We start from the raw sequence: 144,179 nt of genomic DNA on the forward strand, positions 1-144,179 counted from the left end.
GCAAGAACACACACCCAGCCTGATGGAGTCAAGAAGGAAAAGCAGTGAAGTGTTCCTTCTCTCTCACTGGGGTCGATCCACTAACAAGAGGTCAGGATGAGGACAGGTGTTCCACTCAGACTCTCGGTAGCCATTTTTGCACGGCAGGACCGTGTTGGAGTTGTGTACCCATGCAGTGAAAATGCACGACTGCAGCGAATAATCAATTAGAAAATATTTTCTGATTTTGTATTATGTTGTTTTAAATTATTCGTTCGAGTGTAACTCATTTTGTGAGTGCTGAAAAGCATTCTATTTAATCTTCTGACCTTTTCTCATCCACATTTCTACTTTTTAAATGTTCAGCTCGTACACACCTTAGAGCAGCGGTCCCCAAAATAGCTTCGGGTGCAGATGTCCATCACAGGTCATCAAGAGAGTGGGGTCTTTTGCCCCCAGGACATTGGACAACTTAAAGGAATGCAGCAGTTGGCTTTTAGGAGGAAGTGTAAACACAATAACGACATCTGTTAAGAGCCCCCACCGGTAGGAGTAGAGCAGGGGTCGGGAACCTTTTTGGATGAGAGAGCGATGAAAGCCAAATATTTTAAAATGTATATCCGTGAGAGCCATTAAATATTTTTTTAACACTGAATATAATTAAATGTGCGCATTTTTAAGTAAGACCAACATTGTTAGAGTATAATAAGTCAATCAATCAATCAATGTTTACTTATATAGCCCTAAATCACGAGCGTCTCAAAGGGCTGCACAAGCCACAACGACATCCTTGGCTCAGATCCCACATCAGGGCAAGGAAAAACTCAACCCAATGGAACAATGAGAAACCTTGGAGGGGACCGCAGATGTGGGTGACCCCCCCTCTAGGGCGACCGGTGCAATGGACGTCGAGTGGATCTAACACAATATTGTGAGAGTCCAGTCCATAGTGGATCTAACATAATAGTGTGAGAGTCCAGTCCATAGTGGATCTAACATAATAGTGTGAGTCCAGTCCATAGTGGATCTAACATAGTAGTGTGAGACCAGTCCATAGTGGATCTAACATAATAATGAGTCCAGTCCATAGTGGATCTAACATAATAGTGAGAGTCCAGTCCATAGTGGATCTAACATAATAGTGAGAGTCCAGTCCATAGTGGATCTAACATAATAGTGAGAGTCCAGTCCATAGTGGGGCCAGCAGGAGACCATCCCGAGCGGAGACAGGTCAGCAGCGCAGACGTCCCCAACCGATGCACAGACGAGAGGTCCACTCCGGGTCCCGACTTTGAACAGCCAGTATTAATTTTTTATATATAGTATTTTTTATATATAGTATTCATATATAGTATTAATAAGTATTATTCTTTTTAATAACATTGTTATTCTAAAGCTAACCAATAAAAAAATAAAATACTTATTACCATTAATGCGACTTCTTAAAAAAGGTACGGTAGAAAACGGATGGATGGATTAAAATGCATGAGAATGTTTTATATTTTGAACGTTATTTTTAACACTGTAATTACCAGCGGAATTATTCACTACTTATCGTGTTAAGCAATGTCAGCTAAGATTTATCTGAAAGCCAGATGCAGTCATCAAAAAAGCCACATCTGGCTCAAGAGCCATAGGTTCCCTACCCCTGGACTAGAGGATAATCGGAGGTCACCCGACTCAAACTGATCAGAGGAAAGAGGTAGGATATAGACTGACTGAGTTACGAAGAGTGGGGGTCTTCATGTAAGGGTAGTATTTAAGGACAGTGGTCCGAGAGGACATCAAAAGAGTAATCAGGCCCATACTCTTTCTCCTGGAAGCTGCAGTTCCAGTCTGAGGCTCGCTGAAACAAATAAAGCTTTTTGTTCGACGATTACTCGTTGGCGTCTTCTTGGCTCTCACCCATCACTCTGTCACTCTGTCCTGGGAGTGACACCATCAACAAGTATACAACAATGTTAAAATTATTTCATATGCTAAACTTCAGTATAGTAATTAAAAAAGTGAATTATTTGTGTTGCTTAAGGTAATAATATGTATATGGTGCTGAATACCCATGATTTCAGTCTTTCAAAGCTCCTCTTAGACCAATGTTTTCAACCTTTTTTGAGCCAGGGCACATTTTTTGCCTTGAAAAAATCCGGAGGCACACCACCAGCAGAAATCATTAAAAAAAACGAAACTCAGTTGACAGTAAAAAGTCGTTGTCGCAATTTTGGATATGACTTTAAACCATAATCAACCATCCATCAATATAGCTCTTGTCACAAAGTAGGTGTACTGTCACGACCTGTCACATCACGCCGTGACTTATTTGGAGTTGTTTGCTGTTTTCCTGTGTGTAGTGTTTTAGTTCTTGTCTTGCGCTCCTATTTTGGTGGCTTTTTCTCTTTTTTTGGTATTTTCCTGTAGCAGTTTCATGTCTTCCTTTGAGCGATATTTCCCGCATCTACTTTGTTGTAGCAATCAATAATATTTCAGTTGTTTTTATCCTTCTTTGTGGGGACATTGTTGACTGTCATGTCATGTTCGGATGTACATTGTGGACGCCGTCTTTGCTCCACAGTAAGTCTTTGCTGTCGTCCAGCATTCTATTTTTGTTTACTTTGTAGCCAGTTCAGTTTTGGTTTAGTTCTGCATAGCCTTCCCTAAGCTTCAATGCCTTTTCTTAGGGGCACTCACCTTTTTATGTAATTTTTGGTTTAAGCATCAGACACCTTTTTACCTTCACACTGCCTTCCGCTGTTCCTGACATCGACAAAGCAATTAGTTACCGGCTGCCACCTACTGATATGGAAGAGTATTACACTGTTACTCCGCCGAGCTCTAGACAGCACCGACACTCAACAACAACACATAATTTGCAGACTATAATTACTGGTTTGCAAAAAATATTTTTAACCCAAATACAGGCATGTGATTTGACCACAATGAAAAAGACTGAAAACATTTCCGGGGGTATGGGGGATGAAGGCCAGGTCCAGGGCGGTGCCCTGGTGGGGGAGCTCCTGGTTTTTCACCAATTTAACATGCTAAAATTAACAAAGACAGCAATTCTGCAATCATTGACAAACACATTCAAATACACAATATGGGTCATTCTCAAAATTTGCCTAGGTTTTGGTAATAAGCAGATTGCTCTAAAATAAAATTTCCTTTCATATTTGAAATCATTCTATCATTACTATTAGTCAGATATTGTATATATGGGGTAAAAAAAAATATCAGTGGTGTAACAGCTTTGCCAAGATTTATTATTATACAAAATATATTTTAAAGTAAAGACTATTACATGATATATGCTATCAGAAAGTAGCATTAATTGTAAAACACATAACCACTAATAACAATTCAGTTTTAATGTATATGCCTAATTGTCTACAAGTTTAGTTATAAATATAACAAAATACCAAATGTAAACATTTAATTATTTTCGCCAAAATAAAATATAAATTTATGAAAATAATTAAACATGTTTAGTATTGTTTACTCATATTTGAAAATAGGAAATAATAATAATGTGAGGACACTGACATATTGCATGAAACAATTGTGAAAATATTTACCTTCAAGATTGTTACACCACTGACAATATGACATAAGAACTTAATATTACAAAATAGTATTATATGCAAATTTATTTCAAATAAATTGTTAACTGGAATGAATAATGCGACTCTTTCAATTTCTGTAATTTCATAATATATTTTCACATGGCTTTTTATTTTTAGAAAAACCCATTTATATTTCGCAAAGCAATAATTGGTTAATATTCAAAACAAACATGCGTATTTCGCAAGCAAATATTTTTTAGCTTACCTCATTATTAACAACCCTGTCTGCAACTGAAGTGGGTTGCGGCAGTTGTCGATGTAAACAAAGGATGAAGTCCGTAAGGTTTCCTCACTTTTGGTTGACATCCAAAAGTACCAGCTAGTGAAAAGTTTGTTTTCCTTGCTTCAAGTTGTTTCATATGTTTTTGGCGTTTCGCATGTACTTCGAAAGCCTTGAAACCTCGTGATCCATAGTCAATATTATCATGACACCACGTGCACAAAACCTTTCCGGGACGATCGATTTTCCAAATAAAATCACCGAACAAAGTCGTAACTTCCTTCTTCCCAACAGTATCAGTGATTTCCCTCTCCATCCAGTCCCATCGAAACTTATTTTTGACATGTTTATCAATTTCTTTTACTCGTAAAGCGTCCTTTCTCTCGAGAACCGACATCGTTTACATATGGAAAATGGCGGTAATAACCATTATGAATGATGACGTTATTAACGTCATCATTCATAACAGATGTCCTGATTGGTCACAAGGAACATATCGACCAATCAACTACGGCGTAATATAAACTACGTCTCGAATCTTGATTTAGGGTCGGAAAAAAAACGGAAAAACGGGAGATATTTTTTTCTTCTTCCCGAGATTAAAAAAGACGGAATTCCGACTTTAGACGGAAAAATCACATGCCTGCAAATAGGTGAAATTAGATCATCTCTCGGTACACGAGTGTGCCGCAACACAGTGGTTGAAAAACACTGTCTTAGATCACCAAATTGTGACCTTGGTTGTCAAATCCTGGTTACAACCCTGTTCATAACACTTCCTTTTATGGAGCATGTTACAATCCTCTATTAGGTTGGGTATGAAGTGTATCAAAATATTTTTGCTCTGCAGAGGTCAGTTATTACTGCATTCAAACATAACGACAAATGAAGTATGAGCCACTAAATGCAACATTGTGTGTTATCACTGAGACCTCAGCTCAGGTCCAGCAGAATGTGGACCAAAATGTGTGAGAAATAGTTGCATTGGTGTATCGCCATTCATTGATGCAAAAGTGTTAGTGCGGTAATGTGAGAACAAAGAGACCAGAGCAGGAATTCAAAAAGAGTGCTGCACCCATGGAGAATGAAAGTGCAAAAGGGAATGACAAATGAAAAGAGCACATGCAGTAAAGTGTGAGTAACAGAGGGCAAAAAAGCAGAATAAACTCAAGAGTCCTCGCCTTAACCACATGGAGATGGACTGCTGGCCGACTCGTAACCACAACACGGGCCGCCTCCTTGTGGGCTTTGAAAATGTAATTTCTGCGAATTAATCAGAGCCACATTAGACGCTTTGATGGCAGCCTGGCAGAAAATAGCCTGTGCGCCTCTTTGTAGTGCGCCGCTTAATGCAAGCGAGCCAGAAATGAAAGGAGCCATAACCTCCATGGCGATGTGTTCTAAGGCTTTGAGGGAGCTCCTTGGTTTAAAAAAGCCATTCATATGTTGCTGCTGCACCTTAAGCATGTCTGCAAAACAGAACAGACCAAAATGTCATGAGAAGTGTTTTTTTTTTATTGGAAACAGTACCGTATTTTCCGCACTATAAGGCGCACCGGATTATTAGCCGCACCTTCAATGAATGGCATATTTCATAACTTTGTCCACCAATAAGCCGCCCCGGACTATAAGCCGCGCCTACGCTGCGCTAAAGGGAATGTCAAAAAAACAGTCAGATAGGTCAGTCAAACTTTAATAATATATTAAAAACCAGCGTTCTAACAACTCTGTTCACTCCCAAAATGTACGCAAATGTGCAATCACAAACATAGTAAAATTCAAAATAGTGCAGAGCAATAGCAACATAATGTTGCTCGAACGTTAATGTCACAACACACAAAATAAACATAGCGCTCACTTTCTGAAGTTATTCTTCATTCGTAAATCCTTCGTCTTCGGTGTCCGAAGTGAAAAGTTGGGCAAATTTACGATCCACTGGCAGATGTTGGCGTCGTCTGGCGCTGCCTCCTCGTCTTAGTGAAGGTGTGTTCACCTTCTGTCATCCATTGTTCCCACGCAGTTAGCAGTCTAGCTTCGAATGCCCTGTTGACACCAATATCTAGCGGCTGGAGGTCTTTTGTCAATCCACCCGGAATGACGGCGAGTATTGAATTAAGCGCGTAAGCGTGTCTCTCAATGTGCTGTTATGAGCTAGCAAATATAACAACTACACTACCCAGCATGCAACGATAGTTACGAGCATGCGCGGTAGCCCTGAGAAGCGTTGTTGTATGCTGGGAGTTAGAATGTGGTTATGAGCACGCTGTGAGTAAACGTTGAGAACTCAGTTAACACGCCTCGTCTGCATTATTTATAATTAGACAGACAACACACTTAATAGGAGCCATTTTGGGGTCTTTACATAAACACACAAATGGAAATGAAACGTCACATATCCCAGCATGCACCGCGCGCTTCTTCTACGGGGAAAAAAGATGGCGGCTGTTTACCGTAGTTGCGAGACCTAAACTTTATGAAAATGAATCTTAATATTTATCCATATATAAAGCGCACCGGGTTATAAGGCGCACTGTCAGCTTTTGAGAAAATTTGTGGTTTTTAGGTGCGCCTTATAGTGCGGAAAATACGGTAAAAGTGACCACACACCTGCATAATCCAATGAGATGCAAATACATACCTTTTCAAAGACAATAAGGAAAATAATTCTGCTAAAATGTTTTTTTTTTGGTTGGGTAACTGTCGAGCGCTGGAAAATGGGCCAAAAGAGAATAAATCTTGACTATTTGATTTGCATATTGAAAATAAAAAAATACTTATCTGTAATCACATGTCCTTATTTTTCTAGCAAATATTGCATGACTTACTGGTAAAATATACTGTGCAAATTTCAAGAAAAAAGCTTTCGCGTTAAAAGAAGAAAGCGAAAACATGGATCCCAGATTATTTGTTCACTTTTGTGGAGTTTTACACCCCAATTTCCGTGTTTTTGTTGCAAACAACAAAGGAAACCAATTAAATTATCCAAATTACAAGACAAAAGCCTAATGTTAGGAGAGCAAATGTATTTTAAGTGAAACAAAGTTACTAGAAAAGATAGCAGGGGAGCTGAGATTTGCTTATTTTGTGTTGTTAGGGCTGTCAAATGAGAATTTCTTAATCAGGATGTCGGGACTCCTGATGACATTTTGAGACATTTTATACAACTACAGCACCAGAAATGTGCTGCTGAAGCTAGTGCGTTTTTTTAATTGTTCGTAAGGGTCCCCCCTTACGACATTTTAGCAATTTTTTTTTTCTGTAAAATATGCATTTTCTTCCATTTTTAGGTTGTGTCGGGACTCCTGATGACGTTTTGAGACATTTTATACAACTACAGCACCAGAAATGTGCTGCTGAAGCTAGTCCGTTTTTTTTAAATTTTTCGTAAGGGTCCCCCCTTACGACATTTTAGCAATTTTTTTTTTCTGTAAAAAGTGCATTTTCTTCCATTTTTAGGTTGTGTCGGGATTCCTGATGATGTTTTGAGACATTTTATACAACTACAGCACCAGAAATGTGCTGCTGAAGCTAGTCCGTTTTTTTGAATTTTTTTGTAAGGGTCTCCCCTTACGACATTTTAGCAAAACTTTTTTTCCACAAAATATGCATTTTCTTCCATTTTTAGGTTGTGTCGGAACTCCTGATGACGTTTTGAGACATTTTATACAACTACAGCACCAGAAATGTGCTGCTGAAGCTAGTCCGTTTTTTTTTAATTTTTCGTAAGGGTCCCCCCTTACGACATTTTAGCAAAACATTTTTTCCACAAAATATGCATTTTCTTCCATTTTTAGGTTGTGTCGGAACTCCTGATGACGTTTTGAGACATTTTATACAACTACAGCACCAGAAATGTGCTGCTGAAGCTAGTCCGTTTTTTGAATTTTTCGTAAGGGTCCCCCCTTACGACATTTTAGCAATTTTTTTTTCCTGTAAAATATGCATTTTCTTCCATTTTTAGGTTGTGTCGGGACTCCTGATGACGTTTTGAGACATTTTATACAACTACAGCACCAGAAATGTGCTGCTGAAGCTAGTCCGTTTTTTTGAATTTTTCGTTAGGGTCCCCCCTTACGACATTTTAGCAAAGTTTTTTTTCTGTGAAATATGCATTTTCTTCCATTTTTAGGTTGTGTCGGGACTCCTGATGACGTTTTGAGTCATTTTATACAACTACAGCACCAGAAATGTGCTGCTGAAGCTCGTCCGTTTTTTTGAATTTTTCGTAAGGGTCCCCCATTACGACATTTTAGAAAAAAAAATTGTTTCCCGTAAAACCTTTTTTTTTCTTCCATTTTCAGATTGTAAGGGGACTCTTGATGACGTTTTGAGACAATTTATACAACTACAGCACCAGAAATGTGCTGCTGAAGCTAGTCCGTTTTTTTGAATTTTTCGTAAGCCCTTACGACATTTTAGCAAAACATTTTTTCCGCAAAATATGCATTTTCTTCCATTTTTAGGTTGTGTCGGGACTCCTGATGACGTTTTGAGACATTTTATACAACTACAGCACCAGAAATGTGCTGCTGAAGCTAGTCCGTTTTTTTCAATTTTTCGTAAGGGTCCCCCCCTTACGACATTTTAGCAATTTTTTTTTTCTGAAAAACCTTTTTTTTCTTCTATTTTTAGGTTGTGTCGGGACTTTTGATGACGTTTTGAGACATTTTATACAACTACAGCACCAGAAATGTGCTGCTGAAGCTAGTGCGTTTTTTTAAATTTTTCAAAAGGGTCCCCCTTACGACATTTTAGCAAAACATTTTTTCCGCAAAATATGCATTTTCTTCCATTTTTAGGTTGTGTCGGGACTCCTGATGACGTTTTGAAACATTTTATACAACTACAGCACCAGAAATGTGCTGCTGAAGCTAGTCCGTTTTTTTGAATTTTCGTAAATTTACGAAATTTTAGCAAAAATTTTTTTCCGTAACACCTTTTTTTTTCTTTCATTTTCAGGTTTTCGGATTAATCACATTTTGGAATTCGGATTAATCATGATTAATCACAGGTAATTTGCTTTAAAATAAAAAAAACATTTGTAGACAAATGCATTTTTTTTCAGAATGTCATCCAGGAACCTTTTTAAACGTTGTACTGTCATGTATTTGCACAAAGCCAAGTCAAAATTTTATCCTAAGTCCTTTCAGGCTGAATTTTGGAGGGAAATTTGCCAGCAAGCACACCAGTCGGAGTCTCCTCACTCATTGTTGTAATGACGTATGCATTGATCAGATCACTGACCGAATAGCGGTTAAGGTAAAAGAGCTTGTACGCTCAAAATAAACTGCATGAATAATCTGCTGTAAGTGTGTGTTAATGATTAATGCAACATTTTTTTTGTGACGAATCACGAGTTAACTCAATAGCCTTTTTTTCTCACATTTTCTTTATATTTGGTAATTGCAGGAATTTGTGGGATAGTGAATATCTTTTAAGGACTTTGTACTGAGGCGAATGTCTTGATTGTAGTGTTTTATTAACGTGGTTATGGTGTTGAACTTCACTTCTTTAAAAAAAAAAAAAAAGACCAACATTTTGACTACTATAGAGGAACAAATCATTCGAAAAACATCTCAATTACACACATTACCGGTACTCTAATTGTATGCATCTCTGACAGTATCAATTACCAGGTGAATTATAGTCTTTGTAAAGGCTGAATTTTAACTAATTGGCACATGACAAAAAGTGGAAATCTAAACTAGTTTGAGAATTTTTTTCTGTTTTAGATTTAGGTTATTTCTATATAATTCCGAAAACATATTACTTTCAAAGGCCCAAGAGGTCTAACATAGAAATGTTTTTTCAATTATCACCTTTGATAGAGTTTAGAGCAGGGGTGTCAAACTCATTTTAGATCGGGGGCCACATGGAGAAAAATCTACCCCCAAATGGGCCGGACTAGTAAAATCACGGCATAACTTAAAAATAAAGACAACTTCAGATTATTTTCGTTGTTTAAAAATAGAACAAGCACATTCTGAAAATGTACAAATCATAACGTTGTTTTTTTTTTACACTTACATGTTGCAGTTAATAGTATTCTATCTTTATTTGTCATTATTTATACTTTCTGAATAAATGATGTGACAATGTTCATCAGTTAAACCATTGGTGTTAATTTTTAATCTATCAAGATAAAATCATTATTTTACATATGTAGCATCATCTACAAAGATACAAATAATTGCTATTGCGACATCTAGTGGACACATTTAGAACAGCAGTTTCTTTCATTAAAAAATGTTGGCTCATTTGTATTGCCGTACGTTTGACACCCCTTGATTAGATATTTAATTACTTGGATTTCCACTTTTGTAATTGTTTCCTCGGATCGTTTGCACTTCCACGCTAACAAACCAACATTCTCTTTGGTCAAGAGTCGCCGTTGGCAGGCGACTGTGCAGCGGCCTGCAGGGTCCTCCGGGCCATCTCCAGGACTCCTTCCCGTGTCCTGTTCCCGCCAATGAAGCCAGAGGCATGGACAAAGATGCAGCCCTCGATGCCACTGAGCTTTGACAGGTCTTGGTCACGGACGCCGCGCCACTCCTCCAGCAGGGACAGCCTGGCACAGGAAGACAAGACGGCTGAGTTTGCATACAGATGAACACGATTCACTTGTTGTTGACACACGCCGCCATGTATAAAAAGTGTTTTGACTGCATGTCAGCAGAGCTTCCTGATGTGCAGGTAACCGGCCGGAAACATCACATGGCCTCGATCAGCCTCTGCAAAAATAGGCCAACAGAAGCAATCAGCTTTATTCTTCTCCTCCAGTAATGTGGAAAATCCCAGACCGGCACAGCCATTGGCGAGGAGCCACTGGGGTACGCCGTCAATCAGGGGAAAGATTGTCTGGGAGAGGGTTGACCTTACCGACATGGTGTGTCTCTGAAGGGAACGCACGCAGGAGGAAAATTATATTAAAAAGGAGAGCAGCTCGTTTGCCTCCAACCAGTACAGTATGAAAGGGCCATTTATCTAAATCAGGGGTATCAAACGTACGGCCACGGGCCTGATCTGGTTTTATCCGGCCCGCATGATGAGTTTGCCAAATTTAAAATTAGCGTTTTTTTGTTTTTTTTGGGAACGAAAGAAACTGCTGTTTTAAATGTGTCCACTGGATGCCACAATAACAATTCTGTTAGGCAAGCAAACGGTTTATACCGGGGCCAAGCAAAAGGTACACAGTAAAGGGTGACTGTGGCTCCTCCTCCTCGACCCACATGAAACTTAAAACCTGCCGTTTTGCGTCTCCTGCTTCGAACACATGGTCATTTGGCACCCTTGTTAACCCAAAATGTCTGTCAAACATGAGAAAAGTGAACTTAACCCTTTTGAATAGTTTTTACCTCTGTTTCTTACGTTTTGTTGAGTTCGCACTGGATTGATACGAGGAGATGACAAAGGAGGTGTTTGATACCTAGAAGAGTTTACATGTTGGGTTTTTGTTCAATCCCAGAAAGACTGTGATTTAAAGTTTAATCCTGGCTTTGTACAAACCCCGTTTCCATATGAGTTGGGAAATTGTGTTAGATGTAAATATAAACGGAATACAGTGATTTGCAAATCATTTTCAACCCATATTCAGTTGAATATGCTACAAAGACAACATATTTGATGTTCAAACTGATAAAAAAAAATGTTTTGCAAATAATCATTAACTTTAGAATTTGATGCCAGCAACACGTGACAAAGAAGTTGGGAAAGGTGGCAAAAAATACTGATAAAGTTGAGGAATGCTCATCAAACACTTATTTGGAACACCCCACAGGTGTGCAGGCTAATTGGGAACAGGTGGGTCCCATGATTGGGTATAAAAACAGCTTCCCAAAAAATGCTCAGTCTTTCACAAGAAAGGATGGGGCGAGGTACACCCCTTTGTCCACAACTGCATGAGCAAATAGTCAAACAGTTTAAGAACAACGTTTCTCAAAGTGCAATTGCAAGAAATTTAGGGATTTCAACATCTACGGTCCATAATATCATCAAAAGGTTCAGAGAATCTGGAGAAATCACTCCACGTAAGCGGCAAGGCCGGAAACCAACATTGAATGACCGTGACCTTCGATCCCTCAGACAGCACAGTATCAAAAAAAGACGTCAATCTCTAAAGGATATCACCACATGGGCTCAGGAACACTTCAGAAAACCACTGTCACTAAATACAGTTTGTCGCTACATCTGTAAGTGCAACTTAAAGCTCTACTATACAAAGTGAAAGCCATTTATCAACAACATCCAGAAACGCCGCCGGCTTCTCTGGGCCCGAGATCATCTAAGATGGACTCATGCAAAGTGGAAAAGTGTTCTGTGGTCTGACGAGTCCACATTTCAAATTGTTTTTGGAAATATTCGACATCGTGCCATCCAGACCAAAGAGGAAGCGAACCATCCAGACTGTTATCGACGCAAAGTTCAAAAGCCAGCATCTGTGATGGTATGGGGGTGCATTAGTGCCCAAGGCATGGGTAACTTACACATCTGTGAAGGCACCATTAATGCTGAAAGGTACATACAGGTTTTGGAACAACATATGCTGCCATCTAAGCGCCGTCTTTTTCATGGACGCCCCTGCTTATTTCAGCAAGACAATGCCAAGCCACATTCAGCACGTGTTACAACAGCGTGGCTTCGTAAAAAAAAGAGCGCGGGTACTCTCCTGGCACGCCGGCAGTCCAGACCGGTCTCCCATCGAAAATGTGTGGCGCATTATGAAGCGTAAAATACGACAGCGGAGACCCCGGACTGTTGAACGACTGAAGCTCTACATAAAACAAGAATGGAAATAATTCCACTTTCAAAGCTTCAACAATTAGTTTCCTCTGTTCCTAATCATTTATTGAGTGTTGTTAAAAGAAAAGGTGATGTAACACAGTGGTGAACATGGCCCTTTCCCAACTACTTTGGCACGTGTTGCAGCCATGAAATTCTAAGTTAATTATTTGCAAAAAAAAAAATAAGTTTATGAATTTGAACATCAAATATCTTGTCTTTGTAATGCATTCAATTGAATATGGGTTGAAAAGGTTTTGCAAATCATTGTATTCCGTTTATATTTACATCCAACAAAATTTCTAAACTCCTATGGAAACGGGGTTTGTAGATACACTGAGACCAAGTCCAAGCTCATTGTGTTTTTGAAACTGCACCAATTTCCTCAGAATTTTCAACAAATTTGAAGTGTTTTGTCCAGAGTATTATTTGTGATTTGTACGGTTTCAGAATGTGTGTGTTCTATTTTTGGCCAAATTAAAACAAAGAAAACAACCTGAAGTTGCCTTTATATTTAACTTATGCCATGATTTTACTATTCCGGCCCATTTGGGAATAGATTTTCCTCCATGCGGCCCCTGAGCTAAAATGAGTTTGACGCCCCTGATCCAAATAGTCTTTAAACGCTTCTTTCTGTGTTACCTTTTTTTATTCCCTGCGGAGAATGTCTTCAAACTTAAAAATGTCAAGACAACCCCATGTTCTGCTCTGTTGACAAATAACTGATGCTTGATGAAAAGTAGGAATAGTGTAAATAGTGCACAATATAATTGTGTCGATAAACCAAACTATCGCGATATTTAACTTTGCGATACAATTATTGAAATGCTCTTGCCGCTCATGAGGGTTTTTTGCTGCTATAAACTTTTATCGTTCCTTCTCAGAGAGTCAAGTCACTGCTTGCGTGGGGTCAAGGAGACAGATACAGCCACCAGTGCACTTTAATGCTTTCATCAACATGCATGAACAACACTGAGAAAACATTAAACCAGGATTTGTGTCAACCAGTCATTTTACACACACAAGCACACACTCCCAACTAAGTATACTGATAATGAAGCGATATCATAAAAAGTATCAGATTATACCATCTTGCATCTAAAATCTCTGATAAAAGCACTTCGAGACAAGCAAAGCCAGTTGAAGGGGATCTGCACTTTTTGGGGGGATTTTCCCTACCATCAACAATCCTTGTGTTAAGTTAAAGTTAAAGTACCACTGATAGTCACACACACACTAGGTGTGGTGAAATTACCCTCTGCATTTGACCCATCCCCTTGTTCCATCCCCTAGGACAGGGGTCGGCAACCCGCGGCTCCGGAGCCGCATGCGGCTCTTTGATCACTCTGATGCGGCTCAGCTGCACACTTGCCGACCCTCCCGATTTTCCCGGGAGATTTCCGGATTTCGGTGCCTCTCGCAGAAAACTCCCGATTTTCCTGAGAGATTTCCGGATTTTCCGCACTATAAGGCGCACCTAAAAACCACACATTTTCTCAAAAGCTGACAGTGCGCCTTATAACCCGGTGCGCTTTATATATGGATTAATATTAAGATTCATTTTCATAAAGTTTCGGTCTCGCAACTACGGTAAACAGCCGCCATCTTTTTTCCCCGTAGAAGAGGAAGTGCTTCTTCTTCTACGCAAGCAACCGCCAAGGTAAGCACCCGCCCCCATAGAACAGGAAGCGCTTCTTCTTCTACTGTAAGCAACCACCCGCCCGCGTAAAAGAAGAAGAAGCGCGCGAATATTACGTTTCATTTCCTTTGTGTGTTTACATCTGTAAAGACCACAAAATGGCTCCTACTAAGCGACAGGGATCCGGTTCATGAAAAGACGCAATCTCTCCATCCGCACACGGATTACTATTTCACAGCAACTGCCTAAAGACTTTCAAGAAAAGCTGGCTACTTTCCGTGCATATTGTAAAAACAAGATAGCTGAAAAAAAGATCCGGCCAGAGAACTTTATCAACATGGACGAGGTTCCACTGACTTTTGATATTCCTGTGAACCGCACCGTGGATACAACGGGAGCACGTACGGTGAATATTCGCACCACAGGGAATGAGAAGTCATCCTTCACTGTGGTTCTAGCTTGCCATGCTAATGGCCAGAAACTTCCACCCATGGTGATATTCAAAAGGCAGACCTTGCCAAAAGAGACCTTTCCAGCCGGCGTCATAAAAGCTAACTCGAAGGGATGGATGAAGAAAAGATGAGCGAGTGGTTAAGGTAAGTTTACGCGAAGAGGCCGGGTGGCTTTTTTCACGCAGCTCCGTCCATGTTGATATACGACTCCGTGCGCGCCCACATCACGCTGGTTTTTAATATATTATTAAAGTTTGACTGACCTGACTGTTTTTTTGACATTCCTTTAGCGCAGTTAGATGCGGCTTATAACACGGGGCGTCTTATAGGTGGACAAAGTTTTGAAATATGCCGTTCATTGAAGGCGCGGCTTATAACCCAGGGCGCCTTATGGTGCGGAAAATACGGTACTTTACTACCTCTGATGCTAATCTATGTCAAGTTGAAACATGGTAACAATTTACAGTAGCAGGTGTTTACATGCAGATAAAGTGACAGCAGGGATGGCCAATCACAGGGTGGCAAGAAATGGAGAAGATAAGCAATGAGCAGTTGGGCACTATAAAGGAAAAAAGGCTTCCGCTTGAATGTATAACAAAATAACCACCAGTGTAAATGCCGTATTGAAGGCAAAAACACAAGTTCTCCCTTCACATGGCAGCCCATGTGCCATCATTTCAGCCTGAGGAGTAAAAAGAGGAAGGCAAGGCACAGTCCTAATCCCTGTTAAGTGAATCAAATGGCCGAGCGCTCCATTGTATGGCTGTAAGTCAGATGAATGGAAAAGGTCAACAGGGTGGGTAATGAGGGAAGGAGTGGGAGGGTATGTTATGACAGGTCAGGAAGCTGCGATTCTCCTGATTACTGCTCTAAATATGAGTCCACAATTAGCTGTGCAGCAGAGAGCTACACTATACTGTACAAGTCAAAGATGTAGGGCAGGTTCCTGCGGCGGTCTTTCCAGGAAGAGAGGTGTATTTTTTTCCTCCTTCGCTTCGTATATCTGCCAAACTGCACACCTCCTCCATGTAATATATCACCAGGAAGGTGGGACTGCTTTCCTCTTCCTCGCTCACATTTTTACTGGCAATGTGATGCTGATAAAAATAGAACTCTCACCACCCCTCCCCTCCCCTTAGGTGTAGCAACAGGGACACAGGTGATAACAACACACCTTTTGCAGAGTCGACAGCTACATACAGAGAGGATGCGTGCTGCCCATCTATCTGGACTAATGGTTTATTTGTGCGTGTGTGTGTGTGTGTGTATATACACACACACACACACACACACACACACACACACACACACACACACACACACACACACACACACACACACACACACACACACACACACACACACACACACACACACACACACACACACACACACACACACACACACACACACACACACAGGTAAAAGCCAGTAAATTAGAATATTTTTAAAAACTTGATTTATTTCAGTAATTGCATTCAAAAGGTGTAACTTGTACATTATATTTATTCATTGCACACAGACTGATGCATTCAAATGTTTATTTCATTTAATTTTGATGATTTGAAGTGGCAACAAATGAAAATCCAAAATTCCGTGTGTCACAAAATTAGAATATTACTTAAGGCTAATACAAAAAAGGGATTTTTAGAAATGTTGGCCAACTGAAAAGTATGAAAATGAAAAATATGAGCATGTACAATACTCAATACTTGGTTGGAGCTCCTTTTGCCTCAATTACTGCGTTAATGCGGCGTGGCATGGAGTCGATGAGTTTCTGGCACTGCTCAGGTGTTATGAGAGCCCAGGTTGCTCTGATAGTGGCCTTCAACTCTTCTGCGTTTTTGGGTCTGGCATTCTGCATCTTCCTTTTCACAATACCCCACACATTTTCTATGGGGCTAAGGTCAGGGGAGTTGGCGGGCCAATTTAGAACAGAAATACCATGGTCCGTAAACCAGGCACGGGTAGATTTTGCGCTGTGTGCAGGCGCCAAGTCCTGTTGGAACTTGAAATCTCCATCTCCATAGAGCAGGTCAGCAGCAGGAAGCATGAAGTGCTCTAAAACTTGCTGGTAGACGGCTGCGTTGACCCTGGATCTCAGGAAACAGAGTGGACCGACACCAGCAGATGACATGGCACCCCAAACCATCACTGATGGTGGAAACTTTACACTAGACTTCAGGCAACGTGGATCCTGTGCCTCTCCTGTCTTCCTCCAGACTCTGGGACCTCGATTTCCAAAGGAAATGCAAACCAAACCAACCCAAACCATCAGTGATGGTTTGGGGTGCCATGTCATCTGCTGGTGTCGGTCCACTCTGTTTCCTGAGATCCAGGGTCAACGCAGCCGTCTACCAGCAAGTTTTAGAGCACTTCATGCTTCCTGCTGCTGACCTGCTCTATGGAGATGGAGATTTCAAGTTCCAACAGGACTTGGCGCCTGCACACAGCGCAAAATCTACCCGTGCCTGGTTTACGGACCATGGTATTTCTGTTCTAAATTGGCCCGCCAACTCCCCTGACCTTAGCCCCATAGAAAATCTGTGGGGTATTGTGAAAAGGAAGATGCAGAATGCCAGACCCAAAAACGCAGAAGAGTTGAAGGCCACTATCAGAGCAACCTGGGCTCTCATAACACCTGAGCAGTGCCAGAAACTCATAGACTCCATGCCACGCCGCATTAACGCAGTAATTGAGGCAAAAGGAGCTCCAACCAAGTATTGAGTATTGTACATGCTCATATTTTTCATTTTCATACTTTTCAGTTGGCCAACATTTCTAAAAATCCCTTTTTTGTATTAGCCTTAAGTAATATTCTAATTTTGTGACACACGGAATTTTGGATTTTCATTTGTTGCCACTTCAAATCATCAAAATTAAATGAAATAAACATTTGAATGCATCAGTCTGTGTGCAATGAATAAATATAATGTACAAGTTACACCTTTTGAATGCAATTACTGAAATAAATCAAGTTTTTCAAAATATTCTAATTTACTGGCTTTTACCTGTATATATATATATATTAGGGGTGTAACGGTACGTGTATTTGTATTGAACCGTTTCGGTACGGGGGTTTCGGTTCGGTGGTGTACCGAACGAGTTTCCACACGGACATATTAAGTAGCGTAACGCACGTTGTGTAAACGATGCACACCGAGGCACAACACACGGCATGCTAGCAGCTAACGGGCTACGATAGACTGACCATACGTCCTCTTTTCACCGGACATGTCCTCTTTTGCGGGGAGTTTCTTAAATGCCTCAAATGTCCGGCATTTTGAGTTAGGGTTGCGTGTATTTTCAACGTTCGTTCAGGGTTAAGAAGGGGTTAAAAACAAAACAAATTGTGCGCGCAGCAGCATTCGTGAGGGATGGGCAGAGACAGAGAGAGCGAGAGAGTTATAATAAACGCGCATGCATCGTCAGGCTCTGCTTTTTATCCATAGATTTATCAGATTTAATTTTTTATTATCTTTCGCAGGGGTGTCAAAAGTGTGCCCCGGAGGCCATTTGCGGCCCACAGCTAATGTTTTAAAGGCCCACGACACATTCTAAAAATACTATTAAAATAAACAAAAACATAACAAAAGTGAAATTAAAAAGCTTAAAGCTGAAATGTAATTTAGAAAAAGTTGCAATGTTGACTAATAAAACAAAGCTGTTTTTTTTTTCTTTCAAACTGTCATTGCTCAAAACATAATATTGAATCAAAATCAATGTTATTATGAATTATTGACCTATCCAAGGTTCCGATTACTTCACATCAAATATTCCACTAAGAAAAATATTGTTGGTTGAAGATTTTGCAAATTTGGTAAATAAATAACCCAAAATTTTATATTTTGTTGTTTTCTTACTGTACCAAAAATGAACCGAACCGTGACCTATAAACCGAGGTACGTACCGAACCGAAATTTTTGTGTACAGTTACACCCTTAATATATATACATACATGCATACATACACACACACACACACATTATATATATATATATATATATGTGTGTGTAGCTTCTCGTTCAATGAGTTTTCTTTATTTTCATGACTATTGTAGATTGTCACATCAAAACTATGAATGAACACGTGGAGTTATGTAGTTAACAAAAAAAAGGTGAAATAACTGAAAACATGTTTTATATTCTAGTTTCTTCAAAATAACCACCCTTTGCTCTGATTACTGCTTTGCACACTCTTGGCATTCTCTCCATGAGCATCAAGAGATGGTTTTCACTTCACAGTAGTGCTGGGCGATATGACGATACATATTTCTATTTTTATCGTTTCAAGCGATAGGCTGTATTTTGCCTGGGTCATTACACTTCAGGCATTTCTCACTCGTTCTTGTCTCTCCTTCTCAGAGAGACATAAAACATACGTCACATACTGTCGCACCTGCAACGTCATACGCTCCCGCGGAGCAGAGCGGTAGCGGCATGGGTAACGTTAGCTGTGCTGCTAGCGGAGTGGTGCGAGTGGTAATAAGAGAGAAAGAAGGTGCGAATCTGGTAACAAATGAAGAAGAATTAATTTCCAAGAAAAACAGCACGGGGTCCATCGTCTGGCCATCGTCTATCATGAATTGATTAACGTGGATCCCGACTTAAACAATTTGAAAAACGTACTCGGGTATTACCATTTAGTGGTCAATTGTACGGAATATGTACTGCACTGTGCAATCTACTAATAAAAGTTTCAATCAATCAATCAATGGCGGTGGTTTGGCTTCAAGCGGGAAGATGTTAAACAGACAACCGTAATATGTCAAGTATGCAGCAAAAGAGTTGCTACAAAAAGTAGCAGCACTACTAATTTGTAGCATCAATTGAAAAGTCACCCACTAGAGAATGAAGAGTGCTTGAAACTCTGCATGTCAACATCTACGATCGGTGCCACATCAACAAAATGACCCAATTGAGCCTGGCGTCTTCCATTTCCAGATCAACATCGTATGAAAAAAATAGTCAACAGAAGGAGATAACGTGCGCAGTAACCTACAGCATAGCGAAGGACATACAATATTTGATTTCCTATTATGCAGCTCATTTTTATTTGACAGTTATTGAAATATCTTGTGTGACATCATGCACAAAAGTGCACATTATTTGTTTTAAACTATTGTAGTGGCGTTCTGTACAAAAAGTGAACTTTAATTTAGTGTTGTTTTGATATGTCATCTTAGTGACATCATGCACAAAAGTGCACTAATAGCTTGTTTTAAAATGTCTCTGACAATCTTGCACTTTCTGTTTTGGAAATGACATGAAGGTTTGTGCCTTTGCTTAATAACTGTTTAATAAATACAGTTTTGGTTAATTGACTTAGTTGTGATTTCCCTCTCTGCATGAAAGTTTAAAATGAGCATGTATTAATGAAGTATGAACAAGAATGTTTTAATGTAGACACACAGAATCATCATACTGCTGTGATTATATGCATCAAGTGTTCATTCAAGGCTAAGGCAAAATATCGAGATATATACACTGCACTTAAATGTAGAGTATATGTAGAATTTTTTATATTATTAATATATTATATATTATATATATTATATTATTTATTATTATTATTGTCTATTGTGAGCGAACTGTGGTGCTGAATTTCCTCCAGGGATCAATAAAGTACTTTCTATTCTATTCTATATCGTGTATCGTGACATGGCCTAAAAATATCGAGATAATAAAAGGCCATATCGCCCAGCCCTACTTCACAGTTATACATATATACTGTACATATATACATACTGTACATACATACATAGATATGTATGTATATACGGACATATATATGCATACATACATACATACATACATACTTTTATATATATATATACATATACACATACATACACACAGTATATACATACATATATACATACTGTACCTACATATATATATACACATATATACAGTATATACATACATATATACATATACATACACATATACACATACATATATATACATATATACTGTACATATATATATGTGTATATACACTGTACAGACACACACACAAACATATATTTCTATATATACACCCGAGCCGTTGTTCTTTTCTCACTGGAGCGCCATGCCAACCGTCCCGTGTTTGCATTAAATTAAAGCTTCACTGCCTTAATCAGCCGCCTGTCTTTAGAGTTGAATAGGCACCGCCACCTGATGAGATTCTGCAGCGGAGTGGAAAGGAGTGTGGGGAAAGAGATGAGGTTACGTGCGAAAGGTGAGGCGGCCAGATAGGAAAGCTGATGGCGGGAGGGGAGGATTGATGGCAAAAACAGGCAAGATTGACTAAGAAAAGGTTGATAGTAGACTATTTGTATCAGTGAGTCGAGAGTGGAATGACGGGGTTCTTTAGGAAATGGGGGATGATGGTGAAAATGGAAGTGCCAAGTAACAGACCATCCACCCTTCTTCCCATGACTGGCATTGTATCATTACAACAGGAGGATGACGGCACACGGTTGGCTGGGTTTACAATTTTATCTTGTATGCATGCAAGCTGGGAGTGTAACAGTACAGGCCAAGAAGAAGCCAGAGCTGAAAAACAGTTTTTGCCATTAAACTCTATGTGTGAATGTTGAGTGTGAATGTTGTCTGTCTATCTGTGTTGGCCCTGCGATGAGGTGGCGGCTTGTCCAGGGTGTACCCCGCCTTCCGCCCGATTGTAGCTGAGATAGGCCCCAGCACCCCCTGCGACCCCGAAGGGAATAAGCGGTAGAAAATGGATGGATGGATGGATGGAAGGTCAACAATAGAACAAGCTGTCTTTCCATATATTAATTTACTATTTATTATTGGCCTTCCACCACAGGCAAATTTGGAGTTAACTTCTCTATGTTTGTGAGGAGCAGGTAAAATGGATCGATTCTTATATACATTATGATAGGGAATTATACAAATCTGACTCAATGGAAAAACATCCAAATATCGATTATTTAATTATGTTGAATAAAGTTATACAGACAGAACTGGCATGGGTATACACAGAACAAAATAGCAGGAGGAGACGAGAAATCATGCTAATCGTTAAGCTAGCTTGAATGTGAAGTAATGAAACAAAATAATTAGCGCTTTGTACCTTTTAACTGAAGTCCATCCATCTATTTCCTACCGCTTGTCTCTTTTGGTGCTGGAGCCTATCTCAGCTGCATTCAGGCGGAAGGCGGGGTACACCCTGGACAAGTCGCCACCTCATTGCAGGGCCAGCACAGATAGACAGACAACATTCACACTCACATTCACACACTCGGGCCAATTTAGTGTTGCCAGTCAAGTCATTTTACTTTAAAAGTGCCACTTCAGCTTTTTCTTATGTTACACTTTCCATCTCTGCGCAGATGTCATTGCCAATGTGTGCTTTGTAATGCCCATATTACATGTAGGGTTGTAAAAATATGTTGGTACCGGTATCAAAATGTATTTAGAAACTTTACGATACTTTTCAAAATAAAGGGGACCACAAAAAATATTATTTTGGCGTTGTTTTTATGCTCACAGATCCTCCTGTGCAGTACAGCGTTGCACACAAGTTCAAACCAGCAACCACACAACCCCTCTGACCCATAATCAAAAACGCTAGTTAATTGGCTAAAGGCTCAACATTAGCTGGCATCCTTAACACTAAAGAGACGAGACACTAACAAGTGACGAGAATTAGGGCTGGGCGATATTGCCTTTTTTTGATATTGCGATATTTTAAGGCCATATCGCGATACACGATATATATCTCGATATTTTGCCTTAGCCTTGAATGAACACTTGATGCATATAATCACAGCAGTATGATGATTCTATGTGTCTACATTAAAACATTCTTCTTCATACTGCATTAATATATGCTACTTTTAAACTTTCATGCAGAGAAGGAAATCACAACTAAAAAAATCACTCTTTTTTTCATACGGTGTTGGTCTGGAAATGTTTGCCTCGGCATTTTGATGGTGTGGACGTGTGGCACCGAACGATGTTGACGTAAGCACTCTTCATTGTCTAGCGGATGACTTCAAATGATGCTACAAATTAGCAGTGTAGCCGAGTGTCCTGGGTTCGCCTATACAGTGTACTTATCTAATAAAATAATAAACGGGAGACAATAGAGCAGGTTCAGTAGCCACCGCTTCTTTAATGTCAACCACACACACCCTACGTCACAGCCCTACGGCTACTCTGGAGGGACAAAACTCCTCTTTACTAACACACTACGGTAACTTGGGACACCCTGAACTGTTTGTTACAGCAGTAATGCTACTTTTTATAGCAACGCTTTTTCCCCACACTTGACAAATTACGTTTGTCTGTTCGTCATATTCCCACTTGAAGCCAAACCACCGCCAGACGATTGACCCCCTGCTGTTTTTCTTGGGAATTAATTATTCCTTCATTTGTTACCAGATTTGCACCTTCTTTCTCTCGTATTACCGCTAGCATCACAGCTAACGTTAGCCATGCTGCTACCTCTCTGCTCGGGGAGGGCGTATACGTATGTGACGAATGTCGTGACAGTATGTGATGTGTGTAAGAAGGTGCGCTTGCTGTCTGTGAGAAGGAGAGACAGGAAAGAGTGAGAAGAGCCTGTAGTTTAATGCCTGCAGCTAAAAGCAACTGCGTGAGAACGTAAACTCGATATCACGATATAGTATTTTTCTATATCGCAGAGAGACAACCCCGCGATATATCACGTATATCGATATATCGCCCAGCCCTAACGAGAATGAGCGGCCCTGGTCTATGGTAAGGAGCTATTTTAGCTTATTTTAGGGCTGCAGCACAGTGAATACTGTAAGGCAGTGGTTCTCAAATGGGGGTACTTGAAGGTATGCCAAGGGGTACGTGAGATTCTTTTTAAATATTCTAAAAATAGCATCAATTCAAAAATCCTTTATAAATATATTTATTGAATAATACTTCAACAAAATATGAATGTAAGTTCACGAACTGAACATCAAATCAAGTAGTCTATTCCATTCATTACCATAAACCCAGAGTTTCCCCCATGCCATGATGGTTTGACCCTCACTAAAATGTCTGTCAAAAAGAACTGTGAAAAGAAATGCAACAATGCAATATTCAGTGTTGACAGCTAGCTTTTTTGTGGACATGTTCCATAAATATTGATGTTAAAGATTTCTTTTTTTGTGAAGAAATGTTTAGAATTAAGTTCATGAATCCAGATGGATCTCTATTACAATCCCCAAATAAGGCACTTCAAGTTGATGATTACTTCTATGTGTAGAAATCTTTATTTATAATTGAATCACTTGTTTATTTTTCAACAAGTTTTTAGTTATTTGTATATCTTTTTTTCCAAATAGTTCAAGAAAGACCACTACAAATGAGCAATATTTTGCACTGTTATACAATTTAATAAATCAGAAACTGATGACATAGTGCTGTATTTTACTTCTGTATCTCTTTTTTTCAACCAAAAATGCTTTGCTCTGATTAGGGGGTACTTGAATTAAACAAATGTTCACAGGGGGTACATCACTGAAAAAAGGTTGGGGACCACTGCTGTAAGGCATAGTTACAGGCTATGCTAAAATTACCATGTTTGGCAATACTAGCTGTGTATCTCTAATTGTTCTACTGACTAATCAGCCGAATCAAAGAGGTTTATGTTACATTTAAAAGGATCACTACAGCCATGTCTACCTAAGTAGGTATCGTAGTGGAAAAGTGCCGTGACTAAGCAGATGCAAACAACACCAAAGGAGGAAAACAAATATTTTTTGTTTTTATTTTTCCAGAGTAAATAGACACATTGTGTCTAAGAGGAGACTGAGGGCAGCAAGAAAAGGGACCGATGCAGCAACGCAGACTGTGTGGTGTATATACCACAATATCCATACTTAAGGGACAACAATAGGTTAAGCTCACGCCAGCATTTGTGTTTATTTGTTGTCAATTAAAGCAGCGTAACCTCATAAGATACAATGACCACAAGCAGTTGTTGACGTCAACCAACAGATGTAAGATTCCTCTCAAGCCAAACAAGTACTTTGCAGTGAAAGAAGAGCATAACTAACCGTCTACGGTTTCTTTGTTTTAACACTAGGGGTGGGCTCAATCAACATTTTGCAATATAATTTAAATGTGTTTGTTATCTGAACAACACAAACAATATAAATTCCTTATAGCATGTCAGAGATTGTAATTAAATTATCCACTGCTCCACAGAAAGGGGTGGGTGTGTATTGGGAAGTGGGGTGTGTGTAGAAAATAGAGGTCACGGCAATAATAACGCCGCAGAAAATAAGTAATTGCATGCTGTGTGTTTTGAGCTTGGGGCGGGAAGTAAAGGGATAAGATTCAGAATGTCTGACAGCAAGTTAATTTAATAAACACTTGCATCTGCTGAAAATGTTGTATATGAGAGACACTTTTTTTTGTGGTCTGGATGCATAAATGTAGTGACAAAACAGTGTTATGAGTGAGCGCAAAAATGCACCAGACAGATGTGCATGCCACTTTTCTTTGAAATCCATTCAATCACTTACACAAAAACATGCATGCCCAAAGCAATGTAAGCACATATGATGAATAATTTACTGTCTATTATGTACAACTTAGTTGATCGAAAGATTACATTATATGGGACTTAAAATGAATGTTGTCTTTACTGACTTATAAAGGTTGTTACAATGTTGGATACTAGTGTTAAACAATGCCAGTATGTTAAATCATAAGGTTCATGCATTTTGGTGTGAGTGAGCACGCTGTTTTGGATGCCTCCGTTTGCGGGGTTTTGCAGTCTGGCTACGTCGTGAAGTTGGAGCGAGGTGGAAGCAATTAATTAGACATTAAGTCAAGCTCTCAGCCAGAGGTGGCTGGATAAACTCCCCCTCTGCTTAAAGCTATGAGGAAACACAAAAAATAGTATTACTTTCAGGTAATATCGTGATCTGCTCGATCTGAGAGTGTATACGTGTACCTATTAGTGTTACCGATACCAATATTTTGGTACCGCTACCAAAATTATTTGGATACTTTTCGAAATAAAGGGAACCACAAAAAATTGCATTATTGGCTTTATTTTAAAGGGGAACATTATCACCAGACCTATGTAAGCGTCAATATATACCTTGATGTTGCAGAAAAAAGACCATATATTTTTTTAACCGATTTCCGAACTCTAAATGGGTGAATTTTGGCGAATTAATCGCCTTTCTATTATTCGCTCTCGGAGCGATGACGTCACAACGTGACGTCACATCGGGAAGCAATCCGCCATTTTCTCAAACACATTACAAACACAGAGTCAAATCAGCTCTGTTATTTTCCGTTTTTTCGACTGTTTTCCGTACCTTGGAGACATCATGCCTCGTCGGTGTGTTGTCGGAGGGTGTAACAACACGAACAGGGACGGATTCAAGTTGCACCAGTGGCCCAAAGATGCGAAAATGGCAAGAAATTGGACGTTTGTTCCGAACACTTTACCGACGAAAGCTATGTTACGACAGAGATGGCAAGAATGTGTGGATATCCTGCGACACTCAAAGCAGATGCATTTCCAACTGGACTGGACAGATCAGCTTTCAGGAAAAGAGAGCGGATGAGGGTATGTCTACAGAATATATTAATTGATGAAAACTGGGCTGTCTGCACTCTCAAAGTGCATGTTGTTGCCAAATGTATTTCATATGCTGTAAACCTAGTTCATAGTTGTTAGTTTCCTTTAATGCCAAACAAACACATACCAATCGTTGGTTAGAAGGCGATCGCCAAATTCGTCCTCGCTTTCTCCCGTGTCGCTGGCTGTCGTGTCGTTTTCGTCGGTTTCGCTTGCATACGGTTTAAACCGATATGGCTCAATAGCTTCAGTTTCTTCTTCAATTTCGTTTTCGCTACCTGCCTCCACACTCCAACCATCCGTTTCAATACATGCGTAATCTGTTGAATCGCTTAAGCCGCTGAAATCCGAGTCTGAATCCGAGCTAATGTCGCTATACCTTGCTGTTCTATGCGCCATGTTTGTTTGTATTGGCATCACTGTGTGACGTCACAGGAAAATGGACGGGTGTTTATAACGATGGTTAAAATCAGGCACTTTGAAGCTTTTTTTAGGGATATTGCGTGATGGGTAAAATTTTGAAAAAAACTTCGAAAAATAAAATAAACCACTGGGAACTGATTTTTAATGGTTTTAAGCCTTCTGAAATTGTGATAATGTTCCCCTTTAACCAAAAATCTTACGGTACATTAAACATATGTTTCTTATTGCAAGTTTGTCCTTAAATAAAATAGTGAACATAGAAGACAACTTGTCTTTTAGTAGTAAGTAAACAAACAAAGACTCCTAATTAGTCTGCTGATGTATGCAGTAACATATTGTGTCATTTATCATTTTATTATTTTGTCAACATTATTAAGGACAAGTGGTAGAAAATGGAAATATTAATCTACTTGTTCATTTACTGTTAATATTTGCTTACTTTCTGTTTTAACATATTCCATCTACATTTCTGTTAAAATGTAATAATCACTTATTCTTCTGCTGTTTGATACTTTACATTAGTTTTGGATGATACCACAAATTTGGGTATCGATCCGATACCAAGTAGTTACAGGATCATACATTGGTCATATTCAAAGTGCTCATGTGTCCAGGGACATATTTACTGAGTTTATAAACATAATATAAATTTAAAAAAACAACTAAAGATGTTGTGATGCCAAAAAAATTGACGTAATCATAGTAGTATCGACTAGATACGCTACTGTACTTGGTATAATTAGAGTGGATGTTAGATGTAGATCCACCAATGGAGTTTGTTTACATTTTGACGCCGGTGAGCTACGGTGTGTAGTGAAGCATGTTTAGCTATTCCTCATCTTCCAGTGATAATGATACTTGTAAGAAACTTACTTTATTTGTCACCATGGAGGCCGGGATTAGTGATTTAGAAGTAGAGCTAAAACACTGCCGACTGGGGATGGACTTTAGCCATGTCTTAAAGCACCTCTTCCTGAGGGCGTTTCAGTGTTATAACTTCACCTTTATCTTTACTTTTTAAGCCAAAATGTGTCCGTTCTCCCTTTTCTGTCTACACACTGTCTGCTTGTAAGTACTCCGTGTGTGTGCACTGCGGAACATGCTCGTCTGCTCGTAAACCAGCAATGACACGAAGTGACGACGACGGGGGCGATTATGATTATGATTCTTTAGTATCGCGGCACTATACTAATACTGGTACTGGTATACTGTACAACCCTAGTACCTATTGTGACCGGGTGAATCTATACATCTATGTTAGGGGGAAAAAAGCGGTGACGACTTCAAGATACAGGTGAAACTAAGAATTAGAATAACGTGCAAAAGTGTGTTTTTGTCAGTAATTCAACTTTAAAGCTAATATGTGAATAGCCTTTATTTGCTATAATTTTGATGATCATGGCTTACAGTTAAAAAAAAATTAAAATTCCTGAAATTCTTAATTCAAAGTTTTAAGATCACGTCACACCTCAAACACATCAAAATTATATCAAATGAAGGCTTGGAATATCTTGAAATGCATGCCATGAGCCTATGCCATACATTACATTCACACTAATCTTTGTCAATTGTTTCACCTGTATATATTTAAACAGGGTATATTTTCAAAAGATAAGTTACGATACTTTTGGAGAGGGTGGTGTGTAGTTTCATTTACAATCTAGGAATGCCTCGACATATTTTTTCTCAGCTTTGGTCAGTATGGTCCACTGTGGTCAGTTGTAATACGCGTTTCCTCCACGTGTGTCAGTAAAAACAATATTAAACAAAGAGAAGAAGTCTCAATCCAAAGTCATAGAGAAGTTTCATATTATGACTTTTTTTTTTTTTTTTTTTACATGTAAAACACTTTCTTGCGGTCTACATAACATGTAATGGTGGTTCTTTGGTCAAAATGTTGCATAGATTATGTTTTACAGACCATCTTCATGCCACTTTCTGACAGTCGCTTCAGGATTCTGTTCTTATTTGCGTAGCCCCACTTCGACTGAGTCTTCTTCCCAACCATCTTTGTTGTAGTATTTAGCGCTTCTGTAGCAAGTCTACAGACAGATAAGTTAGAACTATACGCTAATTTGCATTAGGAATGGCAGCAGCGTAGGATGCATGCGCATGTACGAGCCAGTCTGCCCCACAACCCGAAGATAAAGAAATGGAAGGAACTTATTGACTACACCGTTGAACTACAACAGAGGACTCGCGCAAAGCTCTTCGGCAAACTGCTACCATACTGAATATGGAGATATCCGCCGATGTCACCAATGGGAATCACATCAATTGTGCAAATGCCGAACGGCAGTATGAAGGAAGGCAAGATTATTTTACATATCTGCCATGCCTCCACGTTTTGATTTAAAATGTTCATACTTATGCAGACTCCAAATAAACAAAAACAGGTACCAATAGGTAAGAAACATTGGTTTTGCATAATAGGTCCCCTTTGTGCGTAAAAATTATGACTATAGTGGTAAAGGTTTATTTTTATTCGCGCTTAAATATTTACTTTTTTAAAGAAACATATATTCTTATCATTTATTATTAACCTAGGTTATTGTAGCACTGCGTTATTGTATGTCAATTTATTTTTCATCAGTTTATATGAGCCCCTCTTTTGAAGTATATTTGATCAGGGTTTTTTGTGTTTAGCCTGACCTAAGCCTGAATAATATTTGTGATTTACAAATGGTTTCATATCATTCGACAACGTGTATCCTGTTAAACTCTAAGTAGGTTAGATATCCTTGTTGAATACAATTAAAATCAAGAGTAGGAAAAATTCAGTGTTAATATGTAAGTGGACCCCGGGCCCTCTGTAGTGGAAAAGTTGGGCCCTGAGGTCAAAAAGGTTAAGAGCCTCTGATCTAGACCACAAGGAAGTGTTTTAAAAATGTCAAATAAAGTCATCGTATATCATTTAACTGTATATTAACTAAAAATTGAGTTATATTTGTATTTCACTACTTGGCACCAAAGAGCAAATATTGGTGTGAAACCTTAATTTTGAAGTAAAAAAAACAAAAGTTGTTGCAAATACTAAAATAAAATGCATCACATAATGGTGAAAAGTACAGTAAATAAAGTGAGCAAAAATGCTGACATCAGACATTATAAACTTTAGTACCATGGTATGGGGTATTATGCAGCCAGTAGTGTACTAATAAGTCACACCACTTGTATTTGCTGACAAGCTCATGTTTCTTTTGTTATAGATTGTGTATTTGATTAGGAACAGAAAAGTAAAATAATACTTTGGGCTCTGGTGTCTTTTCTCTTTAAATCTTTAAAAACATGACACACCTACTAACTAAATAGATTGTTCCCTAAGGCACTATTTGCATTTGTTTGCACAGAGTGACTGCTGAACCATACAATAGCATTTATTCATTAATATATCCAATCATTGCCACACCTTTGGAAAACACTTAACTCTTTCCACCTGCTTTTAAGTGGTCACCTGAGCAAGGTTGAGGACAAAGGCTGTTGCAGCCATTTCTAAGGGCCTTTCCCCACTGAACTGTTTCTAGGTATAAACGGTGAAGATTTGTACCGTTTCAGACTTTTATCCCCATGCAAACAGAGTTTTTAGTGGTCTGAAACGAAACTTTTTGAATACTGGTGCCAGAGTGGGAAGGTCTGAAAACTCTGGCATTGTCGTTTCATGCGAGAATGATGACGTCACCCCCGCCCCCCCAACAGCGAGAAGGCACGCTCAACAGCTGTCAACAACAAAGCTGTGATTGTGATGTACAGTAGTTACTACTTTTAGCAGTATGGAAACAAAACCTTATCATCTAGACCAGTGGTTCTCAGCCTTTTTTCAGTGATGTACCCCCTGTGAACATTTTTTTAATTCAAGTACCGTACCCCCTAATCAGAGCAAAGCATTTTTAGTTGAAAAAAAGAGATAAAGAAGTAAAATACAGCACTATGTCATCAGTTTCTGATTTATTAAATTGTATAACAGTGCAAAATATTGCTCATTTGTAGTGGTCTTTCTTGAACTATTTGGGAAAAAATATATAAAACAACTAAACACTTGTTGAAAAATAAACAAGTGATTCAATTATAAATAAAAATTTCTACACATAGAAGTAATCATCAACTTAAAGTGACCTCTTTGGGGATTGTAATAGAGATCCATCTGGATTCATGAACTTAATTCTAAACATTTCTTCACAAAAAAAGAAATCTTTAACATCAATATTTATGGAACATGTCCACAAAAAATCTAGCTGTCAACAGTGAATATTGCATTGTTGCATTTCTTTTCACAGTTCTTTTTGACAGACATTTTAGTGAGGGTCAAACCATCATGGCATGGAGGAAACTCTGGGTTTATGGTAATGAATGGAATAGCTTACTTGATTTGATGTTCAGTTTATGAACTTACATTCATATTTTGTTGAAGTATTATTCAATAAATATATTTATAAAAGATTTTTGAATTGTTGCTATTTTTAGAATATTCTTTAAAAATCTCACGTACCCCTTGGCATACCTTCAAGTACCCCCAGGGGTACGTGTACCCCCATTTGAGAACCACTGATCTAGACCAGTGTTTTTCAACCTTTTTTGAGCCAAGGCACACTTTTTTCATTGAAAAAATGCAGAGGCACACCACCAGCAAAAATCATTAAAAAAATGTAACTCAGCAGCCGATATTGACAATAAAAAGTCGTTGTCGCAATTGTTGGATATGACTTTAAACCATAACCAAGTATGCATCAATATACTGTAGCTCTTGTCTCAAAGTAGGTGTACTGTCACCACCTGTCACATCACGCCGTTACTTATTTGGAGTTTTTTTAAAGTTTTCTTGTGTGTAGTGTTTTAGTTCTTGTCTTGCGCTCCTATTTTGGTGGCTTTTTCTCTTTATTTGGTATTTTCCTGTTGCAGTTCCATGTCTTCCTTGACCGATATTCCCCACACCTGCTTTATTTTAGCAATCAATAATATTTTCGTTGTTTTTATCCTTCTTTGTGGGGACATTGTTGTTTGTCATGTCATGTTCGGATGTACTTTGTGGACGCTGTCTTTGCTCCCCAGTAAGTCTTTGCTGTCGTCCAGCATTGTGTTTTTGTTTACTTTGTAGCCAGTTCAGTTTTAGTTTCGTTCTGCATAGCCTTCCCTAAGCTTCAATGCCTTTTCTTAGGGACACTCACCTTTTGTTTATTTTTGGTTTAAGCATTAGACACCTTTTTACCTGCACGATGCCTCCCGTTGTTTCCGACATCTACAAAGCAATTAGCTACCGGCTGCCACCTACTGATATGGAAGAGTATAACGTGGTAAGTCTGCCGATCTCCAGACAATACAGACACTCAACAATGGCACATTATTTGCGGATTATAATTACTGGTTTGCAAAAAACATTTTTGACCCAAATAGGTGAAATTAGATAATCTCCCACGGCACACCAGACTGTATCTCACGGCACACTAGAAGAATGAGTGCTTGTTTGTCTCCTTTACTACTGTACACTACTGCTAAAACCCATGTTTATCATTATATACTGTATTTTTATGTACTAGTGACGTTTAATATTGTAACTTTTGTGTGGGATGAGAACAAGATGATGGTTATTTGTGTGCGTGTGTGGAGTAAACAAATATTAAATATATATATATAAATAATAAAAATTTATAAAAATTAAATACATCGATTCACAAAAAGTGTAGTTTTTGTTAGACCACAGATATAGATTTAAGTTACATTAGTGTCATGTTTTAAAAAAATAAATCAACATTTTAAAAAAGAAATTACGCCATGGGAGTCAGTGGCGCCCCCATGCGTCATTCATTGCAATTGCAGAAAGGTAAAAATGGTTGAAAATGTGGCGATAATTAACCCAATTTTATTTTAATCTACCCCTTGTGAATTTTTATTTTTTTGTTCCCTTTTACTCCTGGGTAAACTATTTTTTATACAAAACATTAATAAAACATTCAAATATGACAGAACATGACGTAGCAAAAGCTCTGTCATAAAAATTGCCTTCCGGTACCGATTGTGTAGTGACAGCGCGCATCTGCCATCATTATTTTTTGTTGTGACGTGTGACCGGAGAATAGAACTTTATGCGAATGTGCAGTTTCTTCTTCTATAGTTTTGGTGGTACCGCTGGATTTGTTTGCTTACAGCGCCACTTATGGTGAGGCACTGTATTACATCATTCTCACCCAGGAAACATACAGTCATGGTCAAAAGTTTACCTACACTTGTAAAGAACGTAATGTCATGGCTGTCTTGAGTTTCCAATCATTTCTACAACTCTTATTTTTTTGTGATAGGGTGATTGGAGCACATACTTGTTGGTCACAAAAAACATTCATGAATTTTGGTTCTTTTATGAAATTATTATGGGTCTACTGAATATGTGACCAAATCTGCTGGGTCAAAAGTATACATACACTAAGCAATGTTAATATTTGGTTACATGTCCCTTGGCAAGTTTCACTGCAATAAGGCGCTTTTGGTAGCCAAGCTTCTGGTTGAATTTTTGACCAACTAAATGTGTTGGTTTTCTGACATGGACTTGTTTCTTCAGCATTGTCCACACGTTTAAGTCAGGACTTTGGGAAGGCCATTCTAAAACCTTAATTCTAGCCTGACTTAGCCATTTCTTTACCACTTTTGACGTGTGTTTGGGGTCATTGTCCTGTTGGAACACCCAACTGCGCCCAAGACCCAACCTCTGGGCTGATGATTTTAGATTGTCCTGAAAAATTTGGAGGTAAATAATGATAAATAAATAAATAATCCTCCTTTTTCATTGTTCCATTTACTCTCTGTAAAGCACCAGTTCCATTGGCAGCAAAACAGGCCCAGAGCATTATACTACCACCACTATGCTTGTATACTACCACCACTATGCTTGACGGTAGGTCTGGTGTTCCAGGGATTAAAGGCCTCACCTTTTCTCCTCCAAACATATTGTTGCGTATTGTGGCCAAACAGCTCAATTTTTGTTTCATCTGACATCACATGGACATAGATAAGACCTTCTGGAGGAAAGTTCTGTGGTCAGATGAAACAAAAATTGAGCTGTTTAGCCACAATATGTACAAGTATGTGCTCCAATCACAAAAAAATAAGAGTTGTATAAATTATTGGAAACTCAAGACAGCCATGACATTATGTTCTTTACAAGTGTATGTAAACTTTTGACCACGACTTTATCTGCCAGTATGTGATTCACTATTGATAGGACACAGTGGGGACGCAATTATGTTTTTAACCCAAAACAAAAACGAAACAAAAAACGTCCTTTTAGGGACATGCCCTAAAAAGGGCACATTGAGGCCAGTGAGGTAAAAAAGCAAGGAAGACAGCCCGCTTTCAGGCTGCTCCACTGTGCACGGCCATCTGACAGGCACTTATGTTGACAAACGTGTGCCAAAGCGTGTACAGTGTCATTTGGCGTAGCTGCTACGACAGCAGAAGGGTTCACAAATGATCGCGCAGCACAGTTCTCTCTTACAAAAAGACAAGCAATTGAATATGACAACAAGCAGCAGCTCGCACTAAAAAAGACAGGCATTTACAAAGCGTGCAGCATGCTGGGATTTGGAGCGACGAGTCAACAGCTACAAAGCCCCGGTGGGGCCGCTGATGACGTTAATACCGCTGCTTTGTGAACGGGCTGGCCTGGTAAACATTCCCCCTCCAGGACGACAGGAGCCAGACATGATAGGTGTTAATCACTTGACACGTTCACGCCAAAGCTTAATATTAGCTATTAAGCAGCAGGACTAAAGGATTAATAGGATTTAACGAGCCTCTAATTTTCTGAAACATCATTTATTAAATGCGCAGATTTTTCCAAAAAATAATTTGCTTAAACTTTTCCATTCTTAAATTATAGATCCAGGTCAGGGTTGTGTTCAAACACTGTACAGTTTATACTAAGAATGCAGCAGCGCTGCACGGGACAATCCAACCTTACGGACCGTGTTCTTGTGTGTAAATGGGTGTGCGCAACAATGGACAGGCACACTCGCAAAGTCAGGTTCCCCTGACTTTGCGACGTCCAATCATTGCTGTGCCTTTTCTATGGCTTCAAACAGTACAACGATTCTCACGCATAGAAGCATACTTGCCAACCTTGAGACCTCCAATTTCGTGAGGTGGGGGGTGGGGGTGGGTGCGGGGGGCGTGGTTGGGGTGGGGGCGTGGTTGGGGGCGTGGTTAAGAGGGGAGGAGTACCGTATTTTCCGCACTATAAGGCGCACCTAAAAACCACAATTTTTCTCAAAAGCTGACAGTGCGCCTTATAACCCGGTGCGCTTTATTACGATTCATTTTCATAAAGTTTCGGTCTCGCAACTTCGGTAAACAGCCGCCATCTTTTTTCCCGGTAGAACAGGAAGCGCTTCTTCTTCTACGCAAGCAACCGCCAAGGAAAGCACCCGCCCCCATAGAACAGGAAGCGCTTCACCCGCCCCCATAGAACAGGAAGCGCTTCACCCGCCCCCGGAAGAAGAAGAAAAAACGCGCGGATATCACCGTACGTTTCATTTCCTGTTTACATCTGTAAAGACCACAAAATGGCTCCTACTACGCGACAAGGATCCGGTTCATAAAAAGACGCAATCTCTCCATCCGCACACGGATTACTACCGTATTTCACAGCAACTGATATTCCTGTGAACTGCACTGTGGAACGGGAGCACGTACGGTGAATATTCGCACCACAGGGAATGAGAAGTCATCCTTCACTGTGGTTCTAGCTTGCCATGCTAACTTCCTCCCATGGTGATATTCAAAAGGAAGACCTTGCCAAAAGAGACCTTTCCAGCCGGCGTCATCATAAAAGCTAACTCGAAGGGATGGATGGATGAAGAAAAGATGAGCGAGTGGTTAAGGGAAGTTTACGCGAAGAGGCCGGGTGGCTTTTTTCACACAGCTCCGAAGGCGAACACACCTTCACTAAGACGGGCAGATAGCGCCGGTCGACATACGCCAACATCTGCCAGTGGATCGTAAATGCCTGGGCAGATATTTCGGTCACAACTGTGGTCCGAGCTTTCCGGAAGGCAGGATTCACAGAACTGCTGCACAACAACAGCGACACTGAATCCGATGACTTCGACGAGGCGGAGCCGGCCATTTTTGGATCCCACGCTTGCGCAACTTTTCAATTCGGACACCGAAGACGAAGAATTCGAAGGATTTACGAATGAAGAATAACTTCAGAAGGTGAGCGCTATGTTTATTTTGTGTGTTGTGACATTAACGTTCGAGCAACATTATGTTGCTATTTATTGCTCTACACCATTTTGAATTTTACTATGTTTGTGATTGCACATTTGCGTACATTTTGGGACAGAGTTGTTAGAACGCTGGTTTTCAATATATTATTAAAGTTTGACTGAACTATCTGACTGTTTTTTTGACATTCACTTTAGCGCAGCGTTTTTTTGACATTCACTTTAGCGCAGCGTAGGCGCGGCTTATAGTCCGGGGCGGCTTATTGGTGGACAAAATTATGAAATATGTAATTCATAGAAGGTGCGGCTAATAATCCGGTGCGCCTTATAGTGCGGAAAATACGGTATATTTACAGCTAGAATTCACCAAGTCAAGTATTTCATATTTATATTCATATACATATACATATATATATATATATATATATATATATATATATAGGAAATAATTGACTTTCAGTGAATTCTAGCTATATATATATATATATATATATATATATATATATATATATATATATAAGAGAAATACTTGAATTTTAGTGTTCATTTATTTACACATATACACACACATAACACTCATCTACTCATTGTTGAGTTAAGGGTTGAATTGTCCATCCTTGTTCTATTCTCTGTCACTATCTTTCTAACCATGCTGAACACCCTCTCTGATTATACATTGCTATGTGGCACGCACAAAAGTGCTTTCATCAAATGCACTAGATGGCAGTATTGTCCTGTTTAAGAGTGTCACAACATTGCTGTTTACGGCAGACGGACTGCTTTACTGTAGACGTTCTTTATATTGTGGGAAAGCGGACTCAGGTCCGCATGGAGTTGGAGGGGGCGTGGCCTCCAGCTCCGCCTGAATTTTGGGAGAAAATTTGTCCCGGGAGGTTTTCGGGAGAGGCGCTGAATTTCGGGAGTCTCCCGGAAAATCCGGGAGGGTTGGCAAGTATGCATAGAAGACACACTCTCTGTGTGTGTACAGACTCATTTTGAAGGGAGGGATTAATTTTACGCTTGTGTGGCCTCTCTGTTAGGGCTGGATAATTAATCGCATTTGATTGTAGCTGAGATAGGCTCCAGCGCCCCCCGCGACCCCAAAGGGAATAAGTGGTAGAAAATGGATGGATGGATGGATGATTTTGTTTCTGGCTTTTCACGATCATAATAATACAATATTAAAAAAAAAAAGGATTAATAGGCCACACAGCATGCATGCAAATTCCAGAGCTAGTAATGATGAAATGGAAGAATGTGTTTTTGAGTGGAAACAAGATCACTTCCACCAGAAGTTCGGGATTTCACCATGCTTACTACTTGACACAACGCTAGTATAGTTAATCAATAATCACATTGCTCTTTAATTTTTGCGTATTTCCAGTAGGACTGATCTGATACGATAGTCAGACTGAACAAGTGTTACTTCAGTGACGACAAACTACGTAAATTATTCAAATATTCAAAATGGCTGACTAAATTTGTGGCATTTTGTGATGTTTAGACGGTATTTTCATATACTTTGTGTATGGTAAATTCAATTGGATATGGTTTAATTGACACAATGAAATACAATTAAGCTTATAAAGTCAACTTGTTTTTCCACTTTACTGGTACTTAAAATGTTATTCATGACACAAAAAGCACACACTTTCTGGTGCTAATATAAGTGTATAAGGTAAAAAAACAAAATTTAAAACAATTTTAACAGAAGACCAGAACTGTATTGTTTTATTGCTATTGTTATTTTTAATTGATTGTTGTCACTATTACGATTATGGATGGATGGATGTTCTTTTAAATCATATATTTAAAGTTGAGTTTTGGTGGCTCAATAAATACTCATGGTTTCAAATGAATAAATAATAGTGTTATTGTTCGTGATTTCAATATCATTCAAAATAATCGTAATAGCCCTACTCTCTGCCCAAAAAGACGATGCGCGTGTGATTGTCTTTCTCTATGGCGTCAGAACAGCGCCAAAATCCCTACGTGTAAACCCTTGTGATGTGTGTTTCTCTTTCTGAACGTGTACAATATTCCAAACCGTCCACGTACCATAAACTAATGCAAAAGAAAGGCCTGAATTTTCTAACAAATTAGTAGAATTTGTGTTTTATCTTTAACCATGTGTTTTACCTGCTACATGTCCTGTGTACTTACAGTTATAGTATTGATTTTAGTACCGTATTTTCCGCACTATAAGGCGCACCTAAAAACCACAAATTTTCTCAAAAGCTAACAGTGCGCCTTATAACCCGGTGCGCTTTATTACGATTAATTTTCATAAAGTTTCGATCTCGCAACTTCGGTAAACAGCCGCCATCTTTTTTCCCGGTAGAACAGGAAGCGCTTCTTCTTCTACGCAAGCAACCGCCAAGGAAAGCACCCGCCCCCATAGAACAGGAAGCGCTTCACCCGCCCCCGGAAGAAGAAGAAAAAACGCGCGGATATCACCGTACGTTTCATTTCCTGTTTACATCTGTAAAGACCACAAAATGGCTCCTACTAAACGATCCGGTTCATAAAAAGACGCAATCTCTCCATCCGCACACGGATTACTACCGTATTTCACAGCAACTGAACCGCACTGTGGAACGGGAGCACGTACGGTGAATATTCGCTCCACAGGGAATGAGAAGTCATCCTTCACTGTGGTTCTAGCTTGCCATGCTAACTTCCACTCATGGTGATATTCAAAAGGAAGACCTTGCCAAAAGAGACCTTTCCAGCCGGCGTCATCATAAAAGCTAACTCGAAGGGATGGATGGATGAAGAAAAGATGAGCGAGTGGTTAAGGGAAGTTTACGCGAAGAGGCCGGGTGGCTTTTTTCACACAGCTCCGAAGGCGAACACACCTTCACTAAGACGGGCAGACAGCCTCGGACGACATACGCCAACATTTGCCAGTGGATCGTAAATGCTTGGGCAGATATTTCGGTCACAACTGTGGTCCGAGCTTTCCGGAAGGCAGGATTCACAGAACAACAGCGACACTGACTCCCGATGACTTCTACGAGACGGAACCGGCCATTTTGGATACCACGCTTGCGCAACTTTTCAATTCGGACACCGAAGACGAAGAATTCGAAGGATTTACGAATGAAGAATAACTTCAGAAGGTGAGCGCTATGTTTATTTTGTGTGTTGTGACATTAACGTTCGAGCAACATTATGTTGCTATTTATTGCTCTACACCATTTTGAATTTTACTATGTTTGTGATTGCACATTTGCGTACATTTTGGGACAGAGTTGTTAGAACGCTGGTTTTCAATATATTATTAAAGTTTGACTGAACTATCTGACTGTTTTTTTGACATTCACTTTAGCGCAGCGTTTTTTTGACATTCACTTTAGCGCAGCGTAGGCGCGGCTTTTAGTCCGGGGCGGCTTATTGGTGGACAAAATTATGAAATATGTAATTCATAGAAGGTGCGGCTAATAATCCGGTGCGCCTTATAGTGCGGAAAATACGGTATTTAACTCATAATTTTATTTGTCTTAAAGTACAGACAAGGAGTGGTCCCCTTTATTTTGAAAAGTATCCAAATATATTTTGGTACCGGTTCCAGAACCAAAATACTGGTATCAGGACTAATGTAAATAAACCTTTACAAAATCTTTGTGTAAATAACTCATTTCACAACATTAGTAACTGCGGCTTATAGCCAGGTGCGGCTAATATATAGAAAATGTTTTTTATTTTAAAATTTAGTGGGTGCAGCTTATATATCGGTGCGCTCTACAGTCCAGAAAATACGGTAAATATATTTGAATCACATTTTTTGTTTACGTTTGCTCTGGTTCAACAAACATGTACTAAAAAAGAGAGTTTTTGTTTAGATAATTTTTACTTACCTTGATATTATCATTAAACTTCTTTTTGTGTTGTTTATTTGTGTTTGTTTACACAACCTCAATTTCAAACTGCACTTTGTATTTTCATTTAATACAAGCTACAGTATTTTAATTAAAAAAACTTAACTCTCTGGGTCAATACTGGTGAGAAGCACTGATGTATACAAGTAATCAAAGTATTAGAAAGTGTTGCTTAGTAACTTGGAAGGTTTTATTGTATTCAGTACACCCCTTTGTTTACTGCAAAATGCATTTTTTTTTATTCAAAGCTAAATAACAAAATCATTTTGAGAGGAAACATTTTTGAGTGTTCTCTTTACACCCAAAAAAACGCACCAAAACAGAACTGAAGATCGTGGCCCAAACACTGAGGTACGGACCGTATTGTACGTTACCTGTACTGTTGCAACCCTCGTGTGAACTACAAGATGTTATCCGTACAATATGCCGAGGACAAATAAAAAATGAGTTGTGGGTCACTAATGGCCCCCAGGGTGCACTTTGAACACACCTCATTTAAGGGGATGTTTTTGTACACTCTGCTTTTGGTATGATTTTGTTTTCAACTAAAACTTGCCCAGATTCAGCCCTGGTTTTTGTATACCATCGCAGTTATCACACAGCCAAATATTGCCCATAACAAATTTGTTCGAATCAATCTGTGTAATCGAGGGACCAAAGAATCCCACGCTTGGTGACTCTGTGCTTGTTTTTATCACGTGCCTGAAAAAAGTTCAACACCACTCGATTTCACGATTAAATTAAAAACAGAACTTGTGGAAAAGAACACACTTTGTGTCCACGGAGCTCTCCATCTCTGCTGATCTCTTCAATAAAAGGTCAAAGTGGTGTTAACTGTTCATTTATATGTATTTCATTGCGTTCTGCATGCAAAACTGTAATGATTCCCTACAAACTGCATTTGGTGTTTATATTTTGGACGTCCAATGGATTAATTGGATTTACTTTATTTCTTATGGGAAAAATGTATTCAGTTTGTGTATGATCCGGTCTTGGTCTGACCTTTTGGAATGGATTACTAATACTGTTTCAAAATTAATATTTTAGTTATCTTTTTCGCCCTGAGATCGGTAGGTTGTGAGTTCAAACCCGGCCGAGTCATACCAAAGACTATAACAAATGGGACCCATTACCTCCCTGCTTGGCACTCAGCATCAAGCGTTGGAATTGGGGGTTAAATCACCAAAAAGGATTCCCAGGCACGGCCACAGTTGCTGCTCACTGCTCCCCTCACCTCCCAGGGGGTGGAACAAGGGGATGGGTCAAATGCAGAGGACACATTTCACCACACCTAGTGTATGTGTGACAATCATTGGTACTTTAACTTAACTTTACTTTTAATCTATTGTCAATAATTTTAGTCTCAGTGCTTGTGTCGTGTCTTTTTACCTTGTCCAACTGTTTGAAGCCTAACTGAACATGAAACGCAACCACAATTATTTTAAATGTCCTAATTTTAAAACTTAATAGCCTGGCCTACAGTTATGTAAATTCCGCCTGACCTTGTTTCAATGCATAACATTTCCCTGGGTGGATCTGAATGGTCTATGGCGACGGTCTAATTAAATAGAGGGCGGTGCTGCCGAGATTACACCTCTGGAGCTCACATTCATTAAAATACACTATAACAAAGGGAGTTGAGTTATTCTGGATGATTTGCTGTAAATGGAAGCATCCGTCAAATAGGCAAGTGGACATGCAGCGTATTTTTCAGAAGTGATGGGAGGTACACAGGATGTCAGGGCTCAGGTGTTTCTGTTGAGATGTGTTTACATCCTTTTGTCTCTCTACACAACAATGACCGCTGCTTCCGCTAAAGGATCCTGCTCGTCCTACAAGGAAGTATTTCTGTACTTCCAGGAGTTGTTGTCAAACGCTCCAGTAAGCAGTGAGTCAACTCCACACATATGGGAGACTGTGCAGCCCAGACCTGTCACTGTGTATTCAGTCGGGTTCCACATGCATAAGTTGTGCTGTGTCAGGAGCTCTGATGTTACTGGACCTCATCAAGCAAACATTGTCAACAAATCTTGTTATCACCTGTTCTGGAAAGTGTTGAGGCCCGCCGGGACACACTGGACCCTCCACTGTCCATTCTGGTCGGGGTAAAGCACAAACTTGATGGGAGTCTCTACCTGGAGCTGCTTTTCGAGGGCGAACAGATGCTCCTTCCAGGGACATCCACCCTGAGAGAATACCAGCACCTGCCCGCTGGGATCTACCTGGACACATGAGAGGGCAATTGTATTGTACGGTTATGTACTGCTGTGTCTAATCAAGTTTCTGAACATCGACGCTCTCATCGCTAGGGATAGGGACCGAATCCCGCACTTTTTTGGCATCGACCAAATAACGCCGGTCCTACCGAGCACCGATTCACGTAAAATCCAACGATGCCATGTTACGGTTAATTTTGTTGACTAAAAATTTCCATCTTAGTTATCTCAGCGACCAATTCTCCCTTAGGGATGATGTTCTTTAAGGAATTATCGATGTCGATGCCATTATCAAATCCTTTTATCGAACCGATTCTTTATTGAATCCAGATAGGTTGTTGAGTGTACATCTTGTGTGTGCACTAGAGATGCGCGGTTTGCAGACACAACCGCGGAGTCCGCGGATAAACCGCGGGTCGGGCGGGTAAAAACAGATTTTAAATAGATGCGGGCGGTTGGCGGTTGAACCAATTCGGAAATATATATACATAGTTAAATGTTGTTACCCACATACGAAAAACGAGCAGCACTCTTTGAAACAGTCAATTATTCACCAGGCACTGCAGCACAACACAACAGAAGAAGAAGAAAAAAAGAAAAAGATGGCACCGCGTCCCAGCAACAAGTGGCGCAAGTGAGCGCTCCTTCAGCGCAGCAGGGCGCATTTTAGAGGCCAGGCGCTCTCGCATGAATCCTGGCACTGTAGATGCCATTTTATTCCTGTATAGTGCTAACAAAAAAAAAGTAAGTAGACATACGGTTGGATATGTTAAACGAATTAGTCTACGTTACCTATAGGCTATACCAAATAAGCCCATGTCTAACCTATATTGAGTTCGGTCAGCTAAATAATTTTGATGGTTACGTGTTGTTTGGGCCCACTACAATGCAAAGGAATTAAGGCAATTGCGTTGTTTATTGTGTTTTTTTTCTATTCGAGATATACTACTATGTGTGAATAATTATTTGGCCTCGCTTTCAAGTGAAGCGCATCTCCGATTGGCGACAATGTAAGGCTATTTAGCCTGCTTTGTTTGTCGCGACCGTCTATTTTCATTATAATTCAAGTTTGATGATAAAGTGCAGTCTGATGGCTTTGATTTCCCCCTTCAGCTATTTGCCTTGGCCAATACGTTGCAGGTAATTTATTATTATTATTTATTTTATTTATTTTTGTTTAAATAGAGATGACATACATATGTTATTGTATAATTGAAGTTTGTGCGCGTGATTGACAGCCTAAGGCTTATGAGGCACATTTTTTATTTATTTTTTCATTTCAACTTAAAAACGTATGAGCCTATGCCTATGCCTACAACACAGGCTATGTGTTTATCTTTATTTTCCTGCCTGTCGTTGACAATGGAGATTGTCTGATATTTTGTCATGGCTGCAGATCAATCAATAAAGATTCATCGTTGTCGCGAAAGTGTTCACTGCTTCACTGTGCACCCCGCCCTCGTCCGTATTTGAGCATTATAACGTTAACAAGTTAATATTCATTGAAATAAATTCAGAACATTTTCTTTACCTAACGAAAATATAGGCCTAGTCTTTCTAAAACATTTTTTTAACTTCGTAAAAGCCTCGTTCTGCTTGCTGCAACTGCGCACACAAAGTGTGAGGAACGCACTCCTGATCTGAGGGCATTGGCGACAATAGTCAACACTTTCTTAATGGAAATGACAATAATATTATAATAATGATAAATAATATTATCACGTATTAATATTTCTTAGCCATTAATGCGTGGCCAAGAGATATTAATGCGTGGCACGCATTAAATGTTTCTGCTGCATTGGATCAGTCTCCTTTCTTTAACAGGCAAAAGCTTTCTAACCTCACTAATGCCTTGCATCGTCTACATTAGATATATAACAACGGGCGGATGGCGGGCGGGTGTGGTTTTGATAAAATGTTGGTTCGGATGGATGGCGGATGGATGACGACTTTTGTGATGCGGTTGCGGATGAAATAATTGCCTATCCGCGCATCTCTAGTGTGCACTGAGTTCCAAAAGCCGTAGATGTTATGTGACTGGGCCGGCACGCTGTTTATATGGAGGAAAGGCAGACGTGACTGAGAACAGCATGCGGACGTTAAAGGGTGAAGGTTTCAGGTGAGAGAGGACGCTAAAGGCACGCCCCCAGTGAGCATATAGTGCTGATATACCTAGTGTCAGATATAACTATTGAGCAGGTTAAAAAAGCAAAACTGCTTGTTGTGCTATTAAGACAGTCAACTGTCATGGTCCGATCATATTGATGGTATTTTAATGAAAATGGGAAGAGGTTTAGCCATAGTCAGGAAGTGCTCCACCTTCTTGACATCCTCAGCAATGGGTCCTTGGTTTTCTGTCATCTTCATAACTGTCCTATAATATGGTCCGCTGCGACTAATTCTGACCTGAACAAACTGCAACTTGTTCAGAACAGAGCGGCTAGACTGGTACTTAAATGTTCTTTGCGCACTAATATTTCATTTATGCATTCACGCCTGTCCTGGTTGTCTGTTGAACAAAAGATGCATTGTAGTCTCCTTATGTTCTTTAGAACCATCATGTTAGATCAATCACCAGATTACTTTTACAAACAGTTTTTAAAATCAACTAACACACATATTCATGACACTAGGAATGCCAGCAATGGCTATTTGACACTTCCTACTCCCAGGACCAATCTCCTCAAACATACAGGCATGTATAGATGTATATCATTCTGGAATGGGTTGCCATCTCACATTAATCCCTCACAAAGTAAATTGTCATTCAAGACAGCTTTGAAGATACACCTATTGCAGATGCCCACATGACGTGCATTTTTAATACTGGTTTTAACTAGCTTTTTTATCTTATGTTGTATTTTTCCTTTGTATAATGTTTGGTAATGCATGTATTCTTTGTATTTTTATTTTTTATGCTCCTATATGGACCCCAGGAAGACTAGCAGTCGCCTTGGCGTCAGCTAATGGGGATCCATTCAATAAACAATAAACAATAGTGCTGCTATGTGCGTTGTAAATACAAAAATGGCCGACAAACACATCCCCAACTTGGACAAGGTGCCGCTCACTTTCGACATCCCGGTGAAGCACACTGTGAAGAAGAAGGGTGCCAGCACGGTAGCGAATTGATACGCACCACGGGGCAAGAGAAGTCGGCTTTTACTGTTGTGCAAGCTTGCTATACTAATGGACAGAGACTGCCACCTATGGTGATTTTCAAGTTGAAGACGCTGCCGAAAGAGAAGTTTCCAACTGGAGTCATCATTAAGGCATGGTGAAGGAACTCCAACCGCTGGACATGGGTGTAAACAGGACGTTCAAAATGAAGTTGTGAGCATCATGGGAGCGATGGATGACAGACGAACACAGCTTCACGGAAACTGGGAGGCAGCGTCGGGCGAGTTACGCCACATTTTGTGAATGGATCGTGGATGCTTGAGCTAACGTGTCTGCTTGCACTGTTGATCGAGCTTTCGCAAAAGCCGGCATCTTTTCCGAGGAGCCCCACGGCAACGAGACTGACTTTGAAAAGGAGGAAAGGGAATCTGGCGTGTTTGGTGGAGAACTTGCCCAGCTGTTCATTTCGGACACAGAAGATGAGGACTTTGATGGATTTGTGGACGAGGATTTATCAAAAAATAATGTGAGTACCGTATTTTCCGCACTATAAGGCGCACCTAAAAACCTCAAAATTTGTCAAAAGCTGACAGTGCGCCTTATAATCCGATGCGCCTTATATATGGACCAATATTGAGCCTCCAACAGGTAAAAGTTTCAATCATTCAACTACGGTAAGCAGCCGCCGACTTCATTTCCCCCCCCCGTCTTCATTTTCCCCCGTAGAAGAAGAAGAAGCGCGCGGTGCATGCTGGGATATATGACTGCACGAGGCGTGCCGTTTTGATTTTCATTTGTTTGTTTATGTAAAGACCCCAAAAGGGCTCCTATTAAGAGACACGCTTACAACGCAGAGTTTAAACTTAAGACGATCAGTCACGCAGTAGAACACGGGAATAGAGCAGCAGCGACACTGACTCCTTTAATGACGACTTTGACGAGACGGAGCCGGGCATGTTGGATGCCGTATCCGCCCAACTGTTTAATTCGGACACTGAAGAAGAAGAATTCGAGGTATTCGTGGATGAGGAATAACTTCATAAAGTGAGCTTTACATGTTTATTTTGTGTGTTGTGTTGTGTGACATTAACGTTTGAGCAACGTTGAGTTATTGATATATTGTTATTGCTCTGCACTATTTGGAGTGTTACTATATTGTGATTACACTAACGTTTGATTTACCGTAACAGTATCACTGTTTTTTACCTGTTTATTGAATCAGGGAAAAGTTCCCCTCCACTATGTGATATAAATGTTGCACGACATGTTATACCTTGCTGTTGTTAAAAGATAAACAAAACACCACGTCACTGACTTTACCTCGGGGAAAATAATAAAACAGCGGTTTATTCATTTTGGGAGTGAACAGAGTTGTCAGAACGCTGGTTTGTAATCTATTAATAAAGTTTGACTGACCTATCTGACTGTTTTGTTGACATTCCCTTTAGCGCAGCTCCATCTAATGGATGCATAGGTGCGCCTTATATATGAACAAAGTTTTGAAATATGCCATTCGTTGAAGGTGCGCCTTATAATCCGGTGCGCCTTATAGTGCGGAAAATACGGTACATTGATAAATACTTCAATAAAGTACAACCGAACTCAGCTTTGCTCCTGGTGCCTTTTTAAAACAGCGTCCATGCATGCTAGCGTATGTTTTAAGCTAGCGTATGTTTTACCATGCCTGCGCCCAAAAATACGCTGCGCCTTAATTATGCGTTAAATACAGAAATAGCACCCGTAACTGACACGGCGCCTTTTAATACGGTGCACCCTATTGTCGCGAAAATACAGTACACTGGCTTCGATAACGAGAACCGGTTCTCAAAAAGGGATTCGAATCCATGGAATTGGTTCTTTTCTTATCGAAGCATCGGGAGAACCGGTTTTCGAACATCATCCCTATTCTCCCCTGACTACAATAGGACAATAACGAATCAAAACCAAACCACAACGTTGACTAAGACAATGACAAAATCAATGGACAATTTAGTCAACGAATAAAAACAAGACGAAAATGTTGAGAAAAGAGGAATTCCAACCATATTTAAATTTTGTCATTAGGCAAGTGGGACAATTTTTAAATCTATCAAATCACAGAGGGGATCCAATCAGAACTACTGTCTTTGTAAGGCACAGTGTTTTGATTGTTCACTGAGAAAACATAACTGTATTGTTACTAGGGATGTCCCGATCCAGGTTTTTGCACTTCCGATCCGATACCGATATTGTTTTTGCACTTCCGATCCGATACCGATACTGACCGATACCGGTACTGACCGATAATGGCCTATCTGAGCATGTATTAAAGTTTAAAGTTATTTAGCCTACTTAGTTGTCAGAATCATGTTGAAAAGGGTTTTAGTACTCTTGATAACAACTAGCCAGCTGAATTAGGGGAGTTTGAATAATACACAATGGTTGGTAACAAGAAACTGACCTGTTTATTCAAGGATAAACACAAAATAGACAAAATTATACATGACAAACAGAAATGGCATCATTGAAACAAGGGCTGGACGATATGGCCTTTTTTTAATATTGCGATATTTTAAGGCTATATTGCGATACACAATATATATCTCGATATTTTGCCTTACCCTTGAATGAACACTTGATGCATATAATCACAGCAGTATGATGATTCTATGTGTTTTGATTGATTGAGACTTTTATTAGTAGGTTGCACAGTGAAGTACATATTCCATACAATTGACCACTAAATGGTAACACCCGAATAAGTTTTTCAACTTGTTTAAGTCGGGGTCCACTTAAATTGATTCATGATACAGATATATACTATCAAATATATACTATCATCATAATACAGTCATCACACAAGATAATCACATTGAATTATTTACATTATTTATAATCCAGGGTGTGGAGGGGGGCGCCGGATGTAAGTGTCAAAAAGACAGCCAAAAGAGTTTGATATGAGAATAAATCTAAGGTTAAAATATAGGGTAGAAATGCATCAATTTGCAGGAAATGTAGTCTTGATTTTCAACATTTTCTTTTAAGGCTTGCATGTCTACATTAAAACATTCTTCTTCATACTGCATTAATATATGCTACTTTTAAACTTTCATGCAGAGAAGGAAATCACAACTAAAAAAAATCACACACTTTTTCATACGGTGTTGATCTGGAAATTTTTGCCTCGGCATTTTGATGGTGTGGACGTGTGGCACCGAACGGAGATAAGCGTCTCGACAGACGTTATAATATTTGAACAATGATGACGAAAACGGTTTTCTCTGTCGTGTCGGTGTGTCGAAAATTGTTATGCGCTTATTTTTTTATTTGATTTTGTGCGTGGCATATAATTGCTATGCGCAGAGGACGTTTAAATCGTGCGCAATTGCACAAGCGCGCACCTTAGAGAGAACGTTGGTCACACGGCTGCGCTAGCATCACAGCTAACGTTAGCCATGCTGCTACCTCTCTGCTCGGGGAGGACGTATACGTATGTGACGTATGACGTGACAGTTTGTGACGTATGACGTGACAGTATGTGACGTGTGTAAGAAGGTGCTCTTGCTGTCTGTGAGAAGCACAGACACAGAAAAGAGTGAGAAGAGCCTGTCGTGTAATGCTAGCAGCTAAAAGCAACTGCGTTAGAATCCACAGACCTGTGGATGTGTTGAAGGTGTGCTGGAAAATGTGGAACGGAAATTATAGGGAGCAGCAGAAAAGTGGAATGTACTATTTAAATAGGTGCGTTGGAAAACACGGAGCGTTGGTTTTTTTTTAAACTGGATCTGGATCGGCATTTTCCCATGCCTTGCCGATACGCATTTTTTTGCAAATATCGGCGGCCGATCCGATCCAAATATCGGATCGGGACGTCGCTAATTGTTACACACCTCAATACAAAATATGTGTTATTCACCTGAAGGAAAGAGAAGAATAATTATGGATGCACTTCCCCTTTTCCGCAATAGACAACAAGACACGTTGGCTTGATTTTCTCTGGTAAAAATACAACCAACTTGAAGCGTCGTCTGCAGGCTAATCATTGGGACATCTTTGCAACAGTTAGTAGGGCAGAAGCTAATATTTGAAAATGACTCATACTGTACTGAATTACTGTTACTATTAAAGACATTAGAGCAAGAGCAAAACCGCTTACTGTACCACTACTTCACTTCCACTTTTGGCTTTCCCTGTCAGAGATCTAAAAATAAGTACCGGTATTTACCGGTACTATTATATTTTATTTAAAAATATATTTTCAAACACATTTTGTTTTATTTGTAAATTGTATAGACTGTAGTTACCTGCCATCAGTTTGCAGTTTTTGCATTTTATTCACATACAGTTAAAATATAGTTACAAAATAACCTTAACCTCAAAATAGACATACGTACTAAACGGTGGTTATGTTGTACCGTTACACCCCTAATAATATGGTATAACTAATCATATACTGGCTGTAATTGCACAACATTTAGCAGGTGCTCTGACAGCTGTGTACCTTATGTCGCTCGCTGACAGCCTCTTCCACGACCTGGCGTGCTGGCAACCAAGATGACTTGTAGAAATCCAAACGGTCCAGAAACTCCTGTCCAACCATAGCCATAGCCTTTTTGAACCCCTCCTGGAGACATTTGGTATGAACACAGTTACTTTTATGCAATAAAAAAAGAACATGTTCCACTTTCTACTTGTGGCCACTTTCTGTTGTTAACACAGGGAAAGAACTGACGAGCAGTTACTTAAAATTTGAATCGTTCTTTATAGCATTTTTTGACAATTGTGTAATTCAATGTAACTTTGCAGGTTCAAAATAAACAAAAAAATAACAGTCTTAATTCAAAACAAGTCTGGCAAAAACAAAATGCTGTTTCAGGCGCTGCGTTTCATCTCCTCTACTTGAATGTATGCACTTTCTGTAGAGGCTTGCACTGCAGGAAATAGGAAAATCATGAGCTTTAAAAAGCACGGTTGGAGGAAATGAGAAGGCATACTATTGTTAAACGGTTTCTATTCTGTTGAGTCTTGGCAGGCATTCTTTCAATTAAATACTGTATGATCGCTGCATCCTTGCATGAGCTGTCCAAAGAGTGGGGCCTACGCTATTGAAGAAAATTGCTATAGCTTCAATTAGATTTGTGTGAACTGAAATGGCACAAAACAAACAGGCCACTCTGGACCCCAGAGAAAGGGGCCAAACAATGGAAAAATGTCTGTTGACACAGTTGACACACTATATAAGTAGGGTTGAAGGTCTCTTGTGAGACGACGCTCACTAACACGTGCCATTTCCCTGCGGGCATTCCATGTCTGCACTAATGAGAAAGCGGAAAGTCAAACTAACGGAGCTGTGGGTCCCAGTTGCTGTGTGAGGTTTAGAAAAATTACCCTCTGAGTGCACCACACAAACAATAACTACCTTAAAGGGTTAGTTTAACGTTTATACACAAAATTGTAAAGGGGAACTGAACTTTTTTTAAATGTATTTTGTCCATCATTCATGTAAGACAAGAACACACATTTTTCTTTTTCTATGCATTCCAACTAGGGCTGCAACTAACGATTAATTTGATAATCGATTAATCTGTCACTTATTACTTCGATTAATAATCGGATAAAACAGACAAACTACACGTCTATTAGAGATGCGCGGATAGGCAATTATTTCATCCGCAACCGCATCAGAAAGTCGTCAACCATCCGCCATCCACCCGATGTAACGTTTGATCAGAACTGCACCCGCCCGCCATCCGCCCGCACCCGCCCGTTGTTATATATCTATTATAGACGATGCAAGGCATTAGTGAGGCATACCTGCCAACTACTCCGGTTTTCCCGTAATTCGTACGGTTTTCATCAACCTATTCCGGGTTACGGTTGCAGTGATAAAAAATACGGTTTTTCATTCATTTAAAAAAAAAAAAGGGTGAAAACTACGCGAATTGCACCTTGTGCAGACAAGATTTTTCGATCGGACACGGAGGAATTAGCGATGTAAAAGACAACGTTGGGACAAAAAAACACAAGTCTAATGCCGTTGCTAGCGATACAAGTGGAAAACTTTCAACGTTTTTCGTCGCCCAAACAGATTCTTTGGATGTGATAAATGCCGAAGTTTTATTTACGGAGGCAATAATTGAGCATGGACTTCCAATCGCACTGGCTGATCACATGGGACAGTTAAATGTTTGTAATGCAACCTTTAAAAATCATTACGCGGTGATCGCGGTCCCAAAAATAAACTTTTCTTGCATGATAATGTCCAGAAAAATTCGCTTTATATTACTATAGAGTCCTTTTAACGAATGAGTTTGATGGTTTATCACAAACCTTAAATGAAAGAAGTCCTTTGTTCTCCTGCACCATGCATGCGCTTTGGCCTTGCTTCGTGTTTGGTGCGCAATCCTGTCGGCTGTATTTCACAGCACGACATACTGTTAAAAGTGTTTATACTATTTATGCTTTCAAGTCCAAGTTGAAGAAATCTTGTTAAATGTTGACAGCATAACTACCAAAATACAGAAGTATGTCCTTAATATTTTTGCAGTGCTATTTCTGTTGAAAAGTTCAAATGATTACATTAGAGATGTGATGTGCCACTTTTCAAGTGTCTGATGGCTTAAATTAATTTTCATTCATTTTTCATATTTTGAATTCTTTTGAAAGGCTTACAAAAAAACTACATTTGAATTGTAATTCCATGCTATTGACAGGACTATTAATTTTAATGAAGTTAGCTTACCATGTTTACAGTATGATAATTGTGATAGAAATGTGAATTTTAGGCACAGAATATTTTTTACAATTGAACAAGGCAGTAGATTATACAAGCTTGGACAGAAAGTTAATAATGACACCAATTTTTTTTTTTATGGAATTGTTTAGTACTGTTTTACCATTTGTTTACTGTAAAAAGTGTTTATACTGTTTATACTTTCAATTAACAAATTGAAGTCTTGTGAAAGGTTGACAGGATAACTGGCATTAACTGTCAAAATAATTTCAAACTATTGAAGTTAGCTTACAGAATAAACATGCCAATCAACCCATATGATTTTTGCTGTAATATTTTTGTTTTGAAAAGTCACTGTGACTGATAGAAAAGTGATGGTTTTAGCAACATTTTAACCTGTCTGAATGCTAATAATCATTTTGCGTCGGGGGGCGAAGCCCTGAACCCTCCACCAGGACTTTGTCCTGGACCTACCGGGGCCTGCGGCCCTTGGACCCTGGCTACTAGGTTTTTCTGATTTCAAAAGTTGGCAGGTATGGTGAGGTTATAAAGCTTTTGCCTGTTAAAGAAAGGAGACTGATCCAATGCAGCACAGACTTTCGCGTGGCACGCTGTCACGACCCAGACGCACACCAGTGCGCAATCATATGGGAGCCGCGCTGAGCGCACCTCCAAGCGCATCTCGCTGCCGGCGACGGCCGGGTATGGGCCCGACGCTCCAGCGCCATCCATTTTCAGGGCCAGTTGATTCGGCAGGTGGGTTGTTACACACTCCTTAGCGGGTTCCGACTTCCATGGCCACCGTCCTGCTCTCTATATCAACCAGGGTGAGCCCCACCCCTTTCGTGAGCGCACTGCGCGCGGAGTGACCCCTGTTACGCGCCCCCGGCAACAGGGGTGGCGGGCAGGTAAGCTGCGCGTGCGGCGCGTGCGGAGTGACCCCTGTTACGAGCCCCCGGCCACGGGGGTGGCGGGCAGGTAAGCTGCTTACCTGCTGCGCGTGACGCCGGCCGCGGCGAAGGCGGACGAGGTGGGGTGTCGGTGCGGTGGGCGCGGTAGTGACCCTGGACGTGCGTCGGGCCCTTCTCGCGGATCGCCTCAGCTACGGCTCCCGGTGGGGCCCTCCCTTCTCCGCTCCGTAAAAGTGTCCATCTCTTTTTCTTTTTTTTTCTTCTGTTGTGGCATATGCAGCAGGTGCCTGCTCGTTTTTCGTATTTGGGTAACAACATTTAACTATGTATATATATTTCCGAATTGGTTTAACTGCCACCCGCCTGAATCAATTTAAAATCTTTTTTTTTTTTATTTCAATCGCCCGACCCGACCCGCGGATAAAATCTAATTTTTTTTAATTTCATCCGCCCGATCCGCGGATAATCCGCGGACTCCGCGGTTGTGCCCGCAAACCGCGCATCTCTAACGTCTATCCTTTCCAGTATTTTATTGAAAAAAAAACAGCATACTGGCACCACACTTGTTTTGATTAGTGTTTCTCAGCTGTTTCTACATGTTGCAGTTTATAAATAAAGGTTTATAAAAAAAATTTAAAAATAAAAATAAAAATTATAATAAAAAAATAAAATTGCCTCTGCGCATGCGCATAGCATAAATCGAATCGAATGACTAAATTAATCGCCAACTATTTTTATAATCGATTTTAATCGATTTAATCGATTAGTTGTTGCAGACCTAATTCCAACTATTAAACGTTAGCAAAAGTCAGCTAACAAAGTAGCCAATGGGAGTCGATCTGTTCCGCCTATTAAACGCTCTAAAAACCTCCATTAAAGTTTTTTATACACGTAAGTATACATGTATTGTAGTAACAGGCCCATTCATGACGTAGTGTGGTCGTTTTAAGCATACGGCGGCGTATTCATTTGAAAGACGCATCAAACAGTTGCTTTTCCCTTCAACAATAACAACACTAGTAATCATGCTATATTTCATGAAAGACAACAAAGATTAGTTTGACACAAATGATGATTCAGAACCTTATATTTTGAGCCCTAGTATAGGGAGGATGAGCTACAAATTTTAGAAAAAAAGCTTTAGTGAAACACTTGGTATCATGCAAGGAGTTCAGGAGCTCTGTGCTCTTGTGTCATCCTTTTGTGTTCCTGGTGTTCCCCTCTTGTTTTCATGTGGGTTTTTTTGCCTTTTTAAAAAAAAAGTGCCGCAAACGAGCGTCTTTCTTGCGATCTTTAGATATAGGTTGAATGCCAAAGTTGACAATTTTCTGGATTTTAGACTTAGACTTAGACTTCCTTTTTATTGTCATTCAAATTTGAATTTTACAGCACAGATAAGAACGAAATTTCGTTACATAAGCTCATGGTAGTGCAGGATAAAAAAGCAATAAGGTGCATATATAAATAAATAAATATATATATAAATATAAATAATATATAAATATATATATAAAATAAATAAATATATATAAATAAATAAATAGATTACTGTACAGATAAATATATTGCACTTTTTCACATGCGTCCACGTTTATGGATGTATGTTATATTGTCTTTTTTATTCCAGCGGGTTAATCCATTTTGGGGGGAGTTGAGGGGATAATTTAATTATGATGCGTTCAAGAGTCTTACGGCCTGAGGGAAGAAGCTGTTACAGAACCTGGAGGTTTTGCTTCGGAGGCTGCGGAACCTCTTTCTAGAGTTTATTTTTGATCGTACGTCCATATTTAGTACGAAAGCCCACGCAACTTTCTGTACAGTTTCACTGTTCTTTTGGACTCTGGCTTGCATGCCATCATATAAAGAGCTGATCAGTGATGTCCGCTTCTCTGGACAGCTAAACTTCTGAAGAATCTTCCCACAGACCGGTCGAGGTCACGACATCAAAGACCTTGGTAGGTATATAAATACCACGTGAAGCTCCTAATTTTGCTCACGGCATTTCTCTTGTAGCTGATGGACAGCAAAGACCATGACACTGGTGCCTTGGCAACCTCGGCACTAGTAGGGAGGTCTTCCATCAATTAGTTCACTGGTTGTTTTGGCAGCGATGCAATTGCCTTTTTAGAAAAGGTTGACTCTGTTCAGAACACTGTTAAAATGTTCTTCCCAGCGAGCAAGTATGTGGCCTTCTCTGTTAACAAGGTGGACTGGTCAGAAGATCTTACTAGGGTTAAACCAGATACCTTAGGTCCATAAACCATTCAAAGGCTATCGTGGCATATCTTCATGTCATGGTTTTCAGCTGCTGCTAGTAGTTCCTCTGCCTTCTTTTCTCACCAGCCATTCTTCATCTTCTGCAGTTTCTGTTGAAGAAGTTGACTTGCCTGCTGGTAGTCCTGTTTCTTTTTGCTGCTGATCTTGTCATCAAGGTGATCTTTGCAGGCCTTTTGCTGCTTGCTGACTGGCCTCTGAATGTCTTCCTTATTTTCATCGAACCAATCACGGTGTTTCCTCCCCACAACACCAAGGGTATCAGCTGCAGAACTGTAGACAGCCTCTCGGTAGGACCTCTATTCCTCTTCCAAGCTTGGAAGAGGGATTCCTGGAGACACTGCTGTAGTGCTTTCATGTTGGGGGTTAGCCGAGCAATGTTCAGCTTCCTGAGGGGCTTGATCCTCGCCTTCTTACTTTTCCAGGACAGCTGTCTGTTTACCTAGCGCCGAAGTAGGCGACGATCGGACCAATAGTGTGTGAACGTAATGGATTTGATTTTATATCGCGCTTTTCTATTGTTAGATACTCAAAGCGCTCACAGAGAAGTGGGAACCCATCATGTGAACGTTACAGCGTTCTCTCTGGCGCACTATTGCGCACATAGTCTAGCATGTGCCACTGCCTTGATCGAGGATACATCCGTGAGTTCTTGTATTTGTGCACTTGCTGGAAAATTATGTTGGTGATAGAAGGTTTATACTGAGCACACAGTGATAGCAGCATCAGTCCATTAGAGTTGCACTTGCCATGGGGCCCTAAGATATTCAGAAAAAACGATGTAGTCAGTTCCAAATTATGCATTAAAATGTCCAAGGATGATGAGCTTGTCCTTTCTGTTGACTCCTAAGAAAACGCGATTCAGATCCTTATAGAAAGCTTCCTTGGTGTCGTCAGGGTTTGTCATGGTGGGAGCATAGGCGCTGATGACTTTGGCAAAGCAGTCCTTTGTGAGCTTGAGATTCAGGGTCATCAGTCGATCAATGATCCTATGAAGTAGGCTGTCAAGCTGTCTGGTAAGCTTGGCGCAAATAGCAAATCCGACGCCAGAAGCCCTCGGGGCGTCGTCAGGCTTACCCATGCAGTAGAATGTGTAACTTTGACCAACTTTCTCTAGCTGTTTTCTCAAAGAATCTGAGAACCCCTAACAAGTGCTGGTCTGTCGCTGTGGGAGGATATGGGTACCATATCTACCCCTGTGTACAGTGGACGACCATCGCACCACAGAGTCATGGCTAAGAACTCCCAGGAGCATCCTCTTGCCTGTTCCCGTCACAATTTCTGCATCACCGTAGGGCTTGAACGTCGTTGGGTATTGTGCGATGCCTAGCTTGTTATTCGGCGACCTGTTTGCCTGACCAGCACAGTTTTTAAAGTGAAGAAGAGATGTGCAAAGCCTTCTCCACCCTCTCGTCTATTAATGCTTAATGTCTAACAGGTGCAGAAACTACCACATAAGACTGCCCCGGTAGGTGCAGCTTTTTTGTTTTGAGTATCAGTCTCCCAGGAAGACTTCCGGCCAAAGATGTCGAGCTCGTCCTACCCTGCTCGATGGCCGCCAATAGCTCGTCTGAACCAGCGTCCTTCGGTGAATCTGGTTTTTGCTTCCACCAGCGTGTTTGGTGTCGTGTGGGAGAGCGGTTTGCTGATGTCAACGTTGTGAATCGAGTGGCTCATGGTGGGGTTGGGGTTATGATATGGGCAGGCGTATGTTATGGACAACGAACAAACACAAGTGCATTTTATTGATGGCATTTTGAATGAATTGAATTGAATAAAATTAACGAGGAAATTGGGTTAAGTTGTTGCAGATGTCATCTCAGCTCATTTTATTCATCTGCTTTGATAATAAGGTGTTTATATAAATAATATACAGTATCTCACATTGTACAGATAAATGAGTATGATCAAGTTCTCAATTAGAGGTGGCAATCTTTGGTCACCTCACGATTTGACTACAATTCCGATTCAGGAGCTACGATTCGATTAAAAATCGATTGTTCATGCATCTTTAAATTTAGATATTTTGATGCGGCTTTACATTTTTTCGTTTCACTAAAAAAAGAGTTTATCACTTGCAACTTTAAAAAAACAGTGCATTTGTAATAAGAAAGAGTTAAATTAATTCTGACATTTATCAAATTAATGGAAATGTGTGCAAAACTGGAACATAAGTGCCCTAATATAAAGGAGCTAGTCGGATCTCTCGGTGAGGTGGCTCACTGAGGTCAGCCAAATTTTAAAACGGTCTTCATTACTTTATCTAAAATAAATAAATTGATTATCGACGTTCACTAATCGAATGTATAATCGTCCATGTCCGAATTGCAATGCATCAAAACAATTGTTATTTCTCAATTTCAATAGTAATTCGATTCAGGGGGGGTCGTAAGAAAAATGTCTGTCTCCCAGTGGGTTCATGACAGAAAATAACTGAGAAGCACAGGCTTCACAGGTTGGCAAAATATGCTTTTCTTTATTTTTCTCAAGCTGCTACACCTCACTGTGAAAACTACTGTTTTAGATGCACAAGTTTTGCTAACATCATGCATGACAATGGTTTGAATTCAACATTTTGTTTGACTTTTAAAGAATATTTGTCCAAAACATTTGGGCAGAACTGCTTATTTTACGACATTTGGTGTATTTTGGGGATAGATTGAAATTACTTTTAGCTATTGCAGCACTAGAGGTTCTGACTAGAGGTGGGGATAATAATAGATTTTTAGATGCATCACAATTCAGACATGGACGATTATAAAATCGATTAGTAAATGTCAATAATTGATAATCGATTTCCTTACTGTAAAAACAAGTAATGCAGACAGTTCTCAAATGTGGCTGACTGCAGCCAGCCACCTCACCGAGTGATCCAAACAGCTCCTTTATTATAGGGCATTTATGTTCCAGTTTTGCACACATTTTCATTAACTTAATAAATGGGATGGGAATTATTTTAACTGTTTATTACAAATGCACTGTTTATAAACAAAATGCAAGTTCCAAACGCTTATTTAGTTAAACGAAAATAAATGTAAAACTGCATCAATATACATAAATTAAAGATGCATCAATAATCGATTTGTAATTGAATTGTAGCTGTTGAATTGTAGTCAAAATCAAATCTTGAGGTGCCCAATGATGCCCACCTCTAGTTCTGACTGCCTACTTATTATGCTGAGCATATAGCATTTCTGTCACAAAATGGATGGATGCACACACACACCTCAGTGTCCTGACTCTTGCTGTTCCAGCGTGGATTCAGGTAGCTGACACGTGCGCTCAGCATGGTGGAGATGGCATAGCGCGCCTCACTGTCACACTGTGAAATGCCGTTGTCTACGGCATCCACCTCCTCCACAAAGTTCTCGTAGAGCTGCCAGGATGTGAATAAATGTGTGAGAGATCAATCTGTGATGAGAGGCATAATCAGCAGTTTTATGTTAATGCACCTTGTCTCCATTTTTAAGCATGGGAAACAGGCAAGAACTTTGGCATTGCACTTGAAAGCCATTAGGCCCAAATGTATCGGTAGTTACTGAGGGCTAAAGTGCGCGGCAAGCTCGTTAAAGTAGAGAGGACAGTTGCTATCTGTTTGAGGCTTTAAACAGACTGGAGATGACGCAAGTTAACAGTGATTATATTTAGGCTAACATTTGTCAAGGTGCGCGCAGGGGCCTCATGCTGGTGGGCTCCCGGGTTCTAAAATCCACTGAATATACCGGTAACTGTGGTGTCCTCTGTTGGAATCTGGCACAGTGGAATTGTCACATTTCGGAATAAACGCTCCATTTTCTGCTTGTTCTGCACTGCCAACTGTGTAATGAAGGCAGAGGGAACATTAAGAAACAATTTGCTTTTCCTGCATACTGCTTGGTTTTTGGTCAATGGACAATAACAAGGGTGTGAATTTGTAGGCACCTAAAGATTCAATCCGATTCTCGGGGTGACGATTTGATTTAACATGATTTTTGCAATGTATTATTTAGTGTAATATATATTTTTTTTTTATTCTTCTTTTGCCATTTTTTAAAATGCTTTTAATTACCGGTATATTGTTTTTATAATTTTTAAATGTTTTGTTATTTTTAGTATAATTATATTCCATCCATCCATTTTCTACCGCTTGTCCCTTTCAGGGTCGCGGGGGGGTGCTGGAGCCTATCTCAGCTGCATTCGGGCGGAAGGCGGGGTAGACCCTGGACAAGTCATCACCTCATCACAGGGCGATAATTATAATGAACTTTTTAAAAACAGGTTACAGGTTAGAAAAGCTCCTTCTGGTTGCATGAAGATGGCCTAAAAATGTATTTTACAAAATGTATTGATATTAAAAAAAAAAAATTTTTTAATAGGATTTTTGAAAACTATGAAAAGATTTAGATTTGGAATGAATAAGAATCGCGATTTGGATTTGGATGTGAATAAAACAATTTTGTGAACCCCTAGACCAGGGGACAGCAACCCGCGGCTCTTTAGTGCCATCCTAGTGGCAGTTTTAAAAAATGATTGAAAATGGAAAAAGATTGAGGAAAAATAATGTTTTTGTTTTAGTATGTTTTTTGTTTGAGGACAAACATGACACAGACCTTCCCAATTGTTAGAAAGCCCACTGTTTTTATATGTTTGTGTTTATGCTTCACTGATGAGTATTTGGTGAACATTGTTTTGTCCTACAAATTTCGGCAGTTTACATGTAAAATCTTCCACTCCTTCTTTGTCTCGTTTTGTCCACCAAAAGTTTTATGCTGTGCGTGAATGCACAAAGATGCACTTTGTTGATGTTATTGACTTGTTGGAGTGCTAATCAGGCATATTTGGTCAGTGCATGACTGCAAGCTAATCAATGCTAACATGCTATTTAGGCTAGCTGTATGTACATATTGCATCATTATGCCTCATTTGTAGGCATATTTGAGCTCATTTAATTCCCTTCATTTATTTTCTCTGTGTCTAATTTATATTTGCATGTCTCATGACACATTATCTGTATGTAATATTGGCTGCATTTCAGATAGTCGTTTGTGTGCCATGTTGTTCCAGACCACAGCAAACATTACCTTGCTTGCCAAAGATTGTAATAATCTATTAGAAAAAGACAGCCTGCCGTTTCCTTTAACTTGGACACACACATCTATACCTTTGGCCATTAAAAGCCAGTAATTTGCAGGAGTGATCTCATCTTCTGAGTAGCCTGTGATTTACTAATGGTTTCTAATGTTGTAAAAATGCGTAGAATAAATACAAAATTTCAACATTTCTGTCAACAAAGATTTTCTTCAGCCTGCGACACAGTCATTTTGATAGTAGGCTATTATAGCTAATATAGACACTTACGTCATGTGTTGCCTTCATTATAAAACTTTTATACGGCTTTTCATTTTTTGCGGCTCCAAACAGATTAGTTTTTTGTATTTTTGGTCCAATATGGCTCTTTCGACGTTTTGGGTTTTTGGGTTCCCGACCCCTGTGCTATTATATACATATACAGGTAAAAGCCAGTAAATTAGAATATTTTGAAAAACTTGATTTATTTCAGTAATTGCATTCAAAAGGTGTAACTTGTACATTATATTTATTCATTGCACACAGACTGATGCATTCAAATGTTTATTTCATTTAATTTTGATGATTTGAAGTGGCAACAAATGAAAATCCAAAATTCCGTGTGTCACAAAATTAGAATATTATTTAAGGCTAATACAAAAAAGGGATTTTTAGAAATGTTGGCCAACTGAAAAGTATGAAAATGAAAAATATGAGCATGTACAATACTCAATACTTGGTTGGAGCTCCTTTTGCCTCAATTACTGCGTTAATGCGGCGTGGCATGGAGTCGATGAGTTTCTGGCACTGCTCAGGTGTTATGAGAGCCCAGGTTGCTCTGATAGTGGCCTTCAACTCTTCTGCGTTTTTGGGTCTGGCATTCTGCATCTTCCTTTTCACAATACCCCACAGATTTTCTATGGGGCTAAGGTCAGGGGAGTTGGCGGGCCAATTTAGAACAGAAATACCATGGTCCGTAAACCAAGCACGGGTAGATTTTGCGCTGTGTGCAGGCGCCAAGTCCTGTTGGAACTTGAAATCTCCATCTCCATAGAGCAGGTCAGCAGCAGGAAGCATGAAGTGCTCTAAAACTTGCTGGTAGACGGCTGCGTTGACCCTGGATCTCAGGAAACAGAGTGGGCCGACACCAGCAGATGACATGGCACCCAAAACCATCACTGATGGTGGAAACTTTATACTAGACTTCAGGCAACGTGGATCCTGTGCCTCTCCTGTCTTCCTCCAGACTCTGGGACCTCGATTTCCAAAGGAAATGCACAATTTGCATGGTTGGGTGATGGTTTGGGGTGCCATGTCATCTGCTGGTGTCGGTCCACTCTGTTTCCTGAGATCCAGGGTCAACGCAGCTGTCTACCAGCAAGTTTTAGAGCACTTCATGCTTCCTGCTGCTGACCTGCTCTATGGAGATGGAGATTTCAAGTTCCAACAGGACTTGGCGCCTGCACACAGCGCAAAATCTACCCGTGCCTGGTTTACGGACCATGGTATTTCTGTTCTAAATTGGCCCGCCAACTCCCCTGACCTTAGCCCCATAGAAAATCTGTGGGGTATTGTGAAAAGGAAGATGCAGAATGCCAGACCCAAAAACGCAGAAGAGTTGAAGGCCACTATCAGAGCAACCTGGGCTCTCATAACACCTGAGCAGTGCCAGAAACTCATCGACTCCAAGCCACGCCGCATTAACGCAGTAATTGAGGCAAAAGGAGCTCCAACCAAGTATTGAGTATTGTACATGCTCATATTTTTCATTTTCATATTTTTCAGTTGGCCAACATTTCTAAAAATCCCTTTTTTGTATTAGCCTTAAGTAATATTCTAATTTTGTGACACACGGAATTTTGGATTTTCATTTGTTGCCACTTCAAATCATCAAAATTAAATGAAATAAACATTTGAATGCATCAGTCTGTGTGCAATGAATAAATATAATGTACAAGTTACACCTTTGAATGCAATTACTGAAATAAATCAAGTTTTTCAAAATACGGTATTCTAATTTACTGGCTTTTACCTGTATATATATTTATTGCTGGCCTGAAAGAGATGTGTTTCTAAATTCTGGTTACCCTAATGAGCTAAAAAAGGGGAAAAACAATAAAAAAAAACATCTCAGTGAGATGGATGTGGAGGGAAACTCAAAGCTCTGCAAACCAGAAGCAATCTACAACCACAGTCCTATATACGGTAAATGCTCCATGTCACAACTCAATTTGTTTAACCTCCAAGTCACAGCCGCCCTGGGTGGACTGACAGAAGCGTGGCTTCCAATTTGCACCAACAGCCTCTCTAACCACCACCAAAGATTCCTTCATAGTCATACACTAGTGTGAGTGGCACTGGGAGCAAGGTGGGTGAAGTGTCTTGCCCAAGGATACATGGTCTAAAGTGGTCTTCCCGCACTTACTTTGTCGTAGAGGACCTCTAGCTGCTTATCGTCCTCCTTCAGCTGAGTCAGCTGGGCCAGCAGCTGATGACCAAAGTGGAGGTAGACCAGGCCGGCCGAGCTGAGCTTGGTGACCCAAGGCTTATCTGGACACAGGCTGTGGAACGTCTCTGCAAAAGTCCTGAAAGTTAAGGAGGAAAGACAAGACAACATTAATGTACTGTTAGTATGGGGCATTAAAAGACACCATTATCCATCCATCCATTTTCTACCGCTTGTCCCTTTTGGGGTTGAGGGGGGTGCTGGAGCCTATCTCAGCTGCATTCGGGCGGAAGGCGGGGTACACCCAGGACCAACATTCATACATTATATTACCGTATTTTTCGGACTATAAGTCGCAGTTTTTTTCATAGTTTGGCCGGGGTGCGACTTATACTCAGAAGCGACTTGTGTGTGAAATTATTAACACATTACCGTAAAATATCAAATAATATTATTTAGCTCATTCACGTAAGAGACTAGACGTATAAGATTTCATGGGATTTAGCGATTAGGAGTGACAGATTGTTTGGTAAACGTATAGCATGTTCTATATGTTATAGTTATTTGAATGACTCTTACCATAATATGTTACGTTAACATACCAGGCACATTCTCAGTTGGTTATTTATGCCTCATATAACGTACACTTATTCAGCCTGTTGTTCACTATTCTTTATTTATTTTAAATTGCCTTTCAAATGTCTATTCTTGGTGTTGGGTTTTATCAAATAAATTTCCCCAAAAAATACTCCAGTGCGACTTATATGTTTTTTCCCTTCTTTATTATGCATTTTCGGCAGGTGCGACTTATACTTCAAAAAATACGGTACTTTCATTTACTTTCACTTAAAAAAAACAAATTTTTTAAGGTGTTGCAACTTTTATTTTATTTTGTAGTATTAGCAACTTCCTCCCGGTCAACTTCCTTTGTTTTCACTTTATCGAAGTGCGCATGCAAGTGACGTCGATCAATCAATCAATCAATCAAAGTTTACTTATATAGTCCTTAATCACAAATGTCTCAAAGGGCTGCACAAGCCACAATGACATCCTTGACTCAGATCCCACTAGAGGCCACGTTGGGGCCACATTGTGGCCTGTGGGCGTTTACACTGGAGTCTGATAAAAATCATATTATATATAATTATAATTAACTTTTTTAAAACAGGTTACAGGTTTGAAAAGCTCCCAAAAATGTCACAATGTACGTTACATATTATCTGACAGACTTTGTCATGTTCTATGCCATATTATTTGACAGGCGCTTTGTAATTAACACGTTTTATGACTTTTTCTATGTCCAGGCAAACACAGGTACTTCTACTGAGGTTATATAGTAACCCTTACGAGACCAGGTAGGATGTTACACTTACAGTATCAGTACTTCTGTCTTAACCTTGATATTCTATCTTTCATGTAGAGCTGGGCGTTTATAGCAAAAACCTGAATCACAATTAGTTGAAAGCTTTATCTTGATTTTGTTTAATTGACAATTACTGTATTTTTTGTAGCTAAACTGAAAGACATTAAGACCGATTAAACTACAAAGCTAAAGCTAGCAAGAACAATCCATACACCCACAACACATCTCATCTGCTTGTATTGTTGGGAACGACATCATGCATGTAATGCACAAACAGAACAGCGGTAGCAACTTTAGAGGCGCTCTCTCTTTTTTTTTTTTTTTTTTGAACAGTCTCAACTTCAACCGAGTCGCCTCTTTCCTCGTCAAGCTGAGAACAGCAGCACAGTATACTTCCCCCCCTTCACAATAATAGCGCGGTGCGCCACATTCGGTCTGACTGCGCTAACAAAATAAAAGTTAAAAAAAAGCACCTTACACGAGTAGAGTGTGCTTAAAATACTTATTGACACATTTACACAATCATACAGTGGCCTAAAATACTGGTCAAAATTGTCCGAAGATGAATTGCTGCAAAAAATTCAAATGCAAAAAATTAAGTTACATAAATTCAATGTAAAAAAAACAAAAAAACATTTTGTAATAAAGATACAAATTTACAATATCTAAAGGCAATTTGTAGTATTGGAATGTTGCAATACAACTACCGGTACACTTTCACAAAAAATTATTTTCTTATTTCAAAACTGCCCTTTTTGAGACCTTAAAGAAATGCTAAACTGTCAAAAGTAAACGATTTGAAACATTTTCAATATATAAAAGCAGATCCAATCGAATCATGATGAATTGATTTAGAACATTTAGAATCTAAATCGAATCGATTTAGGGAATTGACTATGACACCGAGCCCTATATGTTTGTCTCTTCCAAACAGGCTGCACGAGGGTTCCCTCTTTGTATCGGTTCTCAGAAAGTGAAACCTCTTGTCAGTCATTCACTCGCTCTGTAGGTGGAGGTGGGGCCGCTAGCATACGCAGTTCAGCCTCGTAATGCCAACGTAAGGTAACAAAATGACGTTGAAATATTTGAATTAGGGCTGGGCGATATGGCCTTTATTTAATATCTCGATATTTTTAGGCCATGTCACGATACACAATATGTATCTCGATATTTTGCCTTAGCCTTGAATTAACACTTGATGCATATAACCACACCAGTATGATGATTCTATGTGTCTACATTAAAACATTCTTGTTCATACTGCATTAATATATGCTCATTTTAAACTTTCATGCAGAGAGGGAAATCACAACCAAAAGTGTATTTATTAAACAGTTATTAAGCAGTGGCACAAACATTCATGTAATTTCAAAACAGAAAGTGCAAGATTGTCAGAGACATTTTAAAACAAGCTATGAGTGCACTTTTGTGCATGATGTCACTAAGATGACATCAAAACAACACTAAATTAAAGTGCACTTTTTGTACAGATCGCCACTACAATAGATTAAAACAAATAAAGTGCACTTTTGTGCATGATGTCACACAAGATATTTCAATAACTGTCAAATAAAAATGAGCTGCATAATAGTGGTAGGTTCCTGCGGACGTTATCTCCTTCTGTTGTTGACTATTGTTTTCATACGATGTTGATGTGGAAATAGTTGCCTCGGCATTTTGTGGGTTTGTGGCACCGAACAGAGATGTTGACATGCAGAGTTTCAAGCACTCTTCATCCTCTAGCGGGTGACTTTTCAAATTAAGCTACATATTAGCAGTGCTGCTACTTTTTGTAGCAACGCTTTTGCCGCATACTTGACAAATTACGGTTGTCTGTTCGACATATTCCCACTTGAAGCCAAACCACCGCCAGACGATGGACACTTTACTGTTTTTCTTGGGAATTAATTCTTCCTTCATTTGTTATCAGATTTGCACCTTCTTTCTCTCATATTACCACTCGCACCACAGCTAACGTTACCCATTCTGCTACCTCTGCTCCGCGAGGGCGTATACGTATGTGACATATATAAGAAGGTGCGCTTGTTTTTATGTTTCTGTGAGAAGGAGAGACAACAAAGAGTGAGAAGAGTCTGTAGTGTAATGCCCGCAGCTAAAAGCAACTGTGAGAACGTATACTCGAATATCACGATATAGTCATTTTCTATATCGCACAGAGACAAACCCGCGATATATCGAGTATATTTGATGTATCGCCCAGCACTAATTTGAATCACTTGTTCCTTATTCCATTGCATTATCCCATGTGCTATCTAAGTAACCAATTACCGTATTTTCCGGACTATAAGGCGCACTTAAAATCCTTTTTTCTCAAAACTCGACATTGCGCCTTAAGTAAGGAATAATTATGGTTTTGCTTACCGACCTCGAAGCTATTTTATTTGGTACATGGTGTAATGATAAGTGTGACCAGTAGATGGCAGTCAAACAAAAGATATGTGTAGACTGCAATATAAAGGCAATCACACACAAAATAGACTGCAATATGACTCAAGTAAACAACACCAACATTTTATATGTTCCATTGAAAATATAGAACATTACACACGGCGCTCAAAAATCTATCAAAATGTTTTTAGTACAACTTTGGTAAGCTATGAAGCCACACCGCTTGATGTGCTTCAACATAAGAGTATTATTATGGTGTGTGTATAAGGTAAGACATTATCTGGCATTTTGTTTCGCAATATTATGCAAAAGTAACTTTTCTTACCTTTTGGTACCTGCTGTAGTTGATAAGCTTATTCTTTTTGTGTGACATTCATCCTCCGCTGTTGCCATTTCTAATATAAAGTAATGTAAAGTTCTTACTTATATCTGCCATGAAAGCACTAAAACATACCGGTGTAGTGAGTTAACATTATTCACCCAAGGAACTTTAGTTATTAGAGAGTTCTGGTCGGACGGTTTTTCACCGGACACATTTCCGGCGTTGTTGTTGCACTAGTGAGCCACGGATAAAAAGATGCTGCTCCGTTATTGATTGAAGTAAAGTCTGAATGTCATCAAAACAGTTAGCTCCATCTTTTGACACTTCTTCCACTCCCGTCCTTGCACGCTACACCGCTTCAACCAAGATGACGGGGAGAAGACGCTGTCAAAGGTGAGCCACGTAAATAAGACCGCCCACAAAACGGCGCATCCTGAAGCGACTGTCAGAAAGCGACTTGAAGATGATCTGTAAAACATCATATGTGCAACATTTTGACCAAAGAACCACAATTGCATGTTATGTAGACCACAAGGAAGTGTTTTACCTTTAGAAAAAAATAATACTAATATGACTCCTTTAATGCACCTTATATATGAAAAAAGATTGAAAATAGACCATTCATCAGCAGTGCGCCTCATAATCCAGTGCGCCCTATGGTCCGGAAAATACGGTACCTAATTAATTAAAGAGAGAAACCGACCCCTGCAAAGGATAATCTCCTGGCGGAGGTCCTTAAACTGGTAAACCACTGTAGTTCTTTGACTATAGAGGTTGATCAATAGAAGAATTACGATGCGCTAAGTGATACCACTTTGTTTTTTTAATTGCACTGATGTGAAAGGCTATTTGAGCCCCAGACAGACTATCTACTAAAATATAACATTAAACAAGCTAAGGCACAATAAATAACCATGATAATATCAAACAATATGACTTCAAGTGATTAAAAGGTGTGCATGCTGTACATTAATTGCCTCTAACATTATTGTCTCTGACATCAAATCAATTACATCCATATTTAACATTGCTTGCTTAATATAAAAATTCAATTAAAATGTCCTATTCAGGTTCTAAATCCTGATATCTGATGTGCTTCACTGGATGTCAACAGCTATAACCCATAAATAGTCCATTAAGTTCTAGTGCCAGTTTGCATGGAGCAACAATGGGGAGACAGCAGGTAGTGGCGTGTTTGCGAGCGTGAGTGCACATAAATAAGCCGCCACGTGCACAGATGGGGGTGGGCTATGGCGGCACCAAGCCACCGCTGGTCATTTAATTCAGGCTTAATTAGAAGGCGTGCGCTGCGGCATAGCAGATAAGAGGCTGACGAATGAATGAGTGACATGTGAGGGAGGTGGGGGGGGGTAATCAAGGCCATTAGAATGGGCATAATTGGCCAAGCTGGGCATCCAAGTGCTCATTAACAAATGAAAAGAATATTTGACAGAAAAAATAAAGAACTATAAAAAAGATGCTCACAGGAAGAAGGAAAAAAGACCAATAAAAAAATACCTAAAATGATCTCGAAATTCTCATTTCCTCTTTCATTTAAAGATTACTTAATAGGATTTGGTGAATTTAGTAGTCACTATGACTTTTATATGGCGGCGTGTCAGGACTTGTGTCAGGTGACGACATCCATCTTAAACATTTAGAAAAAATAAGCTGCAAAAGTTTAAAAAACAAAAATAACAAAACTTGGTAGACTTCAGCTCAGTGAGCATCTACATCAGGGGTGTCCAAACGCTTTCCAGCAGATAGAAAAACGTTGAATTGTTTATTAAACAGGCCCTGCGATGAGGTGGCGACTTGTCCAGGGTGTACCCCGCCTTCCGCCTGATTGTAGCTGAGATAGGCTCCAGCGCCCCCCGCCACCCCAAAGAGAATAAGCGGTAGAAAATGGACGGATGGATGTTTATTAAACACACTAAAACTAAGGGTGTGAATCTTTAGACACCTAACAATTCGATCTGATTCTGATTACCGGGGTTTCTCATCTATTCAGAATCGATTCTCGAGTCAACACAATTCATGATTCAAATCAATTCTTGCAATGTATTATTTGGTATAATGATTTTTTTTCAGAACAGGTTAAAAGGTTATAAAAGCTCCTTATGGTAGCTTGGAGATGGCCTAAAATGTATTTTTAACCCTTGTGTAATGTTCATATTGTTGTTACTCAGCCAGCGTTTGTGGGTCTGATGGACCCGTTGCATTTTGTGGCTTTTAATGCCTCACAATCAAACACTTGTATGTTAAAATACTGAACAGATGTTTACCTTATCCCCATAAACATCTGTTCAGTATTTAACATAAAAGTGTTTGACCCACAAAGGCTGGCTGAGTAACAACAATATGAACGTTGCACGGAAAATTTCTCTGCCAGTTTCTGCATCCCACAGGGATTCTTCTTTTGTGTTTCTGCACCTGCGGTTCCCACACAAGGTTGCAACATTGTTGTCAACACTGTCTGCTCTCATTTTCTCGCACATTTGACCCTCTGATGTTCTGTGTACCTACTCTCTGTCCTCCTCCTGTTTAGGCCTGCTGTGTGTGTGTGTGTGTGTGTGTGTGTGTGTGTGTGTGTGTGTGTGTGTGTGTGTGTGTGTGTGTGTGTGTGTGTGTGTGTGTGTGTGTGTGTGTGTGTGTGGTACACAGAACATCAATTTCCACACTTCTATTAGCCAGTGGACCCGGACATCTTATATGTAATAGAAATGTGTAGGGGGGGTGTATGGTGTGTGGTCATTAAATATGTATTCTGATATATGTTCTTCACAGAAAATGATCCTAAGTCAGTGAGTCTCAGTTTGAAAAATGTATTAATTGTATCATTTTTCTTTTAATAAAAAATGAAAACGGGTCCCACAGACCGAACACCACACAAGGGTTAAATATTGAATCTTTTTTTTTTTTAATTGATTTTAGAAAATGTTGAATCGATTTAGAATTGAGTGAATATGAAACACAATTTTTAAAAGAATGCTGGCATCCCTACTAAAAGCCATCCAATGGAGGTCAAAATATGCTAAGCAATTAAATAAGATTATATATTTCTTATAAAACAGGTATGTGCCTTTTTTTTTTTTAAACAAACTAAATAATTGTCATTTATTTATCCTATTTATATAACGCCATTAACAATTCTCCTGTGCTTTATGTGCATTATTTTGTTGCCATTACTTGAGCGAGCATGGCCCGGCTTTTGACTTTATGGATTATTTTAGAATCCTTTTACCGATTTTCTCTCTAAAATGTGATTCTTCATATATAACTTGCGAGGAGCGATTACATTATGTTAAATGTTATTATGTGAACAGGCATGCTGCAAGTTTCGACTTAGTGGATTATCTTATAAATTATCTTTATAAACTGTGATTTATCATATATAGTAGAACTTGCAAGGAGTGATGACATTACTCTAAATTAGGGATGTCCCGATCCAGGTTTTTGCACTTCTGATCCGATACCGATATTGTTTTTGCATTTCCGATCCGATACCGATACTGACAGATACCGATACTGACCGATACAGGCCTATCCGAGCATGTATTAAAGTTTAAAGTTATTTAGCCTACTTAGTTGTCAGAATCATGTTGAAAAGGGTTTTAGTACTCTTGATAACAACTAGCAAGCTGAATTAGGGGAGTTTGAATAATACACAATGGTTGGTAACAAGAAACTGACCTGTTTATTCAAGGATAAACACAAAATAGACAAAATTATACATGACAAACAGAAATGGCATCATTGAACTAGGGCTGGGCGATATGGCCTTTTTTAATATTGCGATATTTTAAGGCCATATTGCGATACACAATATATATCTCGATATTTTGCCTTAGCCTTGAATGAACACTTGATGCATATAATCACAGCAGTATGATGATTCTATGTGTTTTGATTGATTGATTGAGACTTTTATTAGTAGGTTGCACAGTGAAGTACATATTCCGTACAATTGACCACTAAATGGTAACACCCAAATAAGTTTTTCAACTTGTTTAAGTCGGGGTCCACTTAAATTGATTCATGATACAGATATATACTATCAGATATATACTATCATCATAATACAGTCATCACACAAGATAATCACATTGAATTATTTACATTATTTATAATCCAGGGTGTGGAGGGGGGCACCGGATGTAAGTGTCAAAAAGACAGCCAAAAGAGTTTGATATGAGAATAAATCTAAAGTTAAAATATAGGGTAGAAATGCACCCATTTGCAGGAAATGTAGTCTTGATTTTCAAAATTTTCTTTCAAGGCTTGCATGTCTACATTAAAACATTCTTCTTCATACTGCATTAATATATGCTACTTTTAAACTTTCATGCAGAGAAGGAAATCACAACTAAAAAAAATCACTAATTTTTTCATACGGTGTTGATGTGGAAATTTTTGCCTCGGCATTTTGATGGTGTGGACGTGTGGCACCGAATGGAGATAAGCATCTCGACAGACGTCACAATATTTGAACAATGATGACGAAAACTGTTTTCTCTGTCATGTCCGTGTGTCGAAAATTGTTATGCGCTTATTTTTTTATTTGATTTTGTGCGTGGCATAGATTTGCTATGCGCAGAGGATGCTTAAACAGTGCGCAATTGCACAGGCGAGCACCTTAGAGGGAGCGTTGCTCGCACGGCTGTGTTGGCATCACAGCTAACGTTAGCCCTGCTGCTACCTCTCTGCTCGGGGAGGGCGTATACGTATGTGACGTATGACGTGACAGTATGTGACGTGTGTAAGAAGGTGCACTTGATGTCTGTGAGAGGGAGACACAGGAAAGAGTGAGAAGAGCCTGTCGTGTAATGCCAGCAGCTAAAAGCAACTGCGTGAGAATTCACAGACCTGTGGATGTGTTGAAGGTGTGCTGGAAAATGCGGAACGGAAATTACGGAGCAGCAGAAAAGTGGAATGTATTATTTAAATCGGTGCGTTGGAAAACACGGACCGGAGTTTTTTTTACAACTGGATCTGGATCGGCATTTTCCCATGCCTTGCCGATATGCAATTTTTGGCAAATATCGGCAGCCGATCCGATCCAAATATCGGATCGGGTCATCCCTACTCTAAATACATGTTTATTTGAGTGAGCATCCTCCAAGTTTTGATTTTATGGATTCATTTGGAATCCTACTTATTGCTATCAGAAAATGTGACGTTAATATACAGAATGCAACTAACGAGGGAAGATTGCATTATGTGAGGTCTTTATATGAGGGAGGGATTTAACTTTCTGCACTACTTTGGAAGGTTTTACTTATTTCTTAGAAAATGTCAAGTTATCATACGTGACCGGCGAGGAGCGATCACATTGATTTAATGCCACGTCTTTATTTGAGGGAGTGTGCAGCGAGCTGTGGGTTAATTTGCAATCTTTACTGATTTCTGATGTCATCATATGTACTGTAACTCAAGAGGCACATTTACATTACTTACGTGACACGTCTGTCTTTGTATGAAATTTTGACTTTTTTTTTTTTATCTTTCTACTGATTTCTTGAAAAGAAAATATGACATATCTTACACTATATGGCAAAAAGTATTTGGCCACCTGTCTTGATTCACATATGTACTTGAAGTGCCATCCCATTCCTAACACATAGGGTTCAATATGATGTGGGTCCACCTTTTGCAGCTATTACAGCTTCAACTCTTCTGGGAAGGCTGTCCACAAGGTTGAGGAGTGTGTTTATAGGAATTTTCCACCATTCCTCCAAAAGTGCATAGGTGAGGTCACACACTGATGTTGGTCGAGAAGGCCTGGCTCTCAGTCTCTGTTCTAATTCATCCCAAAGTTGTTCTATCAGGTTCAGGTCAGGACTCTGTGCAGGCCGGTCAAGTCATCCATGTGGCCAGGCCAAGTGATTAAGGCACCTGATTCTGATCATTTGGATGGGTGGCCAAATACTTTTGGCAATATAGTGTATGTAACTCGCAAAGAACAATCGTATTACTTATTTGACACATCTTTGAGGGAGAGTGACACTGGTTTTGACTTTGGGGATTATTTTGGCATCTTTCTATTGATTTATTTTTAAATCAGAATCAGAATCAGAAATACTTTATTAATCCCTGAGGGGAAATTAGAATTTTCAGCACAATCCCATTCAAGATCAGACAAACATTACAGGGAGACAGAACAGGATCGTTGACGGGTCTGCCTACTTCCGGCAGACCCTTTAAATGTGGCATTATGCATACCTGCCAACTTTTGAAATCAGAAAAGCCTAGTAGCCAGGGTCCAAGGGCCGCAGGCCCTGGTAGGTCCAGGACAAAGTCCTGGTGGGGGGTTCCTTCGCCCCCCCGACGCAAAATGATTATTAGCATTCAGACAGGTTAAAATGTTGCTAAAACCATCACTTTTCTATCAGTTACAGTGACTTTTCAAAACAAAAATATTACAGCAAAAATCATATGGGTTGATTGACATGTTTATTCTGTAAGCTAACTTCAATAGTTTGAAATTATTTTGACAGTTAATGCCAGTTATCCTGTCAACCTTTCACAAGACTTAAATTTGTTAATTGAAAGTATAAACAGTATAAACACTTTTTACAGTAAACAAATAGTAAAACAGTACTAAACAATTCCATTAAAAAAAAAAATTGGTGTCATTATTAACTTTCTGTCCAAGCTTGTATAATCTACTGCCTTGTTCAATTGTAAAAAATATTCTGTGCCTAAAATTCACATTTCTATCACAATTATCATACTGTAAACATGGTAAGCTAACTTCATTAAAATTAATAGTCCTGTCAATAGCATGGAATTACAATTGAAATGTAGTTTTTTTGTAAGCCTTTCAAAAGAATTCAAAATATGAAAAATGAATGAAAATTAATTTAAGCCATCAGACACTTGAAAAGTGGCACATCACATCTCTAATGTAATCATTTTAACTTTTCAACAGAAATAGCACTGCAAAAATATTAAGGACATACTTCTGTATTTTGGTAGTTATGCTGTCAACATTTAACAAGATTTCTTCAACTTGGACTTGAAAGCATAAATAGTATAAACACTTTTAACAGTATAACAGTACTAAACAATTCCAATAGATAACATTGGTGTCATTACCTTTTTGTTTGCTCAATTATTGCCTCCGTAAATAAAACTTCGGCATTTATCACATCCAAAGAATCTGTTTGGGCGACGAAAAACATTGAAAGTTTTCCACTTGGATCGCTAGCAACGGCATTAGACTTGTGTTTTTTTGTCCCAACGTGGTCTTTTACATCACTAATTCCTCCGTGTCCGATCGAAAAATCTTGTCTGCACAAGGTGCAATTCGCGTAGTTTTCACCCTTTTTGGAACGGATAATTATTCCCGGATAGGCTTTTCAATATTCTTCACGGAATGACTGCAGTTTTCTTTTCGGTTTAAGACTCGTATGCGATTTTTCTCCGGCTGATTCCATGATCGTTCGCTCGTTTGGAAACAATGGCAACTGGTGCCTCGTGCTTGGCAGCGGTGCTATAAATAGCCTCGCACATGTGTAACAGGTACGTTAGCTATTATAGTAGACGTTCTCAATATTTGGGCTAATCAGAAGTCTAGATTACGACTCGGAGAGAGTAGGAAAGACACAATTAAATGCTTTAAATTATACTGGTGTTATTTAAATATGTACAGTGCAACAAATAGTGGACATACATTGATAGGAATGGCCATTCAAAACAAAAGAAAAAAACAGCAAGGGTTCAGTTAATTCATAACAGGTAGTATCAAAAGTTCTTAAAAGGTCATATGAGACTGATCGCAGTCCATATGCGCATTCAGAGTTCATACAGCCACACGGTTTGGGGTTGTGGGTATGGCAGTTTGTAGTGAGAGTTCAGTTTATGGGCAGGGTGTGTATGAGGTAGTGCAAAGGGCCGCAGAGCAATGAGGTGCGAGGCAAGGGGTTCGGCTATAAGCCGCCTACCGGCCCGACCAGAGCAGGTGGAGTTCAGGGGTTGAGAGGTGGAGATCCTTGGGCTCAGGCTCGAGGCCTATCTACAGCTCGCCATCCAAGACTTAGGGACCTGGCCTGCGTAAGCACAGGACCCGAAGTTCAATCAATGTGCGCACATAACATCAACATTAAGTCATCTATCGTTCGACCTTCAATAAATAAGTTACACTTATTATTATCATTATTAGCTATAATACTGCTAACATTAACAATATTTAAACAATCACATGCATGTATAAAATAAACACGACAGTACACAGTGTTGTCACTATGACGGGAGTAACATTAACAATAACAGTGACGTCACTATGACGGGTGTAACCGCACACCAGCGGCAGTATTCATTCATTGTCTTTACCACAGCATAAAAAGTGCAAATGGCCTTAAAACGCCACAACACTCAGTTACCATATGTAAATACTCAAAATAAAGACTCGACATAAATATAAATTCAATCAGATCAGAAACATTGGAGGAAACGGGATTAAAACCCGATGCTAACCGCCCATAGGAAATACATGGGTACGGCTAGTCGCTACTATTAGCAAACAGATTCACTTACCAAATCGGCTTAATATCTTATCATCGACACACTCTCTCGTCGCAACACGTCCCTGATGTTCGGCACCTACAAGTTTACAATTAGTTGTAAAATGTTGGACGGTTGTTTTTACAATATGCAAGCAAACGACAACTTTAAAACATACCGGCTTCATATGTCCCCAGGTTTAGCCACCGCACCTGGCAGCCATCTCGGAATGCTGGATTTTATAGAGCGTGATTGGCTGCAGCGGGTCATGTGAGCGCGTGTGTTAAACTCGCGAGATTAAACGTGGAAACGGCGCAGGTAATATGAGGAGATGTCATGAGAGGAAATATGGCTTATTTCCCACCCGTGTTACACATGGCATTCGGAATGGCTCGATAGGAAGTTACGGGAAGCAGTGTCGATTGTCATTGTTGTTACGCGATTTCGTGAATAAAACTTTAAAAAAAAAACATTTTTTAATTAATGAAAAACCGTATTTTTTATCACTGCAACCGTAACCCGGAATAGGTTGATGAAAACCGTACTAATTACGGGAAAACCGGAGTAGTTGGCAGGTATGCATTATGTAACTGTCGAAGAGCTATTGCATTAATTCTGTGATACGTCTTCATTTGAAGGAGCTTGTTGCAGCTTTCGACTGTATGGGTTGATTTTTAATCTTTCTACATATTTCTATTGTAAAAAATGTGACGTTAATTTGTAACTGGTGAGGAGCACTATTTTTTGGATGTATGTTTGCTAGCAAAATACAACATGAATACTGATAGAAATAAGGACAAACTTCACTACTGATTTATGGACGTGGTGATAATAGCTCTACCAAAGTGTTCAATTAACTGTTTTAGTTTGAGTCTTTCTTACCTCCAGGTGTGCTCTAACTACAGTTAAATCTAAATGTAAAAAATACATACAAATAAGGTATCAGTCTAAAAAAAAAATACTGTGCATCCCTAGAAAGTAAGATAAAGTATTTAATCTAATCGCGGCATGCAAACAATAACAGTGAGATAAATGCTGGAAAGTGCGCCTTTCGTTTGATAAGGCTCTTGTATTGATTCCATATTAGTGTGTGCAAGTGTACCTGTTGTGATCAGTGAATCTATATAAAATAGATATGTAGCGATATGGAAATTTTGTATCAGGGTTATTTTCACCAAAATGATCATGGTTATTATCACATTGTTGAATGTGCTCAAAATATACTCACACATTTACAGCAAAGTTGTATCCTAAAAATGAAATACAATTAATAAATAGCCAGACAATGTACTTTCTTAGCAGAAGAAACGTGTTTTATAATATTTTTCTAGCTACTAAGAGCCATATTATTTTATTTGAGTGTTTAAATATCAGTGTTTCCCACACATTCATTTATTTGTGGCGGCCCGCCACGAAAGAATTATGTCCGCCACAAATGGATTTTTCGGCTTTTGACTCGCTCGACCGCTCATAAAAGCAATGGGACTGTCTGTGAATGTTGCTTGTAGTTACACCTCCGCCAATAGCACTTAATTCACCTGGTGGGCCAGAAGAAGAAGAAGAAGAGGGACGGACGGACAGGACCAAAATACTCGCCGACTACTTTTCATAATGATGGCGCTTCCTACGTTTCTACCTCAAACGTCCAAAAGCTGCTGAAAGCCTTGATCCAGGATGCCATGGGGAAAAAAACTTAAATGGTGCCTTTTGGCGATAGTTAGCAGCTTGGTGGCTCATAGCCGGCTAGCTAACGCTTGCTAGCGTGGTAGCATTGCTTCATTTTTACAGGTGTTATAGGTAGATAGGTTATAGCTGCATCGCTCGCGGCTCGTCATATATTTAATGTTAATACGCGATTTCACCGAGCGTTTCACTGACGGTTTCGCCTGACGCTGCTTCATTAACACCGCCGCTGTTTGACTCGGTCACCTGTTTTCATACCGACGAGCTAACGTGTCCAGGTTATAACCCTGTTGTCAATAAACACACATGGACTGAAGCTAAATTGTCCACTGTCCACTGCAGCATGTGAATGCAATGAAAAGAATAAAATCTGAGCCAACCAGCTGTTAAAATGTTGTCCAGGTTAATGTTTTATTAAAGGCCCTTCATTTCAAGATTTCAACTGTGATTGGGCTTTAAACAGGTGGATGACCTGTTCAGATGGGTGTAACTGCTACTGGTCAAATAATGTGAAATAGCATTTAATTTTACATGTATGCAATGCCATTTAAATGTAATTATAGATAATAATAATAATAATAAATACTGTGTAGTGTTGTAAATAGTCAACGGGAAGGATTCTAGTAAGATATAAGCCATGAGCACTACACAGCCAGAAAAAAACCTAGGCAGGACAAGTAAAAATATTGGGGCAAGTAGATTTGAGAAGTCGGGCAAGTAGAAAAAAACCTTAACGTTGAACCCTGCATGTGTTGAGCTGCTGGTTAGACGGCACTGTACATAGAGCGCTTCTGCTCGTTAGTAATAAATTCTAATGTTGGATGTTCACTCCTTCACACAGATGAGTATAGAAAAATATTTTCAACGGCCGAAAAGGGCTGGACTTGGAGAGGAGGTAGGCCTACAGTCCGGACCACAGGTGCGACCTGTTCAGCAGGAGGAGGAGGAGGAGGTTGACTGACTGTGGCAGGACACCTCTGCCTCTGTTTCACTTCATGTTGCTGGTAAATAATATGGTTGTAGTAGTAGGCTAAAGTTAAATTATTTAGTATTCACTAATTAAAGGGGCAGAGCTTTAAGAGACATTTTAGCTTTTATATTTTATAAGATATATTTTTTGTAAGAACCACAATTAATAAATATATTTCAGTGAATCACTAATTGTTCAAATCTGTATATAACTATGTACATAAAATGTTGTAATTATATTCCAACTCCGCGTTCTTCTTGGTCATCGCCGCTGCCCCCCCCACCCCCCCGCCGACCACACCACCACAAATAGATGCCTGTCCTGTGAGAAACACTGAATAAGTTTATCTTCTATGGCGTCACATTAGTGCCAAAAATCCGAGCGCATAAAAACTGTTATCGCGCGCTGATTCTCCACTTCGTGCGCGCGCGACACCATTTTGCGCAAGCGTGGTGCCTTTTTGCGCGCGCGCGGTGCCTTTCTGCGCGCGCGCGCGACGCCTTTCTGCGAGCTCTCTGTGTACTCCTGGCATCTCTCCTCGCGCTGTCATGTTTCTTTTTGGCACTTTGGGGGCGAGTATGCTTAGACGGCCCCTTCTTTCTGATTGGTCAGGCGAAAAACGCTAAAAAATGCTCAGCGCCAATCAGAAGTATAGCAGGGCGGGTCATTGTCAATATGTATCAAGATTTACGGAGGAAGAAGTGGATAAAAAAATGTTGCGCGCTGATGAAGGTTATTTCATACCACATAAACACAATACAGGGTAATACAAAATGTGACCCAAATAAATAATAAGACAACAAACACCATAATCACATCTTTCAGCCAGAACTGGTCCACCAGCAATAACATCCAACCATAACATTATTTTATATTTTCACTTCTTCTTGAACATTTGTTTTCTAATTTATGGAATTTCTTTTGATTCAGCCATAAAATTAATGAAATAATATTTGAATTTTGTTTTTAAAATGTTAAAAATAGCCTTTTAATAATATATTCTGAAACAGTTTAAAATAATCAGAGAACTGACTAACACTGACCCTACACAACTATGTTGCACAATTAAGTCTTTTTTTTTTTAAAGCAAAAGAGGTCATTTCAACAGGTACAGCATCCTATGTCATATCTACATGTAATACGATTTGTAACAAGGCAAACCGTTTGTAAATTGGTCGAAAATCGAGCAAGTTATGGTAATTTAATTAGTACATGTACCATTGACATCAATGTAATGATTGAGGCCAGATGTCCGAGGTAAGATGGCTACAACGTTGCTACACTGGAGAATGATTGGTCATATGAAAAATGCTCAGAGCCAATCAGAAAGGAGGGGCCGTCTAAGCATACCCGCCCCCAAAGTGCCAAAAAGAAACATGACAGCGCGAGGAGAGATGCCAGGAGTACACAGAGAGCGCGCAGAAAGGCGTCGCGCACGCAAAAAGGCGTCGCGCACGCAAAAAGGCGTCGCGCACGCAAAAAGGCACCACGCGCGCGCAAAATGGTGTCGCGCACGAAGTGGAGAATCAGCGCGCGATAACAGTTTTTATGCGCTCGGATTTTTGGCACTAATGTGACGCCATAATCTTCTTCCAGTTTTTTTTTTTGTTTGATTTTTTTTTTTTTAAATGGTACAAAAAAACTGGTTCACGTGACGTCATGTAAATTCACTTCATGTTGTCATATTCCTTTAATTTTCGATAAATTAATCTCAGGGCATTTGCAGCAGGCTATACGTGGATTTTGTCCACGTTTTATCTAAAGTTTGTATTTGTCATTTTCCATCCAATGTTCATTAAAACGACAATCTCCCGGTATGATGGACTGATGCACCACTGTCTTCTTGGGGGCGACACAGAGTCGTATATACGGCTCTGACATGACAACAACCTAATGTAAGGGCTCGTGCAAAGCCAACAGATCAAGCGTGTAGCTTTCATTTTTAAGAAAACTTAATGTTATTTTTTTCCATTTTATAATTAGCCTATTGAGACAGACTGCCGAGAAATATGATGAACATTTCCAAGCATTTCACCCAAAATTCAAGCGTTTTTCAAACCTTGAAAACACAAAAATCCAAGCCTCTTCAAGGTTTTTAAGCACCCGTACCAACCCTGATAATATTAACTTTATTTTCTATTGTATCTGAAAAAATATATAGCTGTGATGTCTTCAAATATATATATTTCAATAGTTTACATTTTGATCCTTTTGGAAGGGGTTCATTTGGAATCTAAAAGGACCACCTGCAAAACAAACCATTTTGTAGGCATGTTCAGAAAGACTGTCAAAAATGTGACAGGAGCAAAAAATGCAATAAATATAAATGATAAATATGATAAATGGATTATACTTGTATAGCGCTTTTCTACCTTCAAGGTACTCAAAGCACTTTGACAGTATTACCACATTCACCCATTCACACACACATTCACACACTGATGGCGGGAGCTGCCATGCAAGGCGCTAACCAGCAGCAATCAGGAGCAAGGGGTGAAGTGTCTTGCCCAAGGACACAACGGACGTGACTAGGATGGTAGAAGGTGGGGATTGATCCCCAGTAACCAGCAACACTCTGATTGCTGGCACGGCCACTCTACCAACTTCGCCACGCCGTCCCCATTTAATAATAACCGTCCCTAAATATAATCTATACCGCAAGGGAGTGTGTTAAATGTAGGTTACATTACCAAAAATGCTCTTCAACTGTCATCTACATCTGTTTTAGTGTTACTGAATCTCTCCCATAGCAACTTCACATGCACTACAGCCCACTTAGACCCTTCACAACCATCGAGCCCCTCCAACGGAGCAAACGTGAGCGACACCCACATTGTCTATTGGCCCGAGGCAATGTCGTGGCAGCCCGTGTGCCTCGTGAACACACAGCAGGGAGGGCGATCAATAGAAGAGCACTAATTATTACTAGCCGCCTGCCAGGAAGAGGGAGCCAGTATGTCTTTATCACATGGTCGGGGAGAGTGGAGAAGAAATAAACCAATAGCTAATTATCATCAGAGTGCACTGATGGCCACTCACCTGTGACAAGCTGATGAAAGCTATGATTCTGTAGGGAAATAAGCGGAAATAAAGCCTCTGTTTTACACTACCTGCAATTAGGGAACTGTGGGAGACATGCGAAAGCGTTTCTCAATAATAACACAGCCTTGATGTTGGAAGCGAAAATTATTAAAACCTAACTAGATTTATTCATATAAAAAAAAATTGTCTGTTATGTAAGGGGGAAAACACTTTAATGACGATTGAGTACATGCTTTGTCTTTATTTACGTGACAATATCGCACTTCCTGCCCCTCAGTCAATGTTTGCCGTGTGGGTAAAGTTAAAATAAAGTACCACTGATAGTCACATACACACTAGGTGTGGTGAAATTACCCTCTGCATTTGACCCATCCCCTTGTTCCACCCCCTGGGAGGTGAGGGGAGCAGTGAGCAGCAGCGGTGGCAGCGCTCGGGAATCATCTTGGTGATTTAACCCCCAATTCTAAGCCTTGATGCCAAGTGCCAAGCAAGCCTCTATACCAGCGTTTTCCATTTAGTCATTTCTTGTGGCAGGCCGCTAAAAGAAAATCTTGTGTATATATATATATATATATATATATATATATATTAGGGCTGCAACAACTAATCGATTAAATCGATTATAAAAAACAGTTGGCGATGAACCCCCGCGACCCCAAAGGGAATAAGCGGTAGAAAATGGATGGATGGATGGATGGAATTTAGGCATCAATTCGTTGGATCTATGCTATTTTTTTTAAACCTTTAATTATAAACTACAACATTTCCAAACAGCTGAGAAACAATGATCAAAATAATAGGGGTGTAACGGTACGTGTATTTGTATCGAACCGTTTCGGTACGGGGGTTTCGTTTCGGTGCGGAAGTGTACCGAAGGAGTTTCCACACGGACATATTAAGTAGTGTACTGCAAGTTGTGTAAACAATACCGTATTTTCCGCACTATAAGGCGCACCGGATTATTAGCCGCACCTTCAATGAATGGCATATTTCATAACTTTGTCCACCAATAAGCCGCCCCGGACTATAAGCCGCGCCTACGCTGCGCTAAAGGGAATGTCAAAAAAACAGTCAGATAGGTCAGTCAAACTTTAATAATATATTAAAAACCAGCGTTCTAACAACTCTGTTCACTCCCAAAATGTACGCAAATGTGCAGTCACAAACATAGTAAAATTCAAAATAGTGCAGAGCAATAGCAACATAATGTTGCTCGAACGTTAATGTCACAACACACAAAATAAACATAGCGCTCACTTTCTGAAGTTATTCTTCATTCGTAAATCCTTCGTCTTCGGTGTCCGAAGTGAAAAGTTGGGCAAATTTACGATCCACTGGCAGATGTTGGCGTCGTCTGGCGCTGCCTCCTCGTCTTAGTGAAGGTGTGTTCGCCTTCTGTCATCCATTGTTCCCACGCAGTTAGCAGTCTAGCTTCGAATGCCCTGTTGACACCAATATCTAGCGGCTGGAGGTCTTTTGTCAATCCACCCGGAATGACGGCGAGTATTGAATTAAGCGCGTAAGCGTGTCTCTCAATGTGCTGTTATGAGCTAGCAAATATAACAACTACACTACCCAGCATGCAACGATAGTTACGAGCATGCGCGGTAGCCCTGAGAAGCGTTGTTGTATGCTGGGAGTTAGAATGTGGTTATGAGCACGCTGTGAGTAAACGTTGAGAACTCAGTTAACACGCCTCGTCTGCATTATTTATAATTAGACAGACAACACACTTAATAGGAGCCATTTTGGGGTCTTTACATAAACACACAAATGGAAATGAAACGTCACATATCCCAGCATGCACCGCGCGCTTCTTCGTCATCCACTGTTCCCACGCAGTTAGCAGTCTAGCTTCGAATGCCCTGTTGACACCAATATCTAGCGGCTGGAGGTCTTTTGTCAATCCACCCGGAATGACGGCGAGTATTGAATTAAGCGCGTAAGCGTGTCTCTCAATGTGCTGTTATGAGCTAGCAAATATAACAACTACACTACCCAGCATGCAACGATAGTTACGAGCATGCGCGGTAGCCCTGAGAAGCGTTGTATGCTGGGAGTTAGAATGTGGTTATGAGCACGCTGTGAGTAAACGTTGAGAACTCAGTTAACACGCCTCGTCTGCATTATTTATAATTAGACAGACAACACACTTAATAGGAGCCATTTTGGGGTCTTTACATAAACACACAAATGGAAATGAAACGTCACATATCCCAGCATGCACCGCGCGCTTCTTCTACGGGGAAAAAAGATGGCGGCTGTTTACCGTAGTTGCGAGACCTAAACTTTATGAAAATGAATCTTAATATTTATCCATATATAAAGCGCACCGGGTTATAAGGCGCACTGTCAGCTTTTGAGAAAATTTGTGGTTTTTAGGTGCGCCTTATAGTGCGGAAAATACGGTACTCAAAACGCCGGACATTTGAGGTATTTATGAAACACCGCCCTGACAGCTCCGCGAAAGAGGACATGTCTGGTGAAAAGATGACGTAGGGTCAGTCTATCCTAGCCCGTTAGCTGCTAGCAAGCTAGCAAAAGAGGCCTAGCAGCGATCGGTTTCACCGGACGTGAAACCGATCGCCGCTAGGAGCTAGGTCCTGACCATACGTCCTCTTTCACCGGACATGTCCTCTTTTGCGGGGCTGTCAGGCGGTGTTTCTTAAATGCCTCAAATGTCCGGCATTTCGAGTTAGGGTTGCGCGTATTTTCAATATACGTTCAGGGTTAAGAAGGTTAAAGGGGAACATTATCACAATTTCAGAAGGGTTAAAACCATTAAAAATCAGTTCTCAGTGGCTTATTTTATTTTTCGAAGTTTTTTTTCCAAAGTTTTACCCATCACGCAATATCCCTAAAAAAAGCTTCAAAGTGCCTGACTTTAACCATCGTTATATACACCCGTCCATTTTCCTGTGACATCATATAGTGATGCCAACACAAACAAACATGGCGCATAGAACAGCAAGCTATAGCGACATTAGCTCGGATTCAGACTCGGATTTCAGCGGCTTAAGTGATTCAACAGATTACGCATGTATTGAAACGGATGGTTGTAGTGTGGAGGCAGGTAGCGAAAACGAAATTGAAGAAGAAACTGAAGCTATTGAGCCGTATCGGTTTGAACCGTATGCAAGCAAAACCGACGAAAACGACACGACAGCCAGCGACACGGGAGAAAGCGAGGACGAATTCGGCGATCGCCTTCTAACCAACGATTGGTATGTGTTTGCTTGGTATTAAAGGAAACTAACAACTATGAACTAGGTTTACAGCATATGAAATACATTTGGCAACAACATGCACTTTGAGAGTGCAGACAGCCCAATTTTCATCAATTAATATATTCTGTAGACATACTCTCATCCGCGCTCTTTTCCTGAAAGCTGATCTGTCCAGTTTTGGAGTTGATGTCAGCAGGCCAGGGAAGCTAGGGTCGATATTCTTCTCTTGATCATTTTCGGTGGCATAAGGGACGGTGTGAGCCAAGACATCCAGGGGGTTTAGCTCGCTCGTCTGCGAGAACAAACTGCCGCCATTGCTTGCCGTGCTACCGAGGTCCTTTGTCCCTGAATTGCTCACACACTCCGGCAGATTCAATGGGGGTCTGGCGGCAGATTTCTTTGACTTTATCGTTGGAAATGCATCTGCTTTGAGTGTCGCAGGATATCCACACATTCTTGCCATCTCTGTCGTAGCATAGCTTTCGTCGGTAAAGTGTGCGGAACAAACGTCCAATTTCTTGCCACTTTCGCATCTTTGGGCCACTGGTGCAACTTGAATCCGTTCCTGTTCGTTTTGTTACACCCTCCGACAACACACCGACGAGGCATGATGTCTCCAAGGTACGGAAAACAGTCAAAAAAAAGCAAAATAACAGAGCTGATTTGACTCGGTGTTTGTAATGTGTTTGAGAAAATGGCGGATTGCTTCCCGATGTGACGTCACGTTGTGACGTCATCGATCCGAGAGCGAATAGAAAGGCGTTTAATTCGCCAAAATTCACCCATTTAGAGTTCGGAAATCGGTTAAAAAAATATATGGTCTTTTGTCTGCAACATCAAGGTATATATTGACGCTTACATAGGTCTGGTGATAATGTTCCCCTTTAAAAACACAACAAATTGTGCGTGCAGCAGCATTCGTGAGGGAGGGGGAGAGACAGAGAGAGCGAGAGAGTTGTGATAAACGCGCATGTGTCGTCAGGCTCTGCTTTTTATCGATACATTTATCAGGTTTAATTTTTTAGTATCTATAGCGGGGGTGTCAAAAGTGTGCATTTTTGTAACATTTTCCTTGTTTTATTTGGCAAGTTGAAAGAACATGGCGCCAGTATGCTGGGTTTTTTTCAATAAAATAGTGGAAAGGATAGAAATGTAGTTTGTTTCTTTTATCCGATTATTCATCGATTAATCGAAGTAATAATCCACAGATTAATCGATTATCAAATTAATCGATAGTTGCAGCCCTAATATATATATATAACAGACTCGGACGGGACTTACATGGAACGTAGTCCACAGAGGTCCACGTGTACTCAAAACGGACGTCTGCCAGGCTTGTGCGTGCAAAGCTCCAATTCTATGTCAGCTCACTAGTGCATAGGGCTGGGCGATAAAATGTTATCAATAGATATTGCAAATTACACGTAAACAATTTTAATTCAAAAAATGTGCTCGATAAAACATTCCATATATTTTTTTTCTTTGCCAGAAGAAACAGGAATTGGCGAAGCAAGGTTGGTTGCATGAATAAAGGCACTTGCCAACCAAGCGACGCAGGAAGTAATCACTTATTAGTGGGAATGATCAGGTAACTATCAAGTTTAGTTGCGCCGTCTTGTTGTCTAGCCCTTAATTCATTGCAACTGCATGTAGTGAGAAGAGAAACTAAAAATGAGTGCGGAAGAAAGTGAAAAAATTATCGATAAAACAGAAAAAGTCACCTCCACAGTATGGCATTTGTTGGATTTTTTTAAACTGACCGTAGTCAGACCAAGGCGCTTGTAATCATTAATACCACACCACCTTTGCCGCGCTCGCCCTTGAGCACAGCAGGCACTAAAACTGTAGAAAAATAGTTCTCAGGTTTCTCTATTTTTACATTTTCTCACGTTGCACTATTTCTTTACACTTTACTAAGCATTTCATACATATTCCTTATTTGTGTATGGAGGTATTATTGTAGCAAACTTATTGTATGTCAATCTGTGCGCGTGTGCGGAGGTTAATTTGTGTCTTTATCACGAAAGCTTTTTTTGACACTGAAATTATGTTTTTGCGTTTGAATTTTGTGATCTGAATTTTTTTATATGAAATTACGCTGACAATTTCATTGAAAATACATTTAGTGTTTTAAAATTAAGTTTATAAAAATTCAGTGTTGAAAAATTTGCTGCTTCAAAATGCAAGACTCACTTCCGGTAAATTAAGACAGACGCAATCGATCCTGACTCAGAACTAGCAAATGAGGTGTCAAGTTTAAAGTCACGTGACACAAAACAGCATAAAAAAGCAGTTAACTGGGCTATCTTGGTATAATACAACATAATTAACATTTCAATGCGACCCGCTGGATATTTTCAAACTATAGAAATGATTCCAATGGTTAAAATCTGAACTTTTGAATGACATATCACAACTGTCCCAAACATGACTAATAAGTTAAATCTTTTATTATGATAATGAAATGACAGCAGTCATTTTCAGATTATTTTCAAATTTAAGTGATTTACGATGAAAATAACAAAAAAATGTTGTTTTTCATGAGCTATAAACCAGTGTATCCGGGTGGGGGTCCTACTTTGGAAATACTTTGTACCCCTTTCAGAGATCTCATTTAATTCCCCTTAAAACATTCTCATGTTGCACAATGAAATGTAAGCATGGGATAGAGTGTACATTCCTGTAACTTTCTGTCTGTAAAATATATATTTTAATGAGCATTTCTGTAATCTACTAACAGCACTTCATCTGATTGAGGAATCATATCATCACTTTACATGTAGTGTTGATGTTGTCCGACTTTTTGTGTGGCCCTAAACGTATCAGTGGCTGATACGACAGACGACAAAGAGTTGGTTTCGGCCCAGTTTGTACGCCACAAAATGGCCAGTTTTGCTGAATGGACGTTTTTTTACTAATGTTTTTGTTGTGAGTACGGCCGAAAATAAAACGTTTTTGCTCAGTAAAAGTAATCGAGGGAATTGCTGTCTAATTAAAGCATCTCGAAAGACATCAAAATGAACAGTGTTAACAATCATTGTTTCATCTGTTAGGGCCACTTGTCGTCACCTGTTATTCACAGTCACATTGCAATATCCTACAGAACAAATAGTTGTTTATTTTGTTTACAGTTCAGACTAGATTTTTTTTTGTGCGCGGCATAGATTTGCTGTGCGCAGAGGGCGCGTCAGCAGTGCGCAATTGCGCAGGCGCGCACCTTAGAGGAAACATTGGACATAACTAAATATCTCCACCATGCCTTGTTTTTCAAATTTGGGGACAGATGGGGATCCCAAATACACAAAAACAGGTACCAACAAGTAAGAAAGTAGGTTGTGCATTATAGGATCCCAACTTAAGAGGTGTTTTGAGATAAGAAAAAAAAAAAGCCTTGAAAATATGCAGGGTTCGTACACCTTTTCCATGCCAAATTCAAGCACTTTTTAAGGACTTTCAAGATCAATTTTCCAGTTTTTCCAGTACCCTTCAAAAGGTGAAAACCAGTGTGAATCAATCCATAGCCTTGTTGTTTGAGGTCACCAAATGCTATCTATAGGAAAAATACGGAAAATCGGCTATAACCTAAGCCTAATTTGCAGCAGGCTACACGTGGATTTGGTCCACGTTTTATCCAAAGTTTGTATTTGTCATTTTCCATCCAATGTTCATTAACCCGACAACCTCCCGGCATGATGGACCGATGCACCACTGTCCTCTTGGGGGCGACACAGAGCCACATGACAACAAACTAACGTAAGGGCTTGTGCAAAGCCAACAAATCAAGCGTGTAGCTTTAATTTTTAAGGAAACTTATTTTATTTTTTTCCATTTTATAATTATCCTATTGAGTCAGACTGCCGAGAAATATGAACATTTCCAAGCACTTCACCCAAAATTCAAGCATTTTTCAAACCTTGAAAACACAACATTAAAATCCAAGCATTTTCAAGGTTTTTAAGCGACCGTACAAACCCTGATTATAAGAAAAGTCAAATATAATCTCCAATCTTTTAAAAAAAACAAAAACATTTAGCTTTGCTCAATTCTTCAGCAATACAAAAACACAAAAGAACACAATGTGAAATAAAGTGCCCTGGTTTAAGAAGACATGTTTAAAGGTCAGCAGCAACATGGAAATAATTTACCTTTAACAATGGTGCTTTCATTGGTGAACATTATTATAGGACATACACACAAAGATGTTAGCCAGGCACACCAACATGCCAACTGCTTCATGATGCTGTGTGACAGGCTGTGTTCTGAAAATTACTTTAAAAAAATCATTAATTATAGTTACTCGTTACTTTACTAAAAATGTGACTGAATTACTAATGGAATTACTCTTCAATAAATATAAAAAAAATGCAAATAGAAACAATCGCAATTTTGAAGAGAAAAATCACAATTAATTTTTATTCTTAAAATCATGCAGCCCTTATTCTCACCTATTCTGGTTTATATGGTCTTAGCCCTTCATCTGAACACCATATTTATCTTTGACAGCGCATACATCTCAGTCCCAATACTTGGAACCGTAAACAATTTAGAAACTGTACATCAACTCCTCTGACAAGGCTTCTCCCAACTGACTAATAACCTGGAACCATAGCTGCGATGTCACCCTCTAGCTGGTCGTACATCACTGAGGCATACCTCTGATGGTGATCATAGCGATGCCTCTTTGGGTCAAACTCTCCTCCCACATCTACAACAATGTCACAGTCCGCCAGCAGTGTCGGGTCCCTGGTCCGTACAATCTCTGCATCCTGTGCAACAAATGGAAAGGAAGGTAGAATTACCGAGCAGACGGTGTTCAAAAATGACAAAATGATATCTAAATGATCCAAATGTCCTATTTTGGGTTGCCAAGCCGTCTCAATCTAGGAGGCATCTGGAATCAAATGAATCAATTCACAGTTGAATGTGGAGGCCTAAATGGTCACAAAGGAGGCAGAGTTTTACTAAGCCAAATCATCCATCCATTTTCTACCTCTTATTCCCTTCGGGTTCACGGGGGGCACTGGAGCCTATCTCAGCTACAATCGAATCAATCATTAGGAAACCTTGTAGGCTCATTGGACACTGTATTAGGCACGCCTGCTAACAAACAGACTATGAACAATTCAGCTAGTTTTGATTGACACTGTCAGGGAGGTGTTATTTTACCAACATCAGGGTTGTAGAGTTCAAGTATTTCTCGCATGTGTGTCTAAAAATAGATTGTGCAACTAGAAAAAATAAAAAGGAAGCGCTCGTGAGAGTACGGATTTCAGCCCTTTCATTTGAATTTTTGCTCTAAAAATATATCCATAAAAAATGGATCAAACAAGAGTAAGTGTACAATATATACAAAAATAATAGAATTATAGTTTTGAACCATAACATAAGGTGTTTCAGAATCATTATTCAACAGGAAATAAGCAACAATTAACATAGAAACCAGAACATTGCAGGTCATAATTGTCATTTGTGTGAATTTTATTTGCTAATTGTATTAATTTAGACCAAGGGTGTCTAAACTACGGCCCGTCAGCGTTGTCAGTCTGGCCCTTGAGACGTCTCAAGTTAGATTTGAAGACTTGCCCACGGGGTGTCCCGAGTTAAATTTCACTAACTGTTCTATCACTGTGGACAACATTAGTAATGCTAGTCAATAACCATGGGCTTTATATTACGTTATAAGCAAAACATCAATTTATATGTCCTAATTCAAACAACAATTCCTGCTAATGGTGCAAATACACCATAACCATCACGAAAAGCTAACAGACATGTGGCAAACAACACACAATCCGCCCACTGAGCTATGTGGGCATTATATATATAAAAAAAAAAAAAGTAAATGCACCATACACAATTTAATATTACACCTATTTAAATCCACTACAAAGCATTGGTTAGGGATGGGAATCTAAAACCAGTGCATCGCTTGCCATTTATTCAAACGGTTATCTTATTAATCCTTCCAGGTGGGAATGGCGGAGCCCGGGCACAACAAACGCTCTAAAGTTCGAGAAAAGAATGCAACAGCACGACTTTTAATAATGTTAAGTATGAACGGTAAAATTCTGAACGGTTAGTAATACCGTTTCAATTTTTAATGACCGAAAAACCGTCATTTATTAATGCATTTTAGGCAACAACGCTTACTTCCTGGAAACAAAGTCACAGCAATGCTGGCACATGCGTACTAGCGTCGTTTGGCTTGAATATCATGGCGGAACAAACTACACTGACTTTGCTCCGGAGATTTCCCCTCGGAGTAAACAGAGCCAAGAGCTTGGTTTAACTTCATTTTCCCCTCGCTTCATTTTAGTGGAGTCTCGGCGAGCATTTAAGAGTGCGCTGCTGTGTTTAGAAGGAGACAGGTGTGGACTATATTGGAGACAGACGCATCTGTCCCACACTAAAAGTATACATACGAGGGCTGCAACTAACGATTATCTTGATCGTCGATTATGATACTCGAAACCGATTTTCCCGGTTGTTCGATAAGAAAAGAACCGAGTCCTCGGACTCGAATCCCTTTTTGAGAACCGGTACCCGTTATCGAGACCATTATAGTAAAGAAAAAGAGTTGGTTCTTTATTCGAATCCCTGGGAACGAATCCCGTCCCGACCAGAAATGTCCCGTGGGACATCACAAGAAATGACGTCACGTAGCTCAGTCATTAGGCGCAGATTGGGAAATCAGGAAAAACAATGGACCGGAAAAAGCGCTCCAAGGTGTAATAAAGTTCAAAACAAAAGGTATAATCCAATGAGATTTGAGCAGGCTACAAACACATGACGAACACTTTTACGACCAACCGGAAACATAGCAACCAGGCTAGCAACGCACCTCCTTTACGGCAGCTGTCGCAACGTTCTTAAAGCAACCGAAGCACATATATATATGTATATATATATATGTATATATATATATATAAATATAAACACACAACATATATGACATGATCTCCCTTTTTTAACTTTTGTTTTTCTTTCTTTGTAAGCAAAACAAAATCACACTGTATATGTGTTGTCTGTCTAATTATAAATAATGCAGACGAGGCGTGTTGGCTGAGTTCTTGACGTTTACTTTCACAGCGTGCTCATAACCTCATTCTTAGCTGCCGTGTAACGACATGAAACAACACTTTTCGGGGCTACCGCGCATGCTCGTCACTCCCGTTGCATGCTGGGTAGTGTAGTTGTTATATTCCCTAGCTCATAACATCACATCTTTCCCCCTATAAAGAAATTATGTTAACTCAATAAAGTGTATTTCTTTTTTTAGCTTTAACTTTTCATTTTTTAGCATTGTAACCACATTTGCAAACAACTTTTCTCTTCATAGAATTTTCTTTCAATAAAGAAATAAAGTGCAAAAATGTCAAAGCATCATAACAAACAGTTATGTCAAATAGCAGCAGAAGTGCACTTTTTGGAGAGCTGTATTATTTTCAGTTTTGTGCCCAAGGGACTGATTTTATTAAACAGTATATTATTATTTATACACCTATAGTGATCACAGAGGCAGGTTGTTTTTGTGTTACTATGTATATTTGTTTTTCTGAAAAATCCCACTTAATATACTTTGGGTAACAACAGTCAATATTTATTTATTTTATTTTATTTTTTTAGGGGGGTAACAGTCAATATTTTTTATTTATTTATTAGATTTTATTTTTTTCTTATATAATACAAGTGAGCTTTTGTTAAACCAAATATTGTGTTTTTTTCCATATACAACAACCGATCTGGACTTCATAAGAGAATCGATAAGGAATCGGTTCGATAGGAGGATTCGATAATAGGCTCGAACTCGATAATTCATTATCAAACATCATCCCTAGTCAGCGATTATCTTAACGATTAGTCGACTAATCGGATAATAAAGCGTACACATTTAATGGCTGTAATTTTTCCATGGATTTCTGAATGCAGCGAAAGTTATTTTAGGCATGTGCTTACTAACAACAAAGATGACTAATTCATTCATAAATATTTATTCATATTGTGACTGTGCTGCTTATTCAGCTGTTTAAAATTTTTAAATGACTAAAAAAATGTCCATTTGAAAGAAAAGAAAGACTAAGTGCTAAAAAAAAATAAAAATAAAAAAAAATTACTTTGTATATGTATGTAAAAACAGTTAAAATTGCAGCAATGAAAAAAAAAAAAAAAATCTAACTTCTTCAAAAAGAAAATCATTTTGTTATGTGTAAAAAGCTGCACACTGGTATATTGACTATTGATTAACTATTGGCACTTTTAGCACTCTAATAGATTCAATGTGTAGAATTATATCTTTGATTAATTCTTAAAATGTTAGCTATTTAATAGATTGTATGTTTATTCTTCTGATACCTCTGCATTGGTGTCTGTCTGTCTGTCTGTCTGTCAGGCAGACAGACAGGTAGACAGGCAGACAGTCTACCTGTCTGTCTGCCTGTCTGTCTGCACGAGCGCGCGGTCGGAGTTTGTTAAAGTGCCTTATTTTTTGGCAATGCTGCTTTAAAACGTAGTTGAATTGATGTAGAGAAAGTTTAGCTGGCTGACTTTAGCTAAAATTATAGTTTTTTTTTAACAAAACTTCATCTCACTCTTGTTAGCGAGCTAGCAAGGTAGAAGCTAACCGTAGTCTTGCCGAGGCTGTGTCCTCATCCTACCTCCAAAATGCTTGCGTATCACAGGTATACTGCCCTAAAAACAAGGTCCGCTTTGCAAAAGCAGCAAGGTATTCATGTTTTAAACAAGAATAAGAGGAAATATTCTCACACTTTACATGTTATCACTGGCGATGTTTTAGCGGCTGCAGCTGCAGAGGCTCGTGGCAAATATATATCTGCACCTTATTGCTCTTTTATCCTGCACTACTGCGAGCTAACGCAACAAAATTTCGTTCTTACCTGTACTGTAAAGTTCAAATTTGAATGACAATAAAAGGAAGTCTCTCTCTCTCTAGCGAGTGACCCACTTCCGGCCAGAAAAACACGAGTGATGACATCACGACTAATGTCGACGACAAATTAGGGCTGGGCGATAAATCGATATATCGCGGGTTTGTCTCTGTGCGATATAGAAAATTACTATATCGTGATATTCGAGTATACGTCCTCACGCAGTTGCTTTTAGCTGCGGGCATTACACTAGAGGCGTTTCTAACTCTTTCTTGTCTCTGCTTCTCACAGAGAGTTAAAAGAAGCGCACCTTATGTCACATACTGCAACGTCACACGCCCTCGCTGAGCAGAGAGGTAGCGACACGGGTAACGTTAGCTGTGGTGCTAACGGAGCGGTGCGAGTGGTAATACGAGAGAAAGAAGGTGCGAATCTGGTAACAAATGAAGGAAGAATTCATTCCCAAGAAAAACAGCACGGGGTCCATCGTCTGGCGGTGGTTTGGCTTCAAGTGGGAATATGTTTTACAAGTATGCGGCAAAAGCGTTGCTACAAAAAGTAGCAGCACTGCTAATGTGCAGCACCAGTTGAAAAGTCACCCGCTAGAGAATGAAGAGTGCTTGAAACTCCGCATGTCAACATCTCCGGCCGGTGCCACAGCCAACAAAATGCCCGAGCAACCATTTCCACATGTACACCGTATAATAAAAATAGTCTAAAACAGAAGGATATCATCCGCAGGAACCTACCACATAGCGAAGGACATACACTGTTTGATTTCCTATTATGCAGCTCATTTTTATTTGACACTTATTGAAATATCTTCTGTGACATCGTGCACAAAAGTGCACTTTATTTGTTTTAAACTATTGTAGTGGCGTTCTGTACAAAAAGTGCACTTTAATTTAGTGTTGCTTTGATATGTCATCTTAGTGCAGTGTTTCCCACACATTCATTTATTTGTGGCGGCCCGCCACGAAAGAATTACGTCCGCCACAAATGGATTTTTCGGCTTTTGACTCGGTCGACCGCTCATAAAAGCAATGGGACTGTCTGTGAATGTTGCTTGTAGTTACACCTCAGGTGCAGTAGGTGGCGGTAGCCTACTATGCACTATGCAATAGCACTTAATTCACCTGGTGGGCCAGAAGAAGAAGAAGAAGAAGAAGAAGAAGAAGAAGAGTGACGGACGGACAGAATCAAAATACTCGCCGGCTACTTTTCATAATGATGGCGCTTCCTACGTTTCTACCTCAAACGTCCAAGAGCTGCTGAAAGCCTTGATCCAGGATGCCATGGGGAAAAAAACTTAAATGGTGCCTTTTGGCGACAGTTAGCAGCTTGGTGGCTCATAGTCGGCTAGCTAACGCTTGCTAGCGTGGTAGCATTGCTTCATTTTTACAGGTGTTATAGGTAGATAGTAGTGATGGGTCCGGCAACACCGATGCATCGGCGCATGCGTCGAGCTCATAGAGCGAAACCCTGTGTCGGTGCGCGTACCGCTTTTAGAAAGTCACGTGACCGATCATGAGCTGTTTTGGTCAAGTGACCGATACGCGAACTGTGAGCGGGTCTTTTCTACAGCCGGAGAAATAATAACTAAGAAGAGAAAGCGTCTAAAATTGAATACGTTGGAAAAACTGTTTTTCTTTTAATAAAAATGTGTAAAAATAAATAAATAATAATTTCCAGGTCCACAAGCATCCTCATTCACAACACGTTCTCTTAGATTTCCATGTTATGATACATGTTCACATTATTTATTGACTATCTAAAAAAGACAAAAAATATATTTTTATTTAAATGAAGTTATGAAATAATCCTAAATGAAATACAATGACTTGGTTTATATTATTGTATATACTAGGTCAGTGGTTCTCAACCTTTTTTCAGCAATGTACCCCATGTGATTTTTTTTTTAAATTCAAGTACCCCCTAATCAGAGCAAAGCATTTTTGGTTGAAAAAAAAAGATAAAGAAGTAAAATACAGCACTATGTCATCAGTTTCTGATTTATTAAATTGTATAACAGTGCAAAATATTGCTCATTTGTAGTGGTCTTTCTTGAACTATTTGGAAAAAAAAGATATAAAAATAACTAAAAACTTGTTGAAAAATAAACAAGTGATTCAATTATAAATAAAGATTTCTACACCTAGAAGTAATAATCAACTTAAAGTGCCCTCTTTGGGGATTGTATTAGAGATCCATCTGGATTCATCAACTTAATTCTAAACATTTCTTCACAAAAAAAAAAAATATTTAACATCAATATTTATGGAACATGTCCACAAAAAAATCTAGCTGTCAACACTGAATATTGCATAGTTACATTTCTTTTCACAGTTCTTTTTGACAGACATTTTAGTGACAAACCTGAGCTTGTGCTTCACTGAGTTTATGAACTTACATTCATATTTTGTTGAAGTATTATTCAATAAATATATTTATAAAGGATTTTTGAATTGTTGCTATTTTTAGAATACCGGTATTTAAAAAAAATCTCACGTACCCCTTGGCATACCTTCAAGTACCCCCAGGGGTTCGCGTACCCCCATTTGAGAACCACTGTACTAGGTCATAAAATCAGTGTCAGTTGAGTCGGTCCATAGGTTGCCTGTAGGGATTTTTAATGTCCAGCAGATGTCATTATTTAGTGACACAGTATCGACACAGTATCAATACAGTTTTGCAATGTGTCAAAACGCTTCATGACGCCTCATCAACCCATCACTAGTAGATAGGTTATAGCTGCATCGCTCGCGGCTCGTCATATATTTAACGTTAATCCGTGATTTCACCGAGCGTTTCACTGACGGTGAGCAGCCTGACGCTGCTTCATTAACACCGCCGCTGCTTGACTCGTGGCCCGGGGCAGACGCTCGTAGTAACAGTCACGTGTTACAATACCGACGAGCTAACGTGTCCAGGTTATAACCATGTTGTCAATAAACACACGTGGACTGAAGCTAAATTGTCCACGGTCCACTGCAGCATGTGAATGCGATGAAAATAATAAAATCTGAGCCAACCAGCTGTTAAAATGTTGTCCAGGTTAATGTTTTGGCCATTAAAGACCATTCATTTCAAGATTTCAACTGTGATTGGGCTTTAAACAGGTGGCTGACCTGTTCAGATGAGTGTAACTGCTACTGGTCAAATAATGTGAAATAGCATTTAATTTTACATGTATGCAATGCCATTTAAATGCAATTATAGATAATAATAATAATAATAATAATAAATACTGTGTAGTGTTGTAAATAGTCAACGGGAAGGATTCTATTAAGATATAAGCCATGAGCACTACACAGCCAGAAAAAAACCTAGGCAGGACAAGTACAAATATTGGGGCAAGTAGATTTGAGAAGTCAGGCAAGTAGAAAAAAACCTTAACGTTGAACCCTGCATGTGTTGAGCTGCTGCCGCTTAAGGTTAGACGGCACTGTACATAGAGCGGTTCTGCTCGTTAGTAATAAATTCTAATGTTGGATGTTCACTCCTTCACACAGATGAGTATAGAAAAATATTTTCAACGGCCGAAAAGGGCTCGACTTGGAGAGGAGGTAGGCCTACAGTTCGGACCACAGGTGCGACCTGTTCAGCAGCAGCAGCAGGAGGAGGAGGAGGAGGAGGTTGACTGACTGTGGCAGGACACCTCTGCCTCTGTTTCACTTCATGTTGCTGGTAAATATGGTTGTAGTAGTAGGCTAAAGTTAAATTATTTAGTATTCACTAATTAAAGGGGCAGAGCTTTAAGAGACATTTTAGCTTTTATATTTTATAAGATATATTTTTTGTAAGAACCACAATTAATAAATATATTTCAGTGAATCACTAATTGTTCAAATCTGTATATAAATATGTACATAAAATGTTGTAATTATATTCCAACTCCGCGTTCTTCTTGGTCATCGCCGCTGCCCCGACCCCCCCCCCCGCCCACCCGCCCACCCGCCGACCACACCACCACAAATAGATGCCTGTCCTGTGGGAAACACTGTAGTGACATCATGCACAAAAGTGCACTAATAGCTTGTTTTAAAATGTCTCTGACAATCTTGCACTTTCTGTTTTGAAATGACATGAATGTTTGTGCCACTGCTTAATAACTGTTTAATAAATACACTTTTAGTTGTGATTTCCCTCTCTGCATGAAAGTTTAAAAGTAGCATATATTAATGCAGTATGAAGAAGAATGTTTTAATGTAGACACATAGAATCATCATACTGCTGTGATTATATGCATCAAGTGTTCATTCAAGGCTAAGGCAAAATATCGAGATATATATCGTGTATCGTGACATGGCCTAAAAATGTAGAGATATTAATAAAAGGCCATATCGACCAGCCCGAAGACAAATTTTATTGTCGACATTGTCAACTAATCGTTGAGGCCCCAATACATACATACATACACACTAGTGATGGGTCCGACAACACCGATGCATCGGCGCATGCGTCGAGCTCATAGAGCAAAACCCTGTGTCGGTGCACGTACCGCTTTTAGAAAGTCACGTGACCGATACGCGAGCTGTGTCAAACTGACGCCTGCGCGCCAAACTGTGTTTATAAGGAAGCGCATCTGTCAACGAGACGCTGCTGCCAACTGAATCACTGCACTTCTGTCGTTGGTCATTTGTAATTTATCGTCGTCGGAGATCATGGAGCAGTCTCAGGCAAAAGAAAGATTTCCGCCGTGTGGGAATATTTTAAGCATATATCGGGAAAAAAAGGTATTTGTGTTAATTTCCTTGTCGCTTCATCCTGTTCTCTCAAAGTTTCCACTTGATCTATTAGAATTCAAAATCTCTTCAAAATGATTCTTAGTTTACTATTCATATTTTATAGAGGTTAAATGTTGCATTTGTACGACAGAATTGTCGTACATTAACAAATCCACCTCCTCAATGCTGAGGCATTCTCGGGCCAGGCATGAAAATGAAGTTCCAGAGACACCCAGGATAAAAAAAATTTAAAAAAAATTCCCAGTCCACAAGCATCCTCATTCATAGGGGTCGGCAACCCAAAATGTTGAAAGAGCCATATTGGACCAAAAATACAAAAACAAATCTGTCTGGAGCCGCAAAAAATTAAAAGCCATATTACATACAGATAGTGTGTCATCCATCCATCCATCTTCTTCCGCTTATCCGAAGTCGAGTCGCGTGAGAAGCAGCCTAAGCAGGGAAGCCCAGACTTCCCTCTCCCCGGCCACTTCGTCCAGCTCCTCCCGGGGGATCCCGAGGCGTTCCCAGGCCAGCCGGGAGACATAGTCTTCCCAACATGTCCTGGGTCTTCCCCGTGGTCTCCTACCGGTCGGACGTGCCCTAAACACCTCCCGAGGGAGGCGATCGGGTGGCATCCTGACCAGATGCCCGAACCACCTCATGTGGCTCCTCTCGATGTGGAGGAGCAGCGGCTTTACTTTGAGCTCCCCCCGGATGACAGAGCTTCTCACCCTATCTCTAAGGGAGAGCCCTGCCACCCGGCGGAGGAAACTCATTTCGGCCGCTTGTACCCGTGATCTTGTCCTTTCGGTCATAACCCAAAGCTCATGACCATAGGTGAGGATGGGAACGTAGATCGACCGGTAAATTGAGAGCTTTGCCTTCCGGCTCAGCTCCTTCTTCACCACAACGGATCGATACAGCGTCCGCATTACTGAAGATGCCGCACCGATCCGCCTGTCGATCTCACGATCCACTCTTCCCTCACTCGTGAACAAGACTCCGAGGTACTTGAACTCCTCCACTTGGGGCAGGGTCTCCTCCCCAACCCGAAGATGGCATTCCACCCTTTTCCGGGCGAGAACCATGGACTCAGACTTGGAGGTGCTGATTCTCATCCCAGTCGCTTCACACTCGGCTGCGAACCGATCCAGCGAGAGCTGAAGATCCTGGCCAGATGAAGCCATCAGGACCACATCATCTGCAAAAAGCAGAGACCTAAGCCTGCAGCCACCAAACCAGATCCCCTCAACGCCTTGACTGCGCCTAGAAATTCTGTCCATAAAAGTTATGAACAGAATCGGTGACAAAGGGCAGCCTTGGCGGAGTCCAACCCTCACTGGAAACGTGTCCGACTTACTGCCGGACCAAGCTCTGACACTGATCATACAGGGAGCGGACCGCCAAAATCAGACAGTCCGATACCCCATACTCTCTGAGCACTCCCCACAGGACTTCCCGAGGGACACGGTCAAATGCCTTCTCCAAGTCCACAAAACACATGCAGACTGGTAGGGCAAACTCCCATGCACCCTCAAGGACCCTGCCGAGCTTCCTCATAGTGTATAGTGATAGTGTGTCATGAGATATAAATTGAATTAAGAGGACTTAAAGGAAACTAAATGACCTAAAATATAGCTACAAATGAGGCATAATGATGAAATATGTACATATAGCTAGCCTACATAGCATTTTAGCATCGATTAGCTTGCAGTCATGCAGTGACCAAATATGTCTGATTAGCACTCCACACAAGTCAATAACATCAACAATCTCACCTTTCATGCACAACGTTAAAAGTTTGGTGGACAAAATGAGACAGAAAAAGAAGTGGCATAAAACACGTCCTAGAAAGTCAGAGAAAGTTATACATGTAAACAAACTACGGTGAGTTCAAGGACCGCCAAAATTAGTAGGACAAAACGGCGCTCGCCAAATACTCGAATCAGTGAAGCATGTTTAATATAAACAGTGTGCTTTGTAACAATTAGGGAGGCTTGTGTCATGTTGTCCTCCTACAGAAACCATATTAAAACAAAAAATAGATTTTTTTCCCCCTCATCTTTTTCCATTTTTCATACATTTTTTAAAAAGCTCCAGAGAGCCACTCGGGCGGCGCTAAAGAGCCGCATGCGGCTCTAAAGCCGCGGGTTGCCGACCCCTGCTCATTCACAACACGTTCTCTTAGATTTCCATGTTATGATACATGTTCACATTATTTATTGACTGTATCTAAAAAAGATACAAATATATTTTTATTCAAATGAAGATGTGAAATAATCCTAAATGAAATACAATGACTTGGTTTATATTATTGTATATACTAGGTCATAAAATCAGTGTCAGTTGAGTCGGTCCATGGGTTGCCTGTAGGGATTTTTAATGTCCAGCAGATGTCAGTATTTACTGACACAGTATCGACACAGTATTAATACAGTTTTGCAATGTGTCGAAACGTTTCATGATGCCTCATCAACCCATCACTAATACACACACACACACACACATATATAGTTGCTTTAGATGTAGTCTGCTTGTGGCCCCTGGCCCCCAAGTCAAAAATTGTTGACACAGCTAATTTGGACCATGTAGAAATAACAGAATCATATTCGCCGAGGGAAAACTACTACATTTGGACTCGACGTCTCGGTCCAGAGTATATAAAGTCACCAAAAAGGAATGGACAATGAAGGTGAAGGCAAAATAGTGAGGAGTGTCCTGACCAGATATCTAGATACCTAGTTTGATTGATGTAAAATGTTCTTTATAACATTGTTTACGCGTCTAATAAAAATTTGATTAATTTATGATGGCTCAGGTGTGATTCACTACAATAGGGCCCCCCAGCACACTGGATTCCAGTTAATTGAAATACCACAACACTGGATATTGTCCAGATAAGTTAAATTTGAGAACTTGCACACAAAGCAACACTGGAGGTGACTATGACATGCGCATTTTCCACGCATGCGTATTAGGCCGCGTTGCGTCGGCTGACGGAGGAGGGGGGGCTTTGTTGTGTGTGGACACGGATAAGGTTAGGTGGGATTTACCCTGGATAACCTTATTCGGCCTCACAATACGAAGGCCCTGAGTTATCCTGAGTTCAATCACGGGCTCGGGATCTTTCTGTGTGGAGTTTGCATGTTCTCCCCGTTACTGCGTGGGTTCCCTCCGGGTACTCCGGCTTCCTCCCGCCTCCAAAGACATGCACCTGGAGATAGGTTGATAGGCAACACTAAATTGGCCCTAGTGTGTGAATGTGAGTGTGAATGTTGTCTGTCTATCTGTGTTGGCCCTGTGATGAGGTGGCAACTTGTCCAGGGTGTACCCCGCCTTCCGCCCGAATGCAGCTGAGATAGGCTCCAGCACCCCCCGCGACTCCAAAAGGGACAAGCGGTAGAAAATGGATGGATGGAACATAAAAGAGTAGCCTACATGCACATGTTTGTTTGTTTGTTTTTATTGATTGCGCAAACATTCAACCATGCAATTATACATTGACCCTTTGAAACACAATTAGGTGGTAAGCTATACCTGCTGGACCCAGAGGTTTCAGCATTTAATGTATTTCTCAATTAAATATTTAATTGAGGATTGTTTTCCCCAGGTAAAAAAAAAATACTAACCAGCCTGTGATGTTATTATGAAGTTGATTATTAAATCACAGTAAAATAATTTTGTAATGCCGCATCTTTGTGTGTGTGTGTGTGTATATATATATATATATATATATATATATATGTATATATATATATATATATATATATATATATATATATATATATATATATATATATATATATATATTATTTATTAGGGATGTCCCGATCCGATATTTGGATCGGATGCCGATATTTGCCAAAAATTGCGTATCGGCAAGGCATGGGATAATGCCGATCCAGATCCAGTTTAAAAAAAACTCCGGTCCATGTTTTTCAACGCACCGATTTAAATACCGTATTTTCCGCACTATAAGCCGCACCTAAAAACCACACATTTTCACAAAAGCTGACAGTGCGGCTTATAACCCGGTGCGCCTTATATATGGATTAATATCAATATTTATTTTCATAAAGTTTCGGTCTCGCAACTACGGTAAATAGCCGCCATCTTTTTTCCCCGTAGAAGAGGAAGCGCTTCTTCTTCTATGGTAAGCAACTGCCAAGGTAAGCACCCACCCCCGTAGAAGAGGAAGCGCTTCTTCTTCTACGGTAAGCAACCACCCGCCCCCGTAGAAGAAGCGCGCGGGTATTACGTTTCATTTCCTTTGTGTGTTCCATGTTGATATACGACTCCATGCGCGCCCACATCACAGATGGTGTCAAAAAACAAGTGAAGCACACAAATACAACACTCGCCGTCATTACGGGTGGATTAACCAAAGAACTCCAACCGCTCGATATTGGTGTCAACAGGGCATTTAAAGCACGACTGCGAACGGCGTGGGAACAATGGATGACCGAAGGCGAACACACCTTCACTAAGACAGGGAGACAGCGCCGGACGACATACGGCAACATCTGCCAGTGGATCGTAAATGCCTGGGCGGATATTTCGGTCACAACTGTGGTCCGAGCTTTCCGGAAGGCAATGACTTCGACGAGACGGAGCCGGCCATTTTGGATCCCGTATTCGCCCAACTTTTTAATTCGGACACCGAAGGAGAAGAATTCGAGGGATTTATGAATGAAGAATAACTTCAGAAAGTGAGCGTTATGTTTATTTTGTGTGTTGTGACATTAACGTTCGAGCAACATTAAGTTATTGATGTTATTGCTCTGCACTATTTTGAATTTTACTATGTTTGTGATTGCACATTTGCACATTACCGTACATTTTGGGAGTGAACAGAGTTGTTAGAACGCTGGTTTTTAATATATTATTAAAGTTTGACTGACCTATCTGACTGTTTTTTTGACATTCCCTTTAGCGCAGTTAGATGCGGCTTATAACACGGGGCGGCTTATAGGTGGACAAAGTTTTGAAATATGCCGTTCATTGAAGGCGCGGCTTATAACCCAGGGCGGCTTATGGTGCGGAAAATACGGTAATACATTCCACTTTTCTGCTGCTCCGTAATTTCCGTTCCGCATTTTCCAGCACACCTTCAACACATCCACAGGTCTGTGGATTCTCACGCAGTTGCTTTTAGCTGCTGGCATTACACGACAGGCTCTTCTCACTCTTTCCTGTGTCTCCCTCTCACAGACAGCAAGTGCACCGTCTTACACACGTCACATACTGTCACGTCATACGTCACATACTGTCACGACATACGTCACATACGTATTTGTCCTCCCCGAGCAGAGGTAGCAGCATGGCTAACGTTAGCTGTGATGCTAGCGCAGCCGTGCGAGCAACGCTCCCTCTAAGGTGCTCGCCTGTGCAATTGCGCACTGTTTAAGCGTCCTCTGCGCATAGCAAATCTATGCCACGCACAAAATCTAATAAAAAAATAAGCGCATAACAATTTTCGACACACGGACACGACAGAGAAAACCGTTTTCGTCATCATTGTTCAAATATTGTGACGTCTGTCGAGACGCGTATCTCCATTCGGTGCCACACGCCCACACCATCAAAATGCTGAGGCAAAAATTTCAACATCAACACCGTATGAAAAAATTAGTGATTTTTTTAGTTGTGATTTCCTTCTCTGCATGAAAGTTTAAAAGTAGCATATATTAATGCAGTATGAAGAAGAATGTTTTAATGTAGACATGCAAGCCTTGAAAGAAAATTTTGAAAATCAAGGCTACATTTCCTGCAAATGGGTGCATTTCTACCCTATATTTTAACTTTAGATTTATTCTCATATCAAACTCTTTTGGCTGTCTTTTTGACACTTACATCCGGCGCCCCCCTCCACACCCTGGATTATAAATAATGTAAATAATTCAATGTGATTATCTTGTGTGATGACTGTATTATGATGATAGTATATATCTGATAGTATATATCTGTATTAAGGCTGAAACGACGCGTCGACATAGTCGACGTCATCGGTTACGTAAATACGTCGACGCCGTTTTTGTGCGTCGGCGCGTCGCATATTTACGTCACTCTACTTTACTGTCATGGCGGAGCGCAAAGCAGACGATGCGAGCGAGGGGAAAAAAGCACACCAAAAGTCGTCAAAAGTGTGGGAGTATTTCAATAAACGGCCTAATAATGTTGTTGTATGCACACTGTGTCGAGCGGAAATGGCCTATCATAGCAGCACAACGGCTATGAACGAACATTTGAAAAGAAAACCCCCGACAGCGTTCTTGCCATCACCATCAACAAGTCAATCGTCCGCGTGCGTATACGTTGTCATTATTACACAAAAACATGAATGTGTCATTTGTATCTGCGTTGTAAATTCATAAACTAAAGCAGCGTTTCGCTCTGAGAGGCGCGTTTGGCGTGCCTGTTCAGTGTTTACAAAGACGCGCTCCTCTTTAACGCTGTGGAGAGGCGGCGGCGGCGAGCGAGCGGCGAGGCGGGGCGCGCCGGGAGCGACGCCGCAATCGTGCCCAGGTGCGCGATCCGCGCAGTTGGAAGAGAAAAGACTTTGTGTAAAATTAAAAGATTGTAAACCTGGCAAAGCCGTCTGGCGTTCAGTCTGTCGGTCCTGAAAGAACCCCACGGCACAAGACGTGTCACAAACGCTAACGTTAATTAGTTGTGCAAATACCTTTTACAACATTAACAGTTACATATACTATGTACAAACGAACAATTAACTTTCACTTTAATCATACTATCATTGTTGTGTTATTAAGCAAAATAAGCAATACTTTTACTTTTGTTGAAATGTTTACACTGTACACTTTTTTGTATTGGATGTTTAGCTTTATTTTTGCACATTTTAGCAAATAAGCAATACTTTTACTTTTGTTGAAATGTTTACACTTGTTACAGAATATTTCCGTTTTGCACTTTTTTGTATTGGATGTTTATCTTTATTTTTGCACATTTTAAAGCAAAATAAGCAATACTTTTACTTTTGAAATGCTTATACTATTTCAGAATATTAAGATTTGCACTGGATGTTTACTTTTATATTTGCACATTAAAAAGCAAATAAGCTACTTTTAATTTTGTTAAATGTTAAAAGTTTTAAATGTTTACATTGTTACAGAATATTTTGTCATGTTGTTGTCAATGTTGACTGAGTGGCCATACTTTTTTTTTTGTAAATAAAAGCCATGCCTTTTGAAAAAAATGGCCTACATTTATTTTTTCCTCTTCATTTTAAATTTAAAAAAAAAATCGGTAAAAGGAAAAATAATCTATAGATTAATCGAAAAAATAATCTATAGATTAACCGATTAATCGAAAAAATAATCTATAGATTAATCGATAGAAAAATAATCGTTAGCTGCAGCCCTAATCTGTATCATGAATCAATTTAAGTGGACCCCGACTTAAACAAGTTGAAAAACTTATTGGGGTGTTACCATTTAGTGGTCAATTGTACGGAATATGTACTTCACTGTGCAACCTACTAATAAAAGTCTCAATCAATCAATCAATCAAAACACATAGAATCATCATACTGCTGTGATTATATGCATCAAGTGTTCATTCAGGCTAAGGCAAAATATCGAGCTATATATCGTGTATCGCAATATGGCCTTAAAATATCGCCATATTAAAAAAAGGCCATATCGCCCAGCCCTAGTTCAATGATGCCATTTCTGTTTGTCATGTATAATTTTGTCTATTTTGTGTTTATCCTTGAATAAACAGGTCAGTTTCTTGTTACCAACCATTGTGTATTATTCAAACTCCCCTAATTCAGCTGGCTAGTTGTTATCAAGAGTACTAAAACCATTTTCAACATGATTCTGACAACTAAGTAGGCTAAATAACTTTAAACTTTAATACATGCTCGGATAGGCCAGTATCGGTATCGGTCGGTATCGGATCGGAAATGCAAAAACCTGGATCGGGACATCCCTAATATATATATATATATATATATATATATATATATATATATATATATATATCAGTGTTTCCCACACATTCATTTATTTGTGGCGGCCCGCCACGAAAGAATTACGTCCGCCACAAATGGATTTTTCGGCTTTTGACTCGCTCGACCGCTCATAAAAGCAATGGGACTGTCTGTGAATGTTGCTTGTAGTTACACCTCCGGTGCAGTAGGTGGCGGTAGCCTACTATGCATTGTAACTCCGCCAATAGCAAGAAGAAGAAGAAGAAGAAGAGGGACGGACGGACGGACGGACGTAATCAAAATACTCGCCGGCTACTTTTCATAATGATGGCGCTTCCTACGTTTCTACCTCAAACGTCCAAAAGCTGCTGAAAGCCTTGATCCAGGATGCCATGGGGAAAAAAACTTAAATGGTGCCTTTTGGCGACAGTTAGCAGCTTGGTGGCTCATAGTCGGCTAGCTAACGCTTGCTAGCGTGGTAGCATTGCTTCATTTTTACAGGTTATAGGTAGATAGTAGTGATGTGTCCGGCAACACCGATGCATCGGCGCATGCGTCGAGCTCAAAGAGCGAAACCCTGTGTCGGTGCGCGTACCGCTTTTAGAAAGTCACGTGACCGATACGCGAACTGTGTCGCACTCCCGCCTCCTCTGTGCCCTGTGAGCGGGTCTTTTCTACAGCCGGAGAAATAATAACTAAGAAGAGAAAGCGTCTAAAATTGAATACGTTGGAAAAACTGTTTTTTTTTAAATAAAAATGTGTAAAAATAAATAAATAATAATTTCCAGGTCCACAAGCATCCTCATTCACAACACGTTCTCTTAGATTTCCATGTTATGATACATGTTCACATTATTTATTGACTGTGTCTAAAAAAGACAAAAAATATATTTTTATTTAAATGAAGTTATGAAATAATCCTAAATGAAATACAATGACTTGGTTTATATTATTGGATATACTAGGTCAGTGGTTCTCAACCTTTTTTCAGCAATGTACCCCCTGTGATTTTTTTTTAAATTCAAGTACCCCCTAATCAGAGCAAAGCATTTTTGGTTGAAAAAAAAAAGATAAAGAAGTAAAATACAGCACTATGTCATCAGTTTCTGATTTATTAAATTGTATAACAGTGCAAAATATTGCTCATTTGTAGTGGTCTTTCTTGAACTATTTGGAAAAAAAGATATAAAAATAACTAAAAACTTGTTGAAAAATAAACAAGTGATTCAATTATAAATAAAGATTTCTACACATAGAAGTAATCATCAACTTAAAGTGCCCTCTTTGGGGATTGTATTAGAGATCCATCTGGATTCATCAACTTAATTCTAAACATTTCTTCACAAAAAAAAAAAATCTTTAACATCAATATTTATGGAACATGTCCACAAAAAATCTAGCTGTCAACACTGAATATTGCATTGTTGCATTTCTTTTCACAGTTCTTTTTGACAGACATTTTAGTGACAAACCTGAGCTTGTGCTTCACTGAGTTTATGAACTTACATTCATATTTTGTTGAAGTATTATTCAATAAATATATTTATAAAGGATTTTTGAATTGTTGCTATTTTTAGAATATTTTTTTAAAATCTCACGTACCCCTTGGTATACCTTCAAGTACCCCCAGGGGTTCGCGTACCCCCATTTGAGAACCACTGTACTAGGTCATAAAATCAGTGTCAGTTGAGTCGGTCCATAGGTTGCCTGTAGGGATTTTTAATGTCCAGCAGATGTCAGTATTTAGTGACACAGTATCGACACAGTATCAATACAGTTTTGCAATGTGTCGAAACGCTTCATGACGCCTCATCAACCCATCACTTGTAGATAGGTTATAGCTGCATCGCTCGCGGCTCGTCATATATTTAACGTTAATCCGTGATTTCACCGAGCGTTTCACTGACGGTGAGCAGCCTGACGCTGCTTCATTAACACCGCCGCTGTTTGACTTGTGGCCCGGGGCAGACGCACGTAGTAACAGTCACGTGTTACAATACCGACGAGCTAACGTGTCCAGGTTATAACCATGTTGTCAATAAACACACATGGACTGAAGCTAAATTGTCCACTGTCCACTGCAGCATGTGAATGCAATGAAAAGAATAAAATCTGAGCCAACCAGCTGTTAAAATGTTGTCCAGGTTAATGTTTTGGCCATTAAAGGCCCTTCATTTCAAGATTTCAACTGTGATCGGGCTTTAAACAGGTGGCTGACCTGTTCAGATGGGTGTAACTGCTACTGGTCAAATAATGTGAAATAGCATTTAATTTTACATGTATGCAATGCCATTTAAATGTAATTATAGATAATAATAATAATAAATACTGTGTAGTGTTGTAAATAGTCAACGGGAAGGATTTCAGTAAGATATAAGCCATGAGCACTACACAGCCAGAAAAAAACCTAGGCAGGACAAGTAAAAATATTGGGGCAAGTAGATTTGAGAAGTCGGGCAAGTAGAAAAAAGCTTAACGTTGAACCCTGCATGTGTTGAGCTGACGGCACTGTACATAGAGCGGTTCTGCTCATTAGTAATAAATTCTAATGTTGGATGTTCACTCCTTCACACAGATGAGTATAGAAAAATATTTTCAACGGCCGAAAAGGGCTCGACTTGGAGAGGAGGTAGGCCTACAGTCCGGACCACAGGTGCGACCTGTTCAGCAGCAGGAGGAGGAGGAGGAGGTTGACTGACTGTGGCAGGACACCCCCCGACCACACCACCACAAATAGATGCCCGTCCTGTGGGAAACACTGTATATATATATATATATATATATATATATATATATATATATATATATATATATATATATATTCTAGTCTACTTTATACCTGCATTATCCTTTCCACCCTTACACTTTCCATCCTCTGTAACTGAGCTACTGTGTGGAACAATTTCCCTGGTGGGTCATTAAAGTTTGTCTTAAGTTGTAAGTTCTAAGTTATGTTATGGCAGATGGAATGAATACTTTAACAGGCACATGTGGTATTTTTCGACATTTTATTATACATCCATGTAAATAGAGAGACACAATATTGTTTAGCGTTAATAGTCTTTAGAGGAGCGCCCCCCAGCGGCGTGGCGTGTATAACACAGCGTGGAGCTCACTGAAAATCCTATAGTATAACTAATCCATACCAGAGTGACATGAAGTTCTACTGACCTTATATTGAGCTAACTGACGCAGGAAGAAGCAAGCCAGGACCTCGTCGCAGTGGAAAGTTCCATTGTGGGTTCCAATCTTCTTCTTTGTGTCCATGATTGTCTCTTCAGCGCGCAGCTTCTTGGCTTCACTCGACATGTGCCGCCGTCTTCCCGTGGCGTCCAAGTGGAATGTTACACGCTGGCAACTGTCGTGAGATGTCAGCAACCTAGCGGCAAAAGGAGCGCTGTGGTTCGGATTAAGGAAATATTTGGTTCGGACTAAAGTCGCTGCAAGCATACACAGACGCCTCATTCAAGCGGGAAACAAGTTGGGGACGCATTTAAGTGTAGGACCGGATGTGGTGTCTTCGACTTTTTTGTTCTATCCGGCATGATCAGTATTTCATATCCGGAATAATGTGGCACACACAGCTCAAAAACGTTTTACATTATTATGCTGCAGTAAGTTTTAAAAATCAAAATTTTTCCACAAAGATATGAGGAAAGCTGTGCCTTTTCATTACTCCCAAAATGTGTTTTGGGCGTCCCGCTCATAGATATCTTAGAAGTAGACGCAGCATTGGCTGCTGTGATGCGAGAAATTGTGCCGCCATCTTGAAGTGGTGATGAGGAGCCGGCGAGCAGCCTAAACTGACAGTTGACAGGTAGAAAACAAAGATGGTGTTCAGCATTTTCCTGCTCAAATGAGAGGACTGTTGAAAATAGGAATCGGGGGATTACTTTTCACAAGTAAGATTTAACATTAACGTACTATTACTTGTATTTTGTGAAAAGAATATTACCACAGAGTTGAGAAGGAGCAAAGATCTTCAATAGTACTGAAATCGTAGCCGCGAGCAAACAAGAGTATGACCATAATAGAATTGCTTGTCAATGAAATTAGTTAAATTTAAAAATGTCATACTTGAATAACATAAAGTTGAAATAAATGATGAAGATAAAGATAAAAAATTCACCAGCCGCCACTGATTATGATGCATTCTCATTGTAGGCAAAGTATAAGACAATACTTTCTTAACAGTATAATTGTAACCAGGAATAAGTCTTCAAGTAACAATATTCAAATACTAACATTGTTGGGTAAGACAGAATTTGGTTTTATTCTGAATTCAGTGAAACAGATTGGTGGTTTTAGCTGATATAAAGACTTTCAAGTGTTTATGTATGTTTATGTTTAAGTATTTGGCAGACGCTTTTATCCAAAGTGACATACATAAAAAATACATATAAAACAATCACTGTAAACAATAAACATTATCATTTAAGGGCAGAATGTAATACAAAATATCTATACAAAGTGTCAAGACAGAATAAACTCTCTGCTGTTGCAGCAACAGAGATACAGTCTATAGGTCCCTAAGATATATAGATATCTAATGTATTCATACATTGTTTATGTAGGATATACGCATGTATATATAACCTAATCATATTGTTTCTTCAACTTAAAAATAGCTGACCGTTTTTTCCCCCTCCTCTGGGATTATATTCCCAGTTTTGATCTCGGACGTCTGGTCACTTATAGCATATAAGAATATTCTATTACTGTTAAGCAAACTATTAATAATAAAACACGCCAAAACATGTGTCCTTTATCATAGCTACACGTATGACAAAAAAGCGTGTGAAAATCAGTGGTATTCAGTGAGGTAAGATGAATTAAATGGGCTGACAGTTCATTGCTCCTGCCAAATGAATTGCACTGAGTGGAGCGGATCACCACTCCAAGATGGCGGCCCCGCGTCTCGTCAGCGCCAGTAGGCAGTAGAGGTCGATGCTGCGTCTACTTATAAGATGTCTATGCCATACTTGCCAACCCTCCCGGATTTTCCAGGAGACTCCCGAAATTCAGCGCCTCTCCCGAAAACCCCCCGGGACAAATTTTCTCCTGAAAATCTCCCGAAATTCAGGCGACCTGAATTTCGCTTTCCCACAAAATAAACAGCGTACCTGCCCAATCACGTTATAACTGTAGAATGATGGAGGGCGAGTTCTTGGTTTCTTATGTGGGTTTATTGTTAGACAGTTTCATTAACGTCCTCCCAGACCCAGTGCACCAACAACACACAACAACAGCAGTCACGTCTACCGTAAAGCAGTTTGTCTGCCGTAAACAGCAATGTTGTGACACTCTTAAACAGGACAATACTGCCATCTAGTGCATTTGATGAAATCACTTTTGTGCGTGCCACACAGCAATGCATCATCAGCATGGTTAGAAAAATAGTGACAGAGAATAGAACAAGGATGGACAATTCAACCCTTAACTCAACAATGAGTAGATGAGTGTTATCTGTGTGTATATGTGTAAATAAATGAACACTGAAATTCAAGTATTTATTATATATATGTGTAACCCATATGGAAATATAGTGTCACGAATATATTCTCCTATTATTAATTTCTAATATATGGTGTGCCAAAGTCACTTTGGTAACTTAAAAAATGTTAAAATTGATTTGTCAAAGTCATGTGGTCACTACAGGTTTAAATTAATGATGAATGCACGCAGCACGTTATTCACATGTTGGCCAGTAGAGGTCGCATGCACCTTTGTCATTCCCGGCATTCCTTCACTGAACGTCACAGTGAAGGCACGAATCATTTCGTTGTGTTGCAAAGACAAGGTTTATACGTTAAAATATTTGTCAATTCTCAAACCGAGTGTTGGAAAAGCAGCATAAGATAGCCTGGTCCCAGTGGGAGCTGGATTGCTGTGTTTTGTGCTGCTGAGAACTCCAGTAAGTGTTATTTTGTAAATGAGGCCTACAGAATATAACTGTTAGCTGTTAGCCTAGCATCCTGTTAGTGCTAAAGAGGGGAGTCTGATAACAAGACACAGAGTTAAGATGTACAAAACCAATTGGAGTAATATGATGTATTTAAAGAATGCCTTGTGACATGTTAGCATGTTGCAGTTGGATAACTTTATTGTATTTTCGTTTTGTGTAAAAGAGATGTATATTTAATGTTACTGTGTTCAGCCTTATGCAGTGAGCAGAGGAGCTGCATTCATTCCAATGCTGCCAAAAGCACCCTTGTCATGCTGCTTAAAGGGGAACTGTTGACACATTTCATTTATTAAATTGATACAGTTAAAATGATAATCATTATAATACATGATGACCAAAATGTGATTTCAGTTAAATAATCACTTATTTTATTTTGTGATGGTTTAAAAAGTGATAATTCACAGTTCATAATTTAAAGATAAAAATGTAAAAATCCTTAAATGGATGTAACTCATTTAATGTCATTCATTGAAGTCTTAAGAGGTGAAGCTACTATAGTTTTCATGATTTGATGCTGCTGTTAAAGTCTTACAGACTTATATGGAGTACAGTGTGAACCGACCAGTATTCATATGTCCATGACTAAATGGTTAAAATGAGTAACTGTGTTTATTGATTTAAAATTGAAGTTAATATGGTACCATATGGAAGAGAACTAAGAGTAAAAAGAGTATTCTAACTGATTACATTCTGTACTGCTATGTGCAGATTGTTTTTTTTGTATGATCCTGAAGTCTGGTTCCAAGCTGGACTTGAGTTAAGATGGCGAGCCAGTCCCAGTGAGTGAGAATCTGCGGAGAGGGAGCGTTTGGATGTGGTGTGGCCAGCTGCATCGGTCTCCACACTCTGCAGTGATCTATAACTGAACTGATACACCATCAGAGTCGCAAGTATCGAACCGAATCAGTATGGAATAACGGATTACAATAGAACTAAGGATTCCCAACCAAGGAATATAGACAGTGTTCAATTCAATACTACCCGGGTGGATTGTATTTTTTGAAAGGACAATTTCAAAAGGACATTTCTTCTATTTTGCTACTTTTGAATTTTGCAACAGAGCTCTATTTTTATTTAATTTTTTGGGGGGTATTTTCAATTTAAAAAGCACACTGTTCATGTGTTATTGTTTATTATTGTGCAATAAATTTGCCAGCAGTTGTTCTGTGGTCCACTAAGTACGTAACGTCTCATTGCGAGTCTCTCAATTATACAGCCAAGAACCTAGCAATCTTAATTGTTGTACTAACCTGCTACCCTACAGTAGGGGTGCTACATATATATATATATATATATATATATACATATATATATATATATATATATATATATATATATATATATATATATATAATAAAAGAAATACATATTTATAGCTAGAATTCACTGAAAGTCAAGTATTTCTTGTATATATACATATATATATGTATGTATATACATATATATACATATATATATATATATATATATATATATATATATATATATATATATATATATATATATATATATAATATGAAATACTTGACTTAGTGAATTCTAGCTGTAAATATACTCCTCCCCTCTTAACCACGCCCCGCCCCCAACCACCTCCCGAAATCGGAGGTCTCAAGGTTGGCAAGTATGGTCTATGCAGTATTTATATCCGGAATAATGTGGCACACACAGCTCAAAAACGTTTTACATTATTATACTGCAATAAGTTTTAAAAAGCATTTTTTTCCCACAAAGATATGAAGAAAGCTGTGCCTTTTCATTACTCCTAAAATTTGTTTTGGGCTCGCTCGTAGACATTAACCTGCTCATGCCCGATAAGTCAGCGCATGCGCATCATTTGCAACACGCATGCGCAAACGAAAACTACAGTTTCTCAAGTAGTAGCAAATATTTAAAAATAAATAAAAGCGAATGTGCATTCAAAGCCATGTTCCCTCTAAGGTGCGCGCCTGTGCAATTGCGCACTGCTCAAGCGTCCTCTGGGCACAGCAAATCTATGCCACGCACAAAATCAAATAAAAAAATAAGCGCATAACAATTTTAGACACGACACGGACACGACAGAGAAAACAGTTTTCATCATCATTGATCAACTATTGTAACGTCTGTTGAGACGCTTTGAGGACATGAAGTCCATCGATCACTTTACTGAGCAAAACTCTTTATTGTCGGCCATAAACACATCACCAAAACATTAGTAAAAAAAATTATATCTAGCAAAACTGGTCATTTTCTGCAGTACAAACCAGACCAAAACCAACTTTGTTATATCAACAGCAGCCGCTCGCTCTTTCTCACTTGCGCCAACACACGCACATATGGCACTTCGCCAGTGATGCGTTTACAGCCACACAAAAAGTCGGACAACTCCAACACCACACATAAAGTGTCATTCCAGGTCGTTACACTATGATTTACCAATCAAATGTGTGCTTATTCTAGTGTCATTTATTAGGAATCTTAATTTATAAATATTAATCATGAAATGCTGTTAGAATATTAAATACTAATAAAAATATATTTTTTACAAACAGGAAGTTGCAGGAATGTACACATGATCCCCTGCTTACATCTCATTGTGCAACATGTGAATGTTTTAATGGGAACTAAATGCAATGTCTGAAAGGGATACAAATTATTTCCTAAGCAGGACCTCCACCCAGACAAACAATACGAGTACACAGTTCTTGAAAAACTATATTTTTTGTTATTGTCATTGTAAGTGGGCCTAAACACTTATATTAGAAAATAACCTCATGGAAATGACTGCTGTCATTTGATTATAATAATAAGAGAATGTTGTCTGTCTATCTGTGTTGGCCCTGCGATGAGGTGGGGACTTGTCCAGGGTGTACCCCGCCTTCCGCCCGAATGCAGCTGACATAGGCTCCAGCACCCCCCCGCGACCCCGAAAGGGACAAGCGGTAGAAAATGGATGGATGGAGATTGAACTTGTTATTTAGTCAGGTTTGGGACAGGTGTGCTGCTGGTGTAGCCACAGTGTGCACGTCTGATGTTGCTCACATGGGCTCCACTGAATGCTCAGGGAGTTTTTGCGTTTGCTCACACACATGAAAAATTAGAGGGAACATTGATTCAAAGTGTTTGGATCGCAAAAGTAAGTTTCAGAAGAATTGAGGGCTTGAAGTATGAAGTGAAAAGCAAGCCTATTTAGTTGCGGTAATATGGCATCAAAACTAAAGATGAAGAGTGCAGCTTCATATTATATATATATATATATTTTTTAATTATTGAACAACAAACATACATTTATAATTGACACAAAGGTCAAGGCACTTTAAACATCAAGGAAAGAAAAAAAAAATACAGATAGAGTATTAAATATTAATAAATAATAATAATAAAAAATATGGGGGGAAAAAAAGACAAAAAGGGCTACCGAAATCATATTAAATGTTTTGAACAAAGATATCGATGTGAGGGCTTTTGTACTCCCAATCATTCTCCAAGATTTGACTGATAATTGTAAACCATTAAGCTAATTAGAAAACGTAGGCCTTACTTTCATAAATCGACATTTATGTAGAAAACATTTTGCCTGGAGCATAATAATGTTGACAAACATTTCTATGTTACATTCGTTTATAAAAATACTAAATTGGATCTCTTCTATAGAGAATGGGGTCATCTCCACACCTTTGTTTCTCAGCCAATCTCTGATCTCCTCCCAAAACACATGTACACTCTCACATTGCACTAACACATGATTGACATCCTCTACAGCTCCACATATATAACAACCATCAACCTCCATGTTACATTTAAGTTTCAAAAAATCCTTTGAAGGGTATATTCTATTAATAATTTTAAATTGTATTTCTTTAGTTTTGGGAAGAATTGGGTATGTAATATATCTTGTCCTTGTTTTCCTTAGCTCAATTTTTGTAAACTCCTTCAGGATTTATTGTCTATGAACTGTGCCCGAAAAATATTATTTCACTAAAACTGCCCTCATATATTTGTTGGAACATTTTTCATCACAGAAATGAACATGTTCAATATTAAGGTTTCTCAGACAAGGTGTAGTATTTGAATATAAAACATGTTGAGTCACCATAGATTTTAAGGATAGAGGTATTGCTTTGATGAGCTTTTGAAAAAAATCATTGATACTTTTCATACATTTTTTCATATGTAAACAAATTTGCCACAACTGTCAATTAAATGTCTGACAGCCCAAATACCTACAGATTTGCATTATTCTATATAGGTGTCTTCGACTTGTTGTCAACATCACTTTTTTTGTTCTATCCAGCATGATCAGTATTTAATATCCGGAATAATGTGACACATAGCTCAAAAACGTTTTACATTATTATACTGCAATATGTTTAAAAAAAAAAAGAAGAAGCTATTTTTTCATAAAGATATAAAGAAATGTGTGCCTTTTCAATACTCCTTTTTTTCATATACCTTTATTTATAAAGTTCAACATTTACAAACATAAACATATGAACAAGGACAATTAAAACAAGTACAAAAACAGTACAATACAGCGCCAAGGGGTTGTTAATTCAATAAAGTAATTATAGTAGAATGTAAAAAAAACTATATATATTTATATATATATATATATATATATATATATATATATATATATATATATATAGTAATGTGTATAGTTATAGGCTCACACAAGTTCTGTAAATAATTTACATTTGGAGCATAGCATCATAATATTAACGTGCGTATTTTTTATTATTTTTATAAACCTTTATTTATAATATGCAACATTAACATACAAGCAAATAAATAATAATAATCAAAACAAGTACAGAAACAGTACAAAACAGCGCCAGGGGGTTGTAAACTCAATAAAGCAACTCAAATAAATGCTATATATATATATATATATATATATATATATATATATATATATATGTAACAAAGTGTAAAGCCATAGTCTCACACAAGTTTCGTAAATAATCCAAAGCACGGCATCATAGTTTTCACAGCTTTTTGGTTGTTATAGGTAGAAAGCGTTTTAAAGTAAAATTTTAATTCTTTTTAAAGGCACAAAAAACAGGTGGGGTATTGAGAAACTTACATTTATGAATATAAAATTTAGCCAATAGTGTAATAAGGTCGCAAAGGTAAAATACCTTTTACATTTTTTTTCATACTGTGTAAATCCAAATAGCACATCTTTAAAAGTGTCTTCGACTTGTTGTCAACAGAACTTTTTTCGTTCTATGCGGAATGATCAATATTTAATATCCGGAATAATGTGACACACGTAGCTCAAAAACGTTTTACATTATTATACTGCAATATGTATGTAACCTATTTTTATGGGCTTTCCTCTTGGTGATGTTAAGTTCCTGTTATACGCTGTCATACAGTATATGCCTTGAGCTCTTATTTTGAAGGCGCTAAGAGCGAAAGTGAGGTCACGTTGTTGGAGTGGAGCGAAGGTTTTGAAAAGAAGGTAAATAAAGGGTCCTCGTGTAAACTGGAGATTCCGTGTTTATTATTTTGTAGTTTCATACCGTATAGGCGACATATATAAACCCTCGGTTACATTGGTGGCAGCGGTGGGATCAAGGTCCCGCAAAAGAAAGACTCTAATTACGGTAAAGTTAAGAGAGTCGGTTAGCTTCATCTCAGTTAGCCGCAGCTAGCAACGGCGGAGCGTCGTCTTGTCAGAAAGCACAAAGACTTATTTCATCTTACTGCTGCTATGTGGAATAAAGGCGAGGACCCACTGGACTATAGCTACAGGGAGCAACGTGGAGAAAGATTGTGCGCCAGCAATGTAAAGATTGAACTGCCGCAGCCATTTTCCGGTGAGGAAAAACAAAGTTTCCCCTGCTGGGCCAGACAATATGAAGTAGCAGTGAAGGCGCTGGTTGGAGGCACGGGCAGTAGCTTGGACTATGAACTGGTGAGGATTTTACCCACGCGGCTGACAAAGGCTGCTTTTCTTCTATGGGATAGCTTGCCAGCTGCCGTTCAGGTGGACTATGATCAGGTGAAAGAGAAATTGCAGGAGGCTTTTGGACAAAAACGTTTTCTAGACTGTTTCAGAGCAAACATCTCTGCCCGCCTACGTGCTCCCGGAGAGAGTCTGAAAGTATATGCAGCAGACATAAGCAAGCTAGTCCAAGAGGCATTCCCAGGCTATGGTGATATAGCTCAGAAAGAGGAGAAATTTCGCAGATTTCTGGCTGGACTCGACCCGGCTCTGAGAGCTAAATGTCATGAGCAGGGAGCGACTGATTTGGAGGAGGCCCTGACCATCGCTGGCCGGTGTGAGATGGCCAGAGAGGCCCTAAGGATGGACTATGTCAGCACACAGGTACGCCCACCTCCCACTGAAAACAGTACTGCGGCCATGGTGCACTCCATATCTGATGATGGCGGTGGTTTGTATAGGACTATGGACAGACTTACTGCAGATATGAGGGAAATGAGGATGGAAATGAAACAAATGGCAGAGGAAAACACCCGACTGCGATCCAGCTACTGGAAAGATGAACGGCGAGCACCTCATCCAGTACGTGGAAGTCAATGTCAGTGTACTTGTGGGGAGCAAGGCTGTCCGTCTCGCCCATGGGGTCAACAGAGAGGGCGTTCACCTGACCGTGGCTATGAACAGAGAGGGCGTTCACCTGACCGTGGCTGGCGCGAGCGGCACGCAGAAGGAGGGCCGAGGGACAAACAGGACTATTGGAGCCCCTACAACAACCGAGCCAACTCTCCAAGTTGGCGGGGTCTAAGACCTGCTAGGAGCCCCTCTAATGAGGAAACACAGAGACGGCGAGGTGTGCATTTTCTCTCCCCCAGGAGGGAAGACGCTACAAACCAGTCGGGAAAAGAGATGTAGCTGATGTTACAGCCCAAACATCAGCTACAGAACCTATGGGCCCTATGGAGGGAGTGATGTTTATCCCCTCCATGAGCAACGCAATGACACCGGACAAGACAGAACAGCGAACCTCATATGTGAGGGGAAGCATTGAAGGGACTGAAATTAACATATTGATCGATTCAGGAGCAACCGAGTCGTTTATCAGTGACAACTTCCGCATGTCTGTTCCAGCCCTGCATAAGCGACCCTTAACGGCGGATTTTATTGCTGCACGGGCGGTGAATGGACAGTTGCTCGACACACTGGGCACTATAACAGTGACTCTGCGTCTGGAAAAGACCTCCCGGCAGCAGATTTTCCATGTTATTAGAGGGTCCACACAAACAGCGCTACTGGGCTTGGACTTTCTTGTCGCAAATCACGCCCTCCTAGATTATGCCCGTGGCCAACTACACCTATGGGACACTGTACTTTCACTCCTGAGTGGCAAAGACTTGATCCCGGAGTGTTGCAATGTTTCCATCGCCACTGTCGTGACACTGCCCCCCCTCAGCGAGATGCTGGTGCCTGTGAGTGTGTCCCCACCTGGGTCCGTTGATCAGCTTCCTGACTTTGTGGGTTACTTATCACCCAACCTTAAAGGCAAAAGTGAATGTGTCATAGCTCACACGGTGACATCTGTAAAGGACGGGGTTACCACCGCCCGTGTGTTGAACCCTACAGATCAAGACATTATACTGAGAGAAGGCCTCCCGTCCAAAGGCAAAACCCAGTAACTCAATTTTGGTCAAAACTGAGCTGATAATAATTTTGGAGTTACTAGGTGATTTTCTGAACGAAAATTGCAGGCTGGAATTGCGGATACCAATTAACATCAACAAAGCAGAAATCAAATCTCTGTGAATGGATGGGACTTTAATATAAAATAGATTGGTTTTCGTTTGTTTAATCAAAATCAGCTAGAAGTGAGTTACTAGGTTCTGCTTTTGGACGGGAGAGGCGTGCACCTCGGGGAGTTTTTCTCAGTGGATGAGGCCGAGATTGTGACACTTCCTCAGGGTCCAACCGAGACTGTCTCTGCTATTTCATGCAGTGAGGTGCCTGTGGTGTCACTGGAGGAGTCTTCTGCTAGTCAGCAACAGAAAGCACAACTGGCTGCACTGCTGGCTGAGCATCAGGAGATATTCAACCTGTCAAAAGGGGGGACTGGCAGATGCACCCTTATCCAACATCACATCAAGACCGGTGATCATCCTCCTTTGCGGCAACGCACCTACCGGACTTCACCAGAAAAGAGAGAGGAAATAGACAGGCAGGTGACTGCCCTGTTGGCGGACGGGGTGATTGAGGAAAGCTGCAGCCCATGGGCCTCACCTGTGGTCCTTGTAAAGAAGAAGAATGGTGAGTGGAGATTCTGCATTGACTATCGTCGTCTGAACAGTATAACCGTGAAAGATTCTCATCCGCTCCCCAGGGTGGATGAGACCCTGGATGCGCTGGCGGGCTCCCTGTGGTTCAGCACGTTGGACTTCACTAACGGATATTGGCAGGTCGAGGTCGCTGAGGGAGACAGGGAGAAAACTGCCTTCACCACGGGCCGGGGCCTCTACCAGTGGCGGTCTATGCCGATGGGCCTTACTAACTCACCTGCAACATTTCAGCGCATGATGGAGCTGGTGCTCAGAGGGCTCCCCTGGCAAGTGTGTATGGTGTACCTTGACGACGTGTTAATATACAGCCCCACCTTTGAGGCCCATCTCACCAGTTTGCGTGAAGTTTTCTCCAGGATCAATGCAGCTGGCCTCAGGCTGAATCATAAGAAATGTCATCTGGCTCGAAATCATGTAGTGTTCCTGGGACATGTTGTTTCTCGCCACGGCTTACAGCCCGACCCTCGAAACACGGACAAAGTCAGAACCTGGCCCACACCACAAAACCCAACCGAAGTGAGAGCCTTTGTGGGCCTTTGTTCTTACTACAGACGCTTTGTTAAAAACTTTGCCCAGTGTGCAGCCCCTCTGCACCGCCTCACCTGCAAAGACACACCTTTTAAATGGACAAGTGAGTGTGACACAGCCTTTGAGTACCTGAAGGGGGTGCTTTCATCTGCTCCAGTTGTCACCATGCCTGACTTTAACATCCCTTTTAAAGTGTACACAGATGCCTCTTTGGAAGCAGTGGGGGCGGTGTTGGCTCAGGACAAGGACGGATTGGAGCGTGTGGTGTCATACGCTAGCCAAGCACTCAGTTCCCCAGAAAAGCGCTGGTCGACATTTGACAGAGAGCTGTGGGCCGTAGTGTGGGCTACACGGCAATTCAGACATTACATAGGATCAGCTACCTTTACCATCATAACTGATCACAAGCCTCTGCTGGGCCTGCGTGGCATGTCCATTGACAAGGATCCCACGGGACGCAGAGCAAGATGGATACTGGAACTGGACCCTTATAACTGGAGGATGCAGCACAAGGACGGCAAACGGCATACTAATGCTGATGCACTCTCACGGCGTCCTCAAGACCCTGCGCCTAGTGTGGTAAACACAGGTGAGACAACCACACAAGTGAATGTCATCGGCTCAGATATAGAGCCCAGCGTTCCCCAACCAGTCACTCAACCGCTACAAACACACATGGGAAACCCCCCAACCTCTGACCTCCATACAGGGGCGCAGCAGGTGGAGAAAAGCAGTGGGGCGCAGGACTTGTCGTTCAAACATGCACTTTCACATGACGGAACGGAAATGAGGGGGCTACAACGGGCCGACCCAGATATTAATCAGGTGTTGGACTGGATGGAGAGAAGTGGCTCTCGGCCATCTAAGGGGCAGATGAGAGGTAGCTCCCGGTGGCTTCGAAAATTATGGACTGAATATCCCCGCCTCGCTGTTGTTAATGGACTACTTTGCAGGACGGTGAACTCTCCCCTCACCGGAGATGCTTTGTGTCAGGTTGTCATGCCCTCCTCACTTATCTCTGATGTGCTGCAGCATCTACATGGGGGCTCTACATCGGCACATGTTTCTGTGGAACGAGTGTGGGAACGTGCAAGGGAAACTTGCTATTGGCCGTTCATGTTCAAAGATATTCAGCGGTGGTGTGAACAGTGCATCCCATGTCAAACCCGCAAGGCCCCGGTGCCTAAGCATCGGGCACCGATGGGGAGCGTCCATGCAACTCGGCCACTCCAGAGAGTGGCAACGGACATTCTTGAACTGCCAGTGACTTCTAAAGGAAATAGATATGTGTTAGTAGTGGAAGACTACTTTACCAAGTTTGTGAATCTGTATGCTCTCTCTAACCAAACAGCACAGTCGGTAGCACAGTGTTTGTTCGATGACTATGTGATGGTGCATGGTGTTCCTGAAGTGATTCATAGTGATTAGGGGCGGCAGTTTGAAGCTGAAATTGTTCAAAGACTGTGTCAGCTCCTGGGAATTAAAAAGACACGCACTACACCTTATAATCCCAAATCGGACTGAATGGTTGAACGCTTTAACCGCACTCTGATCGACCAGCTTGCCAAATCGTTGCTCGCCTGCGGTGGTGAGTGGGATGATTCTCTGAAACAGGTGGCTTTCGCCTATAACACATCTGTGCATGCCTGCACCAACTACAGTCCGTACTATCTACTTCACGGACGGGAGGCTCGTGTTCCAGTGGATGTGTTGGTGCTGTCTCACCTGGTTCGCTCAGACTTGCCTCTTTCTCATGCAGACTTTGTGGCCTCGTTGGCAGAGAGGCTGGAGACTGCTTTCGCTGGTGCCAGGCAAGGTGGCGCCAACGCTTACGAGAAGCAAAAGCTGTACTATGATGGAGCTGTGCGTCACCGGCCGTATGCAGTAGGGGATCTGGTTTGGCTACGTAATCCGACAGAGGACAGGATGAAACTTGCTCCCCACTGGAAGGGGCCCTACAGGGTCCTGTCGGTGTTGGACTCTCAAGGAGAACCTGGACTCACCTATCATATTGACAACCCTTTGGAGTTTGATGGACAGGGGCAGGTCGTCCATTATGATAGACTGAAACCATACACACTACCAATGGCTGCTGGTTTTTCAAATGGCCTGTCTGCTTCGCCTTCTCCTAGTCAGGCTCCCTCATTGCTGGACGAGGGGTCGCCAGAGGGGGGTGCTAGGGCTGACGAGCCGCTGATCTCTGGTGACACAGGGACTGTTCAGATTACAGGCACCAGAGAGCCACTACAGACTGTTTCTCGTTCTGGGAGGAATGTGCGACAACCAGTTCGTTTCAAGGACTTTGTCACTTTTGGTTAGCTGTTTAGAAATAGAAGAAATTAAACAAAAATTTGGGCTTTCGGTTAAAGATTGTCAAGGTCACTTAACATGTTCTTACTGTGATGGCACATGTTTCATATGTGTATAGTATGTCTGGAGGCTATGGTGTATCAGAATTTTCTGGTGTACGTGGGAATAGTGTGGCATGCGTGACTGCAGTGGTGTGAGGGGAACATGCATATATATATATATTTTTTTTTGTGTGTGTTAACTCCTGTGTTTTTTTTTACTGCCTGTGTTATTTTTGCATATTCTGTTATGGTGTTGAAACGAGGACGTTTCTTTTTGTAGGAGGGGAGGTATGTAACCTATTTTTATGGGCTTTCCTCTTGGTGATGTTAAGTTCCTGTTATACGCTGTCATACAGTATATGCCTTGAGCTCTTATTTTGAAGGCGCTAAGAGCGGAAGTGAGGTCACGTTGTTGGAGTGGAGCGAAGGTTTTGAAAAGAAGGTAAATAAAGGGTCCTCGTTAGAGATGCGCGGTTTGCGGGCACAACCGCGGAGTCCGCGGATTATCCGCGGATCGGGCGGATGAAATTTAAAAAAATAAGATTTTATCCGCGTGCGGGTCGGGTCGGGCGGATCAATTAGATATTTTTTTTTTTTTTTTTTTTTTGCGGGTGGCAGTTAAACCAATTCGGAAATATATATACATAGTTAAATGTTGTTACCCACATACGAAAAACGAGCAGGCACCTGCTGCATATGCCACAACAGAAGAAAAAAAAAGAAAAGAGATGGACACTTTTACGGAGCGGAGAAGGGACGCCTCGCCGGGGTCCGGGACCGAGGCCCCTTCCCCCGAGAGGGCCCCACCGGGAGCCGTAGCTGAGGCGATCCGCGAGAAGGGCCCGACGCACGTCCAGGGTCACTACCGCGCCCACCGCACCGACACCCCGCCTCGTCCGCCTTCGCCGCGGCCGGCGTCACGCGCAGCAGGTAAGCAGCTTTACCTGCCCGCCACCCCCGTGGCCGGGGGCTCGTAACATGGGTCACTCCGCGCGCTCCGCCCGCGCAGCTTACCTGCCCGCCACCCCTGTTGCCGGGGGCGCGTAACAGGGGTCACTCCGCGCGCAGTGCGCTCAGCGCAGCTCCCATATGATTGCGCACTGGTGTGCGTCTGGGTCGTGACAGCGTGGCACGCGAAAGACTGTACTGCATTGGATCAGTCTCCTTTCTTTAACAGGCAAAAGCTTTATAACCTCACCATACCTGCCAACTTTTGAAATCAGAAAAACCTAGTAGCCAGGGTCCAAGGGCCGCAGGCCCCGGTAGGTCCAGGACAAAGTCCTGGTGGAGGGTTCAGGGCTTCGCCCCCCGACGCAAAATGATTATTAGCATTCAGACAGGTTAAAATGTTGCTAAAACCATCACTTTTCTATCAGTCACAGTGACTTTTCAAAACAAAAATATTACAGCAAAAATCATATGGGTTGATTGACATGTTTATTCTGTAAGCTAACTTCAATAGTTTGAAATTATTTTGACAGTTAATGCCAGTTATCCTGTCAACCTTTCACAAGACTTCAATTTGTTCATTGAAAGTATAAACAGTATAAACACTTTTTACAGTAAACAAATGGTAAAACAGTACTAAACAATTCCATTAAAAAAAAAATTGGTGTCATTATTAACTTTCTGTCCAAGCTTGTATAATCTACTGCCTTGTTCAATTGTAAAAAATATTCTGTGCCTAAAATTCACATTTCTATCACAATTATCATACTGTAAACATGGTAAGCTAACTTCATTAAAATTAATAGTCCTGTCAATAGCATGGAATTACAATTCAAATGTAGTTTTTTTGTAAGCCTTTCAAAAGAATTCAAAATATGAAAAATTAATGAAAATTAATTTAAGCCATCAGACACTTTGAAAAGTGGCACATCACATCTCTAATGTAATCATTTGAACTTTTCAACAGAAATAGCACTGCAAAAATATTAAGGACATACTTCTGTATTTTGGTAGTTATGCTGTCAACATTTAACAAGATTTCTTCAACTTGGACTTGAAAGCATAAATAGTATAAACACTTTTAACAGTATGTCGTGCTGTGAAATACAGCCGACAAGATTGCGCACCAAACACGAGGCAAGGCCAAAGCGCATGCAGGTGCAGGAGAAGAAAGGACTTCTTTCATTTAAGGTTTGTGATAAACCATCAAACTCATTCGTTAAAAGGACTCTATAGTAATATAAAGCGAATTTTTCTGGACATTATCATGCAAGAAAAGTTTATTTTTGGGACCGCGATCACCGCGTAATGATTTTCAAAGGTTGCATTACAAACATGTAACTGTCCCATGTGATCAGCCAGTGCGATTGGAAGTCCATGCTCAATTATTGCCTCCGTAAATAAAACTTCGGCATTTAATCACATCCAAAGAATCTGTTTGGGCGACGAAAAACGTTGAAAGTTTTCCACTTGTATCGCTAGCAACGGCATTAGACTTGTGTTTTTTTGTCCCAAAGTGGTCTTTTACATCGCTAATTCCTCCGTGTCCGATCGAAAAATCTTGTCTGCACAAGGTGCAATTCGCGTAGTTTTCACCCTTTTTTTTTTTAAATTAATGAAAAACCGTATTTTTTATCACTGCACCCGTAACCCGGAATAGGTTGATGAAAACCGTACGAATTACGGGAAAACCGGAGTAGTTGGCAGGTGCCTCACTAATGCCATGCATCGTCTATATTAGATATACCGGGCGGATGGCGGGCGGATGCAGTTCTGATCAAACGTTACATCGGGTGGATGGCGGATGGTTGACGACTTTCTGATGCGGTTGCGGATGAAATATTTGCCTATCCGCGCATCTCTAGTCCTCGTGTAAACTGGAGATTCTGTGTTTATTATTTTGTAGTTTCATACCGTATAGGCGACATATATAAACCCTCGGTTACATGTATTTAAAAATATATTTTTTTTCACAAAAATATAAAGAAATCTGTGCCTTTTCATTACTCTTTTTTTTTTCTTTCTTCCATCCATCAATCCATTTTCTACCGCTTATTCCCTCGGGCTCGCGGGGGGCGCTGGAGCTTATCTCAGCTACCATATACCTTTATTTATAATATGCAACATTTCAAAACAAGTACAGAAACAGTACAAAACAGCGCCAGGGGGTTGTAAACTCAATAAAGCAACTAAAATAAAATGCAAAATATTTATATGTAAAGCCATAGGCTCACAAAAGTTCCGTAAATAATCAAAATTTGGAGCACGGCATCATAGTTTTCACAGCTTTTTGGTTGTTAGAGGCAGAAAGCGTTTTAAACCTTTTCATTACACCAAAGTATGTTTTGGCCAACCCGCTCGTAGACATTAACATGCTCATGCCCGATACGTCAGCGCATGCGCAACGTTTGCAACACGCATGCGTAAACCGAGCAAGTTAGTCCCGCCACTTCCTGCGACCATAAGTCGTATAAAAATATATAAAAAATAAAAGCATATGTGCATTAAAAGTGTTCGGATAGCAAAAGTAAGTTTCGGAAAAATTGAGCGCTTCAAGTATGAAGTGGAAAGCAAGCCTATTTAGTATGTATTTTTAATATGTCATCAAAACTAAATATGAAGAGTGCAGCTTCAAATTACAATATTGAACGATTTGCAAAAAACACACTTTATTTTAATTTCGAAAGTGTGATTTTCGTTGTGTTTATTTCCAGTCATCCGTAAACACTTGTTTAAAAAAATAGTAAATGACTAAAAAATTAGGCCAAAAAAAAAAAAAAAAAAAAAAAAAGGCATTTCTATAATTTTTAACATTTCCAATCGATATCTATAACAGTATTGGCAATAAAGGCCCAATAAAATACTGCATTTGTTTGCTATCGGAAGCCTCCTCTTATTGGACCAATACAACCACAGTACTGCTTACAACCGACAGATGAGGCTGTAAGGCTTCTGTTAAGGTGGTTCTTGCTTTGACATTGAGCAAATAAATAAGTAGACTTGGAATTTGTATTGATAATAATGAAATGAAGATATACTAAACTGGTATATCAAAAATGATAACATACGTATAGTATAACATATTTTTTTTAAACTTAAATGGAAATGTAATAAAACTAAATGTTATCCTTATTAAAAAACCTGTCTTAAAACCCATCCATCCATCCATTTCTCTACCACTTGTCCCTTTTGGGATCACGGGGGGTTGCTAGAGCCTATCATTGAACCTAAATATTTTGCAATGAAATATTTTTTGGTAATTAGATACAAATACAAATTGTAGATACAAAAATAAAAATATGTACTGTATAATGAGACATTTAATGATAATTAAATGAAAGAGAGTGTTGTCTGGTATCTTCATTAATAAATAAGTACTAAAAAACAGGGGGGAAAAAAAATGTTTACAATAAAAAAAAATATGTGTATAGTACCAGACGAAATTAATGCAAAAATGTCTTAGACAAAATCAATTTTAAAGTGTCTGCCGAGACATTTAATGGTTCTATCTCATATCTGCATTACATAAATTAAAGAACCAAACACTTTTTGCATTTTTGTTGTAATGTATTGTTAATAAGTAAATTGTAATTAATAAACAAAATTAATTACAGTTTTAATAAATTGGTATATAATTATCAAATCATTAAAAAATGTTTTTATAGTATTGGATTTGGTATTAGATAAATGTTTTCAACTAAAAAATAAACTCTACAGTCATATAATGGAATTGTAGTCAACTGAAAGAAAGTGGTAAACCGGTGCCTTTAATTAAAAAAAAATGTGGTATTAAAGTTACTGCAGCAAAGACGTTTTCTTTTAAATGTTGAAGTCTTTTAAAGTATTTAGTAACCCTAAAAAGTGTTCATCAGCACCACTTGCCAGCATTCAGGGCATCCTAGTCCTGAATCAGCTCCATGGACAGCAGACTGCAGGCCCTGACTACATTATGTTCTCCTTCTTTATGGGATTATGTCGACTAATCACTTCTTGCTCTAAACACGACGTCTGCCATGAACAATGTCCTTGTACCCTCTATTTTGTCACCAATGGCAGCTCGTCTTTTATCCTCAACAGCTGAAGCAATGACCCTTCACCACGTCGTTAATGCAGTCAAGTGGCTCATTAGCATAACTTAGTATAACTAGCTGTTCACAATGCATATTTGAGAGGGTAACAATGCTGCTGCTTGGAAGGATAATTGCTTCTTTACTTTGCCTGTGTATGAAGGGCATAACTGGCTTAATAGGAGGCATGGCTTTTACAGAAATAATCAAAGCATACAAAAACCGTTTCACTCCTCGGGGTGCTATGCTGCTTCTGTTACCAAAAATCAGATGACTCACCAAAGATAAACACAAATAAACAAAATGATGGCTACCTCCTGATATGTGGTTCAGTCACTGAGGCTGTAAGCTCCCTATTGGTGCTCCAGCCGCCCTCCCTCCTCTACCCCAAACCTTGAGACGCAGTTGTGGGTGGTGAGCGAGAAAAACGTCACACACTGATTTTTTTTTTTTTCTCTCCTTCCAGTTTTACAAGCAGAGATGACAGGAAATGAGCCGGCCTCTGCCTGCCTTAAAAGGAAGACTGCATGGAGCGTACTCTAGGTATGAGGTATAGAAATAAACACATTAAAGGCCTACTGAAATGCGATTTTCTATGTGTCATACTTGATCATTTCGCGATATTGCCATATTTTTGCTGGAAGGATTTAGTAGAGCACATCGACGATAAAGTTCGCAACTTTTGGTCGCTGATAAAAAAGCCTTGCCTGTACCGGAAGTAGCAGACGAGTAGCGTGACGTCACAGGTTGTGGAGCTCCTCACATCCGCACATTGTTTACAATCATGGCCACCAGCAGCGAGAGCGATTCGGACCGAGAAAGCGACAATTTCTCCATTAATTTGAGCGAGGATGAAAGATTCGTGGATGAGGAAAGTGAGAGTGAAGGACTAGAGGGCAGTGGGAGCGATTCAGGTAGGGAAGATGCTGTGAGAGGCGGATGGGACCTGATATTCAGCTGGGAATGACTAAAACAGTAAATAAACAAAAGACATATATATACTCTATTACAGGGGTGCTCATTACGTCGATCGCGAGCTACCGGTCGATCTCGGAGGGTGTGTCAGTCGATCACCAGCCAGGCATTAAAAAAATAGTCCTAAAAATGAGCGATCATAAATCTTCACTATGACGTCACTTTCGTCACTTGATTGACATTCACGGCACCCGAGGGTCTTCTGAGATGACGCTGGCTGCTGCCAGCTCATTAAAATTACCGACTGGAAGGCGAGAAACACTTTATTTCAACAGACTCTGGCGCCGTACCTGTCGTCAAAACTCCAAAGACCGACTGCACAGTTGCACAATAAAAGCTCTGCTTCATCCTGTCTGCGCTACCAAAATAAGAGTCTCAGAAAGCTGGCGTGCACAAGCTAGCAAGCTACGGAGTTTGCCGACAATGTATTTCTTGTAAAGTGTATACAAAGGAGTACGGAAGCTGGACAAATAAGATGCCAAAAACCAACCATTTTCAAGTGGTATTGGACAGAAAGGAGGACTTTTTTTCTCCTCCATTCGAAAATGCGGACGTTATCATCACCACTGTCTGATTCCTATCAATGCAAGTCATCACAATTAGGTAATACACCAACTTATATTCTTGTCTTCATGAAAGAAAGGAATCTATATGTGTTAAACATGCTTGTATTATCTTTAACCACCTTTAACTTGTTAACAATATTAACTATATGTGTTAAACATGCTTGTATTATCTTTAACCACCTTTAAGTTGTTAACAATATTAACTATATGTGTTAAACATGCTTGTATTATCTTTAACCACCTTTAAGTTGTTAACAATATTAACTATATGTGTTAAACATGCTTGTTTTATCTTTAACCACCTTTAAGTTGTTAACAATATTAACTATTTGTGTTAAACATGCTTGTATTATTTTTAACCACCTTTAACTTGTTAACAATATTAACTATATGTGTTAAACATACTTGCATTATCTTTAAACACCTTTAACTTGTTAACAATATTAACTATATGTATTAAACATACTTGTATTATCATTAAACACCTTTAATGTATTAACAATATTAACTATATGTGTTAAACATGCTTTCATTATCATTAAACACCTTTAACTTGTTAACAAAAACATATATTTCATAAATAAGTAAATATAAATTATATATATGAATGAGGTAGATCCCCACGACTTGATCAATTGAAAAGTAGCTCGCCTGCAGAAAAAGTGTGAGCACCCCTGCTCTATTAGCCACAACACAACCAGGCTTATATTTAATATGCCACAAATTAATCCCGCATAACAAACACCTCCCCCCTCCCGTCCATATAACCCGCCAATACAACTCAAACACCTGCACAACACACTCAGTCCCACAGCCCAAAGTACCGTTCACCTCCCCAAAGTTCATACAGCACATATATTTCCCCAAAGTCCGCAAAGTTACGTACGTGACATGCACATAGCGGCACGCACGTACGGGCAAGCGATCAAATGTTTGGAAGCGTACTCACGGTACCGTGTCTGCGTATCCAACTCAAAGTCCTCCTGGTAAGAGTCTTTGTTGTCCCAGTTCTCCACAGGCCAATGGTAAAGCTTGACTGTCATCTTTCGGGAATGTAAACAATGAAACACCGGCCGTGTTTGTGTTGCTGAAGTCGGCCGCAATACACCGCTTCCCACCTACAGCTTTCTTCTTTGCTGTCTCCATTGTTCATTGAACAAATTGCAAAAGATTCACCAACACAGATGTCCAGAATACTGTGGAATTTTGCAATGAAAACAGACGACTTAATAACTGGCCACCACGCTGTCCCAAAATGTCCTCTACAATCCGTGACGTCACGCGCTGACGTCATCATACCGAGACGTTTTCAGCAGGATATGTCGTGCGAAATTTAAAATTGCACTTTAGTAAGCTAACCCGGCCGTATTGGCATGTGTTGCAATGTTAAGATTTCATCATTGATATATAAACTATCAGACTGCGTGGTCGGTAGTAGTGGGTTTCAGTAGGCCTTTAAAAACATTTTCTTAGCGTTCTGCAAAATAAAATAAATGATCAAATAGATTTTTAAAAAAATCAAATTTAGTACAGTACTACCTCAATTTACAAGCTTGATTTGTTTGTCTCCTATTGCCTGGCAGCCCCCTCAAAACAGCACAGTTTTGGCATGTAACAAACAATCTTTTAGTTCGGGAATATTGCATAAAAACACTACAATAGCCTTCCGCTATTCAGCTGGGATGGGCGACCCTGAACGGGACAAGCTGTTACGTGTACAGGCTCAGAGACAGCTTCTTTCCCAGAGCTGTCACCATCTTGAACTCAAACTTATAATAAATAATTCACCCCTATACAATATCCTACCCTAATACCCTACTGTGCAATATTACCCTTTGAGTGCAATACATCCGACACTGATTGTTATTACTCCGGTACTCTTGTCTTGTTCTGTATATTGTACAGTATTTTGTATATTGTTTTGTATATTGTACAGGATTGCTTATTATTTTTATTGGATAGTAGTCTGTTTATTTCGATACTTATTTTTTATCTTTATTACTGTCATGCCGGGGGGTCGCAGCTTACTGCGAGGTTTGTTCTCCCAGGAAGCAAACGGACTATTCCGGACAGGACTTGAAGGTAGGAACATATTTATTAATTAAATAATCCTACACAGGACAAAAGACAGGAACTAAAACAAAAGGAAAGCTAAGGCAGTGTTTTTCAACCTTTTTTGAGCCAAGGCACATTTTTTGCATTGAAAAAATGCGGAGGCACACCACCAGCAGAAATAATTAAAAAACGAAACTCAGTTGACAATAAAAAGTTGTTGTCGCAATTGTTGGATATGACTTTAAACCATAACCAAGCATGCATCAATATAGCTCTTGTCTCAAAGTAGGTGTACTGTCACCACCTGCCACATCACGCCGTGACTTTTTTTTGATTTTATTGTTGTTTTCCTGTGTGTAGTGTTTTAGTTCTTGTCTTGCAGTCCTATTTTGGTGGCTTTTTCTCTTTTTTTGGTATTTTCCTGTAGCAGTTTCATGTCTTCCTTGACCGCTATTCCCCACACCTACTTTGTCTTAGCAATCAAGAATATTTAAATTGTTTTTATTTATTCTTTGTGTGGACATTGTTGATTGTCATGTCATGTTCGGATGTACTTTGTGGACGCCGTCTTTGCTCCACAGTAAGTCTTTGCTGTCGTCCAGCATTCTGTTTTTGTTTACTTTGTAGCCAGTTCAGTTTTAGTTTCGTTCTGCATAGCCTTCCCTAAGCTTCAATGCCTTTTCTTAGGGGCACTCACTTTTGTTTATTTTTGGTTTAAGCATTATATACCTTTTTACCTGCACACTGCCTCCCGCTGTTTCCGACATCTACAAAGCAATTAGCTACCTGCTGCCACCTACTGATATGGAAGAGTATAACGTGGTAAATCTGCCGATCTCCAGACAGTACAGACGCTCAACAACGGCACATTATTTGCGGATTATAATTACTTTTTTGCAAAAAAATATTTTTAACCCAAATAGGTGAAATTAGATAATCTCCCACGGCACACCAGACTGTATCGCACGGCCGCGGCACAGGAACGCAGGAAACATACGCTAACACTTAGCCTGAACTATGGACATAGAACAAACAAGACTTACTGTGGCATGGAACAAATAACTAGCAAAAACTTGAAATCGGACATGGAACGAGCATGATGAATTAAGCATGAAACAAGCATGAAACTGTGGCATGAAAAGAGCAATGGCGCCAGGACGACTAACTGGCAAAGACAGGCTTAAATAATAGTCTCTTGATTAGAGCAGGTGCGTGTCCCGAACACAGGAGGCAGGTGAAACTAATAAGTCGCCATGGTAACTAAACAAACAAGGGAGCGCAAACAGGAACTAAAAGAGTCCAAAACTAACAAAAAATAACAAACACATACTCCAGACCACAGATCATGACAATTACTTGTGTAATTTATTTTTATCCCATATTTGTTTCCACTGCCGCACCTTAAATTGGAGACCTTAATCTCGTTATATGCAAATATAATGACAATAAAGTCCATTCTATTCTATTCTATTCTTCAGGAAGAGGAGACGGCACAGACAACAGGGGCGTAGTATTTAGCTATGTTTTATTTATGTATGTATATATACTATATATAAAGAACAAATAATAATATACATAAACAAGGGAAATGGAGTGTGACGATTCCAAAGTGTGCGTGTGCGTGTGTGTGCATGTGTGGTGATTAGCTGTTGAGTGTTACCGGTAGTGTTGAGCGAGAGGCGGAAGATCAAGAGGGGACGAGGCAGCGCTCGGAGGTCCGTGAGCAGGCAGGAAGTCGAGGCTATAGCGGGGCATGGAAGGTCCGTGTCCAGGCGGGAGGTCGAGATCCAAGAGGCAGTCAGGGAAGCAGAGGGAACGCGGGGAGACGAGACGCACAGCTTGTAACACGGGAACGGAGGGAGGCTGTTGGATCGACAAGAAAACACAAGACAAATCGACAGAGTATGCATAGAGCTAGACTGGTTTGGCTTACTGTACAGGACAGGTAGCTACGTTCTGGCACGGGATAGCAGGTTGTGCAGGCTTATGAAGGCAGGTCCCCTGATCAGCCACAGGTGCGCTGAATCCTGGCGATTGATTGCAACTGCTTGATGCAGCCGGATGGACGCGCTCCCGGAGGTGGGCTCAGTGCAGCGCACACATGAATGTGCACTGAGGTGCGCTCAGGCCGTGACACAAGTGGTAGAAAATGGATGGATGGATGGATGGATAAAATATACTACTAACAACTACAGTAGTTTTATGAAGTAATGTAATACTAACTTGCAATTCTTATTCACCGCGACTCTAAATCAATTCATAATTTTTCAAAATCAATTTCAAAAGAAATACATATAATTTTTTTTTTTTTTCAATAAGAACCAATGTTTGAAAATAAATGTTTAGGGCATCCCCAGAATGAGCTTTTCTTACGTGTTTTAAAAATGTTTTATTAAGATTATTATACCAAATAAAAGAAGAGCGAGAACTGGTTTACATCGACAATTGTGTTGAATTGCAGCTGCTTCTCCGTCAAACACACCATCATCAGCTTTTCCATAATTTAGCATATTTTGTTGCAAGTTCAGTTTCAGTTGACTTGAAACATGCATATGATTCAATGTCACGCATTGCATATTTCCAGTTGTTTCTTTACAGCACGTCCGAAAAGGAGTAGGAAGAAGCAGAATCATACCCCTTTTCATACCATGGCAATTTTATCCCATTTCCTTGTTCTCTGTAACAGAACAGTGAATAAATAAATAATAAATAATTAATATACCATAGAAAGTACAAATATTAAATACATAAGTAAACATCTCAAAAAAAAAGAAAAACAGGTTCAAAATGTTCCTCATAATTGTTCTTCTTTGTAATAATAATAATAATACATTTAATTTCATAGCGCCTTTCAGGAAACTCAAGGTCGCTTTACAACAATAGAAAATACAAAAAAATCAAGGCATATAAATGAACAACACAATAGAATAAGAATACAATGTTGTGTACTATGGTTTAGACCGGGGGTCACCAACCTGCTGTGAAAATGAGAAAAAATGAAGAAGAAAAATTAATATTTTTGTTTAAATATATTTTCTGTATGAGGACAAACATGACACAAACCTTACTAATTGTTAGAAATCACACTGTTTATATTAAACATGCTTCAGTGATGAGAGTATTTGGCAAGTACGGTTTTGTCCTACTAATTCCAGCGAACCTTGAACTCATCGTAGTTTGTTTACATGTACAACTTTCTCCGACGCTGCCACAAAAAGATGTGTTTTATGCCACTCCTTCTTTGTCTCATTTTGTCCACCAAACGTTTTATGCTGTGCAGGAATGCACAAAGGTGAGCTTTGTTGATGTTATTGATTTGCTGGAGTGCTTATCAGGCGTATTTGGTCAATGCATGACTGCAAGCTAATCGATGCTAACATGTACATATTGCATCATTATGCCTCATTTGTAGGTATATTTGAGCTGATTTATTGTCCTTTACTTTCGTCCTCTTTGTATTTAGTTTATATTTACATGTCTCATGACACATTATCTGTATGTAACATTAGCTGCATTTCTGATAGTTGTTTGTGTGCCATGTTGTTCCAGACCACAGCAGAAGCCTCCATTTTACTAATGATTTCCAACGCTACAAAAATGTGTAGAATAAAAATTAAAATAAATAAATAAATAAACTTTCTGTCAATGAAGATTTGCGTCAGCGTTTGATAGTAGGCTAATATAGACACTTACGTCATGTGTTGTCTTAATTATAACACTTATATAAGGCTTTCAAAGTCATTTTGATAGTAGGCTAATATAGACACTTACATCATGTGTTGCCTTCATTATAACACTTATATAAGGCTTTTAAAGTCATTTTGATAGTAGGCTAATATAGCTAATATAGACACTTACATCATGTGTTGCCTTCATTATAACACTTATGTAAGGCTTTTAAAGTCATTTTGATAGTAGGCTAATATAGACACTTACATCATGACATGATGTAAGTGTATATAAGTATATAAGTGTTATAATGAAGACAACACATTGTGTTGTCTTCATTATAACACTTATATAAGGCTTTTAAAGTAATTTAGATAGTAGGCTAATATAGCTAATAGAGACACTTACATCATGTGTTGCCTTCATTATAACACTTATATAAGGCTTTTAAAGTAATTCTGATAGTAGGCTAATATAATATAACCCATTCCACCAACCACCCTGGTTTTTTTTGGGTTTTTTTCATGTATATATTCATTTCACACAATATTCATTGCACTTCTACATTTTTTATATTTTTATATATTTGCACATTGTTTTTCTAGCATGCACACATCGCACTGTATGGAATGGCCTCAATCTCGTTACCTTGCGTAATGACAATAAAGCTGATTCTGATTCTGATTCTGATTCTGATTATAGACACATCATGTGTTGTCTTCATTATAACACTTATATAAGGCTTTTAAAGTCATTTTGATAGTAGGCTAATATAGACACTTACATCATGTGTTGCCTTCATTATAACACTTATACAAGGATTTTGAAGTCATTTTGATAGTAGGCTAATATAGACACTTACATCATGTGTTGCCTTCATTATAACACTTATACAAGGATTTTGAAGTCATTTTGATAGTAGGCTGATATAGACACTTACATCATGTGTTGCCTTCATTATAACACTTATATAAGGCTTTTAAAGTCATTTTGATAGTAGGCTAATATAGACACTTAACATCATGTGTTGCCTTCATTATAACACTTATATAATACTTTTAAAGTCATTTTGATAGTAGTCTAATGTAGCTAATATAGACACCTACATCATGTGTTGCCTTCATTATAACACTAATATAAGGCTTTTAAAGTCATTTTGATAGTAGGCTAATATAGACACTTAACATCATGTGTTGCCTTCATTATAACACTTATATAAGGCTTTTAAAGTCATTTTGATAGTAGGCTAATATAGACACTTACATCATGTTGTCTTCATTATAACACTTATATAAGGCTTTCAAAGTCATTTTGATAGTAGGCTAATATAGACACTTAACATCATGTGTTGTCTTCATTATAACACATATAAGGCTTTTAAAGTCATTTTGATAGTAGGCTAATATAGCTAATATAGACACTTACATCATGTGTTGCCTTCATTATAACACTTATATAAGGCTTTTAAAGTCATTTTGATAGTAGGCTAATATAGACACTTACATCATGTGTTGTCTTCATTATAACACTTATATAAGGCTTTCAAAGTCATTTTGATAGTAGGCTAATATAGACACTTAACATCATGTGTTGTCTTCATTATAACACATATAAGGCTTTTAAAGTCATTTTGATAGTAGGCTAATATAGCTAATATAGACACTTACATCATGTGTTGCCTTCATTATAACACTTATATAAGACTTTTAAAGTAATTTTGATAGTAGGCTAATATAGACACTTAACATCATGTGTTGACTTCATTATAACACTTATATAAGGCTTTTAAAGTCATTTTGATAGTAGGCTAATATAGACACTTACATCATGTGTTGCCTTCATTATAACACTTATATAAGGCTTTTAAAGTCATTTTGATAGTAGGCTAATATAGACACTTACATTATGTGTTGTCTTCATTATAACACTTATATAAGACTTTTAAAGTCATTTTGATAGTAGGCTAATATAGCTAATATAGACACTTACATCATGTGTTGCCTTCATTATAACACTTATATAAGGCTTTTAAAGTCATTTTGATAGTAGGCTAATATAGACACTTACATCATGTGTTGTCTTCATTATAACACTTATATAAGGCTTTCAAAGTCATTTTGATAGTAGGCTAATATAGACACTTAACATCATGTGTTGTCTTCATTATAACACATATAAGGCTTTTAAAGTCATTTTGATAGTAGGCTAATATAGCTAATATAGACACTTACATCATGTGTTGCCTTCATTATAACACTTATATAAGACTTTTAAAGTCATTTTGATAGTAGGCTAATACAGACACTTAACATCATGTGTTGCCTTCATTATAACACTTATATAAGGCTTTTAAAGTCATTTTGATAGTAGGCTAATATAGACACTTACATCATGTGTTGCCTTCATTATAACACTTATATAAGGCTTTTAAAGTCATTTTGATAGTAGGCTAATATAGACACTTACATCATGTGTTGTCTTCATTATAACAATTATATAAGACTTTTAAAGTCATTTTGATAGTAGGCTAATATAGCTAATATAGACACTTACATCATGTGTTGCCTTCATTATAACACTTATATAAGGCTTTTAAAGTCATTTTGATAGTAGGCTAATATAGCTAATATAGACACTTACATCATGTGTTGCCTTCATTATAACACTTATATAAGGCTTTTAAAGTAATTTTGATAGTAGGCTAATATAGACACTTACATCATGTGTTGCCTTCATTATTACACTTATTTAAGGCTTTTAATTTTTTGCGGCTACAGACAGATTTTTTTTTGGTTGTATTTTTGGTCCAATATGGCTCGTTTAACATTTTGGGTTGCCGACCCCTGGTTTAAACATTAATGTTTGTGTGATGATTTATTTTAAATTCTTCTTCACAGTCTACATTTAATGTAGACTGTTAATCAAGCTGTACGCTGACTACTCTACATTCAATCAAAGTGTATTTTCTTCCATTACAAATATCACAATGTTTGCATGTGTATGAAGTTGTTGTGAAATGAAGATGTACTTATAGTCTGCATGCAATACTCTTAATTGTAGGTATGAAATTTAAAAAAGTGCATTAGAAAAATACCAATGTGTGTTTTGAAGACACACTCTCGATGCCCCTTAGTGTTGTAATATAGTGTGAATAATTCATGACCATAATAATAAGTTACCCCCTCAGAGATTTAATATAAGACTAGCAAAATGAGGAAGGATGTGGTTGGTATTTGATGTTTGCTAACATGAGTTGTGTGTGTAACCACAACATGTTTGCTGTTTCCCTTTAACCACAAGAAAGAGCCTAACAATGTTAAGAATAAGAATAATTACAGTGGTCTGCATAATTAGGAGACGTTCCCCGTCACAGCTGGTGGGCCGCTCGACTGGAGGGTATTTGGGGAAGTGTAGTTAACCCGATGCTAATCTTGCTTCACACGTATTACTGCTTTAATTGCAGTGATAGTGTAACCAATGACTATCATAACCTCTTCTCAAAATGTCCGCTAATGGCATGGTGAATGCATTATTTGCTGAGCCATAGTGGAATGGAAAGTCGCTCTGTGTGTGTGTGTGTGTGTGTGTGTGTGTGTGTGTGTGTGTGTGTGTGTGTGTGTGTGTGTGTGTGTGTGTGTGTGTGTGTGTGTGTGTGTGTGTGTGTGTGTGTGTGTGTGTACAAACCCCATTTCCATATGAGTTGGGAAATTGTGTTAGATGTAAATATAAACAGAATACAATAATTTGCGAATCCTTTTCAACCCATATTCAGTTGAATATGCTACAAAGACAACATATTTGATGTTCAAACTGATAAACTTTTTTTTTTTTTTTTGCAAATAATCATTAACTTTAGAATTTGATGCTAGCAACATGTGACAAAGAAGTTGGGAAAGGTGGCAATAAATACTGATAAAGTTGAGGAATGCTCATCAAACACTTATTTGGAACATCCCACAGGTGTGCAGGCTGATTGGGAACAGGTGGGTGCCATGATTGGGTATAAAAGTAGATTCCATGAAATACTCAGTCATTCACAAACAAGGATGGGGCGAGGGTCACCACTTTGTCAACAAATGCGTGAGCAAATTGTTGAACAGTTTAGGAAAAACCTTTCTTAACGAGCTATTGCAAGGAATTCAGGGATTTCACCATCTACGGTCCGTAATATCATCAAAGGGTTCAGAGAATCTGGAGAAATCACTGCACGTAAGCAGCTAAGCCCGTGACCTTCGATCCCTCAGGCTGTACTGCATCAACAAGCGACATCAGTGTGTAAAGGATATCACCACATGGGCTAAGGAACACTTCAGAAACCCACTGTCAGTAACTACAGTTGGTCGCTACATCTGTAAGTGCAAGTTAAAACTCTCCTATGCAAGGCGAAAACCGTTTATCAACAACACCCAGAAACGCCGTCGGCTTTGCTCGGCCTGGGCTCATCTAAGATGGACTGATACAAAGTGGAAAAGTGTTCTGTGGTCTGACGAATCCACATTTCAAATTATTTTTGGAAACTGTGGACGTCGTGTCCTCCGGACCAAAGAGGAAAAGAACCATCCGGATTGTTATAGGCGCAAAGTGTAAAAGGCAGCATCTGTGATGGTATGGGGGTGTATTAGTGCCCAAGACATGGGTAACTTACACATCTGTGAAGGCGCCATTAATGCTGAAAGGTACATACAGGTTTTGGAGCAACATATGTTGCCATCCAAGCAACGTTACCATGGACGCCCCTGCTTATTTCAGCAAGACAATGCCAAGCCACGTGTTACATCAACGTGGCTTCATAGTAAAAGAGTGCGGGTACTAGACTGGCCTGCCTGTAGTCCAGACCTGTCTCCCATTGAAAATGTGTGGCGCATTATGAAGCCTAAAATACCACAACGGAGACCCCGGACTGTTGAACAACTTAAGCTGTACATCAAGCAAGAATGGGAAATAATGCCCCTGTGACTAGAATAACTACTGTAATATAATAGTGTAGTATAGTCCTTAGCATTGTAGCTTTGTAGTCTCACAACATAGTAGTGGACTATTTCATTCTATAGTATAATAGAACTGTGAATATGTCATAGTTTAAGTTCCGGAGGGAACTCTCCTGAAGCAATCAATAAAGTACTCTCTATCTAGTATCACACAACTTAGTATAGTAAAGAGTAACACATTTAGTATAAGAGAATAGTTTTTCCTGGCCCTGATGTGGGATCTGAGCCGAGGATATCGTTGTGGCATGTGCAGCCCTTTGAGACACTCGTGATTTAGGGCTATATAAATAAACATTGATTGATTGATTGATAACATGGCATATGGAAGTATAATATAATATACAGTGTAGTAAAACATAGCAGAGTCCAGTAAACAATAGCGTGACATTGCATAACACAGTATTATTGCTGATGATTTATACTCCTAAAATAAACAATTTATAGTACCGTATATATATAAATTGGCGTGATTATAATATTTAGTATAACATTTTTATCAATGTCAAAAATGTGTCTCCTCAGTTCCCAAACCTTTACTGAGTGTTGTTAAAAGGAAAGGCCATGTAACACAGTGGTGAACATGCCCTTTCCCAACTACTTTGGCACATGTTGCAGCCATGAAATTCTAAGTTAATTATTATTTGCAAAAAAAAATAAAGTTTATGAGTTTGAACATCAAATATCTTGTCTTTGTAGCATATTCAACTGAATATGGGTTGAAAATGATTTGCAAATCATTGTATTCTGTTTATATTTACATCTAACACAATTTCCCAACTCATATGGAAACGGGGTTTGTATTTCTACCCTTCTTGAGACATCAAGAAGGAAAAGTATCTTCCATATGAGGAGGTGTGAACAAGTGATGACATAAATCATGGTCCCAATAACATTGCATCTAGTAGAGAATGTCTCATTTGCACCCCTGCTGGTGACATCTATCAAAATGAGGGTGGTCCCAAAAAAGGAGGGATTCTTCAAATTGACTGTGTGTCGTTTTTAAAAGTGCTCCCCCTCTGGTCAACATATGAAATAACAAGGAAAATGACGACATTTATTATAACTGCCAAAATTCTAAGTGTTTCTTGTGAAACTGTGACCTTTTTCTTGTGAAATTCCAACTCATTTTTCACAACAAGCTTTTTTATATTTGCATAGTTTGTATATATTATTAATGTTGGAAATACACATCTTTATATATCTAGAAAGGGTGGTCCTAAAGAGGTAGGCATTTTTCTCAGGTCTCAAGAAGGGAAGAAATACAAAAATGTATGTGTGTGTGTGCACATGTGTGTGTCTGTTGAAGGATGTGTGTGTTCCTCCATTACTATTCAGAGTGTGTGCTCCACTGTGTGAGTCATCCGCACTACCCCCCTCCCCCCTCCAGCATCCACCCAGCATGGAGACTGCAGTCACTACCTCATCTCGGGCCGCTGACTTCACAGAGATTCTGTTTCTACGGCAACATGCTCCCTGTCTCCGGTCCCTCCCCTCTCCATCCCTCTCCCTCCTACCCTGGTTCCCGGCACAGACCATGTGACTTTCAGGAAGGCTTTTCCAGCCTCCCCCTCCGCAGTGATTAACTCTCTCCACGCCGCTTCCTTCTCACCTCTCGGAGGTTTCAAAGGGAAAGCGGGTGCTTGTCTGCTCTCCCCCGACACATCAAAGCTGCACTTGATCCAAATGTTGCATTAGCATATTTTTAAACAGGCTGCAGTGACCCACCGCGCTCGGGATACCTCTGTGTGGGAGAAATGTGGGGAAATGCAAGATATGGTGGAACCGCCAAAAGGTTGTATTTCAGTATAAATAGACCTCAAACAAAACTTTTATCAAACTGGTAAAGGAACTTTGTTTTGCTTTTTCTTTGGCTTGTGATGCTAAAGTTAAAGTACCAATGATTATCACACACACACTAGGTGTGGTGAAATTTGTCCTCTGCATTTGACCCATCCCATTGTTGACCCCCTGGGAGGTGAGGGGAGCAGTGAGCAGCAGCGGTGGCCGCGCCCAGGAATAATTTTGGTGATTTAACCCCCAATTCCAACCCTTGATGCTGAGTGCCAAGTAGGGAGGTAATGGGTCTCATTTTTATAGTCTTTGGTATGACTCGGCCGGGGTTTGAACTCACGACCTACCGATCTCAGGGCGGACACTCAAACCACTAGGCCACCGAGTATGCCGACCATAGATGGGCCTGCTATCTGCGCCGTACCTTTAAGATGTTGCCGAGTGTCTGAATCCGAGAGTTTTAGGTGTAAATGTACAAAATGAGCTAAATAGCTAACCTAAAACGTTAGCATGCTTACATTAAAATGCTAACATTTAGCAAACGTTACCATGATAACAGTCAGCATGTGTCACATACCACGTTATATGACTCAAAGGTGTATGGCTGCGAAAATAGAGATTTTTTTTTTTTTAATTAGATGAAAAACTTAGCATGCTTAAGTTAGCTTGCCAGCATGCTATCGTTTGCTTGCTAACAGTTAACACATGTCACATACCAAGTTATATGACTCTGATGTAAACGGTTGCAAAACTAGCGCAAAAAGTTAGCATGATGAGCTCAGGCCCAGCGAAGCTGGCGGCGTTTCTGGGTGTTGTTGATAAATGGCTTTCGCTTTTCATAGTAGAGTTTTAACTTGCACTTACAGATGTAGCCACCAACTGTAGTTACTGACAGTGGTTTTTTTTTAAGTGTCCCTGAGCCCATGTGGTGATATCCTTTACACACCGATGTCGGTTTTTGATGCAGGGATCGAAAGTCCGTAATATCATCGCTTACGTGCAGTGATTTCTCCAGATTCTCTGAAACTTTTGATGATATTACAGACCGTAGATGGTGAAATCCCTAAATTCCTTGCAATAGCTCATTGAGAAATGTTGTTCACAAAGTGGTGACCCTCGTCCCATCCGTGTTTGTGGTTCATGGAAGCTGCTTTTATACCCAATCATGGCACCCACCTGTTCCCAATTAGCCTGTTCACCTGTGGGATGTCCCAAATAAGTGTTTGATGAGCATTCCTCAACTTTCTCAGTCTTTTTTGCCACTTGTGCCAGCTTTTTGAAACATGTTGCAGGCATCAAATTCCAAATGAGTTAATATTTACAAAAAATAAAGTTTTCCTGTTTGAACATTAAATATCTTGTCTTTGCAGTCTATTTAATTGAATATAGGTTGAAAAGGATTTGTAAATCATTGTATTCTGTTTTTATTTACCATTTACACAACGTGACAACTTCACTGGTTTTGGATAGGTCTTTTTCACTGTTCTCTGAAATCTAAAACATAAAATTGATGAACTGGTCTCTCAAATAAAGTGACGAGATGTTCTCAACGAGAAGCCCTGGTTCGGGAAACCAGTGTGCTTGTTTCGGCGCCCCTGATTATGGCCGCGTTCTGCAATTCAGTGCGGTGTTTAGGAAAGAGAATCAGTGAGGGCCTGCAGCTGAGGCAAATTTTGTTTGGATCCAATTTTTTTGATACTTCATTACAAAAACGCAAAAGTGATTGTAGAAGTCGCTATCTTGCGGTTCCACGGATGCACGTCAAAGTAGCCAAGCGCATAGAGTTTACAACAGGTTTAATGTTTTTCAACACCACCATCAAATAATAATCTGCTTTCTTTTTTTGGACTTTCCAGTCTCTCTCCCAACTTCCTCCTCCTCCTCCTCCTCCTCCTGCACCCGGCCGCTCACTGTTAAAGACAACAGATGATTAGTTTAACACGTACCACCTGTGCAAACTAATCATCTGCCAGCTGTGTCTTGCCATCAGCACATGCCACGCCCCCGTCTGATGGCGCTCTGTTTTCAGCACCACGGACAGAGGCGCTGACCTTTACTCCTGCAAGCGTGCTGATCACAATCCCTTTCCACAGGGATATTTTCAAGCGAAAAGTAATGTTAAAAAACGCGCTTTTCCCGGACATTTCACGTGCCTGTAATCTCAAAAATCTTCAAAACGAAATTAGTAATAAAGTACCGTCTTTTTTGGACCATAGGCCGCACTGGATTATAAAGCGCACTGCCGATGAGCGCGTCTATTCAGGTCTTTTTTCATACAAAAGGTGCACCAGATTATAAGGCGCATTAAAGGAGTCATATTATTATTATTTTTTTCTAAATGTAAAATACTTCCTTGTGGTCTACATAACATGTAATGGTAGTTCTTTGGTCAAAATGTTGCATAGATGATGTTTTACAGATCATCTTCAAGTC

General features: G+C 39.7%; 1 protein-coding gene and 1 long non-coding RNA gene across 3 annotated transcripts; both read right to left on the minus strand.

The window, feature by feature from the left end:
* Positions 1–6,329: 6,329 nt before the first annotated feature.
* myg1 (myg1 exonuclease) lies at positions 6,330–109,097 on the minus strand. Of its 2 annotated transcripts, XM_061937715.2 has the most exons (7): positions 108,756–109,097; positions 88,672–88,784; positions 62,477–62,636; positions 58,232–58,381; positions 49,589–49,711; positions 41,813–41,994; positions 6,330–10,384 (listed from the first exon to the last, which is right to left on the minus strand). In XM_061937715.2, the coding sequence occupies exons 1-7, from the start codon at positions 109,047–109,049 to the stop codon at positions 10,195–10,197; spliced, it is 1,212 nt and encodes a 403-aa protein (XP_061793699.1). In that variant the 5' UTR covers positions 109,050–109,097; the 3' UTR covers positions 6,330–10,194. The 2 variants fall into 2 exon arrangements, with proteins under 2 accessions (XP_061793699.1, XP_061793700.1); XM_061937716.1 differs by lacking the exon at positions 6,330–10,384 and having other exon boundaries at positions 41,809–41,994.
* LOC133584484 (uncharacterized) lies at positions 74,247–75,443 on the minus strand. Its single transcript, XR_009813487.2, has 3 exons — positions 75,275–75,443; positions 75,130–75,195; positions 74,247–74,642 (listed from the first exon to the last, which is right to left on the minus strand). It is a non-coding gene; the product is annotated as an uncharacterized lncRNA (long non-coding RNA).
* Positions 109,098–144,179: the final 35,082 nt, after the last annotated feature.

Source organism: Nerophis lumbriciformis, linkage group LG03, assembly GCF_033978685.3.
Source record: "Nerophis lumbriciformis linkage group LG03, RoL_Nlum_v2.1, whole genome shotgun sequence".
Lineage (NCBI taxonomy): Eukaryota > Metazoa > Chordata > Actinopteri > Syngnathiformes > Syngnathidae > Nerophis > Nerophis lumbriciformis.

Bases quoted from the DNA above. Each gene is read 5' to 3' on its own strand.
- myg1 (XM_061937715.2), bottom strand. From the start codon at position 109,049: ATGAGGCGTCTGTGTATGCTTGCAGCGACTTTAGTCCGAACCAAATAT. The intron at 88,785-108,755 runs GTCAGTAGAACT...TTTGTTGCACAG, and splicing joins GTCAGTTAGCTCAATATAAG to GATGCAGAGATTGTACGGAC. The intron at 10,385-41,812 runs GTGATAACAAGA...TTCCTGTGCCAG, and splicing joins CTCAACACTTTCCAGAACAG to GCTGTCCCTGCTGGAGGAGT.